The sequence below is a fragment of the Amia ocellicauda genome, chromosome 8, assembly GCF_036373705.1.
Source record: "Amia ocellicauda isolate fAmiCal2 chromosome 8, fAmiCal2.hap1, whole genome shotgun sequence".
NCBI classification, from domain to species: domain Eukaryota; kingdom Metazoa; phylum Chordata; class Actinopteri; order Amiiformes; family Amiidae; genus Amia; species Amia ocellicauda.
The window spans coordinates 39,000,238-39,135,551 of record NC_089857.1 but is presented as its reverse complement, the minus strand read 5'-3'; the positions used below and the strand labels follow the sequence as shown (position 1 = coordinate 39,135,551).

General features: G+C 39.1%; 10 protein-coding genes and 1 non-coding gene across 18 annotated transcripts; 4 read left to right on the top strand and 7 right to left on the bottom strand.

Moving 5' to 3' along the window:
* Positions 1-9,628: 9,628 nt before the first annotated feature.
* LOC136755289 (TIMELESS-interacting protein) lies at positions 9,629-15,557 on the bottom strand. The gene is made up of 7 exons (XM_066711758.1): positions 15,395-15,557; positions 14,885-14,975; positions 14,195-14,270; positions 12,017-12,139; positions 11,504-11,588; positions 10,209-10,274; positions 9,629-10,118 (listed from the first exon to the last, which is right to left on the bottom strand). Exons 1-7 carry the CDS (start codon positions 15,555-15,557, stop codon positions 9,961-9,963), a joined length of 762 nt encoding a protein of 253 aa, XP_066567855.1. The 3' UTR covers positions 9,629-9,960.
* Positions 15,558-18,520: 2,963 nt separating this feature from the next.
* Positions 18,521-23,430, top strand: c8h5orf63 (chromosome 8 C5orf63 homolog). 7 transcript variants are annotated; one of them, XM_066711354.1, is made up of 5 exons: positions 18,523-18,605; positions 19,611-19,687; positions 19,800-19,920; positions 20,232-20,288; positions 22,936-23,430. In XM_066711354.1, the coding sequence occupies exons 3-5, from the start codon at positions 19,807-19,809 to the stop codon at positions 23,101-23,103; spliced, it is 339 nt and encodes a 112-aa protein (XP_066567451.1). In that variant the 5' UTR covers positions 18,523-18,605; positions 19,611-19,687; positions 19,800-19,806; the 3' UTR covers positions 23,104-23,430. The 7 variants fall into 7 exon arrangements, with proteins under 7 accessions (XP_066567446.1, XP_066567451.1, XP_066567448.1 ...); XM_066711355.1 differs by lacking the exon at positions 18,523-18,605 and adding an exon at positions 18,632-18,718; XM_066711349.1 differs by lacking the exon at positions 19,611-19,687 and having other exon boundaries at positions 18,521-18,605.
* A 106-nt stretch (positions 23,431-23,536) lies between these two features.
* LOC136755006 (E3 ubiquitin-protein ligase MARCHF3) lies at positions 23,537-62,265 on the top strand. The gene is made up of 5 exons (XM_066711347.1): positions 23,537-23,837; positions 44,839-45,080; positions 49,603-49,807; positions 56,785-56,994; positions 57,205-62,265. The coding sequence occupies exons 2-5, from the start codon at positions 44,896-44,898 to the stop codon at positions 57,361-57,363; spliced, it is 759 nt and encodes a 252-aa protein (XP_066567444.1). The 5' UTR covers positions 23,537-23,837; positions 44,839-44,895; the 3' UTR covers positions 57,364-62,265.
* A 1,393-nt stretch (positions 62,266-63,658) lies between these two features.
* On the bottom strand, positions 63,659-76,574 carry lmnb1 (lamin B1). The gene is made up of 11 exons (XM_066711346.1): positions 75,829-76,574; positions 70,506-70,662; positions 69,575-69,700; positions 68,878-69,048; positions 68,141-68,266; positions 67,435-67,655; positions 66,981-67,206; positions 66,386-66,490; positions 65,519-65,638; positions 65,052-65,153; positions 63,659-64,255 (listed from the first exon to the last, which is right to left on the bottom strand). Exons 1-11 carry the CDS (start codon positions 76,191-76,193, stop codon positions 64,214-64,216), a joined length of 1,761 nt encoding a protein of 586 aa, XP_066567443.1. The 5' UTR covers positions 76,194-76,574; the 3' UTR covers positions 63,659-64,213.
* Positions 76,575-77,507: 933 nt separating this feature from the next.
* Positions 77,508-83,585, bottom strand: LOC136755007 (protein JTB). The gene is made up of 6 exons (XM_066711348.1): positions 83,387-83,585; positions 82,949-83,032; positions 82,319-82,356; positions 81,811-81,896; positions 81,513-81,592; positions 77,508-78,864 (listed from the first exon to the last, which is right to left on the bottom strand). The coding sequence occupies exons 2-6, from the start codon at positions 83,017-83,019 to the stop codon at positions 78,708-78,710; spliced, it is 432 nt and encodes a 143-aa protein (XP_066567445.1). The 5' UTR covers positions 83,020-83,032; positions 83,387-83,585; the 3' UTR covers positions 77,508-78,707.
* On the top strand, positions 83,522-88,500 carry LOC136755288 (la-related protein 6). Its single transcript, XM_066711756.1, has 4 exons — positions 83,522-83,564; positions 84,496-84,829; positions 85,422-85,629; positions 86,027-88,500. Exons 1-4 carry the CDS (start codon positions 83,522-83,524, stop codon positions 87,137-87,139), a joined length of 1,698 nt encoding a protein of 565 aa, XP_066567853.1. The 3' UTR covers positions 87,140-88,500.
* Positions 88,501-88,733: 233 nt separating this feature from the next.
* On the bottom strand, positions 88,734-90,013 carry LOC136755259 (sperm-associated microtubule inner protein 10-like). Its single transcript, XM_066711728.1, has 3 exons — positions 89,931-90,013; positions 89,478-89,586; positions 88,734-89,012 (listed from the first exon to the last, which is right to left on the bottom strand). Exons 1-3 carry the CDS (start codon positions 90,008-90,010, stop codon positions 88,806-88,808), a joined length of 396 nt encoding a protein of 131 aa, XP_066567825.1. The 5' UTR covers positions 90,011-90,013; the 3' UTR covers positions 88,734-88,805.
* Positions 90,014-90,379: 366 nt separating this feature from the next.
* On the bottom strand, positions 90,380-96,189 carry phax (phosphorylated adaptor for RNA export). The gene is made up of 5 exons (XM_066711345.1): positions 96,059-96,189; positions 93,973-94,607; positions 93,631-93,751; positions 92,176-92,259; positions 90,380-92,052 (listed from the first exon to the last, which is right to left on the bottom strand). The coding sequence occupies exons 1-5, from the start codon at positions 96,158-96,160 to the stop codon at positions 91,783-91,785; spliced, it is 1,212 nt and encodes a 403-aa protein (XP_066567442.1). The 5' UTR covers positions 96,161-96,189; the 3' UTR covers positions 90,380-91,782.
* Positions 96,190-96,408: 219 nt separating this feature from the next.
* On the bottom strand, positions 96,409-96,480 carry trnam-cau (transfer RNA methionine (anticodon CAU)). Its single transcript has one exon. It is a non-coding gene; the product is annotated as a tRNA-Met (tRNA).
* A 468-nt stretch (positions 96,481-96,948) lies between these two features.
* On the top strand, positions 96,949-105,001 carry aldh7a1 (aldehyde dehydrogenase 7 family, member A1). Its single transcript, XM_066711344.1, has 18 exons — positions 96,949-97,174; positions 98,045-98,098; positions 98,667-98,732; positions 99,069-99,149; positions 99,367-99,490; positions 99,676-99,808; positions 99,982-100,026; positions 100,356-100,433; positions 100,802-100,899; positions 101,037-101,078; positions 101,361-101,455; positions 101,943-102,027; positions 102,639-102,745; positions 102,862-102,978; positions 103,181-103,278; positions 103,655-103,728; positions 104,228-104,303; positions 104,482-105,001. The coding sequence occupies exons 1-18, from the start codon at positions 96,983-96,985 to the stop codon at positions 104,534-104,536; spliced, it is 1,620 nt and encodes a 539-aa protein (XP_066567441.1). The 5' UTR covers positions 96,949-96,982; the 3' UTR covers positions 104,537-105,001.
* Positions 105,002-111,905: 6,904 nt separating this feature from the next.
* On the bottom strand, positions 111,906-134,038 carry gramd2b (GRAM domain containing 2B). Of its 2 annotated transcripts, none has more exons than XM_066711341.1 (14): positions 133,844-134,038; positions 119,824-119,949; positions 119,113-119,197; positions 118,495-118,564; positions 117,829-117,932; positions 117,568-117,663; positions 117,401-117,472; positions 115,321-115,401; positions 114,812-114,923; positions 114,470-114,586; positions 114,288-114,375; positions 113,995-114,099; positions 113,181-113,271; positions 111,906-112,615 (listed from the first exon to the last, which is right to left on the bottom strand). In XM_066711341.1, exons 1-14 carry the CDS (start codon positions 133,966-133,968, stop codon positions 112,574-112,576), a joined length of 1,314 nt encoding a protein of 437 aa, XP_066567438.1. In that variant the 5' UTR covers positions 133,969-134,038; the 3' UTR covers positions 111,906-112,573. The 2 variants fall into 2 exon arrangements, with proteins under 2 accessions (XP_066567438.1, XP_066567440.1); XM_066711343.1 differs by lacking the exon at positions 133,844-134,038 and adding an exon at positions 125,463-126,239.
* Positions 134,039-135,314: the final 1,276 nt, after the last annotated feature.

Genomic DNA, 135,314 nt, shown 5'->3' with positions numbered 1-135,314 from the left:
TCGTTTTAGCCTTGGTAGACATTAAAACTCGGTTTAGGAATGTCACTGCACACTTTTTCAATTAAACCTGCAAGTATTGGATTCCCTCCACAAAAAAGTGGGGATCATACAGGGTAGCACACTTTAGGATTCATTGGAAAGCTTACCTTTAATATCAGATCATATCGCCGCCTATGTTACATTTAAATCATGGATTAGTCTAATTAATTACTCTGCATCATTTACAACGGAGTCTATGAGATTGCATGTGCCAGGATGTGAATAACCTTAATACATGCAAACTTTAAGAATAGGGTATTGTAGTGTAGCCTAATTAATTCCAACTTTATACATCCTGAAAATAAAAAGTCGATGTGGCGCCATCCATGGGCAGGCCCTACTTAATGCACAGGCTCAGGGAGGCGCAGATGTGTGGTCTGGGCAGGTTTACAGTCCTGGTGGTCAGAGTGTGCCTCTCTGCAAATGGACTCATTGTGTATAACCAGCACTTTACAATCACAGGCAAACATTTTGATCATAACCTGAGAAACGCATATGAAAAGAAAATGAGTACCTGTGGAAGACCACCAGCAAAGTATACGTTGTTTCTGAGCTGAAAAGCTGACGTGCTTAACCATAATCTTATCAAAAACTAATGTGAATAATGACAAAAAATATGCCTGTGATATTGACATCCATTGTATTGTGGAAAATATATTTACCTCAGGAGCTAACACATCCAGAAGTAATGAAGTATTTGCATAAGTCATCTTCAGTTTCACAGCACTCTTGATTTTCTCCAGAAGTGAACATGTCTGCAAAAAAAGTGATGCATCTCTCAAGGATGCAAATAACATTGTTTCAATCTGCAGTATACATTACACTATAATACTGATAATACAATGTACTTGCCTCTTTTCCCTCGAGTATACTCATCCTCAGTTTCATTGTCTGTTCTAATATATAGCCAGGATTTCGGAACAGAAACATCCTGTTTGATTTTTGGTTCCCACGCCTGATATATGTCATATGTCAAATTCTTATTTCATCGTCAATTAGAGCATCAGTTCCCCCCATCCTAAGAAGTGTTTTTATACTGCAAAATAAAGTAGTTAACATTAAGTAGCAAGTCAAACTTCCGATTACATTTTCTTTTAGTAAAACATGTACCATGCATTACACAGATAAATGCTCAAACATATATTCAGCATCTACAGTTTATAAATTGCTTCATTTAAATACATAAATTAGCCCGGTACCACAGCCAACACAGGTGAATATGTATGTTATACATACATCATGAAAGGTATATCTAACCATATTGAAATACATGTACTGTATTACTGTCACAATTTCTTAGATTGAAAATCAAATCAAAACAAACCTTTCACAGTGGTACGGTCTTGGACGATTATAGCCACAATTAAAACCTTCCTCTTTTATGCCTTTTGGGTTTACAGCTGCACAGTCTGTGTGAAGCCAGCCCTTGCAAGAATCACACTGAATCCACTGCATTATTTTCTGCAAATGTTGTGATAACATACATTTGTAATTAATTATTCATTAATCAATATTACTGGTACACTTTATTTACTCACCTTTTTCCAGTTGTACTTTGCTGATAAATGCATGCACTTATCACTAGCCATGCACAAAGCACTGTCCTCTTCTGTCAGTAGTAGTGGTGTATTCTCCACCTGTTAAGGATAACAAAGTGTTGCATGTTACACTGTATGTAGCGCAGTCTAAACCTTGATGTAGTATTGTAGAGTAATATAACCTTATGTTGCAAACACATCAGTGATGAGGCATGATACTGTCTGAAGTGAGTGACCTGTCTTCTGTTTAATACGTCAGAAGTCATACTGATGCCTCGAATTTCAAGTTCAGCAGTCTTGAAAAACGAACAGTTATCAGAACCAAATGTTTAAGATAACAAAATAAATACACATTACTTACGTCTTCTTTTAATATTACTTACTGTGCAAACGCACACTCCACAGCTCTCAGAATCACTCTGCTTCCACTGTGATGGATAAATGGTACTCTGTGTCATTAATTCCCATGTTGCTCTGAATGCATCACTAAAGAAACTGAAACCACATGCATGTATTACTATGTATGTTCACACCTCACCACAACATCACAAAGCTTAAAAAGCTTAAAAATGAGAACGCATTTAGCACATACTTTTCACTGAGTTGGTTGCCTATCCAAAACCTGGATGTACACATAATAATAACAGTTTAGTGTCAGTTTTTAGGCTGTTAAATGTTCTGATGTGTTTCCATCCTGAATGAAGTGGCAGAGTCCTATACAGTTAAAAAAATACATAAAACATTAAGAATTGTAACCATACACACCGAATGTAAATGTGTAAATTTTACATATGTCCCTACTAGTGCTGCATATCCTGAAAAGTAAAACTAAATAAAAATGTCTTAGTTACACCATAAGATTTACATGTCCTGTCGTTGTATGTCTTTGTATAATCCAAGAGTCATAAACTCTAATTTCTTGGCCTGTTCCATCAAGTACCTTTTAGAAAATACAGAAAAACAACCCGTTATCTTCAGAAAATATAGGTTATTCAATATTTTCAATAAATAAATGGAAGTCTTTTGCATCAATATACTTTATCAAATGGAGTAACAGGCACCTGTTACACTACTGATCATGTAGCCATCACATAAAATCACACTTTATGCCTTGTTTATGTAGAGTTTTACACTTACCCAAAGAATGAAGTGGTTTCCTGATTCTGCACCTACAACACGTGGAAACAAAACCTTTGTGTCTTTGTTATTATTCTGCAAATAGAAAAGGCTTTCTATTGTGTCTGAATATACACACTTCGATGCTAGTTCTTTAAAAGTAATGAAATATTTAGAAGCACTACACAGAAATGATAAGACCACATACCAAAACGTGAACCACACATTTTCAATCATTTCCATTTGTTGGAAAATATGTTGCAATTTTTGATTTTTTTTTTTCGTTTTTTTTTGTTTGAAACTAAAGTCCAGGAGGAACGACAAAACATCTTTTCACACTCACCCAGCTTTAGAAAAAGGGATGGAAACCTTGAACATTTAATAAACTGTTAAATTAATGTATTTATTTTGGAGTATTTTTGTAGTCTGTACTGAATATAGTTTTAAATGTCAGGCACAATGCAGCTACCTTAAATGGAATTAACATACTTACATATTTTTCCCCAGAACACATCTGCTTGATTCTTGCACATACAACCTTTAAAATAAATAGATACTTGGTAATATTGCATTGGTAATATTGCAACAGTTGCATACGACTTTTGTAGTTGAAACATTTTATTGTCAAAATAACCTTTACTTACACTATCTGTCAGCCAAGGTCCACAGCCCCAGTACTTGTATGTTTCTTCCTCTGCCAGTATAATGTAAGGGGGCATAAACTTTTCACATCTTTGAATGTTGCCGTGATTGTCTGCACTTTGATAACTACTTCAGACTCATTCGGTCCTTCCTGTATGCTTTACAATATAATACACTACTATGTCCGCCTATATACACAATTTAATTATTGTGGTATTATCAGTGATACCTTATTTTCATGTCATTCAAAAATAAAAAATCCGCTTATGTACTTAAAGAAGGCTGGGTAAAAAGGGTTAAAATGATCTAAACTGCCTTTGTGCAAAAAGAGGAATAGAAGATGAGAAATTAGATATTTTTAGTTTTGTTATGTTTTATTTTAATCTGCCTGAGTTTAACAAGCCTGCATGCTAAAAGATAAAGAATATGGTTAAGGCCTATGCTGTGTAAATGCCAATGTGTCTCATGTCTGTGCAACAGGTGCCAAACCGTCAAAAGCCGTCCACTCTCTAGCAACAGATGACGAGTGAGCCTGCCACAGCCACCGTGGAAAGAGGAATTGAAAGATTGTATATGTCATAATTATATATATATATATATATATACACTCACCTAAAGGATTATTAGGAACACCTGTTCAATTTCTCATTAATGCAATTATCTAACCAACCAATCACATGGCAGTTGCTTCAATGCATTTAGGGGTGTGGTCCTGGTCAAGACAATCTCCTGAATTCCAAACTGAATGTCTGAATGGGAAAGAAAGGTGATTTAAGCAATTTTGAGCGTGGCATGGTTGTTGGTGCCAGACGGGCCGGTCTGAGTATTTCACAATCTGCTCAGTTACTGGGATTTTCACGCACAACCATTTCTAGGGTTTACAAAGAATGGTGTGAAAAGGGAAAAACATCCAGTATGCGGCAGTCCTGTGGGTGAAAATGCCTTGTTGATGCTAGAGGTCAGAGGAGAATGGGCCGACTGATTCAAGCTGATAGAAGAGCAACTTTGACTGAAATAACCACTCGTTACAACCGAGGTATGCAGCAAAGCATTTGTGAAGCCACAACACGTACAACCTTGAGGCGGATGGGCTACAACAGCAGAAGACCACCGCTGGGTACCACTCATCTCCACTACAAATAGGAAAAAGAGGCTACAATTTGCACAAGCTCACCAAAATTGGACAGTTGAAGACTGGAAAAATGTTGCCAGGTCTGATGAGTCTCGATTTCTGTTGAGACATTCAGATGGTAGAGTCAGAATTTGGCGTAAACAGAATGAGAACATGGATCCATCATGCCTTGTTACCACTGTGCAGGCTGGTGGTGGTGGTGTAATGGTGTGGGGGATGTTTTCTTGGCACACTTTAGGCCCCTTAGTGCCAATTGGGCATCGTTTAAATGCCATGGCCTACCTGAGCATTGTTTCTGACCATGTCCATCCCTTTATGACCACCATGTACCCATCCTCTGATGGCTACTTCCAGCAGGATAATGCACCATGTCACAAAGGTCGAATCATTTCAAATTGGTTTCTTGAACATGACAATGAGTTCACTGTACTAAACTGGCCCCCACAGTCACCAGATCTCAACCCAATAGAGCATCTTTGGGATGTGGTGGAACGGGAGCTTCGTGCCCTGGATGTGCATCCCACAAATCTCCATCAACTGCAAGATGCTATCCTATCAATATGGGCCAACATTTCTAAAGAATGCTTTCAGCACCTTGTTGAATCAATGCCACGTAGAATTAAGGCAGTTCTGAAGGCGAAAGGGGGTCAAACACAGTATTAGTATGGTGTTCCTAATAATCCTTTAGGTGAGTGTATATATATATATATATATATGTTATACCCCGTGTAACGTAGATCAAGTCTGCCTAAAACTGTCTGTACCCCAGCAACAGAGCTGAAATATCCGTGCCTCTTCAGGAGTGGACAGAAGTCCGTTACGTCACTAACTTTTCTGTATAACTATGCCTGACTGTAGAATGTGTGTCTTTCCTCCCCTCTTTCCTCTTGTGTGAATAAACGTGTCTGATCAACGCTTACTACTCTCTCAGTCTGACTTTACCTCAGGTTCTACAGTACTGCACTTCCAAAAAATTGTATGCACACAATAAAATAAACTGCTATTGCAATGACTGAGTATACCATGAAAGTTAATTGTTTAATAATGTTAAATGTAATGTAATATACTAACCCCATCCAAACAGTCTTAATGTCACGGTTTCCCCCCGCACTTCTCCAATTCGCCACCAGAGGTCATCATCACCAGAATTCTAACCATTGCAATCCACATTCCTCAAACCCCAGTGCACTCTCTCTCACCTCCCTCAGCTCCCATTCGCTCAGCACTGCCCAGCACCTATTACCTTCCATTTCCTGCCCTGTATATAAACCCCTTGATCACTTCTATCATTGCTAAGTCGAGTTGCTAGTCTCAGTGTTTCCTCTTGCTTATTGGTTGTGTTCGATTGTTCAGTCTTTACACTGAAACCTGCAGGACAGATAGCTAAGGCAGTTCTTCACAGAGCCTTCCATCATGCGGCTGAAAGTACTTTTGGGAGGTTCTGTTGTTGGTATGTCTTGCTACTCTCCCTGCAATGGCTGATAGACAAGTTTGGTGGATGTCAAACTCTGCAATCCATCCACATGGTCTCTTGCTGATTCTTGCCATCACAGAGGTGAAGAGTAATACACTACAGAGTGCATACACCCCATGTGAAGCACACCACCTTTACCGTAACGAAAAAGAAAACCGTCTAAAATCAGACATGTACTTTTTGACCTATTCAAAACAATTATCCAACCCCCCCAAAAAACATGTACGTATATGTACAGCATATACATACCTCCAGTTTTTTTAAGTTGAATAAACCTCTTTGGATAATTGTCTTTGTAGAGTCTATTGAGCAGGTCAGCTCGAGAACCTTTGCCAGATACACCCAGGTTTTGACAAGTTGCTGCCAGCTGATTTCTATTAGCCTGTGAAAGATGGCTTTAGTTCGTAATGTTTTTCCAGTCCATATACATGCATAGGTCATCTATGTTTCCATTTGGTAACACTTGTAGTGGTAGTTTGTAAATTATTGTAACACAATTGGCTGTTGGCTGCAGAATATGCATTTGTAATGTACTCATCTGTAAACCAAAAGAGTAAATACAACTTCAACATGTTGTACACACCATACCTTTCCAGACTCAAGAAGGTGAAATAGCATGTCCTCATCAATTTTGGCTTTCGGTTAAATTTGCATCTGCTATTATATGGTTGATGATGGCCACAGTGAATGCAAAAGTAGTATGCTCTCATAGCAGAGAAATGAAACAAGCCTTGTGTCATGGTGTACCTTTATACCCATAAAAGTTTCCATGGTCCTCAGGAACTGCTGTGTGGTTCTGTTGAGAGAAATAAGCTGGAAAATGAATGAAAAGTATTTCAGAAATGAAGGTGTTTGTGTGCATATGTGCATGGGAGGCAGGGTGGCTCACTTTACCCAAGTATGGAGTGATCTTGGTTTTTTTCAATCTTTTTTTATGTGCTATATTTGTACGGATAGTTTGATGTTGTATGGGACCGAGTGGTGGAGAATAGATATGTTCCTGCACCTTTTTGTACTGTTTCATTGCTAGTTCCACGGGCAGCAACAGACATACTCCACATCCCATGCACCCCTGACACAGGTGACAGCAATTCACCTCAATGCCACACGAATACAGGCCTGACATGTTGTCTTTGTCTTAGTAACATGGCAGGTAAAAGGACTTGGTCCAGAGAGACAGAGAGACACAGATACACACATATACTGCTCTTTTGACTATGGATTGGATGAGATACAAGACCCTGATAAATACCTGACTAGCAGACTTTGTGCATTGTAATGTGTTTATTTTCTTCGATAAACAGTACAGCCTGGAATACCAGAATAGGACACATAATTGACACATATAGCTCAGTGCTCCAACAAGAGCTGCTCAGTTCTGTCCTTAATTTTGACCTGCTGGTCTAACACTATTGCAAGGTTAACACTCCATATGAAATAAAGCAGCAGATCATGGCATGTTTTTACAGTCCTCCACTTCTGTAAGTGTTGCAATGTCCCGGCCTATCAACACCAACCCTCTACAACAATAGATAGATACATGTATGTGTGTTATTGGGTATTTCTGTGTGGTTACAATGATAACCACATGGAAAACTGCAATTACACTGTCATGCAATAGATTGGAATAACGTAAACATCCTTTGGAGACCCATGTTGATGAGTTTCATGTCACCGTAGGGAAGCATGACTTCCAAATCTGGCTTGGAAGGTATTGCATTGCAATGGTTTGCATTCGTATTTTTCTCCTAGATTACTTTGGCTCTCATAATCAGTCTTCTTTCTTTTACTCTGTAATTCTAAAAACGAATGCCTGGTGTTTAATAAGAAACATTGTGAAGGTGAGTTTTGATAGGCTATATGGGAATTGTGATTTCAAAAAGCTGTATACCATCAATACATGTGAGTATCTGGGGCAACTGATTTTGGAACCTAATAGCTGTTTTGCATTATCCCCCTAGTATTTCAGAATCAGAGCAGGAGGATTAGTGGTAGGCGTGTGTTACAGACCACCTAATTCAGATATTCAGAAAGATGTTGCATTGTACAATGTAATCAGGACTGCATGTAGCAAGGATGTGGCTGTTATAATGGGAGATTTCAATTTCCCAAACTGGGAAAGCCCAGTCGGGACTACAGAAGCAGAAATAGAAATGGTTGAGATAGTAAATGACTGCTTTCTAACTCAATTTGTCAGGGAACCAACCAGGGAGAGTGCATGCACTGATTTGATATTTTCAAATGACCAAGATAGAGTCAGAGGGACACTAGTTAGAGAACCAATGCAAACTGTGATCACAATATGGTTAGCCTTGAGACATAATTTCAAAAAACAAGGACCAAGTCTAAAACAATGGTCTACAATTTTAGAAAAACAAACCTTGAAGGTATTAGGCAGAACTTAGAAGAGTTAGACTGGAGCACACTGGATTCCACTGGATTTACAACTGAAAATGGGTGGTTATATTTCAAGAATATACTATTAGAATCACATGAGAAATTTGTACCAAAACAAGCAAACTGAGGACCACAAAATAGTGGCCTAAATGGTTTAATATAGGTATGCAAAAAAATATTAGGAGAAAGAAAATGTTGTATAGCATATGTTGTATATACAAAAGGGATGGAGACTAAACAAAATACAAAGAATATACAGAACTCCAAAGAGATCTTAAGAAAGGGATCAGGAAAGCAAAGAGGGAAATAGAAAGAAACATAGCTCTTAGAGCAAAAACTAATGCAAAGAGCTTTTTTCAATACAACAGCAAGAGGTCAATAAAGGAGGAAGTGAAACAGATAAAGGGCAAAAATGGAATATCTTGGAAAACATACAAGATGTGGCAAATGAGTATTTCACAGAGGTTTTTACAAAAGAAAAACGGACAACATGTCACAGGTTAACAGGTTAAAAACAAACAAATCACCCGGGTCAGATGGGATATTTCCAACAGTACTTAAAGAAATTAGGGAAATTATTTACAGGCCGCTAACTCAATTATTCCAAATGACACTTAGAACAGGGGATGTGCCAACTGACTGGAAGACAGCAAATGTCAAACCAATCCACAAGAAAGGGACAAAACTGAGCCAGGAAATTACAGACCAATCAGTCTCACCTGCATCACCTGTAAAATGTTGGAGAAAATGATTAGACAGAAAATAGAGGAGCATCTTAATGAAAACCATATTCTTGGAGATAGTCAACATGGGTTTAGACGAGGCAGATCATGTCTTACTAATTTATCAGAATTTTTTAACATGCAACTGCAGCTGTAGATCATGTGAAAGCATATGATATGATATACTTTATAAACTTTCTTATGTTTCTAATAATTACCATGCTGTACTGATGGCAAAGGGCGGATCAATAATGCATTTGATTTCAAAAACAAAATGTTTGTGTGTGCTGTGCAGTTACCATTGGATCAATGTTGTGTATTTGGTCAAATTAATTAAGTTAATATAACCAGATAATATTCTGAAGATTTTTTTAAATATACTTTTATGAATGAAACATGAAAACACATTAAATACATGACCATAGAAGATACATTAAAAGTACAAGATTTCAAAGGTGATGGATTTGGATTTGGATATGACAATACTGCACACACTGATTTTAGGTTTCATGCCATTATAAACAGTCATTAACCAACTCAATTAAAACCACAGGCTACATTTAATTTAATTTGCAATACAGCTTACTTAAAGGTTTACACAGTTCTGCTCAGCTAACGTTTTATATTCAAAAAATCAATTATACCTGGTCATTAGTTACATAACAAAACCTCTTTTAATACTTAGGAAAGTGAATTAAAAAATGAAAGTTCTTTATTACTTACAGACTTACTAGCAGGACTAAACTGCACTGCCACAATTTTGGTGTAGGTGCTTTCTCTATGGTGAATCGTACAGTGTTACTCATCTGAGCTCATCTTGGATGTTGACTGGCATTCAAAGGGGTATATCATCCTTATTATTCAGAATAACCTGTGGCGTCCACCCTGTTAGTCATACTGTTAAGCTTGAGCCTGTCTCGTCTCTGTATTGTCACAACTGTGTTGATGACGGTCAGGAATCCCCTCATCTCCAGGAACCTTTTTTCGGTCTTCAGCCCCGATGCCTTTTCTTTTCAAGTGTCCTTTTTCAGCAGCATAACTGAATTCTGCCATGAGAGCTGAAAAGAGTGGGACAGCTGAAGGCTGGGACATGATTTCAGGAGTGTGAGTATGCTGACATAAAACAGTTGAAAATGTGTAAGAGAAACCTGCGTTCTCGGCACACGAGTCCTCTTCTCCACCTTCAGAACGTTCTACATGTCCAACATTACCACCTGTTTGAAACGCCAAAACTGTTATAGTAAGAGAACAAAATAAATTCACATGGGTTTATAATATTGTTATAAGCACTTAATACCAATACATACTAAAAAACTTGACATTTATTTATACATCATTCAGCCAAACCAGATATAGGCCACCCCCACCCCTGGACACATTAGGTTGTATCTGTGATAATTATTTCTGAATCTGTAGTGTATTTCCTTTAATACTACATCTCCATAATATGTCAGAAACTCAGGAAGAAACCTTGTTTGAGTCCCTTGTGTAGACTATATAATCTGTAGAAAATAATCTCAAAAGACCCCTTTCATTATGGAAATCAGCCAAAACCTTAAACATGAATATCCTCTATTCAATAAAATGTCATGAAGTAAAAGGATTAAATTAATGAGTTTAAAATTAATTTGTCTGATTTAACAAGACCATCCTTTGCATGTGGAACATATTAGAGAAAGACCAACTTTAATAGCCTCTATAAGAAAGTGATATCTATCCTGTGCTCTTCAAAGACCCCTGTTCAAATGAAAATTTAATTACTGGGGAAAATAAATTGAAAAGTTATTTTACTAGTTAACCAGAATGACTGTCCTGTCATGTCTCATAGATGGACTCACATCACAGGGGCAAAATATATTCAAACATTTTATAGCACATGTATCTTTCATGATCACAATGGTAGAAAGAGTAGAGAGGAACAGTGCAACACAGCATTCAAATAACCTCTCACTCAAAACCCTTGCCATGTTTTTTAAAGACAGAGGATTAGAGAAAATATGCAGTGTGTAAAGCCAGAGAGGCAACCGATTTTTTGTGTAATTTATATTTTTTTACTTATGAAATAGGCATCTCATGTCTGGGCCAGGTACTTGTTCGTAGGAAATGTATTTTAGCAGGACCTATGGTGATAGTTGAATATCATTAACAGTTTCTATATTTATCGAAATTTCCAAAGAACAAAGAGTTAACTTCACCCATGAATACAGCCAAGACTCTTAATGGAAAGTTTATTTGATATACAGAGTGCTAAATACTGAATTAAAATACCAGTCTGCTATTGTGATTTGAGTGTACATTCCTATAACATCTAGAATAGTGAGATACTATAGTTTGACATTTTTAAAGATTAGATTGAACGTCCCTCTGTGGTGAACAGGATTATCTGGGTTACATTCTGTTGGCTTTTCTTTCTACAAGCTGATCTACTCAGCATTGCTCTTACCTGCTTCTCCATGCTCAACAATCCCACTAGTGTCTGTCTGTACACACCTGGATGTACATGCCTGATGTAAATGTTTCAGACAGCTCTGTAAATCCATCGATCCATCGAACACAAAATTATATTATCCCAAAAAAACAAACAAACAAAAGCTTCAATGTAATGTAATGTGTTTATCATAATGATCCATTTCATAAAGAATTAAAGACGATAGAACACTCTTTGGATCTTACATATCAAGCTATATCCATTTCAAATACAATTAAGACACGTACAGGGATATAGGAATGCACTGAGGAATTGTGGTCATGTCAAAGTGTTTATGTGTTGAATTTGCCATAATATTCATTAACTGGAGCCTATGTTTAATGATGTATTTATTACAATATCATCACTGTGTTCCTCTGTAAAGTCTACAGTATGGTATCTTATTGAAACATGCCCCTTTTGAATCACTATAAGCTTTTCTTCTTTCAATCTAGCATTCAGAGGGAGCCAGTGAGAAATACCATATACCTGTATTTCTGGGTGCTCCCCAATTTCCTCCAAGCTCTTAATGATGTCCTCAAACATTAGTTGTGGAAACAGCTCTTCAGCCCAGCACTGGACACATTGAAGAAGAGCCTGCAGGTTCTCCGCCTGTGGGGGAAAAGGTCACATACAAAGCAATTCAATCTCAAATAACCACATCTGCAGATTATAAACCAGCAGGGGACTATCATATAATTCAAGACAGAGAGTGGAAACACCCCTAGTGCAGTGCAGTTGTCAATATCTGGACATACACAACGCTCCATTTCACTGTCAGTTCACACTGTCCAATGATTACACACAGAGACGTGCAGCCTAACCTACTATCCTGTCGCTGCAGAGGATTAAGGTCTAAGTCCACACTTTCACTGCACATATATGTCATACTGACACATTAAGGACTGGCATACTATTTTAAAAGTCTTGAGGATTGTAGTAATCTTGTTAATCAGTTTAGAGTCAATTTTATTTAAGTAACAAGCTGTAGGTTTCACTATTGTGCTACATGAAATTCATCCCAGTGCACCTGGCAGCAGCAGGAGAGATAATCGGAGGTATTAAGGGTCACTTGGGCTGCATTTCATTAAAACAAGCTTATGTATTTTTGACTGCCTCTGCTTACGCAGTTAGAGAATTAGAGAACAGTAAAATATAGCCCCATGTATAGTAAGTGAAAGTATACACACACAACCCTAATAAATGTGCCATCATCCAGTGCACTCTAATTTAATTAGTTGCAAACCAAAGTCACCTAGAGAGCTAACCTCTAGAAGACAACAAAGCAAGAGAAATTCACTTTCGAATATCTCCCTTGTCTACTGTTGTAATAATAACAATGCAGAGCTGCTTGGTCAGTGATAGGATTTTTTGCAGTCAGTGAGCAGCTAGAACAAATGTCAACATTTGAGGAATTACAACATATTACAAAAATACAACATATCTATGGATCTGAAATGTACATAAAGTAGCAATTATCCATGCATTTTGTGTAACAGACCAGCCATGCAGCGACAAATTTGTGAAATAAAAAAATTGATTGTGTTGCTAATTCATGCATGCATGACTAGTTGAATATTTCACAACCTTATAATTAGGATACAGCTCCTGAAACGCATCACTGCCACCTTTCACAAGACAAGTCTCTAACATAAACACATGGACTTCCTTACCCTGGCTATGGATCTAACACTAAGTTTATGAATGGAGCCTAATCCTATTTAAAGCAGATCTGTGGAGTAATTCATTCATTCATTCACAAACAGCTGTCCTCTTAAGTAGACACGTGGCCATACTTACTCGCCTATAACTGTCCTGGCAAAGAGTTCCAAGAGTATACAAAGGCTGAATATTTCAAATTTGCTATTTCTTTATGTATAGTTATCAAGTGCCTCCTATGTCTGTCTGAGTTGCATCTTTAGATCCCACCTGTGGTTGTCATGGATTCCCCTCTCTGCTCCTGCCTCCCACCCCTGTGGTACAGCTCTGAACTGACACGATCAAATTTCACTACACATACAGTTAGGTCCATAAATATTTGGACAGTGACACAGTTGTCATCATTTTGGCTCTGTACGCCACCACAATGGATTTGAAAGGAAACAATCAATATGTGCTTGAAGTGTAGACTTTCATCTTTAATTTGAGGGTAGTTACATCCAAATTGGGTGACCGGTGCAGGAATAACACCCATTTTTATATGTGGTCTCCCCAATTTTAAGGGCTCAAAAGTATTTGGATAAACTAACATAATCATTAATTAAATTGTGAGTTTCAATACTTGGTTGCAAATCCTTTGCAGTCAATGACTGCCTGGAGTCTGGAACCCATAGACATCACCAGATGCTGGGTTTCTTCCCTATGTTACTTGCACTTACATTGTACTGTGTTTAATGTAATCATTACCAGTCTGCATAAATATCAGTAAATTAAATGAACTGATAATGATTATTATTATAAAAAAACTAAGGCCAGCTTAACTCACTGAGAAGCATACGAAATTATAAAAAGATTAAATTGTTGGAATAATAGTCCACCTATAAAAAAACAACAATAATCTGATCAAAAATTAAGTCTGTTGGAAATATATCATTTGTAAATATCATGCACATTTATAACATTTAAAATGAAGACTGTCTTCTGTTATATATTAGCAACTAAACTTACTTCATATCCTTGGCCTTTGAAATACATATTTTCAAGCATATTCTGCAAGGCAGGAATCCCTTTCTCAGACACAAGCCTATGGAAATATAATAAAATGGAAATTTAATTACATAAACATTCACTGTAGATTGTGTTTCATAAACTTGAATGAAGGTGCATTGGTAACGAATAGTCTATAGGTGGCAGCAAAGTTCACTTACATGTCTAAATGTAACCAAGTCTAGTCACAAACTTTCACATAAAACAACTGATATTTATTGGTTACATTTACAGACTATTGGACAAACATAATCAAAATTACTTATTTCATGGATAACGTTTTATTTTGCGTACCTCAAATTAAACTGTAAAGTGGTTTGAGTTACACTTCAAAACTGAAGTCTATAAACAACAAAGTTCCCAGAGAAATAGTTTACATGTTCTTTATCAAACTATCTATGTATCTATCTATCTATCAATATATCTCTCTATATATTTATAATAGAATTTATAAATAGAATTTAGAGAGAGAGAGAGAGAGAGAGAGATGCAGTTGATATATTCTATAGATTAATTCACAGATTAAGTAATTTTGTCATTACGTAGCATTTTAAAATTGGGAGAACCACACAGACCACCGAGGTTCACTAGGCTGAAGCTTCCTTACTTGCAGAATGCATTGAAATAATCATGTCAGTGAGCATTACTCACTTCTGCACATCCAGCTCAGCTCTTGAATCTTTCCTGTGCAGGACCGGCTTCTCTTCCATCTGACTCAGCAGCCGACCACCCACTCCTTCTTCTAATGAGGACATATTATGAGTGCATTTTACACAGACTGGATATGAGAAGGCACCCTTACATTTAAACTAAAGCAAACGCCAACCTCATGCAGAATCATTTGTGAATAGTTTTGTAAGTCTGCGGTATGTCCATGAATGTAACCCACCTTTATGCAGTTATACTCATCCTAGCTGTTCCATAGTTAGTCTGTCCTCCACAGTATGCATGTTTAAACCACATTGATAAATATAACAATATACCAAGTCCTGTATATCAATACAATTAGCTCACTTTTAATAGACTTCAATATTATTTCTTCAACAAAAACATTTTAAGGTGAAATGTTGAAAATGTTCGCTTTGTTATTTGAAAACGCTATTATTAAGCAAAACGTTGTCTAATAATTAGGAAGTACGCCGGTTCTTCGCGGGCTCATACCCTCATCTTCCTCTGAAGTGACGGAGGGGCTGCTGGCTCCGGTGGCCGCAGACGGACGAGATGGCGGGGATGCAGGAGGAGGAAACGGGGGCAACGTCTCTTCGTCGAGGTCTTGAAAGTGCGGTGGGACAGAAATGTGGTAATGTTCCCCCGGGTCAGACATCACCGAGGAGGAGCCGCTAGGCAGCAATGCAAAAATGAATAACTCATAAATAAATACACATCTTAACACTTATAATAGCATCGCCTTATGCTTTTCACGCCTGGAACAGGAGTTATTTTGCTGTGCATCAGGAGTCATCAAAAGTAATTACTTCAAAAGGTCAATCTAATTGGAAATATACTTCAAAGTTTCGTTTGGGTTGATTATTGAATCCCTGCTTGGTCATGTTGCTCTGTCTCTATGAAGACACAGTCCTACCCGTCTCTGCTGCGCCGCCGGTCCCGTCTGTGCGTTAAACCGCGTCCGCGCCGCTAAGCCCAGCCCGGCATCATTACGCGTGTGCGTCAGTTTGGTGCGGATAACTTCTATTTGCGGTTACTGTAGTATTTTATTTCTGTATGACCTCATACACACCCGGCCTTAGAAACAACGTAGCGTTCAACCGCTAGCAACGACAACAATAACGGAAATCTCAACGGCAGCTGAAGTCTAAATGTGTCTTTGTCGTGTGATGAAGTCTATACAGGTGTGAGCAACACCTGCACAGAGAGCTGTGAAAGTGCTAAAAAGCTCAGAAATGCAACGCTGTATTTAAATCTCGTTCTTATTGACTATCTATAAATGCATGTGTTGTAAATCACACAACTGGGACCAAATACAGCCGCAGAAATGTGCCTTCCTCACTCATTAAGTGTGTGTATGGCTTCTAAATGGTAAAAGCTTCACCCAAAAGCAGCATTGATTCCACTATGTAACACATGATTTGTTCCTGGGTAGTAAGTGTTATTTCCTAATTGCGTATGCCTCAAAAGCATAGAAAATGGCTGTTATTCAACCACAAACTTTGCTTTTGTGACCAGGACAGAGAGTACCTATTTCCAATGAGAAAACGAACCCGCACTGGCACCGCGGACACACTCGGACAGCGGGCACTTTTGAGTGACAATTAACCTGAACCGCATGTCTTTGGACTGGGTGGAAATGGGAGGAAACCAGAATACACTTAGAAAAGACAAGCGACATACGGAGAGAATAAGCAAACTTCAAGTTTAATGCTTTACGCACATTTCAGTCCAGTGGGAAGCCCATACATTAACCAACATAATGAACTGTAATGAAGCTCGCTACAGTTTCAGGACCACTTCAATTATTGAAAGGCATAACACAATTCCTGTCTGCATTAGCCTTGATGAAAATAAAGCCCAATGTGTTGACACAGCACTGCCCCAGTCTCAGCACTGTCTCATGAAAATGACATCACTTCTGTTTTCTGAGATAGCGGTATCGATGACGAGATAACTAGAGGGGCTTTTTTTTCATGTCCTCAACCACCGTATGGCAGGACAGGAATTGTTCAGATAAAGAAAAATACATTTGAATGTTTGGGTATACAATCTTGGATTACTCTTTATCTGTTTGTCTGCTCTATAATATTTCTCAATATCCTAGAATCTGATAGAGTAGCCTATTTTGAAGGATGGTAGGAATTCAAATGTTTCATACCTTATATCAAATGTGTGGGGAAAAATATTACTGTAATATTAGTATTATTGTATAGTTAAAATGTAGTGTAATGTACCGGATACTACAGACGGGTGACAAATTAAAGGACAAACCTGAATAAATGAGTGCAGGAACATAACGAATGCAGATGCCTCCAAACAGGTGTACTGCATGATATCATGCTCTGTGGCATGTATACAAATGCTGAGCAGGCCCAGTTAACCTCGATTTTAGATCAAAATGGCAAGAGGAACGGATCTAAGTGACTTTGAAGGAGGGGTCATTATTGGGGCAAGAAAGGCAGGAGCTTCAGTCACACAGACGCTCAACTGGCTCGTGTTCTGGACAAGTGGGCGAGTGCATGTGTGGGACACCAGCCTGACTGCTGGACCCTACAGTGAGGGGGTCCAGAGGCTCTGTTATGCTGTGGGGGGCATTTTCATGGCATGGTTTGGATTCACTTGTCCCCTTAGAGGGAAGGGTCACTGCAAATCATTACACAGTTATTCTGAGTGATCATCTTTATCCTATGGCGACATATTTCTATCCTGGTGGGAGTGGTCTCTTCCAGGATGACAATGCCCCCATCCACAGGGCATGAGGGCTCACTGAATGGTGTGATGAGTATGAAAATGATGTGAATCATATGCTATGGCCTTCACAGTCACCAGCTCTCAACCCAATTGAACAGCTATGGGAGATTTTGGACTGACGTGTTAGATAGAGTTCTCCACCACCATCATCAAAACACCAAATGAGGGAATATCTTTTGGAAGAATGGTGTTCATCCCTCCAGTAGAGTCAGAGACTCGTAGAATCTGTGCCAAGAGCACTGAAGCTGTTCTGGCAGCTCGTGGTGCCCAACACCTCACTGAGACACTTTATGTTGTTTTTTCTTTAATTTGTCACCTGTCTGTATGTCCCAGGCTGGACACGTTCACTAAAGTTCTGCGAGTCAGCTCTCAGTGGAGTTTCAGATACTTACTAACTTCAAGAGGAATTCATTACAGGTCTGCTTCTTGGGATGCCTTACTAGCACAAGTATCTGTTAAGTTCACTTCAGCCTACTTCATTCCAGATCCCTGCAATATCTCTCATTTCTCCTCAATTAAAGGGGCCAAGCAGGAGAAGAACAAGGAACAAGCCATTTTAAAAACGAAGTTAACGATTTGTACTGAAATAAATCAACTCACAGGTTATTTGGCAGTGGTTGGGGTGTTATCAATAGAGCAGATCATCTTGTTTTTAAAATCAGTAAATCAGTAAATCAGTAAAATCAATGACTAAAATAAAAATGTATGCCAATGCTATATACCAATTTATGACTTTATTAGGTTTCTATATATTATGTTAAATAAAACATCTAGGCACAAAGCATATACACGTCCACTATTCTAGTATTTAGTGATTTGACTGACAGGATGCCAGCTAAGAGAGCCTGCTCCAACAGGAGGAGCAATCCTTCTGCACCAATCGCATGCGGTGGACTGAGCTTCCTTGTTCTCATCTGTCGTCTGTGGGGCCGCGGAAAGGCACAGGGATTGGGTATGTGGACACATTATACCGTTGTCGTTGTTTTAAACGTTTGCGCTCATGCATATACATTTGCACAGAGACAGCGCTAGCTCTATATATACCCTAACTCCACTGCCGAGTACGTAAGTTAATGTCTAAAAATATGAGTGAAAGCTAACTATTGCGTGGGACATGGCCAGCCTACGCAATCAATGATACTATTTACATTTATTTTTAAACATGATCTAATTTCTCGGAGATAAACCCAGTGCAGCAGATTGTTTTGAGTGTTAGGACCGAAGTGCAAAAGGTCACTAGTAGTGTCGTGTGATAAACCGGCTCAGAGCTGCATGTGTGCCGCTGCGGGTCTGCTGACGTAGGGTCGGATTTGTTCCTTTTTGTTTTCCTTAGACGTCCCACACTTATGACGTCTTAGACCCGAAAATATCCACCTTGTGAGTGGTCACAATTATCCCGATATTATGATAATGCCGAGGACTATTATGTAACCTTTAAAAGAAAAACAAACAGACCAATCAAGTAACGATACGCTGCCTTACTTTATCCGGAGGTATCCAGTGTTCATTTTATAGTTGTTTGTGTTATCCTTATTATCGATTAAAACTACAGGAATGGTTGAGCTTTAGTTTCTGAAAGTATTGTGCCCTAAACATTTTTTAATAAGTGTGAACTGTGACTGACACCTATCAGCAAAAAAAATAAAATAAAAAAAATAAGTATTGTATTTTACTGCTAATGTAACGTAAATGAATGTATAGGGTCGGCAGATGGCTACATGTTCACAGTGTTTGATGTAGTTCAAATTCTTCTGCTTGCATATGACTAACTATCTGTTATTGCTGTTAACTATGTATTTTAGATATTGTGTTGATGTTTATCATTTTAAAGAAACAACTTTTTGTTTGTATGAAAACCAAGTGATCAGTATTTTTCTTCTTCTAAGGAATCTTGAGAAACTTCTATAAATTGGCCTCCCACTGAGCGCTCTCCTTTACTCCTTTTGTCCCTCTTTAGGTCATCCCAAGGCCCCAGCTTGAAGTGTTTTTCACAACTAAAGCACAGGGAGGAATAGACGACAACTGTGAAATAGAGTTCAGGATCTTTTTTTTTAATGGCTACACTAAAAACTACACACAGAAAAATTGCAGCATTGATACATTCCCTGCAGTAAATTGATCTGTTGTTATTCATGCTTCTTTACAGAACAACTATGCATTGGCTTAAACCAAGGAAACTTCAACAGATAAAAACCTACACTGCTCTGTTTCTCAAAAGGACTTATACCTCACCTAAGCCATTGCCAATCTTAACTCTGTTCACCAAGGTAACCTTTTCTTTTAGTTGCATGCTTTTCACTGGTAATGTGGTTTAAATTACAGATTTCATAGAATCAAGCCAGATTATAGCTAGTTTACCTTAAAGCACTGTTCTTAATAAGTAATACAACTGTAAAATATATATCTGTATATGTAGTCAAACTGGAGTGTCCAATACAATATCTGTATTTGTCCTGCCTAATACATTGTGTGTTCAGAACAGTTTCAACAACAACAAAATGTCCAGGTTTGAAGACAAATAATGTGTATGAGCTTTGTGTTAAATTAAAGCTCACATGGAATATGTCCTCCTCTTCAGGATCCTTGTCCTCTTTGTGATGAAGCAAAAGAAGTTCTTGAGCCATTTAAGGACAGGGTATGTAACTAACATGCAACTTCAATGCATGCAAAGAGAATGTACAGTGAGGGAAAAAAGTATTTGATCCCCTGCTGATTTTGTACGTTTGCCCACTGACAAAGAAATGATCAGTCTATAATTTTAATGGTAGGTGTATTTTAACAGTGAGAGACAGAATAACAACAAAAAAATCCAGAAAAACGCATTTCAAAAAAGTTATACATTGATTTGCATGTTAATGAGGGAAATAAGTATTTGACCCCTTCGACTTAGTACTTGGTGGCAAAACCCTTGTTGGCAATCACAGAGGTCAGACGTTTCCTGTAGTTGGCCACCAGGTTTGCACTCATCTCAGGAGGGATTTTGTCCCACTCCTCTTTGCAGATCCTCTCCCAAGTCATTAAGGTTTCGAGGCTGACGTTTGGCAACTCGAACCTTCAGCTCCCTCCACAGATTTTCTATGGGATTAAGGTCTGGAGACTGGCTAGACCACTCCAGGACCTTAATGTGCTTCTTCTTGAGCCACTCCTTTGTTGCCTTGGCTGTGTGTTTTGGGTCATTGTCATGCTGGAATACCCATCCACGACCCATTTTCAATGCCCTGGCTGAGGGAAGGAGGTTCTCACCCAAGATTTGACGGTACATGGCCCTGTCCATCGTCCCTTTGATGCGGTGCAGTTGTCCTGTCCCCTGATTCCTCACCGTTCTCATGATCATTGAAACTCCACGAGGTGAGATCTTGCATGGAGCCCCAGACCGAGGGAGACTGACAGTTATTTTGTGTTTCTTCCATTTGCGAATAATCGCACCAGCTGTTGTCACCTTCTCACCAAGCTGCTTGGCGATGGTCTTGTAGCCCATTCCAGCCTTGTGTAGGTCTACAATCTTGTCCCTGACATCCTTGGACAGCTCTTTGGTCTTGGCCATGGTGGAGAGTTTGGAATCTGATTGATTGATAGCTTCTGTGGACAGATGTCTTTTATACAGGTAACGAGCTGAGATTAGGAGCACTCCCTTTAAGAGAGTGCTCCTAATCTCAGCTCGTTACCTGTATAAAAGACACCTGGGAGTCAGAAATCTTGCTGATTGATAGGGGATCAAATACTTATTTCCCTCATTAACATGCAAATCAATGTATAACTTTTTTGAAATGCGTTTTTCTGGATTTTTTTGTTGTTATTCTGTCTCTCACTGTTAAAATACACCTACCATTAAAATTATTGACTGATCATTTCTTTGTCAGTGGGCAAACGTACAAAATCAGCAGGGGATCAAATACTTTTGTCCCTCACTGTATGTATAATAAATAAACTGTGCATGTTCTGACGTTGCTTATCTTATTAAACTTGTTTAATGTCTGAAGACAATACATTGAACTTTTGCAATCATTAAAGTTTTCTCATGAAGATTGAAAGGAAGTCCATCATGTTTGACATACAGCATATATATATATATATATATATATATATATATATATATATATATATGTATATATATATACAGCATAATATTTTGTGCTGTGTAATATTATTTGATTGCTCACATCTGGCTACTAGCTGTTAAACCAGCACTGATGTTAATCTTCTTCTTAATTCCCTCTGTGATATAAGGATTGAGCTTTTTGGTTATGAACTGTGTCTAAGAAGTATTAGAGCTAAAAAGGGCTTTTCATCTACAGGAGGAAATCCTCTACCTAGATAAAAACATAACAGCAAAGAATGTGCCTGAATGGTAATTGCCAAGTTTGCTTGTTGATCAAAATTGTTTTTTGCTGCGTAAGATACATAGTCAGACTGAGAGTTGGTATGCTTTGATAATGGGAGTGATCTAACACTCAATGCCTTAAAACCTAAGATACTTGCAAACTTTGTGAAAACCCTTAATATAAGAAAGGAAATTATACATAAGCCATTGGTTTATCCCAAAATATGCCTAATTATCCATTTCCATAGAAATTATAACACTAGATACATTTTACTGGTATTATTTATAATTTATGAGTGCTTTTGAGACCAGAATTGGGACAAGAGAGCCATGAACAAATCTGCTACTAGACTGGTTGTTTTGAATGGCCAAACTAAGCTTTAATCATTTCAATCAGACAAAAGAACAACGTGTTTTGAAATTTGATGCATGGATTTCCCTGCTCTGCTGACCTTATCCATGATTCAGTATTACAGCATGACTCTTGACAGGAGAATAATTTATCAGCCTTAATTTGATTTGTGAGATAATCCATCCATTGCTGAAGCTGAGGGACAGAATGCTTCTAATATGTGCAACTATGATTGCTAACAAAGAGGATTGTTTGATGAGAAAATAAGGTTAATACAATATAGTATGTAGTAACTGTAGTTTTTGTTTACTTAAATACATTACAATTTTAAATCAGACAACCATAATAATGTATTTATCAGTTTCATGTATCAATTTCAAATCAGGGAAAAACATAGTAACACATTCCTAAATATGAAATATTCAGATTGTAAAGCTTAATAATGGCAACAAAGCTTGAGCTTCCTAACAGGGGGCACACATTATAATATGTTGATGTATTTTTGTTTGTAAATGGTTGGTAAACCTCCATCTTCTCTGCACTTTAGGATGTGAATAGAGTTGCAAGAAGGTGTGATTACATGTATATTTCTTTATTTTTCTCTTTAAGTTTGTGTTGCAAGAAGTAGACATCACACTACCAGAGAACAAAGTGTGGTGTGAGAGATACAAGTACGACATCCCTGTCTTCCATTTAAATGGACAGTTTCTAATGATGCACAGAGTTCACACCGGCCTCCTTGAGAAGAAGCTTGCAAGTTTTGAACAACAAGGATGACAGATCTGACTTTGGGAACTGAGACACTGAAAGATTTATTTATTTTATTTTATTTTCATTGGTCATTCATCAAGTATCAAGTATCAAGCATCTTTAAATGCTATAGTCTAGGTTGAAAGTGTGATCCACAAGGGATTTTGTTAGAGGTAGTGTTTATTTGGACACTATTTGCAGGGAACACTGAAGAAAATGTGTGTTGGGATGGGACATTGCAAGTTCATTTTTTTGTAATTCAAGCAATCAACTGGCCAACATTTTGAATGAAAACAACCCACATATGGCCATATGGAAGATAATGAATGATTAAAATAAACAATAATGATGTAAGTATATGTGTTAATAACAGTTTTTTTTATGTAATTCAATAATAATCTCTCTAATAACGATTGTAGGCTGTGCCTGTCCAGTATTAAAGTCTTGTTGCAGCCACTTGGAGGTACAATCCCATCAGATACAATTCTGCCTCCGTTAGCCCCGCCCCTCTGTCGTTCTCTGATTGTAAGTGGTGGGATGCAGGGGCTGCGAGCGTCTCTGATTGGCTGGGGAGACACGTCAGTCGCCGACACAGGCCGGTCTGTGGGGAGTCAGTAACAGCTGGCAGCGCTGAGGTGCAGAGGTGGGAGCGGAGCTGGCTGCACTTTGGGAAGTCATTGACTTTCAATTCTCATCCACCTCAACCTCCTCTACACGGGAAAAGGCTCTTATATAACGCCGCGACTGCACCCATTACCAGGGTAAGCTGCTGTTTGTTATCATGAATTGGTCCTCTAATGCGAGATCATAAACTCAATAATATGACTTACACGTGAATTGGACCCGTGTTGAGTGTCCGTGTGCATCTTCGCTTGGCTTTTGCAGAGGTCTACAGATGAGCATGACAGAGTAAATCCTGAGTGTATTTCAATCAGGAACATGATTCTATATAACCCTATATAATCTGCACAGCAGCCCTTGCATAGGAATAGGTCGTGTCTGATGGCTGATGCTTAAATCAAGTGCGTCTACTGTGTCTCTGCGGCAATAGGACATCACTCCGCTGCAGCTGGATGTGAACGCACACCTAAAGTTGACAGCCACTTGTGTTTCATTAAAAACAACTTTACATTTTCACCTGCAGCCTAACACAGCCTTAATATAGTCAAAACAATCCTCAACATAAACAGATCTTATATTTACACATAAAAACTACGAAATAGTAAGTATCTTTGTCTCCTTACATGGTATTTTCATAATTTGTAAAAATACGACGACGTTATTTAGTGCATTATTCATTTGATTCGATGTTAACATTTGTTTATATATATATTGATTGGTTAATTGGAGAGAGAGAGAGAGAGACAGAGGTATGATCATTTTCAGATTGATAATTTGCATCTGTTCCAAGTGATTTAATTCCAATGATTTTTATGCATTAGTTGACACTGCAGTGCATTTGTCTTTGTTTCTTTACTATCATAATTTTTTTTACCAATTTTGTGCAGTGTAATACAAAATAACCTGGACTATATTTATATATGCATTGAACACTCATTTCTGCATCCCTTTCGCTTTTCCCGTTACATCTGAATATCAGGAAAGTTAAACACACTTCACTTTCACTTAAATGCTTTCTAGCGTTTCTAACTTGACAGAATTTGTAAGAATTTCTGAATCTCAAATTAAAATATATTCAGTTTACTTAAGACAAACTCCAGAAGTCTCATTTGAACAGCTTAGATTAAGTTAGTAATTTTTCATTGAAATATTAAAATGGGCAAGATGCTTCTTATTTGTTTGTTTGTTAATTGTGCCCACATTTCTAAAAATGTACCAATTAATGAGTTCTGGAATTTAACAATATAGTAGTGTTAAAGTTATTTTATTTGCATACCAATATTACTTTTATATTTTTACCTTGTATTTGGTTTTCTTCCAGACATGTCTATATTTGGTTTGGATGTATCCATGTATTTCTATATAGCTACATTAAAAATAAATAAATAGGTTATTCTTTGAAGAGCGTAGCACATATTTATTTTTCATTCATAAATGGTAATATATGCAAACACTGTTATTTTTTCTCAGAGAATGCTGGTAAGATACTACTGTAAACACTTAATTCTAAATTGAACCCTTGAAAAAAATGCCAGCTGTCACAACTTTCAGCTGTTGTTTTGTTCTTGAGACATCAATATTCCCTCTAAAGATGATGACACATCAAGAAGAGAATCACAGTTTGACTGTAAAATGTATGTAAAAGGAAAAGCATTTAAATTTGCCAATAAGATCATGCTTGCAGCTCGTTAAATCATTAATTTAAATTATAAACATGTTAAGTAATAAGAGTAATGGCGACTGAATGAACAGAATAAAAGTCACTTGAAATTAATTCTGGTTATGCTCCTGAGAAGTAGTAAGATATCTTGCAGTGTCACAGAAACCGATTAGCTAGAAAATAAGGTGATGCATCAGAATGACATGCTGGTCCGAAAGAGAAGATAGGATAGATGTGTGATGGACAGCTTAATGGGTCTTCATTTCTGAGACCTAACTGTAAACGCTGAACCTTGTCAGTGCAGAAACTCTGCACATGACCATTGATGTGTAACTTTGTCACTTAAGCAGCCATGAAGTATTACTTGCAGTTACTTCTCTGAATGAATCCCTTAGTCTAAGTCAGTGGTTCGTAGACTTTCCAGGGGGTCTGCAAAATAATATGATGGGGAACAAAAACTTCATTTCACATCTGACTGCTTAACAAGCATTACTTTAAAGACTTGAGAGTGTGCATAGAATTGCCCTTAGATCACTACCAATTTGTATAGCTAACAGTGAATTTAAAATCTTAAAAAAAAAAAAATCTTCCTCTTGGGTAAGAAATATGATGGCAATTTAATAAATAACCCTGTAATAATGATCATCCACATTATACAGCTTACTGTCATCTTAACAAGGTAATCAGAAGGTTTGTTCTGTATTTGCTTTCATGTGTGTAGATGTAGAAATATACATATATGATGACATATAAACAAATTGATGAACTGAATGAGACGAGCTTCCTTCTGCCTGTTCTGGATTGTATCAGAGGTCACGTGCATTGAGCCACGGGCATATGGGCTAGTTCTGTGGTGTATAAAGGCAACCTGCAACCCGGTCCTGTCATTTTCTGCAAGGGCAGCCCCTTTAGCCAAGCAGACTGCAGATCAGTTTCAGTGTAGGTAGCCATGCATGGAGGACTGTAGAGATGTAATCGTTCCTAAAGTCCACTGTGGAGAACAGAAGAGGAGAAACATCCGGGAAGCAGGAGACATTGGAACATGCTAGACTGGAACCCTCACCCGGCACCAAACCGTGAGGAGTGTTGTCAAGACAAACCAGACGCCTGGGCTCAATGCCATCTATCAGGACAGTGGGTGCCAACCCTGTTCCTGTACAGCCACAATCCTGTAGGTTTTGTTGGTCTCTTTAAAACATCAGTCGCTGAATGCAGGGTCATGGTGACGGATTAATCCAATAACTGAATGAATTAATTGCCTTCCTGCCATGTTCTATAGCATCTCCAAAAATATGTCTACTCAAGTGTGGTGTAAAAATGTTTGCTTTTGTCAGGAAATCGGCATCTCTGAACTAGCCATATGTTTCGAGTCTGTTTCAAAGCTACCTTAGTTTTTTTTTAGTTTTTTTACAAGCCTGGGAGAAAGCTTCCTTTTCCACAAGCGTTACTGTTTTCCTTTTTAGCTTGAGATTTTGAAGCAGTATTTTCTCACTTAAGAAAACAGAATCGGATTGAGAATGTAGGTCACTGAATTCCAAGGTCTCTCAGGATGGGGCTGGTTTGCAGTATGAGATTAACTTCTGCAATCATTTTTTCTTATTCTCCGTAACCAAAACATTACTGTTATAAGTCCTGTAATACAATCAGGCACTACAAGCAGGAACCTGTAGTTGTAGTCTGAATCAGTATGCTACTTCCAGTGGTTTAGCAATGTTTGTCTTATTTCACCAACTCTGGAGCCATTTGTAACAAAAATAAACATGATATGCTATTATAATACTTTAGTATTGTAGTATACATTAGAGCTGCATATATTTTGGAACATTAAGAAACATTCTGTTGTAAAGGGTGTTAGAGGAAGCAAGCACATCCCCTATGATCTCAAACCTCTGACAAATAACTAATGCTGTTAATTAATATGAGGTGCTTCCTTTGAATACTCTTAATTAGGATATTTTCCACTTTCTACTGACCAATGTCTACTCCAAACAATACTATAAAGCACATTGATTCCATTGCTTGGTGGATGGCAAGTGACATGGGAAAGGATAAGCAAGTGGAAAGTGGCCCCAGAGCGCTTATGAGGAGAATTCCATAATTGGCCAATGCATTTCTTGAATGCTTCAAAGTAACACGAGTGAGGTGTGTCTGGAGCTGGCAGTGACACACTCACTCTAATTTCCACCAGCATCGACCCATAGAAATGTTGCAAAGCAGCTGTCTTTGACTTGAAGAGACGACTGTGGTTTTAAAATTAGTTAAAATAAGTATGCTGCCAAACACTGACAACTGTTATGATGCCATTTGTTGTTCTGTCTAGATAGTATTAGCATATACCCAACAAGAATAAAACAAAACCTTTTGTTTTCACGATTGCATATCGTGTCTTCAAGATTTCTGCTGAAGCAATCCTTCTTTGTGTGTTAGTCAGCACACTCCTTTCTGCAAGATCTCTGGTTGTAGTAAGTAAACGTCTAGTTTTGAAGTCATCTTTTTTTAACTGTTTCATAAGAGTTGCTGTGTTGCCATAATAGCTACAGAAATGGCAGGAAAAGCAGGAAGTTTCTATTATATTTGTCAATGTACACAGCATCTTTAGTATGGTTTAATTGCATAATTAGTAAAATCAAACACATTTACTCTTTAAATATATGTAAATATATTTACATTCGTTTTCTTTGTGTTTTCTGTGAAATGTCAAACCAGGTTTATTGAAGTAGGGTGAATGCATGAAAAAAAAAAAAAACTCCCATGATCTATAACCCATACAAAACTAAATGTACTCTACATTTATTCAGAATCTAGTAAATAGTAAAATGTGTAGAACATGTGGCTCCCCAAGAAAGATATATTTAACCAGTGGGTGTGCTGCTAATCATTTGTTTGTCAGTACCATAGGATTCCCGAAGAACCAGCAGTTATTAAATGTCCGGGTTTGTGTCTTGTAATCAGTGGTAAACCCTGCCAAAAATCACATGCCTTTTAAAGAAACCATTTTTTTGTGTTTTCCTGTAGTTTTATGCTCATTCAATTGGTTTTACATAAGGAAGAATTGGAGAAGGCAGGATATACATTATATTGAACATTAAAAACAAAATGATGTTCACACAGAAACATTACATCAAGAAACAAAGCACTTTATATAAATGAACATAGCTCAGATGGGCTTGTCACTTGTCACTCTTTTACCTATAGAGAAGTGGGTCAGTATTGTCAGATTAGAATAAATTACAAGTCCTGACTAAACATTGAGAAATCAGTTACAAAGGCAAATATGAAGCACAGCAGACTGTTTTTCAATAGATATATATGTACCCACATTCATTTATACTGATCTATATCTTAAGAAGGGATAAGAGCAGGTGAGCATGGAAAAAAGCTTTTTTTCCCCTCTTGCTTTTTCATTCTGAAGGAAAACAGAGCAGCAATGTGGTCTACACACCAGGAAGTCTGGTGCTACAACAATGTCATGGCTGAGAGCTTTTCAACCTGCATATAATAGTACTGAACTAAGGAACCATGTGGGACAGAGAATCATCCAACCCATTCAGGGGCAGCCCTGGGAAATTCACTGCTTTTCCATATCATACCGTAAGGAGAAGGAGCTGTTCTCTTGCTGGTGGTGGGGGTGGGGGTGGGGGTGGGGGTGGGGGGAATCTGGCGGAATACAATGCAAAACCAATGATAGTGACACTGTGTCCTCAGTTATTGAGCACTACGCGGATTTCATTCCTACAAAGGAATCTTGACAGATGTATACACGTGTACTTTTCGTCATTGCTGGATCTGTCTGCATGTAGGATTGCGATGCTCTTTTGATTTAGTTTTGTTGGTCCAGCTGCAGGTGATTGGAAATATTAACTGAGGAGAGCGCCTGGATCTGGAGATTTAAAATTATATTGCCTGATATTTGGTGGGGAATTACTAAAGCAATGCAGAAATCCTTCAGTCTGATCTGATTAAAGTGCCATAGCAGCTGGGGCCAGGCAGAAAGCCAGCTTGGGGTTCTGGTGGAAAGTCTCCCCTTGTGACAGATTGAGATTTTGGACTGGTGCCCAGTGCCCAGTGGGTATTCACACTGATGGATGGACATGCACAAACTGTGATGACTGCCTTTGTTTTTGCTCCTGAGCAGGCATTCGCTTTTGTCACCAGATGAATACCTCAGCAAAACTAAGCTGAAGCCATTGGGGGTAGATTTCAAAATACCAGGCAATCTGCATAAACCCTGCCTGCTCTATAACCACAGAGTACAGAAAGCATACACAAAAGGTGAAGGATGTCAAGACGTCTTGTCTTCTATGAAATGCCAATGAAAGGACTGGGCCATTTCAAATCCCCTGAGTTTTTAAGTCTTCATCAAATATCTGTTTTCAAGCATTGAGACAAAACATTACTTTTTTCTATTCCACACTTGAGTTATTCACATTCACATTGTTTATAGACATACACAAAACTTACAGATATGTACAGCAAAGCAGAGACTGAGATGAGAATAATTCAAATAAAAAGGTTTTGATTGCATGTCTCGCACCTCCAAATGATTATTAACAAGGATGTTTTATTTATTATGCAGTAATGATTAGATTGACGTTATACTTTGCTCAGAAGAATTGACTGGAGATTCCCACCCACCCACCTCTGGATATTTTTGTGTGCCATTAGTGAGAATTTGTTCAGGCTTGTCCTTCTCATCTTTTGCAATTCATTTGTATTCATTAAATTCCAGCAGAGCAGCACTGTGTAGATGTGTATGACATTTTGTGGGAATGTGTAATTGACTGAACAAAGCATATATTTCCTTTTCCCCTCCTGAAAAATGTTGTAATTATGTCTAGCTGCGTACTTTGTTTCCACCCATATTTCAATTTTTTTCAAGTTTGCTGAATGTCTTTGTAGCCTATTATGAGAACAAGCCTAGAAGTCAAAACCCAGAAACATGAATCTGTTTTTTAGTCAATATAGTCACACTATATTATGGAAATGTAGCAAACTTACAGTTTTTTTTTATTAATCTTGCTAATTGCTTTGGTGATTAATAAAAAGGTTGGTGTTCCTAAAGATTGCAGTTAAATTATACCTCTAGCCTTAGTAAACTCTGGTGGGAGTGCTTCCTTTTATGAATCTTTCTGTTTTGGCCTTGTAGGAGACATGGCTGCAGAAAATGTGGAATTGGAGGTTTAATATGTAGGTGCAAAACAAAATGTATGAATTGGTCTTCTCTGAAACGAATAGGAATACATCTGGATTTTAATTAATAGATTCTTCCCACAGAGCTGCACCCTGCATAATATTTTGTGTGCAATTCTTGTACTCAAAGGGGAAACGAACTGGTTCAGAGATGCTATCGTATTTGATATCTATGTTGTAAAACATTTCAACATTATTTTTATTAAATGGGAAACATTAATACAGTATATGAAATCTTATTTAATTCGCAATTTTCAAAAAGGCCATCACTTTTCAGATATAAATTGTGAATTAAATGTCAGATGCCATACATTCCTCTTGGGGTCAGCACAGGGAAGTTACTGGTGCAGTTGTTTGGTTGTCTTCTAAACTTCAAGACAGCTGATTCCCATAAATTCCCCCAGCTTACATACACAAGCGCAGGGAGGCTAACAGCATGCTGCGCTTTTTATACATGTTCAAATTAGCTAGCGTTTCCAGAGATAAATGCATGTTTTGATGAGCTTTGTTTTAATGGGAATTACTTGTGGATCAAATCTGTAAAGCAGAAGCCTATAACATTGAATATATGCAGTGGTTATTACTGAAAATGCTCTGCTATGAGCTGGAAACTGTCTCAGGGTGGGGTTGCTGCTATTTTTAAGTGAGAGTGGTCTGTTTCCCACAGTTTCTGAGAAATGGGGAATGCCAGGGAGGGCCTCTACAGAGAAAAACGAGGTCAGCATTCAGATGGGGAAGAAATCTACAGATCCAGTCAGGGGAACCGTAATTACGGCTGTAATTAATTAAATAACATTTCTGTGGGAAAATTTGAAACAAGGGTGAGTTTTTTTGTTTAGTTTTTTAATGACAAATTGCCAACACCAGCTCTGAGCAGAAGAAAGAAGACCACATTGTTGGTTGTTCTATATTCAAAAATCTGTATTCAGATTTACTTAATACTAGGGAGGCATGAAAAACTCTTAGCTTTTTTATTTTCTGTCTCAGACGTTTCACTTTTCTAGTTACCTCTTCTGACAGGTTTCTATACACAGATGGTTTATTCCCCACGGTGTTTCATTCAGCAAACCACTACATTGCTTGCAGCACAATTTATAAAGCATTGTCAATGTCAAGATATTACACGCAAGTAACTATCAAGATATTTGAAGGGAGAAGCCTGACTTCTGTTTGGGATCTCATGTAGTCCACAGGAGAATGGAAAGGCTGAGATACACCATCAAAGTAGAGGTTCAAAACACTGATTGTTTTATGTTTCCATGAGGAATTCTAAACTTACACAATATTCCATTTATTATAAACTCCATGTTGTAGCCTACGAGAAAAGGCTCTGAATCCAACTTACATTATAGAGTAGGCAAATAGGGAATTTGTTGTTCCATCTTAGGACAAGGCTTGCCCTTTCATGCTAATCAGTAGCTTTATTGACACACACCAGTGTTTATCAGTTGTCACCTGTTTTTATTAGTGTGTGTGTCAGTGTCTTCTCCCCAATGCTTTGTAGCTACAATAAAAAGTGAGGGAATGACTAACATTCTCAGAACTGTTCTAATTATGGTGACACAACTAAGGGTGCTAATTAGGGAAAACCCACCAGACTGTGAACAGCAACTTCCATGAAGTGAATACATCTCAGCTGCAACAGCAATATCACATTGGCAACTGTCATTGGAGAGCAGGTGGGATGGCAATAGGTCATCCTGCAATATGAGGATCTACAGCACAAACACACCTTAAAACACACACCCTGGCCATTAAATTAGGGCCTGATACCTTGCAATGGCCTCATATCACAAGCTGGGTGTGTCATGCAATATAATGTAATGCCTTTAGTGCTTCCAAGTTGGCTGAGTAGCCCAGTTGTAAGCAGTCCACCATGAACCCAGAGAGATAAAGATCTAACCCTTTATGATAGCCTGTACACATTTCATTGGATATGTCTTTGCTGCCTACATCTCTCCTGCATTAGTATGGGAGATGTTGTGTTGCTATGAATTCTGTGCAAGTGGTGATTTCCGTGTGTTAAGGTGTTTAGTGTTCATCATGCTGTATGGCTGGCCAGGGAAATAGGATATGCTCCTGTTGTACAGAATTGTAACCCTAAGACAATCCTAGTCTGGAACGGCACAGACTAGATATCCTGGAGCCTTTCAGAATCACTACTGTTGAAAGTTTTGCTGTGGCTGATTTGCAGTCAGAAATGGTAAAACCCAGTGATCTATATATACAGCTTTGGAAAAAAATAAGAGACCACTGCAATTTTTTCTTAAAACTGCCTCTCTACATGTATGGTAGCCGTTCCATTCAATTCATATTTTTATTTGGAATTTGGGAGAAATGTCAGTAGTTTATAGAATAAAACAAAAATGTATAATTTTTTAATTTATTTATTTTCCTGAAAATCTGTGCTGCAGCAGTGTAGTTTGTATGTGATGTGATCGCTGTGTCATTGTGAAAAATGGGCCTTCCCTTGAGTAAAATTTATATTTTAGAAACAAAATGAGGAAGAACAACCCCAGCCAAGATAGGAGACAGTGTTTTTTCAAAGAGGGGGGCAGTGATGTGTAGTAGTGAATGGTGATATAGCATCAGTGCAGTGATGGTTGCACACAATAGGATGATAGCCTTTATGTTGGCCTGCGGTGTGTGATGATGGCACATTGAAAACATTGTGTGAAATGTTGTGTTGATTCTGCCTTCTAGCTTCATGCAATTCATCTTATGGAATGAGTTACCAGTCCATGAATGTTGAAGTACTTTCTACAAATACAAAACAATTGTAGAAGGAATGCAGGCTTGATGTCTTTCTATTGCATTACATGCTCAAAGAATGTAGTAATACATTATCTCAGTAAAATGACATTAGATTATTTTAAAAGCACCCCACACACACAGTTTAATTTATTTCTATACAACAATAAATGTTGGACATTGAAGCTCTTAGTTGTATTTCACTACACAACACTACATTCGTAAGTACTAATGGGTAGACATAAGTCTTTCTTTCCTTGACCAGATTTTGTTCATTATCAGTTTTGTATTTATTTTATAAATACATTACTGCCTCTCTAGAGATATTTGAATGGTCGTTTTCAAAGCCTTTTTCAAATGCAAACATTTCTCAAGATTTTCTGAAAGAAACTCAAGCAATTGAAAGGTGATGATCTAGAAAATAAAAACATAATAGTGAAAAAAGATGTACATTTAACTTTGGAGCAAATGTGGCACTGGAGATCAGGCTGTCATCTTGACAGTGTTTGGCTGCTAATAATCAGTGTCATTTGCTAGGACTTTCTTTCTACTGTCAGCTAGAGTCCAATAATGGAAGAAGCAAATGTCTATGGTACTACATACATTGAATTAAATTAACCAAAGAAAATACATTCAATGATATGTTAGTCTCATAATCACACATACTATACAAATTATTTTACAGTACAGTATATATACAGTTAGGTCCATATATATTTGGACTGTGACACAGTTGTCATCATTTTGGCTCTGTACGCCACCACAATGGATTTGAAAGGAAACAATCAAGATGTGCTTGAAGTGTAGACTTTCATCTTTAATTTGAGGGTAGTTACATCCAAATTGGGTGACCGGTGCAGGAATAACACCCATTTTTATATGTGGTCCCCCTAATTGTAAGGGCCTAAAAGTAATTGAACAAACTAACATAATCATGAATTCAAATGTGAATTTCAATACTTGGTTACAAATCCTTTGCAGTCAATGACTGCCTGCAGTCTGGAACCCATAGACATCACCAGATGCTGGGTTTCTTCCCTGGTGATGCTCTACCAGGCCTGCACTGCATCTTTAGTTCCTGCTTGTTCTTGGGGTGTTTCGCCTTCAGTTTTGCCTTCAGCAAGTGAAATGCTGCTCAATTGGATTCAGGTCAGGTGATTGACTTGGCCATTGCAGAACATTCCACATTCAAAAAGTCTTGGGTTGCTTTCGCAGTATGGTTCAGGTCATTGTCCATCTGCACTCTGAAGCACCGTCCAATGAGTTTTGAAGCATTTGGCTGAATCTGAACAGATAATATAGCCCTAAACACTTCAGAATTCATCCTGCTGCTTTTGTCAGTAGTCACATCATCAATAAATACAAGGGAACCAGTTCCCTTGGCAGCCTTACATGCACATGCCATAACATGCTTCACAGATGAGGTGGTATGCTTCGGATCATGAGCAGTTCCTTCCCTTCTCCATACTCTTCTCTTCCCATCATTCTGAAAGTTGATCTTTGTCTCATCTGTCCATATGATGTTGTTCCTGAACTGTACAGGGTTCTTTAGATGTTTTTTGTCAATCTCTAATCTGGTCTTCCTGTTTCCTGTTTACAAACGAGAGGAGGCCATTCAACCCATCGTGCTTGTTTTGTGTCCATTAATAACTAAGTGATCCAAGGATTTTTCAGCTTCAACCACATTGCTGGGGAGTTTGTTCCAGATTTTGACAACTCTGTGTGAAGAAGTGTCTCCTGTTTTCCATCTTGAATGCCTTGAAGCCCAATTTCCATTTGTGTCCCCGGGTGCGTGTGTCCCTGCTGATCTGGAAAAGCTCCTCTGATTTGATGTGGTCGATGCCTTTCATGATTTTGAAGACTTGAATCCCCACTTGAAGTCCCCACGTAGTCTCCTCTGTCCCAGGGTGAAAAGGTTCAGTTCCCTCAGTCTCTCAGTAGGACATTCCCTTCAGACCTGGAATAAGTCTGGTTGCTCTCCTCTGAACTGCCTCTAGAGCAGCGATATCTTTCTTGAAGTGTGGAGCCCAGAACTGTCCACAGTATCCAGATGAGCTCTAACTAGTGCATTGTACAGTCTGAACATTACTGCCCTTGTTCTCAATTCTATACTTTTGACAATATATCCTAACATTTTGTTTGTGTTTTTAATTGCTTCCCCACATTGTTTGGATGGAGAAAGTGAGGAGTCCACATAGACTCCTAGGTCTTTCTCATGTGTTACTTCATCCAGTTCTGTTCCTCCCATAATGTAATTATAGTGGACATTTTTGTTACCTGCATGTAATACCTTGCACTTGTCCACATTGAATTTCATCTGCCATGTGTCGGCCCACAACTGAATATTATCTAAGTCCCTTTGAATAGCCTGTGCTGCCGAGACTGTATCTGCTGAGACACCTATTTTAGTATCATCTGCAAATTTTACAAGTTTGCTAACTATCCCAGAGTCCAGATCATTAATATAGATTAGAAAAAGGCCCTAGTACTGATCCCTGTGGAACTCCACTCACAACCTCACTCCATTTGGAAGCAACTCCTCTAATTGACACCCTCTGTTTCCTATACATCAACACCATTATAATCCATTAATATCTTAAAACTGATACAAAAAAATTGGACCTGAATACTGTTTCTTAGTCATTTCATTTTCTGGTCGACACAGTAGAACTGATTATGTTCTGACCTGTAAGGGTTTGAAATAGGTCTTTAAGCATTAGTTAATGGCACAGAGAGCAAACCCCAGCATCTGTTTTTATTAGTCTGAGTTTGTTACAATGTGTAGATTCAGATTTTTACTGAAGGGGAGGAACATTCAAAAGAAACTAGTCGTAAAAAACATTTTCAGCTGGAGGAATTACATTTCTTGTCATAAATCAGATTTAATTAATGTGCTGAAATCAGATTTCCAGTAAGCTGTACAGAGTACTGTTAAATGAGTTACATCTGCTTCTTCATGATTATAGGATTGTGCCTTTCGCTCTACAGTCAAATGCTTCTGCAATTGCCTTGTATTTGGGTTCACTGTATTCTTATTCTTATTCTCTTAAGACAGCAAAACTTCTATCCAGAACTGCACACAGTGTGTCATTTTGGTTTTCCCTGTCGATGGGAGTGGTGGAATTGTGGACGGGGTAGATCCTACAAATGTATATGAATAGAGCAGTCTGCTGAAATGACTAAATTCTATGAATTATCCTGTGATTCCATAATATGTGTAATTAACATTGATTAATACATGTACCCTTAGGGAATCTTATTAATAGCTGAATTTATAGCCTATGTTTTTAATATATGCTAAGGAGTTATATAATGTAACATACAGAGTGCAAGTACATTCCAACTGTCTACAGTATACTGTATACACCGATCAGCCATAACATTATGACCACCTGCCTAATATTGTGTAGGTCCCCCTTTTGCCGCCAAAACAGCCCTGACCCGTTGAGGCACGGACTCCACTAGACCTCTGAAGGTGTGCTGTGGTATCTGGCACCAAGACGTTAGCAGCAGATCCTTTAAGTCTTTTAAGTTGCGAGGTGGGGCCTCCATGGATCGGACTTGTTTGTCCAGCACATCCCACAGATGCTCGATTGGATTGAGATCTGGGGAATTTGGAGGCCAAGTCAACACCTTGAACTTGTGATTCATCAGACCAGGCCACCTTCTTCCATTGCTCCGTGGTCCAGTTCTGATGCTCACGTGCCCATTGTAGGCGCTTTCGGCAGTGGACAGGGGTCAGCATGGGCACCCTGACTGGTCTGCGGCTACGCAGCCCCATACGCAACAAACTGCGATGCACTGTGTGTTCTGACACCTTTCTATCAGAACCAGCATTGACTTTTTCAGCAATTTGAGCTACAGTAGCTCTTCTGTTGGATCGGACCACACGGGCCAGCCTTTGCTCCCCACGTGCATCAATGAGCCTTGGCCGCCCATGACCCTGTTGCTGGTTCACCGCTTTGCCTTCCTTGGACCACTTTTGATAGGTACTGACCACTGCAGACCGGGAACACCCCACAAGAGCTGCAGTTTTGGAGATGCTCTGACCCAGTCGTCTAGCCATCACAATTTGACCCTATCCAAAGTCGCTCAGATCCTCACGCTTGCCCATTTTTCCTGCTTCTAACACATCAACTTTGAGGACAAAATGTTCACTTGCTGCCTAATATATCCCACCCACTGACAGGTGCCATGATAATGAGATTATCAGTGTTATTCACTTCACCTGTCAGTGGTCATAATGTTATGGCTGATCGGTGTATATTATATATGTATTTATCAATCCACATAATATACTTACTGTATGCTTACTAAATTATTTGACCTATTAACACTCTATCATGACAATTACACAATACAATTTGGTCCACATACATAATTTGCCATGGGGCACTCTTTAACAGTTTAACACAGCTGTATAGCATGTCTGTCCATGAATGCAACTCATTATACATATGTGTGTGTGTTCATATATACGTTTGTATATATGTGTGTATATATTAGATATGCAAGCTTTCCCTATTCATTCTAGCTGATATCTTGTTGTTAATGCTGTGTTTTTAGCCAGCCTTGCTGACTACATTGTTGATGCTTTCATCCACAGGATATAGATGACTGTAGCATCTCCTTTCTTTTTGGAAACCGGTGTCAGCAATTTATTTTTCGAACTAACCTTCAAACGCTCTGTGATGGCCGGCAACAGGTGCATTCCACTGGGGTTCATTATTTCTACTGCGTTCAAACTGCTGCTGCACACAGTTATTTATTTGTCTGCTATTTATCCCTGGGACATCATTTAACAAATGTGACAATGTAGTGAAATGAAATGAGGATTAATAGTACAGCAAAAGCCATATGTATCTCACACTGCTGAGGAACTGGAGTATTGAGAAGATAAATGTTTCCTTTTTAGACCAAGAATTGATTGCTGACAGTTTCATATATTGTAGGATACCATACCAAAATAATCCTTATATATGAAGCTTTGACTGATCTATAGATATCATATGTTACGTTGAATGTTTCAGAATATATACAAATTATCAGTTGAAACTATAATCAGATTAAATTACCTGTTTAGTGTATTAGTGTAAATGCTCTGTTTATGCACTTAAAAAATATGAGTCTTTCTTTTTCTTTTTTTGGTGCCACAAGCTCTTCACATTTTGGTCAATCACCTGTCTCTGTGTGCTTTCTTTTCCAAGGCTATTTTAGATTTACTATGTTTATTTTTGTATGTGTAAGGGTTGTGCATCTGCTGGCTTACACATTGAATGTCTTGTGTATCGTGCTTTTGAACTCAGCAGAAATGTGATTACTGTTGCTTACAATTGCCTGCAGTGCAATTGCCATTCTTTAGAGAATCTGCCAAGAAAATATAGAATGCTTCTTGTTGGTATTGCCTTCTTTTCAGAAGCTTTTCATATCAATAAATGTTGTAGTCCTAGACCAACAGTCTATTAATCTCTATCTTTCTTTTGCTATACCCTTGTTCCTGATGGATTATTCTTTTAGTTTAGTTTAGTTCTGCAGCCAGTCATTTCTGTTACTCAGCTTGTGTTGTGATTGAACTGCAGTATGAAAGGCAGGTATCTTCTGCAAATGCCTGGTGTCATTTTTAGCATTGTGTTTGAATAGATCAAGTGGTAATGTAGTCCATACAAATCTGAAAGACAAATCTTTCATAACATACTACATTAAACATTGATAAACAAATAGGTGTTATATCATTACATATCTGTCTTCACAGAAACCAGTTTCAGAACCTTTACCAAAGCTGTTCCCAATTTAGATATGATTATTTCTTGTGGTACTGTTTTTCTGTGGGTGAAACATTCTTGGACTTCTAATGACCTCTTTTTCCTCTAAGTACTACTGAAGCCATTACTTTAATGAGTAACACTCTCTGGGGAAATACATTATAAGTCATGTCCAAAGTTGTGTCCATTATTACATACTTTAAGAAAACGATAAACACATTAAAAAGCCCTTGCTGAAGACTTGTGGCTGCTGTTAAAAGCTTCTTCTATAGTTGCATGAATATTCAAACTTTAACCATAGCCTTTTTAGGAATGTGTACATATTAAACATTCCTTCTTTATTTAATATTAAACTACCAGCAGATAAATTATATTACAAGTATCCTCCAACAATTGAACTTCGTATTAATCATCCCCAGTGAATGAAAATAAGTTTATGGAGATAATACATTTTGGTCAGCCACTTTATATAATGCTTGTATAATGTGCTGGAATGTGGAGATAAATACTTTGGTGCTCATTAGTAAGGATTGTCATGTTCTTGTTCTATAAAATCTTTTAAGATCAAAGTGTGTGTCTCTATAGCAGTAAAAACTTAAATTGTGACAGTATGTATTTTTAAGGGGTTTTGTTCTAGATTTGTATTGTTTTATCCTTTTTATTCAGTAATGTTTTCTGTGCTTTAGTTTGACTAGTTTTGGCGTCCCAAACATGTGCGCTATAAAGTTAAGAACACACAGACTCCAAGGCCAGGTGGGTCTTTTATTTAAATTCAGTGCTTATCAGAGGAACTTTAATGAGTTTGGTTGTTAATTTGACTGTAATAAGAAGATTAAAACGTCATCTTTCATTAAATCCCATCTTGGTTAACCTACTCGTGACCATTGCCATACAGATAATGAGTACGTGCGTCACCGCGCCTCTCGCTGGCCTGGTGCATGTCCCCTGATACAGTTCAGTTTGAGTCTGGAGGAAAGTTTATAATTAACGTATCCAAGACGTGGTTTTTAAAATCCATCAAATTTCAGATTACTAAACAATTAACATCAGAACTCGGCAGCCGCTAATCCTTAACACATTGCTGTTAATGTTCTAGTAGGTTATATCGTTATTATTGGTGTTACTTTGAAGCTCAATGTAGAGTACCTTGTTTTAATAGCCTTGTCCTTATGAAGTAATAAAACAGTGCTGATTCAATAGTAGTGAACATGTTTATGAATATTTTGAAAGTAAAGCTACTGATTAAGGGTCCATTTCTATAATTGTCCTTAAGGGACCTCCATCTGCGAAGCCTGCTCAAATTTTAATGCCGTTACATCCTCCGAATATTGCAGAAATTTAAACAGATTCTAAACAACATCGGGGCTAGTTCCCTGCTATTTCCTTCTCTTCGCTAGCCTTGAGATGAACACCACTGAAGTGTCCTTTGATGAGGCCTTACCGTGGCTTTTCCTATTAAATGATGTATGTGGATTACATGTAGAAATGAACATGACAGGATATGTCTGTGAAGCTAAGTTTATCCTGGATTATCTGATACAAAAGCAAGATGAGCTGTCCACTGGTGCTGTGTATATGGTTCTGCCAAGAAGACAAATGTGCCAATCATCTTGAAAAGATCTTCAGGAAAGTTCCTCTACTTTCTCTATTTTATGTTGGTGATATTGATAGGATTTGGGCTAGGAAACCATCAGGTTGTAATGATCCCATGTGCTGTATAGTGCAATGAGTTTGAATTAGCATACATATTACTTTCCACTATCTTTACATGTCTTCACCACTTTGCCATAGACTTCTCGAGGTAACACTCTGGGAACGGAGTTAGAGTGGGGATGTTAGGACAGTTAATAGAGCTCTAGAGCAGAATGCTTATTTATGTATTTGTGCAGCTTTTGTAGAAGTATGTGGATTGATCCTTATGCTGTTATTGGACTCCCACTTTTAATGTCACACTTTATTTGTGTGTGTGTGTGTGCATGCGTACATTATTTCCATAACTCATTATGGAACTAGAACCTCATAAGCTGATGATGGGTCTTCATTTTCTCCAAAGAAACAATCTCCTATATGTTAACTACCATACCACTTAGAGTTTTAATTTATTTAACACATTTTAAATTCTGGAGCTGGCTCTCACTCACAGCATGAGGTTCTGCACATTTCGAAAGGCACAATATGAACCAACTGTTAATGAGGTCAGTATGTCTAACTATAAACAATCTCAGAACGTCTTCATGTAGGCGGAAAGAAATGAACCCATGTTAGAATACACCCTGCAGTCTCACTTTGTGTGCACCAGGTGATGTCTGTCTGGTGTCATTAATGTGTGATTTGACTGACCCCACGATGGGTCAACAGGAAGGCATTTTCTGTGCCACACAGAGCTCCCCAGCCTCCTGTCTGAGAGCAGCCGCGCTTCATTGAAAACATCAGGGGCTCCAGCATCTGAACAATGTGAGCCCATTTAGATTTAATGGGTTAGTGCAGGCATTACTTTACATGAAATGAAATCGTGCCAGAGAAGTATGATGGTTTTCAAGATTGTCAAAAGCCATTATTCTGTTCATACGTGGTAGTGTAAAAAAAGCTTTTGACGAGGACAAATGTGGAGAACATTCTTTTTTTTCAATAGAAATTCTGCAATGGCTTTGAAGGACAACAGCTTAAAAAGGGTTCATTTCAATATCCAGAGCTACACTTTTCTTTCTTTTTTTCAAACCAAAGATGTTATATATAGTTTTCTTAATACGCCACTAACGATGTAAGACACGGGGACAGTTTTCTGTCTGCTCTTAACTCTTGTATTATTAGGTGTAGAGATATTGGTTTAACTTTGCAGATGCCTGTCTACTTAATTGAAACTATGGCATTCCTCATGGGAAGCCTGAGAGAGAACAGAGAGGAATCGTCTATCACACCCCCATACTGTATGGAGGAGAAAAAACAACAACTTTGAAGTCAAAACATCTGCAGGGCATTCTCTTAGTGTCTCAGTTTCTAAAGAGACCTGGATGTGAGCAAAGACTCATTTTAATTTGAATATTTAGAACATTTGGCTTCAGTCTATGTAGCAAGAGCTATGCGGTTAAAAAAGAAAGTTATGTGCATGAGTACCAGACATTCTTGGTATACGCACACATAATATTAAGGCTTGACTATGTGAAAAATGTTTGACAGACGCTGTTCATCACTGGCATTGTATATGTTACTGTTTAGACTGAGAGACCTTGAATATAAGTTGAAGCCAGACCCTAAAAAAACTCTCACCAGTTTTTAGTTTTAAGAGAAAATGTATAATGAGCATCCAGTGAACTGTGAATACGTTAGTATTTACTGAAGCTACATTTTATTAATTGTAGACAATTATAAGATTAGTCTCTTGACATTTATGTAATCTTATACAAGCTTTTATTATGTAACATTTTTAAATGGTTTTGCTTTCTCACATGTTTCATTAATCATGTTTTCTATATCACTCAAGGCGGTGAAAGCTATGATATTTTTTTGTATGATTTACTGTATTGTCAAAAGCCTGAAATCTTGTGACAGCTGAGTTTAATGTATTTGTTGTCTTTGGCAAAACAAAAATGCACATTACCATCCCCAGAGAACTCCTTTTACTCCAGATATGATATTTTTCACCCCCATTGTTTTAAAGTGTAAATTCCCGAGAGTTGTGTGAAATATAAGTTTGTCTTGGGAACAGATAAGCAGGCTTCATGCGCTGGAAGGATCTAAAACATCTCACACACATCTCAGGGTATCTTAATGTTTCTGCTTGGTTGATTTGATTAGAGGAGGCCAAGACTGACTGAAGAATGGAAAAGGGCTGTGGGAATGTCATGTGCTAGACGGATGGTGCCTGAGGTTAGGAGAATTAGATTGTGTGAGCATTGCACACCCTAGGGACCTTTCATTGTCTGGTCAGCTTAGACTTACCATCTCTGGAGGATGTAGTGGAGGGAGTGTGCTGGTGTGGGGAGCAGTATTCCAGCATCATTAGAGGCAATTTTGTGTCATTCCTTAATGGACCATAGCTAACTGACTGACGTTTTTGATTGGTATAGTGGAGCTGTACATCTGTGACAGATGTCATCGAATCATGCACACCTATCAGAACTATTGGATGTGCTCATCCGACAGTCTTGTTTTCCTTTTTAGTTTTGGACGTGTGTTGAAAGCTCTAGTCTATCTATTGCATTGAGTAGGTTTTAGTGTGACGGGGCTGTGCTAAATCTGGCATTCATGACTGCAATCCTTTGTAATTAATTCAAAGCTCATTTAGGCAATGAGTGGCACTCAAGGGTGACTCCTCTTAAGCGTAGGGGGAAGTATACAATGCGATGTGTGCAATGACATCATCCTCCTCGCCGACCAAGGCAATGAATGGAGGAATGCCTGGGGTATCCTGTTCAAGACGTTGACAAGAGCAGCCTATCATTGAGGTAGCAGACCATTGCAGGAGAATATCTAAGTCCATCCAAAAGATCAAAGTGATGCATATTCTTCTGTCCTCGCATGTATTTGTTTTCTGGAATGGATGTTCTTTTATAGTTAAATGACATGTTATTGTCAAGCAAAACACGAATCCTAACCTCCTGCACACTTCTTGTACTGCCAGTTAAAAGACTTGTGGTGGACAGTGTTTGATACTGTGAACAAATGTTAACACAGGGAACCACTGCTTTAGCATGAATATTTTAATAGCACTGTTAAGAAGCAAATAATGTAGCTATAACCCACTGGGAATTTCTTTCATTGCTATCTCATTTTGAGGTGGTTTGATAGATATATTTGAATCCCGTTTATGCGCAAGATATAAAATGATGAGTGCTTCCAATCCTGTACTTGACTTGTTAATTAAGTGGTCATTAACTGGTTAATTAGGCCTTACAGATTTAGCTAGTACATTTCCAACAAAGTAATACAACTATAAACCTCCCCAGAAATTAATCTTTGTAATTCCTGCAGCTTATTTTTTTCCATTTGATGTCTTAGCTTCTTCTAATTACAATGGGTTCATTCTTGTCAGAAAGTTGACCTTAATCCCTTAGTTGTTACACAGGGACCTTCTGTGACAGAACTACATTCATATAAACCCTTAATTTCTGCTCTGTCATGGTTTGCTGGTGACCACATGCATTCATTATATGAATTATGTTTTTTTTTTACAACCCAAACATCTACTGAAATTGGACCACAAAAAGGCCACAATTGTTACATTTAATAAAGGCCGAAACTCTGTTGAATAACGGGGCAATAAAGGGAATATCTCTTTTAACAGGTTGTGAGAATAGTTACACTTTAAAGGTTACCATCCCGTACCAATACGTTCATGTGATCTACAGATATGAAGAATATATGAAAGATCTATGTCTTCACTGTAGTTTACTGTAGTGTATGTACTGTTTTCCTTACTTAATATTAACTTTAGTTCTATTGTTTTATGTGGCAGAGAATAATTGTTAGCTGGCATATATTTGAAACTGTTCATTAATTTCTAACTGTTATTTAGCCGAATTGAACAGTGCAGGGTCAAATGTACCGACGGGAGCAGGCAATTTATTGCTTGCTCTGCATGTGTGCATCTGAAGAGCCCTGCACTGGACAATTTTTGAAGGCATCATGTAACACCTATATACTGTTTTCATGCCTTAACATACCTACTGTGCATGAATACATACATACATACATACATATATATATATATATATATATATATATATATATATATATATATATATATATATATATATATATATACATATGTCTTCTCAGATGGGAAATGCCATATGAACGCACACAGCTTCAGCGGGGTAATTGCTGTCTGCTGCCATGACAACCAGCCGCTGCAGTCATCTGCCGGAGGTGCTGCCAGACTGCACAGACGCAGCCCCTGCAGGAAAGGCAGTGGAGGACTCCAACAGCCCGGCGAATGGACAGCCACAGTATGTCATGCAAGTTTCGGCTAAGGACGGGCAGCTGCTGTCAACAGTAGTCAGGACTCTCGCCACCCAGAGGTAGGAGCAAGGTGGGGAGGGGGGGGTTTGAGAGGTGAAGGGATTGTTTAATCTGTTCCTCTGTCGATCCGCCTCGGAGCCATACGGTCTGTGCACAGGCCTCCTGCTCCAGGCCGGGAAGGGAGAGCGGTTTTCTGAGCTCTGACAGACGCTGGGCGTGCAGGCGAGAGGTGTAGCCTATCATGTTTCAGTTCAACCTCTGAGGGGAAATAAGAGGAGCAGGGACAAGCAGGGACATTTATGTAAGAATCCACTGGCTTCGCTTCTCTGTGAAGTATGGTTGTGGATTGAAATAGATATTGTGAAGAAAGTAATGCTACTGGTACTTCAGAATATGGTTTATTCTTTGGTCTGAGAAAAAAAAATGCTTAACTGTAGTTGATGATTAAAAGTAGTGGATACAATTGTGCACAGACTTTTGAATATGATGAAAATGTTTGTTTTTATATTATATAAATCTAAAATTAGACCAGGAATTTACATATAAATTAATCCATGAAAAACATTGATGGATATTATTTTATATTCTTGATTTTGTGTTGTCTTTATTTGTATGTATTTATTAATTTTTTCTTCAGAACAACAAGGATTGCCCTCAAACACATCTAGGATTGCAGAGAGATTTGTGTGAAGAAAGTGCAAAAGGAAGCTAATCCCCTTTAAAGGAATATAACCTAGAACTCTTCAGTTTTAGTCACTTTCCATACATTACCCCTTACATTTTCACTCAAATATATGGTCTAATATATCATTACTTCCTTTTAGTTGAATTCCTGATAGTTATAACGGATTATATTAACAATATATGTATATACACTCACCTAAAGGATTATTAGGAACACCTGTTCAATTTCTCATTAATGCAATTATCTAAGCAACCAATCACATGGCAGTTGCTTCAATGCATTTAGGGGTGTGGTCCTGGTCAAGACAATCTCCTGAACTCCAAACTGAATGTCTGAATGGGAAAGAAAGGTGATTTAAGCAATTTTGAGCGTGGCATGGTTGTTGGTGCCAGACGGGCCGATCTGAGTATTTCACAATCTGCTCAGTTACTGGGATTTTCACGCACAACCATTTCTAGGGTTTACAAAGAATGGTGTGAAAAGGGAAAAACATCCAGTATGCGGCAGTCCTGTGGGCAAAAATGCCTTGTTGATGCTAGAGGTCAGAGGAGAATGGGCCGACTGATTCAAGCTGATAGAAGAGCAACTTTGACTGAAATAACCACTCATTACAACCGAGGTATGCAGCAAAGCATTTGTGAAGCCACAACCTTGAGGCAGATGGGCTGCAATAGCAGAAGACCCCACCGGGTACCACTCATCTCCACTTCAAATAGGAAAAAGAGGCTACAGTTTGCACAAGCTCACCAAAATTGGACAGTTGAAGACTGGAAAAATGTTGCCTGGTCTGATGAGTCTCGATTTCTGTTGAGACATTCAGATGGTAGAGTCAGAATTTGGCGTAAACAGAATGAGAACATGGATCCATCATGTCTTGTTACCACTGTGCAGGCTGGTGGTGGTGGTGTAATGGTATGGGGGATGTTTTCTTGGCACACTTTAGGCCCCTTAGTGCCAATTGGGCATCGTTTAAATGCCACGGCCTACCTGAGCATTGTTTCTGACCATGTCCATCCCTTTATGACCACCATGTACCCATCCTCTGATGGCTACTTCCAGCAGGATAATGCACCATGTCACAAAGGTCGAATCATTTCAAATTGGTTTCTTGAACATGACAATGAGTTCACTGTACTAAACTGGCCCCCACAGTCACCAGATCTCAACCCAATAGAGCATCTTTGGGATGTGGTGGAACGGGAGCTTCGTGCCCTGGATGTGCATCCCACAAATCTCCATCAACTGCAAGATGCTATCCTATCAATATGGGCCAACATTTCTAAAGAATGCTTTCAGCACCTTGTTGAATCAATGCCACGTAGAATTAAGGCAGTTCTGAAGGCGAAAGGGGGTCAAACACAGTATTAGTATGGTGTTCCTAATAATCCTTTAGGTGAGTGTATTTTTACATGCAAGACCGCGTAGGCCAGCTGCTAATGATTTAGGGAGGTAAAGGCTGAAAAATGTCTTGTGGGATCAAATTCGCCTTAGTGAAGGCTGTGGGTGTAAGAAAATAAGACATGAGAAGCTTACTGTTTAGAATCCATAATGTCTATATTTAGCCATTTAATTAATATGCATGATGGGAGCTTTAGTACCCGACAAGGTTGTTCTCTAGATCAAAGTGTAAGGCCCCCTCCCCCCTTCCTCTTGAGCTGCACTGACAAAAGAAGGGTTTAGGTATAACAGCTGCCTGCAGCTGCCGAGCAGGCCGCACCGTCACTGCCGGGCTTCCTTAGCTGTTACGAGCTTTCATTGCTTCAGGTGCTACACCCTGTCCACAGTGGTCCATACTTGGTTTCTCTGTTGTCACGAGTCAGACGGAGAGTAGAGGAGCGGGTTAAGGCAGCGTGCCGGTTCTTAGCAAGAGGATCATTCTGAATGATCTGTTTGCCACCTGACCTACTAATAACTGTGCATTACAGCAGTTCGACTGTGTCAGAGCCTCTCCAGCAGCAGCGCTAATTACAGCCTGTTATTACAGATGTTTATAGTGATTATGCATTACTATTGAATCACATTGCATATATTGGAACTGTGTTCCTCCAGACTCTAAATTGGTAACGACTTTATATAACTACTGTTCATCTCTTCTGTGAAGAAACCTGGATTATTCGCAGATCTGTATTTGAGCAATGTTGTTGACCACACAGAGTTTTGCCCAATCTTCAGCGGCGTGCTTCTCGCCTGTATTGAATATCTCAATACATTTTACCTAATATTCTGGCTGGGCCTGGTCTGTTGAGTGCTGAATATGTGTTCACTCAGTGAGGTTGCGTGGAGATCTGCTGGCCAGCGTGTGTCCATGGAGGTCCTTGGCTGGGCTTCACCAGTCAAAGAGAAGATCTTCCTACAGGGTTAATGGACAATCACACACAGTTCCTTCAGACCACTTTGCTGTAGTGTGTGTTACAGCACTTTGGAGTTCGATGGATAGCAAAGAGAATACACTAATCGAGTCTTTATAAAAACAAATTCTCCATCATGCAGATCATTTCCTGCACACTCCTAATCAAAGAGCCCTCGACTTGACAGCTATGAATGTCATTGTTATTTACGTATTGTGTTTTATTATCATTCATGTTTGAGACACTGTGCTGTTTGATCTAAAGTCACCTCGGCCCCTCCCAGTGCTCTACAGGAAGACGTCTGAGGCCAGCTCCACTATCACCAGGCTACCACTGTGGCCAACATGAGAAGTGAAGCTGTCAGACCTGCTGTTCTCATGCCTGCTATCACTGCGGTCCCAGACTATCCTGACTGCTGTGTCTGCTGTCTGCTAGGGCAGTCGGTGACGCCTCCAGCAGCAGAATAAAATCAGCATAGGATGTCACGGACAAGAAGGTCAATTGCTCTTTAGTAAAGGGGAAATTATATAAATAAGGAGAACATGTTATAATCTGCCTGGTAGACATGACAATATGAATACCTGAGAAAGATTTTCAGATGTTATGTCTTTTGGTTTGCTATTCCTTTTCAACTTCCTCATATTTATACTTCTAATTTAAAGTACGGTAAATCATATCATTGTGCGATTGCATTCAGGTCTAAGGCACATCCATAATCAATTTTTTGGGGGGGGGGGTTGTTAAGTAACTGACTTTGACACAGTGTGATTATATTGTTTATGTTACCATTAATCAGTTAATGTCTTCATAAACAACCCTTTAAACAGCACCATAATCACATGGCTCCTTGTTTACTGTCCTTTGATTCTGCTTATCCCATAATTTATGTATTGTTTATTATTTGAACTAATAGCTTAAGCTTCCATTTGAAATACCCTTTAATTTTATGTGTCTACAGCCTTTTTAATTTCTGTCATATACATAAGCATTGTTGTTCATGCTGTTCTCTTCTTAGTGACTGCACAATGCTTTTTGTGCTGATGATGTTTTAGGTGGGTTACTGGGGATTACAATTTCTACCCGGAGAGAGGGCCAGCTTGCTGTTCAATGACACAGTACAGTTATAAACAACATAACATGTGAGGAATTACATTTCTAGAGCATTAGCTGCCATATTTAGGGTGGGTGGGCATACGCTGAGTTTAGCCAAAGCTTTATGAAGACAAAATCTGTTCGGTTAAGCTTTCATGCATTCATATGATTAAGGATTGCGAAAGGAGGGGAGTTTGTGTAAACAAGTATGTTTGTTTGTTTTGGTTCATTTGGGCAACCTTCTCCAAGCTTCACTCAAGTGTCAATTGTGGCTTTACTGAAAGAACTGGAACGGTGTTAAAGATAGTATTTCCGTCTGCAGTTTATCTGTGTCTTTATTTGGCAGAAGGCATGCAGTTGCTTGTCCACAGCGGAGAAAAGTGGAGGCTGCTGGGTTATGTGATGAGTCGTGAAACCTTGTTCACAGCACTGTCTGTCTCCCCTGTTGTGTCCCAGCCCCTTCAATGACCGGCCCATGTGCAGGATCTGCCATGAAGGCAGCGGGCAGGAGGACCTGCTGTCACCCTGTGAGTGCACGGGCACCTTGGGCACCATCCACCGGAGCTGCCTGGAGCACTGGCTCTCCGCCTCTAACACCAGCTTCTGCGAACTCTGCCACTTCAAGTTCAGCGTGGAACGCAAGGCCCGGCCGCTGATCGAGGTGAGCCCGAGGGCCCCGTGTCCTCAGCCTACACCCAGACTGCTGTCTTTGTGTCATTGCAGAGGTTTTTAGTCGTCTTTCTGGGCTCTGCTTCCATTAAACACACCAATTAAGCATGTTTTAATTTTCAAGGTGTTTTTTTTTTCTTCCTGTTCAAGGTCTGCTCTCCTCAGTGTGGAAAGATGATGTTTGCCCTTTAAAAAAATAAAAAAAATGTGTATGACTCCAAATTTAATTATGGGTTTCAGGCTTTTCTAGCAAATCCTGTCCGAATCCTCACCATCTGCCACAGTATTACCAATTCAATAAATATTTATATCTAATTGAAATAGATGAGCCAGGAAATGACTTTTTTATTTCAGTTTATTAATCATGTTTTGTTTTTAATTCCCCATTTTAAGGCATTCCATTGTCTAGGCACAATGCCCCTTTATTTTTCAGTGTCATATCCTGGGTTAAGCATGCTTATTAATTGTCTGTTCATATGGAAAATAGATTCTCTTTTGTAGTGGAACAACACTTCATTCTCGGCTGCTAATCTTGCTTGGATCGTGGCCAGAGAGGTACACCTCAAAGAGCAAAGCAATACACGAGCTGATCACTGTTATTACAAGGTGAATGCAATTGTGCACTATCAGCAAGCAGGCAGAAGCCAGCATTAATTGTCTGAGTGGTGTCACTGATTTCACAGGCTGTGGCGGAGATATCTTGTGTTCCTGCTACTATTCGCAGTCAAAAGGAATCTGTACATTTTCTCCACTTGGAACCAATACATTCAAAAACCAAAACATAGAGGAAAAATGTCTTCAGTGTTATTAAATGTAAGGTAACAAATACATTCTGATCAATTAAATACAAATCTTAGACACTATATTTGTGTAGAACCAGATAATATGTGTGTTAGTGTGTGCATGCCTGTGTATTACCTTCAGATAAACATAGTACATTTTCCTTTTCTTTTCTTTTTTTTTAACTAATACATTTGACACAATGATAAAATACAAAAACATTGATATTGAGCTAACTAGATCTCAAAGGAATGTGATGAGGCTCCATTATCATCACAGCTTGTGAAGTATCCAGCATCTGGTGAACTGTTTTGGAATCAGATTTTCTGACTGTATGATTAATAATTCTTGCTAGCTATCGTTTAAATACCTATTTAAGTAGAGATAACATGGTAATGTGAAATATCAGTTCAAGGAACGTGGCTCACGGCCATATGTAAAAACAGTGGACAGCATGGGATGGGAAATCAAGAAACTCCAAATACGATAGAAAAAGATGAACAAATATGCTATAGAGCTTTTATGCCTTCTCAGATGTCATTTAAACAATTGCTCCAATAAGCTGCCTTAACAGGGGTCTAGTAGGTCAAATAATTCAACCAGAATGATGCAGTTTTGTGATTTTTGGGCGTGTTCCTCAAAGGAAATCAAGGGAAAACTGGAGTCGGAGCTGCGAAATTAATTTGATGAAACCGTCCCTGCTGTTATTACAGTCTGCTTTGACATCAGTTGAGCAGCTAGGATTTCGTGATGAGAAGTGACAGTAAGATCACCACATGCCAAGGGCTGAGGATGGAGCAGGGAGAGTGGGAACGGGCCGTGCAGGTCGGAGGCTTTCACTGCACAAATGGAATGTGGCGGGTGCTTTGGAAGCTAATCAGAATTGTGCGAGATAAAATTAAGAGTTTTCCTGCCTGGACCGAGGGAACTGGAGAGGACAAGGCTGTTGGATTGGTATACTGGCTGTGATATTGTTTTCTTGGTTTAGTTGTCTGTTGGCCAGGGCATTTGACAACAGTAGTGAATGTGCTTGCTGAAAACAAAATCTAGTTGGCAGTCAGTGTGAAACTAAACTTAAGTATGTAGGCATACTACTTGCTGTACATCGAAACAAGTGGAAATATATTGAGGAGGCCTTCGTCCAGCTGTGGATCGATAAAGGCTGATGATGATGATATTTATACGTATGCTGTTGATTTTTAAATAGCCTTCCAACTATTAGTAGCTCATGGAATAATCCATTTGATTGTAGAGCGGTAGGTAGTTAGAGCCAAGCTACGTATTTCATTACAAGATCAGTCTGAATCCTTTTCCCAACTCATGATTATGCAATAATAGGAGTGTGTGCTGTATCTGAAATGAACACTCTGAATGGAGAATAACATGTAATTGAGACTGGAGGAGGGGGGATGTGAAAGGGCTGTAGTGGAAGGTGTGACTCATCATCGCAGTTTAATGTTGAGGAGATTTTCCAAGCATGTTCTTGCATGTGCATTTACAAAATGCTGTTGCCAGTAATGTTATAAATAAAACCTACATTTTACAGCCTGAGCTACAGGTCAAGATGAAAGCCTTCCTTACAAAAATATCTGATATTTTACTTAATAACACCCTTTTAGTGACAGTTTTTTTTTCCTGAGTCTTGCTTAAGTGCATGAAACCTGAGATTTCTAGATGAGTAGAGAAGAATGAAGAGTCACCAAGCTATGACTGAACAATCAGCTCCAAACCCTGTGACCTAGAAATGAAACTACACCTTGCTTGAATGCCTGTTACATTTCACAGTACATTTCACAAAACTAAGGCCATTCATCACCCATGATTTGTTTCCATTTTATATAAAAATTATATATTAAAGATTTAAGGTTAAAATAAACTATGGCGGGGAAAAAGGAAATCATAAGAGTTCTTTATAGGAATATACAATAAACAAGTATTTTGTATTTTATGGTACATCGGTGTATATCCATGACTTTTGATTTCAAATATGAAAGCTTTTTTCTCTTGTCCTGGTCCTCTTCTTTTATAGAATGTATCTGTTTATATAGATTATTTCCCCTCTGTCCTGTCCACAGAAAGCCCTGTAAATATCAGTCAATAGATGTCAATGTTATAATCTACAACAGTAATCCTCCTCAGGGGATGTCCTTAATGCCGTGATTTCTGTCAGTTTAGTAACTCCTCTTTGACATTTTGGCGTTAATGTGAACTCTATTTTTTATCAGCGTAGTTCCTTGGCATGATGTCTGTTGTTTGGGCCCATGGCAGTTTTGGCATTCGGCACTCATTTTGCAGAACCTGACCCTGTAGTACTCTTTAAATCCTTCTTTGGGACTAGACTGTGCCGTGGCCAGGAGCAAAGTCATGCCACCAATGACAGCACAATTAGTCAGCATGACCTCTCTGACTAATCTCTTACTTGCTACAGGTATTTTTAAAAAGCCTTAAAATGGTGATCCATTGACTTAATGCTTTTTATTTTTTACCCTAAACAATTGCATTGATTGTGTATTCAATTATTTGTGTATTTTGATATACCCTGGACCTGACAGCTGTGTAATCCAAATGGAGGAATAAATTAATCATAAAGAGATTATGTCTTAACATACAGTGGGGGAAAAAAGTATTTGATCCCCTGCTGATTTTGTATGTTTGCCCACTGACAAAGAAATGATCAGTCTATAATTTTAATGGTAGGTGTATTTTAACAGTGAGAGACAGAATAACAACAAAAAAAACAGAAAAATGCATTTCAAAAAAGTTATGAATTGATTTGCATGTTAATGAGGGAAATACGTATTTGACCCCTTCGACTTAGTACTTGGTGGAAAAACCCTTGTTGGCAATCACAGAGGTCAGACGTTTCCTGTAGTTGGCCACCAGGTTTGCACTCATCTCAGGAGGGATTTTGTCCCACTCCTCTTTGCAGATCCTCTCCCAAGTCATTAAGGTTTCGAGGCTGACGTTTGGCAACTCGAACCTTCAGCTCCCTCCACAGATTTTCTATGGGATTAAGGTCTGGAGACTGGCTAGGCCACTCCAGGACCTTAATGTGCTTCTTCTTGAGCCACTCCTTTGTTGCCTTGGCTGTGTGTTTTGGGTCATTGTCATGCTGGAATACCCATCCACGACCCATTTTCAATGCCCTGGCTGAGGGAAGGAGGTTCTCACCCAAGATTTGACGGTACATGGCCCCTTCCATCATCCCTTTGATGCGGTGCAGTTGTCCTGTCCCCTGATTCCTCACCGTTCTCATGATCATTGAAACTCAATAAGGTGAGATCTTGCATGGAGCCCCAGACCGAGGGAGACTGACAGTTATTTTGTGTTTCTTCCATTTGCGAATAATCGCACCAACTGTTGTCACCTTCTCACCAAGCTGCTTGGCGATGGTCTTGTAGCCCATTCCAGCCTTGTGTAGGTCTACAATCTTGTCCCTGACATCATTGGACAGCTCTTTGGTCTTGGCCATGGTGGAGAGTTTGGAATCTGATTGATTGATTGCTTCTGTGGACAGGTGTCTTTTATACAGGTTTTTAAGAGAGTGCTCCTAATCTCAGCTCGTTACCTGTATAAAAGACACGTGGGAGCCAGAAATCTTGCTGATTGATAGGGGATCAAATACTTATTTCCCTCATTAACATGCAAATCAATTTATAACTTTTTTGAAATGCGTTTTTCTGGATTTTTTTCTTGTTATTCTGTCTCTCACTGTTAAAATACACCTACCATTAAAATTATAGACTGATCATTTCTTTGTCAGTGGGCAAACGTACAAAATCAGCAGGGGATCAAATACTTTTTTCCCTCATTGTATGCTGCTTCCGTGTGCACCGCCTGGACGTCTGCGATGCGTTTACATTAGAGCATGTTTTGATACGAGTGTTGTTGCAGTGAATCTGAACGTACTATGAATATCCAGAGAGCTTTGTAAATTTGTAGGTGTATGTGCTTTTGGATATCACATTTACACAATATCTGTCCATCTATCTGTCCTATGTATCAAAAGCTCAGCTTAATAGAATAAATAATTTTGCATTTCACGTTTGCAAGGACACAAGTTAAGGATGCATAAAATTAAGCTTTTTTTTATAATCCACTAGTGTTTGTGTTCATAGAATGCCGTAGTGCTTTATTTTTTAATATTTTTATGCTTATGCCTTTAATAAAGAAGCTGAAGTTTGAGAGTACGAGAGCAGTTCATGACTGGAAAACCAAGTAAAGCCCAGAGGACAGACCTGTCAGTCTTGCCTTTACTGCTGTTTCTAAAACCAGTCTTAAAACATGATATCATACTAGTTTGTAAAGTTTATGCTTTGATTAAAAATTGAATTCCTATGAGAATGTGAACGAGGGGGAAACAGTATTCAAAGACCTGGCATTAAAGAGTGGCAGAAAGTTCTGTGCAAGCTCAGAAGAAGCAGTAAAGTGTGTATCATGGTCTTGAAAAGGGAGAGGCAATGATTTTGAGGGATACAGAGATGGAAAATGGCAGATGGCATCAGTAGAGCTATCTTTCCAATTACACATACAAATCACAATTTTGCATTCAGTTACCATTAAATCTGAAAATTCTAGCCCTTTGCAGCATGTAAAGAGCGGAGTAATAGCTGTGCTGGGCTAAGGTATTGATTACAAAAGGATCATGAAGTCTTATTCACGCTTATGTTTTTGTTTGATGTTTTTTTAGTCTGTCTCTTACCTAAGTATTTACTATTTTTCCTATCTTGATATAAATGCAGATTAAGTTGTAAGTTCATAGAAAATTCATGCAGACAAGCTTTTATTGGGAAAAAATAGGATGTTTGTAATTGAGTTTGTGTCTGTAGTTGCAAGCTGCAAGTTATGTGCCTCTCAGTATTGCCTCTGTAACTTGTATGTATAAGAATTTAAAGATAGTTGATAAGAATAAATGGTTACCAGTTTTGGTCCGTCCTAAAAATGTAATCAGTATCCTAAAATTAGCCCATACTTGTTAATACTTAATTGAGCTGCTCTATTGTTGTTAAACCACTCAGCCGGAGTAATTAGCAGCTTTGCACAGATTAATGTATAGATTTTATCTGGAGCAAAGTCCATTGTCCTTGGGGAGGACAACAGCATAAAAAATAAATTGGAAACCTTCACTGCATTTTTATTTCTTCTCTGCTAATAGAAAATGTTAAGGAGCTTTCAATTACTGTGCTTTCAATTGTATAATTTGCTCAATCAGAGCAAATTATACAATAGAAAACTTGGCTGCTTACTGCCATTTCTTAACTCAATTAACAGTACGCATCATTGAAATGTAATTTGTCTGTATATAGCGTATTTTCAATTTCAGGTTGTTGATATTGTAAGAAAGGGTCTGTGATGAAGTCTGCCATCGTTTTTAATCTCCCCCATCCCAGGGGACTGGTTTATGTCTAGGCTTATAGTTATTTATCTGAGGAATTGCCCAGACAGTCTTCTGTCTCATCTGCATCCACTCAATCATCTTAGTAAGCTGTACACTACTATACTGTACTGCAGCTGACACCCTGAAGTAGGTCTTTGGGAAGATAACTATTAAAGGTGAGGGCAAGAGTTTCTTTATATAGCAGCCAGTGAAGGCAAAATACGTAGCAGCCCGATTCTTTTGCCATGTATGTGAAAGAGTTAACTGACAAAGAGAGTGTGCGTGGTCATCTCCCCTTCCCCTCTGCTGGATATAGGAGCCCTGATGTGCAGCTCCATCATAGGGCAAAAGATCATTAATGAACAGGCTCACATCAGCCCTCACTAATGGGATCGTGTTATGTCTGAAGCTTGTCTGTGTAAAGAAAAAAAAAAAAGTGAACCCGGAGCTGGCATGCAGGAATTTGTATGAAAGCAAGTACCAATGCGTCTGCAGCGTAAGATTCTCTGTGAACATCCCATACCTCTGCAGTCTTGGACTTGTGAAAGAAAACAAGTCTTCACTCTGAGATTGGTGTCAGTTCTTCACATGGTAATCCTATGGTAGTTTCGCTATAGAAATGTACAGCAACCACAAAGCAGTAATAAAAGGTCAAAGAGAGTTGACTATTTGGCAGTTGACAGTTTGAAATGGTCTCACCCATGTCTCAATATCCTCCATGCCTGTCCACATGCACACAAGGTGCACCACAATCTGGTGCCCATTCACTTTGTTTCAACAGATTGTTCCTTTTTTCTCTTTTGGTTTTGAAGTGGTTGAAGAACCCCGGCCCCCAGCATGAGAAGAGGACTCTATTTGGAGACATGGTGTGCTTTCTCTTCATCACCCCCCTTGCCACGATCTCGGGGTGGCTGTGTTTGCGTGGAGCTGTGGACCATCTGCACTTTAGCAGCAGATTGGAGGCTGTGGGACTGATTGCACTGACTGTTGCACTATTTACTATTTACCTCTTTTGGACACTTGTGAGTATTGCCATTAGTACGCACACGCACGCACATACACACTTTAATTGTGTATCTCTATAAATTGATATACGATGGCTCTGCAACACACTCGACTTATTACAGATATTGCAGTGTTCACATGTTCATCTTGCGTGCATGTTTTTCTGTGTATTGTGAAGCCCTGTTCTAAGCCTGTTGTTTGAAACTCCTTTTGTTTTTGACCCACAGGTTTCTTTTAGGTATCACTGTAGACTATATAATGAATGGCGTCGGACCAATCAGAGAGTGATTTTGCTTCTCCCAAAGTCAACTAGTGCTCCGTCGACACAGCAGTCTCTGCTCGGGCTGCCTCCCGTCAAACGCAACTCGAAAGAGACGATTGTTTGAGTTCTGTCTCTTTGCTGGGCAGGGGGATCATCTTTAAATCGCCAAGAACCAACAGAATCAGGACTAATTCCATCCAAAGATAAAAAAAATTGCCCCTCTCCGCATTGTGGCTCCTCTAGGATACTGTTTTATTGGAATTACAACATATTTTATTTTTATTTTTTACATTACAGAAAGATTATATTGTCATATTCTACAAGCAGGATATATTCCTGAGTACATTTATTCTATTTTTTGTCTGAATCTCCTCCAGTACATTTATATTTTACTTTTCTTATCACTTACTTAAACATTTTATATGTAGTATTTTTATTCCACAGTTCATCTGAACGAATTCCTATCAGCATTAGGACCTTGAGCAGGTAGTATTAGATATGCAACTCAAATCTTTTCATCTATGTTCTGAAATACAAATTCACTGCACACACTATATTAGTAAAAAGATAATTTGTGCTTACTAATGTGTTTGAGTTGATTACATATAGAGGGTGATGAGATTATCAGCACAAATTATGAACTGCAACTATCAAGTGGCAGTGGCAAATAAATTCAAATTAAATATAGGTTCTGTTTAGTTTCTTTTTTAATAGCTGATTTTTTATTTTATTTTATTTACCAATATTCTTCAAATGTAATAGCTTTTTTGTGTACAACATTTCTTCAGTTTTGGGGCATTTTTAATGACTCACTAATGGATGTTCTGATTGTGAATAGAGCATCATGGGTATTTTTTTCTTGGTTTCCTGGGATGCAGTTTTTTTTTTTCCTTGGTGTTTCTTTTATGGCTAAGCCTTATCATGCCTGTATGTTTTCCTTCTGAATTGCACCAGTGGAATCCAAAATGATCATTTCTATTTCCACCCAGTGCAGTGAATAATATTTGCACTCCAGTGTGATATGAGGTAGTTAGATTATGTTTGTTGTTGTTTTTTTGTTTTGTTTTTTTTAGATTAATTGGAGGACTCAGAGCTACAAGATGTTAACCTGTTATTGTAAATGGTGTGCCTAGGGTTAGGTGAACACGGTGAACTATTCCCTCACAGTTAATTGCAACCATTGATTGCTAAGAGTTTTAATTCCAATGTAATATCCCATATCCCGATGTGGGTTTCTCCCTTGGATGATTTTAAAGGCCTGTAGTTAAGGTTAAGTTAAAAAAAACTAAAAAATGTCCTGTTATATTTCTCCCAAGGGCCACTATTCTTCATAGACTTTCTTCCATTAAGGTGCTGCTTTGAAACAGGGCAGTTTGCAGAGAGCCTTTTTTTTTTAATCAATATGAAGTATAAGCAGTTTTGTATCCCAAATCCATTCAACTAAGCCTTTATTCAAGTTACTTTTCTAAAAAGTGACAGTTGCAGGCCATTGTTGCAGAGTAGAGGGTAAAATAATGCCTTCCAGGTCCAGGTGCCCAGCTGTGTTGTTTTATATGTCATCTGACTCACTTCATTGAAGGATTGGTAGCTTTTTTCCCACATGGACCAATGTAACACTTTTCCAGGTATTAAAAAGTGAACTAGTGTGACAATGCAGTTTGCACTATACACTACTTTGCCCTGTACACAACATCTACATGTGTTGGATGTGAACAGGGTAAACTCACAGATTACAAATGGCGTTGCAGGTGCATTTGAGTGTTACTTACTGTTCACAGTGGGTTTATATTGCTTGAATCTATACTAATGTAATGAGCTGTGATCTTGACAATATCTTGCAGGAGCAGTATGTTTAAAAACAAACACAACCCAAATATTATTTTATAGTTATAAATACATTAACGTCTTAAGCAGAGCATACAATATACATGAAAGGTGATCAAGGACTGTTTTTCTTTTTCATGTTAAATTTAAACTGCTTCTGTGGGTGAGCAGTTAGTATGTAGGTTGAGTACCAGAGTTCACCAAGCCCTAGTTAAAGCACACACACTCTTGCTGTCCTCAAAACAGCAATTTTCAAATTAAGTATTTGTTCTTGACTAAATATGTTTGGGAAATGTGGCATATGTATTCAAGCAGATGAGAAATAATGAATCCATCAGGGAGTTTACACATACAGTTTTGAAACAGGAAGTATAGATGTATATATTCTTGAACATTTATTGCAACTGTAGTTAGATACTTTGCTTTTTTCTTCTCAGTGTCTCCGGTTGCTTTGTTATAGTATTCTCAAATGAACAGCATAGCGTAACATTATCAGAAAGCTGCTTATGCTGATAAGACAGACAGAGCCCATATTTAGAAACAAAGGGTGCAAGAAAGGGAACACACTACCAGTAGCGATTTCCTCTTAAGAGAGACTCCTGTTCTTTTTCTACATTGACTACTGTATGGCAATTTAGGAGACAGATGCTCAGCCTTTAGCATATTCAGTAAGACTGATGGTTTCACATACTCTTCATTGTTGTCTGTTGTTAGAGAACCAAATGTAACCTCCTTGGTTTTGTAGCAATTGATGTTGTTGTCCATCGTTCTGTCAATGAAGAGTAACGACATTTGGGATAGATTTTTCTTTGTTATACCATCAATAGAGAAAAAAAATTCAATTCAATTTAAATGTATTTGTTGTATTGTAATTTTAAATATGGGATGTCAGATGAAATTACAAAATGAGAACTAAATTATATGTCCGTTATATTCAGTTAAAACTGTCTGGAAGGAAGTTCCAGAAATCTAGACCACAAGATGTATATTTCCACCCCCATCACAATTAAGGACTGGATCATTTCAGTGGGTTTGGCATTATACAGCCTCTTAGATTTAAATATATGTCAGATGCTGGTGTATATAAATAGGATACATAGTACCTATTAAACAGCCTAAAAAATATAATGCAAACAGGTTAAAAAGAGGACAGGAAATGTCTCTTCTTGTGGAAACAATAGGGAATACTTATGTAAGCCTGCTCAAAGCCCTTTCAAACTAGAAATTACAGGAAACAAATTGACTAAAAAAGCTGGAATAATGAGATTTGTATCATGTGTCCATATGGAAAGCACATTCCTTTGTTTCGTAATGAGAGAACGATGGATTGTTTAGCTACATAGTGACACCTAAGAATATATGATTTCCTACAAAGCAGTAGATCGGCCCGGAGTGTCTCTGAAATTTGATGTCGCTCAGCACTCAAAATGTCTACCTCCAATGGAATTTGCAAATAAATGCCATTTCTTTTCAACCAATCATAATTCTGCATTTTAACCCCTTAAAAAACATTCTACTTCAATAGCCCTTGGGCTTTTGTTTTCAGACAAGTTACAATATTTGAGTCATGTAAATAATGCAAAGTACATAAACCGCTTTCCTTTATATGTACTTATATTCATGTAAGCAGAATCGATTCATTTTTCATTGATAAAGTATTTTTATCCTGAAGACCTGGATTTTACTTTTTTCACTGGTATCATGTATTGCGTTGGTTACTGGTATTTATTGTATGAGGAATTAACACAGGACAGTATAAAGCCTTTATAATAAACTTTTGATGTACTACATGTGTTTAGCATGGTAAAAGGTGCATTTGACAGATTTATAGGCATCTTATCCAGAGCAGTATTTTAAACACACATTAGAACAGGTTTTCAAATAAATACATTGATGAGGTGAGTTAAAATAGCCAGATTGTCTTAATCATTACATTAAAAATACATCATTAAATGTATTGTACACAGATTGCAATGGACAGAAAAAAAAAAGATGGCAGGTGTTTCACAAATAAATCTGAAGGTTTAGGAAATAATGCAATCTGTTACACATTGTATGGGTTCTTGTGCATTGACAGCGTATATTGCATCTCCAGATGTCACTAAAAGCACATCAGTGTCAGTTGCACTCAGGAAATCTCAACATTTTCAATTTCTTTCTGCAACACATTGCCCAGTGGCGTATCAGTGACTGGGGGTGGTTTGCAAGTGCGTCATTTCACATTCTGATTTCCTATCAGAAGTCAACCTCCATCCTGTTACACTATGCAACCCACCCTTCACCTCAAAGAAATAAGATCCCATGCAGAGCAACATCAATCTTTGATGGGAATCCATTAGCACGCGTTACCAAGACAGTACATAAATGAGATGCGTGGAGATCTAAACAAGCATTTAAGGTTAATTTGAACTACAAACCACACTTTTTGCATATTGTCAAACAAATTAGGAAAGAAAAGTCCATTTAATGGTTGATTCTTCTGCTGGACTCATACATTGTTTTTTTTTTTGTCTTCTGTATATTATGTCAAAGAGGTTGTCTTTTTATATGAAAACAATATCAAGCAGTGATGCTTAGTCTAATAAGACAGGGTCTCAGTGTTCTCATGGTATCCATATGACTGGGGTGAATTTCTGGCCTTCTGAAGTACAGTCCAGTTGCAACAGCCTGAGACAGTAACAAGACATTATTGCTGAATGCCTTACTAATATACTAACCATTAATAAGCTATTCTGTAATTGGTAGGTAATACATTCCTATTTTTTTTTTTAAGGTTTAGTAAGATAAGCAAACTGTAACGTGGTACTGTAGTGGTTCTGTGGATCTACAAAGAGCTCTATTGTAGATGATCACCCATCTAGATTTAAGGTACAACTACAAGAGCTACTTAAAATGTATAACTTGAGAGGAACACTAACAATTCAAGATTCTGCATATCAGGTTTATATGGTCACACTTTGCAATGTACCGGTTTTCATTTGTATGTAAATGAAATGGTCTATCCCCCCTTGCTGTGTAAACACTGTACCTCTTAAAAGAAACCAAGATAAGGCTCTCAAATTAATGCATCACAGCATGTAGCTGTTTGATGCAAACAATGGATTGCAGTTTTTATGCAATTTTGTAGATATATGTGCAGTGTAAACTTTTAATTCTAATATAACAAAATAAAGTGTTGAATTTTTAATTATTTCTGAGATTACACACGTGTGCTTCCGAGTTTGTTTACACCTGAACAGATTAGGCTAATACCCATCCCAGATTAGGTGCATCCACAGGCAAATGCTTTCACATCTGGTTCTACATTTTCAAATATATATGCTTTCATTAATGCAGACATTTCCCAGCCAGTCGATTCAAAATTTTAGATTCAATCAGATTTTAATGCTTGAGATTTTTTTGCATCACATTAATGCAGATCTTTCACATTCACAAGTCAGCATATTATGGTCTTCGTAATATTATATAGAGATCTGAACTTGAAGGGAAAGGATCTGAAAATACTAGTTATTACATAACCATCCCTAGGGCAACATAAATCGTTTTCTAATTCTGAGCACAGCAGTCCCCAAACCCAAAATCTTATCTCAGCTGCTTCATCTAAAATCCACAGGACACCACAAACATTTTTAATTTTAACTGATGGAATCACACAGAAGACTCCACACCCACTTCCAATGTTTTCCATGTATAAACTCATCACAACCATAACCTCACATTTCAAATAATTTTTTTGCTAGGGAGTTCAGGGATTCACTTTAGGTTTTGTCTCCAAATTCAGGAGACATTAGTAGAGGTCACTGGAATCCCAGACAGAATCCCTGAAAACACCATACTTGCTGGAGAGAAGAAAATGCAAATTGCCGTGATTAATGCAGGCAAGGACAAGTTCACAGCTGTGGATCAGATTTTAAAACTCTTAATACAAATTCCTAATGAACCCTCAATTATTTCTGCATTTAAATTTGCTGAAGAGCCCAAGAAATCCTCATCTTCACATTACAAAGCAGGGACTGAAGATGGATGAGCAGTCTTGGGGAAGTGTTTAGTAGTTTGTTTTGTGACATTATCAGCATTTTAAGAAATGAAAATGACTAAATGGTGACTTCCAATTTTAACTGCTATATCAAGGGCTACCCAATGTTTTATCAGCAAACAAGCAGGACAAACAGGCCTACCTGTGCTCACTGAGCATTGCAAATCGCCCTTCTACTGAATAATGCACGTACGCATTCAGTACATCTCAGGTACTCTTTGCTGGACTTACTCTAGGGCAATCAGTAGTTATCCTATTACATAAGGGGCTGCAAACTCATGCCTTTTCAATTCCTGCTCTTTGCCAAATGTTAGGAGCAATGTGTAAGGATTATGCATAATTTAGCATTAGCATTTTCAGATCAGAATCTGCACGTCACATGGCCACACATGCCTGGGTGACACTATTCACTCTAATCCCCATTCTGACCCCTGGTGGCCTCATGGTTAATCTTCAGACTACAATCTAAAAACTTGGAGCTGCATTCTTACAGGGTCATTCTAAACAATTTCACAGAACACTTCATTTGCAGAATTTTTCCACGAGAAGAAACAAAAAACAAAGTTTAAATAGTTTATTTTTTTTGTTTTACATGTAAAAGGCTAATATCTACATTCAAAAAATGCACCTCCCTGCCTATCTAACAAATTGTTGAAACGTCACACTAAAACCATGTTTAATAACTCAGACAGTTTCAATATGGAAAAGCCTTTAAAATGCCATTTTAAAAAAACACTTAATATAGATACAGTAAAAAAAACAAATTCACAGCACCTCAACAAGGAGACGATTTTACACTTCAAGCTGCCCCATTAAATCACAGACTTGTTATAATTCAGCTATTCTAAAAAAATAGTGTTTTTTTTATTTAAAAAAAAAAGTTTACAAACCTGTCCAAAATCATGATTGACCTGGATTCACATTAAACAGAAAAAGTATGTACCAAACTGTTTACAAAGTGTTCTGTGTTTGAATAGTAAAGAAAAAAATTAAAAAGGTTCTAGAAACGTCGTTTACAGTAAAAACTAAGGATACAAAAATAGCTTTCTTCTGAGAAAGGTCTGTTGGCAGCAGAAAATAATCACTTTGATATAGGTAGATTGCACAAGAAAGTTTACATAATCGAACAGCTCCTGTTGGACGCCCGTGGATCTCCCTGCGAGAGAGAAAAAGGCATTAGAGAATATTATACACACCAGAATCTGACAAGATTCTTTAAATCAAACATAGCCATTTAAAATATGTATTCATTAAATACGTTTAACCAGTAGGGCAGAACATTTGCTAAATTACTTCAATAGGACCATACTTCATGCCACAGAATAAAAAGTGAAACACTGGAGCCAGTGAGGGAAGAACATGGTCCATTAAATCAGTAAAATGTTTTTGTGGGCCTTTTACACAGCTTCCAATGATGACCAATATGAAGTTTAACTATTCGCACCTTATTTCCTAGATCAGGTGGCACAGCAGTCAAAGGCTCGAGCTTCAACATGGCTTTGAATAACCAACAAATCTGCATCTGATCTACAGAAAACGTTTTTACACAGGAAGTAGTTCAGAAGGCACTAGCGCCCGACAGGAACTGCTGACCAACACAGGAACCTTGGCACTGGAAAACTGTGATGGACATGTTACATATCTATCAGGGAAACCTCTGGGTTTCATTCTGAACATGCATTAAGTTAAACTCACAGGCAAACCAAGAATGCAGATATGAAAGGGTGATTGTATCATAAGCTCAAATCTGCAGATTAAAAAAGGCCCAGACAGACATCTGCACAATATAAAAGAGCACTGCAGTGTTTGAAGAGTCCATTGTGTAGTGTATCATATTGAGAACAGAAGGTCACTTGAATCAGTACCTTAAAAATAAGAATTACTTGACCAATAGTTTCAGTATGACTGCAGAACAAGGGGTTACATGTTGATGAAAGGACTTCCTCACTTACTTCAACTTCGTCTTCCTCCTCCTCATCCTCTTCTTCCTCGTCGTCCTCCTGCTGTTCCTCTGCCAATGTGGTTTTGTACACAGTGGTCCGGTGAGCCACCTCCTGAAATGCACATTTCACAACTGTTCAAATAAAAACCATAGCGGCCACTTCCTGAACTGCTCAGCACTGGGCAATGCTAACAGGAACTGATGTGAATTCAATTAAGGAAAGTGATCTGCAGCAGGAATGGAGAAGATCTCAAGTTTACCATTCGTGTTTTACAGTAATGCCAGTGCCTAATCCTAACAGAATAGCCCATTACAGAAATCCTTCACCCATTAAGAACATTGAGCATGCATAGTAATCATGTAGTGGCCCTCTTGCAAAACTACTAGACTGACTTCCGCCTCAAAAAGCACACAGTGACCACAGACTTCCTGCCCCAACTGCTCAGCTGGTGAAATTCAGATGAAGAAACACTGTACCTCTCCCTGAGAATTCTTCAGTGCGACCCTCACATCCTCGCCGGTGCCCCAGGAGCCCTGGTTCTTCCAGAGGAGGTCCGTGGGAGGACTGGAGCTCACTCCAGCATTATTAGCCCAGATCTGTTCAAAAAAACAATAGTACTTACTATATCCCACAGCCACAACCTTTCCTATTGCCAATAAGGACTAGAATAGAAAGCAATCAGGACATTATGTAACTACAATTCAATACACACCCCAGTTATCTGATGGTCCACAGGTTTTGTGAAATCATAATACATAAAAAATGTATAGATTTAATGCATTAAAAAAAATCATTTACATTGGCTGATAATTGCACACAAAAAAGCTATAGCTGTAAAGTTTACATTATATAAGCCTGTTGTCACATCAGTAACTCACTGGGTGCTTTGAAAAGACTATTGGATGTCTGCTTAGAAATTGACTATTACCAGTCTCCCACTGGGAACATTTGTCTGAAGCAGGCCAGTTGGGAAAAGCCAAAAATGTTTTCAGTCTTTAAACAAGCAAATTAGTGTGGTGTACATAATGCAGGAGCATGGCAATCAATATAGCAGCCCTGATTTTTAGATTGGCTAAAACAAATGGGGGTGGGGTTGGGAGAATAAGCAGAGGAATTCTGCAGTCAGCAATCTTCTAACAAATGTTTAGTTGCATAAAAGAAATGCACATGTAAATTATGAAACCCTCCATACTTAATTAATTCAGAATGCTTTTTTTGGGTACATTTGTCAGGAGACTATACATCCAGGGCAGTGCTCTACTTTTGTTAATAGCAGATTTTCAATTTTTGCTGCTCGAATTGAAGAAATCTGTGGGATGCCCAAGAGCAAAACATCAGCTTACCGTCACTTTCTGGCCTGCTTTTAGGACATACTTGGGGGTAAACTTGTAGGTGGCTGAGGTTTCACCAATAGTTCTTATTAGCTCCATGCCTCCCATTGGCTGATCCTGCAGAAAGGGATGCAACATGATCACAGATGAGGCTAGCACAGTACATGCATTTTCTGCAACCAAATGCAAACTTTCCACAGTCTGATAGCTGTACAGAAAGGGGAGTAAAAGTAACGGGACATCAAGACAGGAGATCAGCTCTGGGAGGGTCAATATATTGAGGTCATCTGAAGGATGACTTCAGCTTTGTTTGATGCAATGAAACTAAATGTAGAACATGTTCAGGGTGTATGAAGAGCACGATCATATTAGTCTTGTAACTGTTCTCTCCCGTGATTAGCCTTCCACACTACACTTTCCATTTCATTATGGTCATTGAAGATGCACTGAGCAGTCAAGACACCTCACTACTCACACTCCCCATCAAAGTGTGGAAATGGGGAGAACACTGACCTTTTTTCTTACATCTCAGATCAATTTCTAAATTTGCTTGCAATATATCAGAAGAGGTTGGTTGTCATCTACCACTCAAGGACAATGGTCTCACCTGGTCAGAGGTGTTGTGCAAGCGGATGAACTTCCCATCCACATCCAGCTCATCGACGCAGACATTGCCGGTGGCCGAGGCAGAGTGCGCGATGCTGACACTGCTGCTGGCCTCCGACTCCTCCACATCCACGCGCTTCCTTTTGCCCCGGGTCGTGCGCACACTGCGGCTGGACGAGGCCCGCGACACGGTGACCCGTGATGAGGGGCTGGGGGACAGCTTCAGCCTACGGGGACAGGGACACTGAAACACACTGCACACTCACCGGCAGCAGGGCTGACTGTTTTACACAATATACAGTTAATAAAAGACAGAAAACCACCATAAAGTTTGTGTGGCATAAAGCCCTTTCCCTGGGTACTTTATTAAGACTGGCTGGGGAGTCAAAACCATCAAAAGACAACCAGGATATGCAGCTTCACTTTTCAGGATGGGGGGTTTCTCAGTCGCTCACCTCTCCTCCTCGCCTTCAAGCAGCTTCCTATAGGCATTGATCTCCATGTCCAGGGCCAGCTTGACGTCCAGGAGCTGCTCGTACTCGTCCAGCTGCATCTGCATCTTCGCCCTGATCTCGGCGATCTCTCGCTCCTTCTCGGCCAGGACCCTGCGGCTGCCGTCCCTCTCCTGGGACAGTGCCGCCTCCAGCTCCATGATGCGGTCCTGCCATCCCCGGGTCTGCAAAAAGAGCACAAAGTCACAGTGGTCACACAGCCCCAGTGCTCGCTCGGAGGTTGAGCACATTAAGATGAGAAACGACAAATGGGGATGTTTCCTCAGAGAGACACGGCATCCACATCTGCTGAAGGGGATACAGAGGTGTAACTCAGATACCTTGTGTCTAGCGAAGTGGTCTGGTCACAAGCATCTCATTTTGCACCCTCTTTTGAACCTCAGATTTTGCATTTTTAAACCAAGGGAAAAAATTTAAAATAAACCACTCAAGAGTAAATTAAAATGTTTGAACTAACTATGGCCACATTGAATATGAACACTTCAAGTATCTGTGGGAAATAACTAGAAGGAAATTGTCAACATCCTCTTTTCAATGAGAGACCTCCAATAAAGACTGAACAGCTATGGAGAAGTAAAAGCAATAATGGAAAAAAAAAAAAAAAAAGATATCAGCTACCAAAAGCTGAGCTGCAGCTCTCTCCACTCACCTCCTTCTGCAGGCTGGAAAGCTGGGCGCTCAGGGTCTCCACACGCAAGCGCGTCTCCTTCAGCTCCTCCCGGGCCATGCTGGCCGAGTTGCTGTTCATCTCCGAGGACAACCTGGTGTTCTCAAGCTGGGGGACAACAACACCGCGGGTCAGGGCTCGCACACAGACTGCTACATAGAAAGAGGAACTTCTAATAGTAATACTACTGGGTTATGGTAAAGCTCACGTTTCCTGTCCAGCTGTTAAGAGGAAATGCATCACTTGTGGTAGTTTTAAATGGTAAACTCACAGAATTAATAGCTACACTTATTTAAGTTGTTCTAATTAAGCATGCAAATCGGTGCAGTTACGGGGTCAACTGTAACAAAAAAAAAAAAAAATCAGGAGACCTGGAGTAGCAGACCCCGGCTCCACAAAAGTTTCTTCCCACTGAAATTTTCTGTTCAAATCACCTTTGTCAGAGATAAGCATGGAAACCTGGGATTGATGGATTTAACTATACAGCATTAAAGATACCCTGCCTCTTCATTGTGCTGAAGATAAAAATTGTACAGTACAGAGAGTAAAAGAGGCCTGATAGAAATTGTCAGCCCTCATTATAGATCAAAGGAATACCAGAGTGCAAATTACATGAAATGCCAGAAGGAAAATGTAATATTGCACATTACTGTAATCCCCCACACCTCCAAATAAACTACTTGGAAGCAATCCCAGAGTAGATTAGCAGGTTTACGTGCCTTTGCCTGGTACGTCTGCTCCATCTCGTCCTTGTACAGCTTCACTTGCTCGTCGTGCTGTTGCCTCATCTCAGTGAGTGCCTGCGCCAGCTTGAACTCGTACTCCTGCTGCCGGCCACTGTCCACCTCCACCAGGCGGGTCTCGTGTCGGCGCCGTGTGTCTTTGATCTCCTGTAGGGGAGCAAAAATGGCAGCCATTACCACCCCAGCACAAAGCAGAGGGGGCACGGTGCTCCGATTCGCACACAGGGCTGACTGGGGGGTGGGGTGGTCGGCACATCGCACAATCCATTTTCAGGTCACAGAGCTCACTGGCTAGGACTGCGCTTTTCAGACATGGCTTCAAGTTAGAGATCATATTATACTGCCTTCAGGGAGAGAGAGAGGGAGAGAGAGACAGAGAGGCAGGGGATCAATAATTAATTTCATCCCCTTGCTCAATGTCACTTTGGCCGTCCCCCATACTGCACACAACTTACCAATGAAGCTTTTAATTTTAATGATATCGATGTCATAAAAAACACAAGTTCTTATAAGCAAAACAAAAAAACCCTAAGCCTTAAAAATCTGCTGTGAACCTAACCTCAAAATATAAACAGTTCCACAGAATGCACACACACACACACACACATACAATTTGAGCTTTTAGCGGTTCATGAGCAGCAGTGATGGCATTTCCAGTCTAAGGGATACTCGCCTCCTCAAACATGTTCTTGCGGAACTCCAGCTCCTCGGAGAGGCTCTGGCAGCGGTTCTCCAGGTCCACGCGCTGCAGGGTTTCATCTGCCAGCTGCTTCTTGGCTGTCACCATGCTGGTGTCCAGCTGCATCACAGCACGGGGACAGGGGCAGAAGAGTCAACGGTCAGCATTTCCTCACTGCTTATTCAATAGTCTCAAGGGTCAAGACCAAAACAATTCTCAATCTAGACGTCTGTCCAGTTTTACCTCAGTTGCGAAAGCTAACATGTCAACAGCAGAACTACAGGATCTAGTACTCAGTCATCAGGAGATCTGATCCTAAGAGAGCCCGAGGCCACAGTGTGACCCTGCTCTCCCTCAACATTGACCGCTTTGGTGGTTTGATTGGTTCTACAATTATCAGATTTGTCATGTAAATCTAAAATTCAAGACTTCGGCAATTAACATATTTTTGAAACAAACATGCAGGTATACATTTTAAAACATTTATATTTTGTTTGATTACTAGACCAATTTGAGTACAAAAACCTTAGCAAGAGCTCCCTCTGGTGTCCATATTATTAGACTATATGCTGTTATTATAAGTGTGAAAGACACCTGCCACTAGAGGTCTCCTGAGTGGGAGAAATACAGACTGTTGCACCAGCCTCCGAGGCAACTTCAAGAACAGGACGGGTTTGACTAATTGACAACAGTGGAATGTGACGGCAGAGATGAAGGGAGAGAGGAATGCATGGATACAGAGTGTTGCTTCAAAAGAGGCCACACGTTAAAAGCTCTTATCTAACCTGATTGCAAAACCATTTTGAAAACCTGCCTTCACACTGAAAAGCTGTACGTCTGTGAATCTTGCATGTTCTCAGGAAATGCAGAACTGACAGAACGGCTAAAACTCCTACATGCCCCACAACACCATGTAAAGCGCTACCTCTGAGATTTGGTCCTGCAGGTCAGCCAGTGTGGCCTCCACGGACATCTTCTCCGATAGGGCAGTGGCCAGCAGAGCCTCCTTGGAGTTCAGAGCTGCCTCCATCTCCTTCAGCTTGGACTGGGCTCCCGAAAAATCGGCCTCTTTCCTTGCATAGCTGTAACAAGAGGAACAGATAAGCAAACCATAGATTCAATTTAGAGCAACACATTCATATGCCGATGACGATCCTGGCCTGACACAGGAAAGTATAATTCACAATTTAATAAATTCCCATGAATATTCTGACATTTTCTGTACATTGTTTGTTGATGTGACAGTCAATAGTCATTACAATTAAACAGTCAAAGTGTATCCTAATACATAAGTGCATTACTACAGTGGCAATTGTTTAAATGTATACAATGGACAGAAACCAAGTTTATCTGAAATAAGAACTTCTAATCACTCTAATTTATATACTATTTAGGAGTGTGTGTGTGCGTGTATGTGTGGGTGTGTGTGTGTGGGGGGGGGGGACAAGAATGAGGGGAAAAGTAAATTCAAAATCACATTTGAAAAGGGGGTAGGGAACATTCAAGGCAAGCCATCAGATACTGCAGTATAATAACCCTTTAAGTGTAATTTTGACTATATATTAGTTTTACAGTAAGAAGTTAAAGTCCACCATAAAAACTAATGACTAATAGGCATGTCTACTCACTACAGCTGATAAACACTATAGGCCTGCTACAGCAAGAGGATGTGACCATCCCAGGATTCCCATTGTGAATCAAATACTTCAGTGTGGTTTAACTATAAGGATGGGGGGCACATTTCAGCATGGAATTAACTCCTATGAAGGCATTTGGTAAGAAGTGACCCAAACTAAAAAGACCACATTGATAAAGCTCCTGTTTTAGTTATCTGGCATCTACACAATGATCCTGTATTCAGAGTGCAAGGTCAACCATGATGGACAGAACAAAGTGGCCACAATTGCAGGAGAAAGCTTAGCTTTAACTACAGCCAGGAAGTAAAACTACAGAAGAGAATACAACACGGTGAACCAAACCTCACACTAAATGTGTTTTTAGTTTTAACCGTCACATTCCTCAACCTATATCATTTTAAGGAGCATCATCACTATAAGCCAATTGGCTCCAGGTCCACATTCAAGAAAGAAAACCGTTTCCTTGCAGAGGAGTTTAGCTATGATGTGAAATGATGCATCAGACCACTGGGTTTAAAACTGCAGCAGACGCACAGATCAGACACAGTACGAAACAAACAGATAAACAATTGTAAGTAATCCAGTGAATCGTTCATACTGTATCCGAGGTGAAGCATCACAGCCTCGGTGGTTTGGCAGAGGGGAGAGAACAGAAGTCAGGCCGATCTGAGCCCTGCCTTACACACATATAAGCAGTGTGTTTTGAAATTAAACATGGCAAAATTAGGCTCTGTCTTAGCCTTTAAACAAATGAGTCTTCAGTTGTGATTTAGTCTCGGTTTTTCTAGCCCATAGTGCCACCGGTGTGCCATGGACATGCAATTGCACAACTGTCTTTGGAAATGTCCTGCACTGCATGACCAGTATCTGAGCATGACTGCCTTCTTGTCTTCCAGCAACAGCCCCCTCCGAGGGTCCAATGAGGCACCTCGTCCCCCACCATGGAAGTCTGATGAGGCACAACCCACCCCAGAGGCACCTCACCACGGAGGGTCAACGGGGCATTCACACCCAAGGCCTAAGGAGCCATCACAACCCAAAGTCTGTTGATGGTCCAAACCCACCCCCACCATCACCATCCCCGATGACCGGCGAGAGGCCTCCTCCAGAGGGAAGACCACAGCCAGCAGCACCGATAAAGAACTTTCTGATCTCCTTGCTGCTGTAATAACTATACTGCCTGGAGGGGAGGCAACCATTAGGCCTAGGCCCTAAGCCATGGACCCCCAGAGATTCATTTTCTCCTACATGCCATCTATAGGAGTTTTTTAGTTTTTCTCTCCTCCGTGCCTAAATGGTTTATTAACTTAAATGTTCACTCACTTTATTCTAGATCATGTAAAATGTTTACAGGTTTATATTTTTATTTGATTGTATTTATGTATTTTATTTTACTGTACGTTTGTTGTATGTTTACCAGTCTGTAAAGCGCTCTGTGGCTACTCTTCGAAGGATTTCAAAAAAGGAAGAGGTTGTCAAATTAAATTAAAATCAAAAACTAGCAAGTTCCATTATGCCTCACAGCATCTACTCGGGACTGGAAGAATCCATGAGCAGCATTTTTGTCTTGAAGAGGAAAAGAGGTTTTGAAATTAAACATGGCAAAATATAAAAGGATATGGAATGTTTTAAAATAAAAATCAACACTGGGAAAAAGGTCGCAGTACAAATTCAGCACCTTTCTTGATGTAGTGTGGGGGCTAGACAGTGGAACACAAAGATATGGTGCAACAAGAATGAGATTAATGCAACTGGTATTTCAAGAATTTTACACATGAATTGGAAAAACAAAACTAACAGGCAGGTAGATGAGAAGTAATACCTCCCTTGACATGCAGTTTGTGGACAGAATTTAAAGATTTTGTATGTAAAAAGAACAATGAATTTTTTTTTTTTTTTTTTTTTTTTTTACTTTTTTAAAGCTTTGGTTAAAATGGCAATGACATTGTGACAGTGACTCCAAAAGAAAACCAACCCATTAAACTCCTTGAAAATTAAGAATTTAAATGCATTATAGGTTTCCGTAGCAGCAAATGGCAGTGAAGACAAAAGGATCCTGTGTATTTTTCAGTTTAAAGGCAGGACGAGAACATAACAGCTGGCACAATTTGGGAGCAACTATACCAACACAAAATCCTCCAGTTGCCATGTCACTCAATGCTTTGCATTGAAAACCTAATACATTTTGTGCTGTAAATGCTCATTTAAAGCGGTCTTGCTTACAACTTCATCATTACGCAAATTTGAATCTTGCAAATGCCCAGTCAAATTGCAGCTGTTCAAATCCATCACTAGTAAAACCTTTCAGCTTCAAACTGTCCTGCGGATGAGAAACCGAGCCTTGTGTTGGGGGGGGGAAGCTTTTTTGTTTATGCATGTTTTGTGATTTGTTTAAAACACCTGTTTCAGATTGGACCCTTATAATTTCATTGCATCTGTTCCAAATCTGTAGACAGTTGCACAAGCAAAGTCAGTGCTCCCATCAATCAAAACCAAACCAAATGATCTTCCAAACTAGTACAGCTTTTAAGTAGATCTGCAAACTATTCAGATTCTAGCGCCAAAGGATGTACATTCCTTTAAGCACAAGAGATCTACAATTAAATGTCTCTTTAAAAATACAGAAGATTCAAAAGCAATGTATACATATATAAGCTACGTAGTGCTGGCAAGGTGTAAAAAAAAAATAATGCACTACTCAAGTTGAAGTCAGGCTTGCATACAGTTAAATATTCATTATCTATGGAAAGACATTGCAGTCAACCATACCATAAAAAATATCCATATTATTAAAAAAAATGCAATGCAATGCATCCTGTATAGTTCTAAATTGTATACATATTAAAACACTTTGAAATTGAGAAGACTGGACTAGAAGAAGGACATTTGTAATTCAGGGACTCCTGAAATCTCAGACATCACGTTTACCATGTGTTTTACTGATGGGCTCCTGATAATGTTTGAATGTAGGCTGGAAAGACCTAAAATGGCTCATCATGGGGGTTAGGTTGCTTATGGCTGGGCTTCTTCATTAACCAATGCAGGAGTCTGAAGTTTTCATTTTATAATCTACTCAGCACCACCCCCACCCATATGTTCAAACTCGTAGATCCGCAATGCTTGAATTAAAGGATTAGAAGAAAATTAAATGCAAATACTTACATTCTTATTTCAGGTTTAATTTTGTAGATTAACAAACAGGATTAATTTACAAATGTGATAAAAAAGTAGAATTATTGCTTTTTCTAATTGTATGATCCTAGTATGCATCTAGCAAATGTAAATCACAAGAGTAACAAGAACAAAGAACTAATTAATGCCGTCATGCTATTTTAATTGAAAAGCACTAAATTCAATTGATTCTAAATGAAAATGTTACAAACCTCTACAATCGCTGCCCTCATGTGACTGGACTCCTGCAACGGTCCTATTCAACACGCCAGGGCCTTCAAATGCATACATTCCATTCATGCAAACTATTTTTCGCACAATTAAAAACGAATCACACCAGAACCAAAAGCCACAGTCATTCGTTTCACAAACTTGGTTTGCTGCCCATGCTTAACGCAAACTGATTTTTGAATGGCAACAATAGTGTAACAGCATGCCCCCCTCCTACAGAAATGAAGAAACCGTTGAAGCAATTCCTTAGGAAAGACAACAGTCACAGGAAGAGAGCAGGACTGATTCCAAGCATATTTTAACCGCCTACGCCTGCAGTGGCAGGAAGCGGACGAGGAAAAGTACAATCCCAAACCTTTCGAAGAAAAAAAACTACTGACATTATAAAACGGTCACTATAAATCATACATATCAGAACATATTAACTTTATAGCAAGACAAACCAGGCGTGCACTATATACACACACTTCATAGAGTGATACAGGAATACTGTTTGAAACCAGATTAACTCTACTCTTGTTTACATGATCGACACACTGTAGCCGAAACTGTCACATTGGAGCGAAGTGGCAACTGTCTCCACAGTCCAACGCTGGCCCCTCCCCTCTTTACCCAATATGGGCATAGTAGTAGTGACGTAGCTCATTATCAATTGATCTCCAGGCGCCGCAGAGACCCCCCCCGCCCCCCGGGATCTGAGCGGCAGGACCTGGGGGGGGGGCCGACAAAAGCCACCAAACCAATTCATTTGAGACCGTGGAGTAGAAATGCGTTGCAACAGCATGGGGGGTGAACTGGCACGCTGGGATCACAAGAGAAACGCAGCCTAATGCTGGATTCCAATCAAATGACGGGATAGGTACCCACCCCTCCCCCACCACCCGGTAGGTGTGGCAGCAAGAAGAGGAGAGAGAGAGAGAGGGAGAGGGGAAAAAGCCCTGGAACAAAGCTGTCCCGATATCCACAAGCAAGCAACTTCTGGTGCCAACTTTGCAGCGCCGCGGCCACAGTCCCGTTTCAGTGGATCGACAGTCTAACTGACTCCCTAGAAGTAGACCGTGTGTGCGAGTGAGTTTATGCTAAAACCAGACCCGTCACCTCCACGAAGACAAATGCTTAAATGCTGTCTTATAGAGAGAGGTTTGACTTGTATCCCCGGAGATGACGGAGGGGGAACCCATTGCATAACCCTACAGTGCACAGACTCACTTGTGCAGGAGCTGTTCGTGCTCCGTCCTGATCTTGCCCAGCTCGATCTGCAGCCGGGCTCTCTCCCGGGCGGTGTCGTCCAGGCTCCTCCGGGTGTCGGCCAGCTCGGTCTCATACAGGGACTTCAAGCCCGTGATCTCCCGGCTCCGCACCTCCTCCTTCTCGCAGATCTGCAGGTGCAGCAGGCTGTTCTCCGACTCCAGGCTGCGCACCTTGTCGATGTACACGGCCAGGCGGTCGTTCAGGTTGCGCAGTTCCTCCTTCTCCTGCAGCCGGGAGATCCTGGTGGGGCTGAGCGGCGTGCCGGCAGCGCTGGAGCGGGTGCTTATCCTCTGCCCGGCCGGGGTCGAAGTTGTCGTCGCCATCGTCGCAAAAAGCAGCAGACGCAGAAGAGCAGAGTGGTGGGCCAAACAAAAGCAAAGCAGACAAATTCCCAATATGGGAAAAAAAATCCAGTAGGTCTGTCCCAAAAACCCGAGCGATTTGCAAAACGAGGAGCACAAAAATCCGCGCACAGATGCTATTTTAAACCGTCTTTATCTGTGTGGGGGAAAACAAAACAACCCACATATATACTTGGGGAAAGGGCTATAGCAAAGCAGTTTAAATTGGGAAGGGGGGAAACGCCGGACTGAGTTCATGCAACGCGTGAAACAAAACAAAGAAAAGCAAGCCAAGGGAAATTGCAAAAAAAGAAAAGCTGCAAACCCATGCAACCGCCTCCCGCTCCGTCTCCCACCCGAATGAAAGAGCCTTTGACTAATATGGCGGCTCATTAGCATCCCGCGGCCCGGCCCGGCCCGGCGCAGACCAATGGCGCGGCGCGTCCCTGCGCTCGGCGGCGGAGCCTGAATTCAAACCGGAGCTGCCGGACACGTGTATTTCTAACTGTGATTTTCATTGCACACTGCAATATTGTAGCTCGTTTTTATGCTAGGCTTTGCTTTCATTTCTGTGCGATTAGAGATTGCAAATCAAAGATGACCACTTCAACTCTGACTTGCATACACCATTACCAAAATCAAGGTATCCATACATACAAGAGTGGTGTGCCGTCGGATAATCATCTTTATGTATGTGTAGGGAGGCATTTTTCCTAAATACAAAATAATTGCGAGTTCTTAAATATATAGTATTTTAAGATGAAATGATTACTGGTAGTCAATACCATTAAGTGTTTCAAATGTTTACATCATTCCAAATACAAGGATAAAGGGAATACAATGATCAAGAGTGGAGGTGAGTTTAAATTCATACACAACATTTACTGTGGCCACCATGTTATTTGGTAACTACACCTGGACCTACACGTTTCCCTCAGCATCAGCAATGCGTCTTACACAAGTGTGTAGTTTGGCCACAGGGAGAGTAGAGACCTCCCCTTTAATAGCCGCCTCACATAAGTCATGCCCCCACCATGTACAAAGGATAACATGGCATTAATTTTCAATAGAACCTAAAGTGCATTGTGTTCAAACTGAATGGCTGTGTCTTTGCTTGTTTTGGCAGCACACATTGTGATAAGAACCACCGAGAGCAACTAGTGTGTAAAGAGTTAACTAAATTATTAAAAAGAATAATCAGTGTCGCTATAAAATATTGTTACCCCTAAATGATGCTCTTGTAATGGTTTAATTGTAAAAGTATGTCAATCAGCAGTACTGGTAGACAAAATTAAATCCATTCACACATTACTTTTATTTTTTGTTTTTAAAGATTGTGGGTTATATATAAATACATATAATTATACATATAATAATTCGCCTACCAACCAGCTAGCTGTTAGTGTATTACATATTTAGTCAAAAACACACATGTACGTATTAAAATAATTAGCCCTTTTTAGTTAAGCTGTTAAACTAAATCTCTTATATAGCCTATTTTGAAGGTTATTACATATTCAATACCTATTCACAAATGGTTCAGTTGATTTGGAAAACTGTCCAGTTACTCACAATGTACAGATCTTACTTCATGTATTTCCAGCACCCAATGGATAAGAACTGAAAGTTGAAAACTCCATAAATTATGTGAACATGTTTCTTCTATGCATGGGTGTGTAAAGCAGGGTTTTGTATCGAGGGTCCAGTGCTGAAAATGGGAATGCGAAAGTGGACATATCCGAGGTAGTTATTAAGCGAACTATATAAACATGTATGTATTTTGCTCGAAGAAATTACAACTAAAAAATAATCTATCCATTCTCAATTGAAAAGTTTAATGTATTTTTTCCTGAAAATGATCCAGTGTAAAATTAAGTATTTTCACCACTGCAGTGTTAATACTGCTTTAGTCACAGTCTCACCTATAAACAGGAGAATTTTAGCATGTTGTTTTAGTTAACAGGAAATTATACACATTTGAATGGTGTCATAATAGATTTGGTGAGTTTTCCAATCTTACAATTGTTATATTATTTTATACATATATTTCCCCATTTATACAGCTGGGTCTTTACTGGAGCAATCTAGTATCTCACTCAAGGGTATAACAGCAGTGCCCCCACCAGTCCAGAGCCCTAACCACTACACCACACTACTGCCTTAGATTATGTGTAAAATGAAATGCCGATTAATTTAGTACTGGTTTAATGGGTCTAATAACTGGCCAGATATGGGCAGCAAGCACAAATTAAGGCATCTGCTTTGGTTTGTTTGATTAGAAGTGTGTGCCCTTATTTAAAGGAGACTTAAGTCTGTGCAATACTACATTTTATATGTATCTTTCATATATGGGGAAAAAAATAAATCATTAGGTTGTCATTAGTGTAATTAGAATACAAATTCTCAAAAGTACTCTATTAAGAGAAAACATCACATTTAACTGAAAAAATAAATTATGTGGAAAAAAAAAAGCAAACGGAGAACTCTGCAGTTCATTTATATTCCTTGGATCTGTTGTCGGACTTTATATTCGGCCCGTCTGTCCAGTTTCCGCTGACGGAGCATCACAAGAATGGCGAACACCGTGCTGAATGCCAGCATCGCCCCTTCAAACTTCCAGAATTTCAGCTCTTCGGCAGCAGCTGAGCGACAACTAAGAATGCACACAAATCGAAATGTAATGTTACTACCCAGTTAATAACAGCCTTTGCATGTCTCAAACAATGCTCTATGCCCTATCCAGTAAGTTTTGTAAGTCACCCTAAATAGCTAATTTCAACATACTGGGACCACATGGAAATTATTGATAAATTAAGCAATTCACTTGTTCAATTAAGGGAATTTTGGTCATTGAGGGCTGAAAAGTTCATTTTCTTTTTACCAAACCTCTACATAACTTCATTTCACAAAACACCTGCTTAATTGATCACATTGAAATGGTTCCAGGCATTAAGAAATTGATCATTAAAGGTAACCTGTATAAAACCTGTTGGATAGGAGCCCTTGAGGACTGGGTTTGGGCAGCACTACTCTATTGTGTACTGTAGGCAGCTTCATGTGTCCCTGAAATGTAAAAGATAAATGCCATGTTCCTTCCCACACTATTGACAATAAGCTAATTGTGGTGCCCATGTTAAATGAAAACTTGTTATATATAGATATCTATACCTACTGAAGAAGTCTGTAAATTGCAAAACTATCTAGAAAGTTATATGTTTTAGGAATAATGAGAAGTCTGTTCATTATTGTACCAGGTGTAGCAGTGTGCTTCTTAGAATGTGTTTAAATTAATCAAGTTGGCTTACTATGAAGAAGCTATAAGGATGAACTGGTAGTTAAAAAACAAAAAACAACGGGCTGCATGCAATGAGAAGTGAAGGATAGCATTACTTCATAATTGCATATAGAAATAGAGAATGTACACCGATCAGCCATATCATTATGAGCACTGGCAGGTGAAGTGAATAACACTGATAATCTCGTTATCATGGCATCTGTCAGTGGGTGGGAAATATGAGGCAGCAAGTGAACATTTTGTCCTCAAAGTTGATGTGTTAGAAGCAGGAAAAATGGGCGTAAGGATCTGAGCGACTTTGACAAGGGCCAAACTGGGTCAGAGCATCTCCAAAACTGCTGCTCTTGTGGGGTGTTCCTGGTCTGCAGTGGTCAGTACCTATCAAAAGTGGTCCAAGGAAGGAAAAGTGTTAAACCAGCGACAGGGTTATGGGCGGCCAAGGCTCATTGATGCACGTGGGGAGCGAAGGCTGGCCCGTGTGGTCTGATCCAACTGACGAGCTACTGTAGCTCAAATTGCTGAAAAAGTTAATGCTGGTTCTGATAGAAAGGTGTCAGAACACACAGTGCATCGCAGTTTGTTGCGTATGGGGCTGCGTAGCCGCAGACCAGTCAGGGTGCCCATGCTGACCCCTGTCCACTGCCAAAAGCGCCTACAATGGGCATGTGAGCATCAGAACTGGACCACGGAGCAATGGAAGAAGGTGGCCTGGTCTGATGAATCACGAGTTCAAGGTGTTGACTTGGCCTCCAAATTCCCCAGATCTCAATCCAATCGAGCATCTGTGGGATGTGCTGGACAAACAAGTCCGATCCATGGAGGCCCCACCTCGCAACTTACAGGACTTAAAGGATCTGCTGCTAACGTCTTGGTGCCAGATACCACAGCACACCTTCAGAGGTCTGTTGGAGTCCGTGCCTCGACGGATCAGGGCTGTTTTGGCGGCAGAAGGGGGACCTACACAATATTAGGCAGGTGGTTATAATGTTATGGCTGATCGGTGTATGTAACTGAAGCTGATGTGTGAAGATGCTGATTTATCACTTAATTAGGATCTTGAGTTTGTATAACATCCTGATTGGTGAATCTTAGAATGTATACACCTATAAAACTTCTATAAAACTTCTTGTAATCCTTTGTTCTGAGAGACTGCCTGGACGGGTACTGTCCCATGCCAGTATGAATAAAGTCTCCCGAGTATGATCAACACGGTGACTTCTTCCTTGCCTCACTCTTCACTATGTGATTAAGATGAATGGATGGATACACCTGAAAATCTTACTATCAAGTGATAGAAAAAAAAAAAAAACTAATGACAGACAGAATTCACCTGCATTTTGAACTAACAAAACAACCCCAAACCACACATTTTGACTGTACCCGTCTGCCCGCCTATCAAATTTCTTTTAAATCACTTTGAGCTTTTCAGCTTCAAACAAAAGCAGAAAAACTGCTTCAATCAGTCCTTCTCTTCTTAGTTGAACTGTAAAACAAATCTTTAGGTTTTAAATTTTATTCCCTGTGTTGTAGATGGTCATGTGGTCTGAAGCATGACATTTTACCTCCTTAGAGCCATGGTAATTCAATATTTGTGGATACGCCAATGGTCTATATATAGTATCCCATTATTAGTAAGATTTCCAGGTGACCCCGTAATTTTGCCAACCAGCTCAAAGTATTTTAAATACATTTCAATTAATATATATATATATATATATATATATATATATATGTATAGATATACAGACAGGTTAAATAAACTTTATTTAACAAATCCAAAAACACTATTAACACATTGAAACTTGTTAAAGCAAAACAGTAAAAATAATCCACCACCCCATACTACAGACAATTCAACAAGAGACACTAACAATGAAACATTTAAAAAACCTCCCACACCCCCCACATTCTGCTGACTATTAACAAGCAAAGAATAAAAGATAGATACACAGATCTCAGACCACATCTGTGCACCTCGTGAAATTATTTATCACCGCGTGACTTACCTTCGATATTCGACATGGCCAGATTTGTTGCACTTTAATTGCTCTATCAAGCCAGAAGAAACACACTGTGCTTCAGTTTTCTGCAGGATGAAGTGAAGTCAGATGAGTACAATTAAATACGCACATGCACAGTATCTGCTGTACTGGGTTCATAGCAAGGAAAATAGTCCCTTGAACTACTAGCTAATTATGTATTATGTATAATTATAACACTGCTGACAATACTTGGTTTTGCTGGACTGATCAGCGTCAATCCACTCTGAAGAACTCTTAGAAACTAGGGCGTACAGGGTCCTACCTTTTGATATTCACTGCATGGGGAGCAGTCCTGCTGCACTGTAAACTCTTCTGTCACCCAACAGGGTGGAGGCTGTGTAGCCTTAACTGGAAAGTATAAAAGCAGACATATTTCATTATAACTGAATGATTGCATTATTATTTTGTATTTTCATATTGAATTTTTTGTTATATATATATACACACACACATATACATACACACATACATACAGCTCTGGAAAAAAGTAAGAGACCACTTAACATTGATTTCTGAACTTGGACTTAATGAACTTTTGAACTTATTTTTTTCCAGATCTGTACGCCACCACAGTGGATTTGAAAGGAAACTATCAAGATGTGCTTTAAGTGTAGACTTATGTTAGTTTGTCTTTTACACCGTTCACCGAATTTGGATGTAACTATCCTCACATTAAAGATGAAAGTCTACACTTCAAGCACATCATTCAAATCCACTGTGGTGCCATACAGAGCCTAACTCTATATTTTAGAAAACTAAATTGAACTTACATAGATCTTTCTGTTTCAGTGGTGCTCCTTCACAGGACCTGAAAATGTATGTACAGAATTGTATTTAGTGGGACTGTTAAAAACTGGTTCACATGCAAATGAAGAAATATAACTTATATATTACATTCAATGTGAATTCTGAAGACCTGTATTCACCTGAATTTAAGAATCATCATCAAAACATAAATACCCCTCACAGCATCTTCCCACTGCTGGTAACCAATGCTTTGTTTAGATCATGTGACCAAAAATGGTCAAAAAGGAGATCATTGTATCACCAACACAACTCCTTAAGCCAATCAACAGTCAATGTTACATGAAATATTATGGAAAGCAGTTCTATGGTTAACAAATTCATTTTGGATCAAGGAAGACATCAAATACAGGGAGATTTGAACATAAGAATATGGCAAATAGTATGAATATAACAAAGGTTACACATGAGAAGATATTATTCGGCCCATCTTACAGCAGTATAGATTTTGTCTCCAAAAATTTCTCAAATGATACCTCACACATATATTTGACCATTAGGTCTACCAAAGAACTTCATGAGACCTAATACTGATGAACATTCACACAACAAATACAAGCGTATACACACACAATATTATACAAGTTGTCCTTTACCTAATGCTGTACAGAAGAAAACTCCAACTCATCCACACACAATGCCAGGCGTAGAGGGAGCTGGGGTACATCCTATTTATTATCCTATTAAAAGAGACAACGCTGTTGAAATATGATTTGCTTTAAACTTATTTACATTATGTCACATTATAAACACAAGCCTGTGCATGCATAATTTGAAGTTTACATGATTATGTCTCTGTTGATAATAATAATAATAATAATAAGATCACAATTAAAAAACAATGTTTCATACGGGGACATCAGCATGTTACAATAACAGGTGCAATCAGTTACAGTGAGCTAATTAGACCAGGTATACATAAACACACTGTCTCATTAGCATGCTGTCACATTTGTGTTGCCAATAGATGGAAACAGTATCAATCGAGATGTAACATAATTCGTTAGTTTGTACAGTCTTTAGCTAGTACTTACTCAGTCTATCAATTCCTAGCAGAACTCAGGTCGAGATGTTCATGCAGATATTTATAAAGGGTCTCTGGCTCTCCATGCTGAGTTATTCATGCCTTATCTTAAAATAATAACTTTTAAATGCCCCACGAACAAGCGATGCGAACAGAAACGCGTCTCTTCTCGCTGCCATCAGCGTCAGGCACGTCCGCGCTGTGCTGTGGGGAAGCTGATGGATAGGTTCAGTGACCAATCAGAAGCGTCCCCCGTGATGGCGACACCGAAGCCGGCCAATCATAAGTCAACAGGAGAGGGAAGGAAAGGCCCATTTCAGACTGATATAGCAATTTGCAGGACGTGGAATTCAGACCTGGATGAATGTCAGTGTTTGTATATACGTTGAAGTGGCTATATATCCTCCTGCCCTTGAAAACAAAACATTAATTCTCAGAAACCTCAGCTTGCCTTGATGCACAGACTCATTTGCTTCAGGAGGAAACGTGTTTATTTTTGATACATGTATTTTTTTGTATATTCTTATGAGCTCCAGACTCCCTTTGCAAAGCTGTGCATGCTGATGGCGCCCCCTTGCGGCCGGGCACACTGGCGCAGAAACAGCCGCACAGCGACACTGGGCGCTATAGATCATTGTGCACAAATACGGAGTGTAACACAGTGTATAACACGACATGTAGCCTAGAAAACTAAACACAGCATGTAGAAAATATAAACACACGCTTTTTAAATGCAATAGTTGTAACACAATACATGCAGTAAACACTTGTCATCCGTAAACACACAGCAGCCGGATTCCCTTGTTTATGTCGTTCAATTCACACTGGAGCACTTTCTAGTAATGTTGGCCATTACTGCTTTCATTCGTGCATCCTACATGCAATTATTCGTGTAGCGTATTTATTTAAAGCTATATAATATAAAGTTGGTATTTGTTTTATTGTTCGAGCAATAATCAAAGAGCGAGTTCATGCACTATAGTTTTAAGGGAAAATTACACTATTTGTACATTAAAACACACACACACACACACACATCAATGCTAATTACTATGCAGTCTTACCGTATCTGAAAGGCATAATGAACCAATCACCTGTATATTTCCCCTGGCTTTACAGAGCCGGCCTCTCTGCAGCAGCAGCCCAATGGGGCCCCTCAGGAGTCTATAAATACACGCCGCTGGAGCGGCCACACACCTCGCCGAGACCGGAGCCGTTTAGCGCAGGTTATGGATCCGTCTTGTCAGGCAGTCCGGCGAAACCGTCTCAGGGAGCCACATGTGCCTGAATACAATAACCTGTTTGTAAAAATGGGCATGTCTGTCCCTCTGATCATAAACGACAGTGCAGTCAGGACCTGGGAACTTGTTGGAGAAGATTCATACTTCACCGAGACTGATGGAGAAACCAACATGAGGAACCGGCAACATACAAGGTTTTTCTCCGGGGAAAGGTAGGTATAACTGTTTTATTGGTCATCAGCATGGAAATAAACGAAAACAACAAACCGAATGTGGAAAAAAATGTTTTTTCTTAAACTATAATCAAACTGCAATTTATACCAAGTATATTCCACTATACATTTTGGATTCGCTGTATTATCAATTCTGCCAGAAAAGTGACATTGAAAATATAACATTTACTATTGCAGTTTTTGGAGGTATTTTCACTCGGTTATAATGGATGTAATTGTATTTAATTTTATGACTGGAAGGTTATGTTTAGACGTTCTCAAGATAAACTAGTAATTGGTTAATTCTCAAAATGTGGTTGAGGTTTGTCAGGTTTGTGTTTGTAAATCACATAGGCTAAAATGCTCTGTGTGTATCAATCAATGCCTGATGAAGATTTAATCCCCCCCCCCAAAGTCTTTAATAACATATCCAGGTGGGCAACATCTTCATTAAGTTGAACTCTCCCTTGAAGTCATAAGCACTCCTGCATATGGTAAAACAAATAAAAATATTTATAAATCTGTGAAATTGTAAATTTAGCTTCCACACTACATGCATGTGTAACTAAGATTTCCAATGGTCTTGTTCCAGTTTTTCTGACCATGCCTTTGACAATGATGATGATGCAGAGTTGGATGTCTGGACACCTCCAGACTCGGATCTTATTGAGAAAATGGTCTCTCAGATTGAGTATTATCTTTCTGATGAAAACCTTGTCAAAGACGCCTTCCTCCTGAAACACGTGAAGAGGAACAAAATGGGCTATGTTAATATAAAGCTGCTGACGTCTTTTAAAAAGGTAAGAGGTAGTCCGGGAATAATGTATTTGAAACGTGTGTAGATTCCTTCACTGAGGAGCATCGCAAGTGTGTGAAAGTTCACAAGCAATGTACCATTTCTGGTTTACGATGGGAAGTTAGAAACTCATATTTATTACTGATGCAAAATTTGGATTTGCGGTTTCTTTTAACCACATATTCACCACAATTATTCTGAAGCCTTTGATGTATTTGCTGATTAACAGCAGTTGTTTTTCTTGGAACCCACACTGAAATGTTTGCAAAGTAAAGGATGAGCAGTGGTGTGAACGTTTTTACTTGTGTAAGTCAATTTCAAACAATATAAAAAGGTGAAATTGCCATTTCAAAATGTTTTCTTGTCGGGTTATTTTATGTAACGCTTCTCTTCCTCTCCAGATGAAGCACTTGACAAAAGATTGGAAGGTGACTGCCTTTGCTCTGAGACACTCCACACAGTTGGAAGTAAATGAAGAAGGCAATAAAGTACGTCGCAAAATCCCAGTGCCAGAATCCCTTCTACTCCAGGTGCCAAGCAGACTTCTGTTAGTGTGGAATCTGCCAGAGTCGGCCCCTTCTGATGATCCTGCTGCCCCCAGGAGAAACAGCATTGAATCAGCCATTGTGATTCTTGGTGCTTTTGGTACCATCGGCACACTCCGCATCATTCGTCCTGGGAAGGAACTGCCCACAGAGATCAGGAAGTACATGTACAAGTACCCGGAGCTGGGCTTGAACGAGTGTGTGCTGGTGGAGTACGAGGACCTGGAGGCAGCAGGAAGAGCCTACCATGAGCTTTCCAAGTCGGACAATACCATGAAGGTCATCCTTGTGGGTAAGGGCTCTAGACAGAAGGCAGCTGGAGATGTAAGTGACGTGGAAGACGGATCTGTGAAGGGCATGGCTGTCCTCAACAAGAGGATGGAACAGCTCCAGTACAGAGCTGAAGACTCTTCTGCGTATAGCTCCTCCGAGTCAGAGTTCACCTTCTCGTCCCCCATGCCTACACCTCGGTTTTGTCAAGGACAAGTCCTGAGCCCGTACAACAATGGGTACTTGGGGATGTCCCCGAGGTCCAGCCCCAGAAGCAGCCCATGGAGCAGCCCTCGCTCCAGCCCTCGTTCCAGCCCCAGGATCCTGCAAGTGGCCCCTGCTGTCCATCGTGTGTCTCCACTCCTGGCGTCTGAGATGTGGAAGAGCCCCGATACCAGCCCCGAGCAGTGCAGGCGGTGCTTGGATTACTCCTCCGACAGCAGCAATGCGCCCGCGAGTCCGTGGGTCCAGAGGCGCAAGCTAGCAGCAGTGCGGGCCTCCTCTCTGGAAGGCAGCCTGAGACAATGTCCCCTGGTGTTGAAAAGGACTCTGAATGGGGAGTCTCTCCCACCAGGTGTCATCCGCTTTCCCCACGGGCCTGATGGAACCAAAGGGTTCCACAACAGCATTGGAAGAGGAATCTCTCTGGATTCAAGTCTCCTGCAGAAAAGGTCATGTAAGCAAAATTCCACAAAGTAGTTCTACATCTACACCATGCATGGATTAAATGTCTGTTACAATCTGTGAGCACTAAAAGCATCATTATCTGAGGTATCTAGTTCTGGCAGGAAAAATATAATACTGTGTATATATCCATTGATTATAATGTGGAGGTAGAGGTTTTCCCACAGGACCTAGTATTTGCTACAAATGCATTTATAATGTTATATTGGTTTATTGCCATGTGGAGATGAGTGACCTGGCCAGTGGGTGGGGTGGAGGGGAAAGAAAAGAAGGAAAAACAAAGAAAAACAAAAAAAATGAATGTGAATACCTAGCATGAGCACAGAGTTGCCCATGGGGAAAATTGTCTATACCTGTTATTAGTGTTGCCCTTTGGCACGTGATAATTACTTGCTAATGAAGTCCACATAAAAAGGTTTTGCTGCTCTAGGGTCCTTTTATTTCCTTTGCTGCCATTTTCAATTTTAATAGAAAATGGCAAATGCTGTAGTTGGCCATCCTTGTGATTAGAAACAGTGTGCCAGGAATAAGTAACAAGTGCCTTTAATCTTAATGGCTATTATTATTCTGGAGAGATGAGCAGTGCGTGGCTGTATGGGTTCCAAGTGTGCTTCATCATGCTATTATTCAAGGCACCTACACATGCACCTAAAATGGGGACCAAGTATGATGGGCAACAGGAGACAGATGTACTATGTTAATTAACTAATTAACATCTAATCAACAAGTATAAAAAGCCTGAAATTTGGAAAGCAGAATAGTACATTTCTAGGCCTAAGTGATTTACTATATGAAAATCATAATTGAAAGCCCCTCGAATAACGGTATGGCACTCGATCTGACGGAAGAAGCTCATATAGGGCTCTTATTGGTTGTATAAAAGATCTCTATAACCAGATTTGAGTCTTGTAAATCTCGGGTCACACTGAAATCCACTCTGAATGGATCTTGCCCTCTTTAATGAATTTTTCACACCACGAGTCATACCACTTTATGCATTTTGCACTCTTACATGGGTTTGGGTATTCGTATAGTATGCATCTAACAAGAAAATGATTGCATGAAGAGGAAGATTTCTCCAGGCTGGTTAAGTGTTTTTGTGGTAGCTGTAAAACTTCAAAATGTGCTCCTCTAGTAAATCACAATGATGAAATTGTATGTGTGCTTGCTTCCATGGCTACTTTTGAAACTTGCTTAATAGGAGCCTGTTGCTTTAAAGACTATTCCTGAACTCATTGTTGCAGTAATTTCTGATTTACAAAATCTGGTGTTGTGAAGAAATGACGACAATGTTACATTGAGATGTATCTTTTGTGCACTGTTGCTAGACTGAAAACCAAAATCTGTTGTAATGTACCAATAAAATGGTGAATGCAATAGAATCTTGTACAGTCTTTTCATTGGCTGCAAAATACTCCTACCTATATGGTCTGTCAACCTATAGCTCCTCTAGGTATTGGTTGTGAAAGAGCAGGTAATGTCAGCCATTATTGTAACAATCATTCAGGCATGCCTTTTGCTTTCCATTACTTGGGCATATAGGACCTAATCTTTCCAGTTTATTTACTAGTTAATTTTACCTCAAAAATGTAATTGGAAAAAAAACAGATTATTTTAAGATCTTTATTTAAAACTAATACATTTGGGTTTCACATTCCAGTTACACTGGCAGGTAGGGGATTTAACACACACCTCTTCTGGTGATCAGCGAACTGCGGTACTTGGAGTAGTAAGAGGCAATCGGCGGCTCCTGGCTGTGCTGTGGGACGCTGCAGACCGTAGTGTCCAGTAGGCCTGTCCGCTCCTGCCCGTGACACAGCCGCTCCCGGTGCTGCCAGAACAGGCTGTCCTCGTGCGCACCGTGGGGGATGTCCGCCAATTCTGCATTCTAATGGGCCCGAGCAAAACCAGGCATTTCAGGGTACGATGCAGCTCAAGAACCCACACTCGTATTGGTGGTTCTCAACCCAGGACTTGGAGGCCTTGTTCCAACTGAGCTTTTCACTAAACCCCTCATGGAAGTAACGGTCTGATTTCAACTTTTGCAGGTGTTTTCTGTCCTGGAGGTTACATGTGTGGAAACTGAATGAAAGCTGGGCAACACAGGGGTCCTCTGGGACCAGGGCTGGCAAGCCAATGCCATCTATAATATTTGCTAAAAGTAGCAACAAATGTCAAATTGACACCCGAGATAAAACTGTGAAAAGACATTTTCATTATTACAGTGCAAATGATAGTTTTAGTCTCAAGTTGTTTAACTATCAGGGATCAAATGAGTCACCTGTCCACATGCATTATTGATGTAGGTAGATATGGATCTATTTTTTTAAATAATTTTATATATGCCCCCTACCTTCAGTATGAGTTTCCTGTTTTCCATGTCTTTTCTCCATTGCATTACATAATTCTTTGGTATCATGGGATGCTGACATGAAAAGACAGGCAGGTGTGTAGAGCTCAATCTGCCACATATAAAAGTAAACCAGCTTTAAGGTTTGAAAATTCTGCATACTGTAATACAGCATTTGTATTACCAGCAATAAACACTGGTATCCTGCCCATAGAAACAATATGTTCACAAGTAATATTGATAAATCTTAAACTCTCAATTGAATTCTAAAATACTTAGTTAATATAACTACATTGTCATATTTTAGATTTTCCTCCTAGATGGGTAAGAATTTTAATTGCCTTAAAAAATATAAAGTAAAAACACCCTTCACAACTACCTTTACAGTGCTTAGATACTAAAATCAACAACAACAAAAATTGCTATAATCAATGCAAATTCTGTTATTTCACTTACCCTTTAATATCGGTGTCTGTTGCTATGTTGGCCATGTTTGTTGACTGCAGGGAACCCTTGGAAACCTGGCAGGGAATCATGGGAAATGGCTGCCAGGATTGAAAGATGCACAGAATTGTGTAACAGCACTGTGAGAAGGGTGCACTAAAGCAGAGTGTAAAGATCACAAAAAGGGTTTAAAAAGATGCATTGAAATAAAGCAAACCGCTATTATATCCTCGTTTAAAAGACAGATACAGTCCCCTTATTTCTAATTATTGCAATTCACTGGGGAAATGCTTTTAATAGTAAGTTGCGATCACAGCTTTGAGTAGAGCTTTTATCCTTTTTGTTGCAATGTTTGATTTGATCATTTATCCCAATTTTATTATATTGATTTATACACCAGTTTAAATGTCTTAATGGTAATAACATATATTGAATCATTATGAAACACAACATTCACATCATTTGATTGAAAATGGTGGAAAAAAATATTTAATTTAGGTAGTTCAAGTACAAAGGTTTTTGCTGACAATTGTTCATGATTAGGGGATTAGGTTAAAACATTACCTTTAATTTGTTCACAGAAGATAATTACAGATAGGTTTTGTATTAGACTTTAAACAGCTTGTCAATTATAATCTCTACATAGAAGATACACACACAGAAGTTCAATACAATAAACAATTAGACAAACTGGTTTCCTGACCAAAATAATACATTTATAGTAAGTGCTCAATGGTAGAACATGACAGATAAAGAGTCCACAAGCAGAACGATCAAAATCACATTTCTGAAACCTCCTTAGTGCTGCCACTATAAAGTTGGTCTTAACAGAGTAAAATCATCAGTTCTGCTATTAACAAAATCATGTCACATTTTCTGTCTGCGAATCACAAGTCTCATCACAGCATGTGGTTATCCAATTAGTTTCTTATTTAAATCATTTTTAATGTCACATGCAGCACCTTTCAGTTTGTCTATACGGTAATATGTCTAAGAGGTCTTTTAAATGAGCAAATTAGAGATTACCGAATACATTCAAATAATATCTCGTCTCGCCGACACTAGAGACCAATTGTGTCCCAGAGCATGTTTCCTAACATCCAAGGATACTATCATATGACATTTACGTCATGCATATTAAATCATTCATGAAGCTTTTTGCGATTCTCCAAACAACGTAGCAGGTCACTGATCATTCTGCATGTGGACTTTTTTGTTTTTGTTGAGAATTAGAAGGCTAATGGAGGTAAACGCTATTTTCAGAAAAGCATTCACGTTTTCTAGATTGTAGAACTAATTTACATTCTAAAATGCACTCTGTAGTGCATTAAAGCCATCAGTAATAAATGGCAATTAGGTAATAGTTAATGAAACAGAAAAAGGACACTTCTTCCCACAATCCTGTATGTACAATATCTCTAACATGCAAACATACACACACCTCATTCAGACTGAGAATCGGTCGTTAAATCAAAGATGATATTTTTGATCCTAACTGCAGAGGCTCAATTTCTCATCCAATAGGCTACTTTTTTGTCAACAGAACACAAGCTTTTGGGGAAAGATAGCGTTACTGCTCATTTCTTGTAAATTAATCTGAAATGGTATATTGTGTAGTGTTCTGTCTGTTACATGTACGACCTGTGAGTGTAAGCACACGGTAGTGATCGAATCCCAATTTCCCCTTCCCTAATTTCACAAAGGATTTAGGTATGACCGATTTGAATCACACACTGAAAAGCAGCAGCAGAGAGACTCGTACGAAAGCTGGAGATTTTCCGTCTTTCTGCTACAAACATGCACAGACGATCCGGGAAAGGAAGATGCCTTTATTGTCGAGAACAGGAGCCTGCATCCACCATTGTTAAAATATCTCCAGGTCATTGGAATTATAGATTACTACAGCGTCTTCGGAATCCAGGGCCTGCTCAGCATGCCCTTCATGGGAATCATCTAGAGAAGCCAGAGCTTCATTGGTGTCGCTGGCAAAAGTCTCTCGGGAGGCATCGTCGTGCTCCTGCAGGTTCATGGTCTTGATGGCCTGCTTCATCTTCTTGCCCACGATGTGACGTCTCCGCTTCTTTGCCGCTTTTTTACTTGCATACTCTTTTTGGTTTTCATTGTAAAAGATTTCCTGTTAAAAACAAAAGGAAAGAAATGCCATTCCAAGATTTAACTAGCAATTGATGCATCACGTAGTGACAGATTAGCCTCGATTGACTTAACAGCCTTCTGAGAGCAATGCAGTGCATTTTACCTTGATCTGGTCATTAGAGATGCTGGGAGTGTTTTTTAACAGGTTCAGGTAAACGCCGCCTGGAGTTCGCCTCCTGCTGCCATCCTACACAGCAGAAATAATTCACAGGCTTTACTAAAAATATCTACAGGAACAATCACAAAAGAAAAAGCATTTTCTGCAGCCACAATGTTAGTCAAACATTTTCAAAAGCAAACTGCAATTCATGAAGACATACAAAAACATCTGTTCAAGAAGAGTAAAATTAGTTTTATTGTAATTTTGGTTGAACAAAAGCAGTCACTCATTCAATCTAATCAATGAATACCGCACTTTACATTAGAAATGAGAAAATAATGATTAGCAGTTTTCAACCTTTTCAGCAGCTTAGAGGGTGTTATTTAAACTAATTTAGCTCAGCTACTTGGCTATATGAAAGCCCTGCAAATGATAAAAGATGAACTCCCTTCTGATCTCAATGCTTTTTATGCAGTAAACAGACTCAGTTACCCTTGAAAGACAATATGAAGAGCTGAGGAGCCATAATTAGAAATGAAGCCCTTCTTCCAGTATGTGCATATCTTGTAGAATAATCACTTCCACCTACATCTGTCCCCATTATTTTTTATCCTTGTATGAACAAAATATGAATCACTGCTCCCCTTATGATTTTGTTTTCAATCAGTTAATCAAATATAGACGGAATATAATTCAACTAGGTAGTAAACACTACTAATGAGTGGATGTCCAAATACAGGCATCAAGAAGCTGCTAGTGTTTTTTAAGGTAAGTGTAGCATTAGATGAATAACATGCCGTTATTTAAAAAGGAGAACGAACACTGCTAGATTTAACAGAAGGCAACTACATTTCTTGTATGGGATTAATCAAAATGAAATGCATGCAAATACCCATTTAGGTTTGAAAATATTGTAACAAGAATGTAATAAAAAATAAACGGCATAAGCCAATGTAAACATACTAGGTTTAGCAAGATTCTTACTGATTTATTTTATGGACAGAGAACCATTTACAAACACACACAAACTAATATGCCCCAGACAATGAAATTATACACATTTAATATAAATACAATCATTTATTACCATTATCTAATAAACATGTTATTGATTCACTGTGGATTCCTTACAGCTGGCGAACCAGCCAGAAGGGGATCCACAAGGAGAGGAGTCAGGGAAAGGAATTGGGATTCCCCTCTCTGGGAAAATGTACATAACCTGGACTGTAGTAGCATTGTTATTGTGTGGCCAGCAGTCTTGGTGCATGTATAATTGTGAGGAAGGGAAGAAGGCAGTGCCTGAAAGTGGCAGACAGCATCTGATCTGTTGAGGACTATTATACTACTTGACTATTAATGTGTGATAAGTCTGACCTGGCAATGTTTAACTCATAACCAATAAATCAGATCCTTTCAGAATATTAAATAAGAAAAAGCCTTTTCAAGGGAAGTACTTACAATTGTGAAAACACCACCACTCTGCTCCACCTCTGCCGTTTCTGTCAATAATTCTATCGCTTTCTTCTTTCCGATGACTCTTACCACTCGCTCAATAAGATCTGCTTTTGGCTCCCTTAATCTGTGAACCAGAAAATAAACGGACATATAGTGCGTTTCAGAGACCACAAGTGAATATAGTCCTTTAGAAAATGCGAAGAACGAATGTTGTACCAGTAGACTATGAAAAGCTTCATATGAAAAGATTTGTCATAATACGTTTGAAACCATATTGGTGGCTGATATCTCTCCACTACTAAAGCACCCTGGGCCAATGGTACTGAAGCTCCGAGGCAGGCTGACCTGTGTGCGATCTCGTGAGACACTTTTTCCTCCTCGTCATCCTCGTGGATCTTGTAGCGGCCCTTGAAGTCCATCTCTTCCCTCTGGCCCAGCCTCTCTTTAGCTGGCCGTTTCCTCTTGAAGTGCCCCCCCCCGTTCTCCTCCTCCACCGCCTTGCCTTCCTTCTTGTCGTGCTGCATGTAGTCCTCCAGCTCGTCATCCAGCTTGGCTACCTCCTCCAGAGTTTGCTGCTGCCGTTCCTTCGCCATCATCTTGCGAGCCAGGATGAAGTTGTAGGTCTCAGACTGGCGGCTGTTCATGCTGATCTCGCCCTCCATGCCCAGGATGCCCAGTTCTGCCGCCACCATCTCCTGGCTCTGCTCCTGCACCACAGAGCCCCAGATGTTGTTCACCTTGCGATGCGCAGACAACTGCGCGGCATGGGGGCCAACAGGAGCCGCAGGGGGCTTGATGGGAGGCGGGTGGGAAGATTTCAGCCGTTTTTTCCTCCACATATTCTTCTCCTCGTCGGAGTCGGAGTCGTCGCTGGAGTCCGGCCCTGCTGCGCTGCGGTAGCTCGTGATGGATGGTGGGGGCTGTCGTGGCTCCAGCCTGCTCTGGAAAGACTGGCCGGTGAATGCAGAAGGTTGCTGCTTCTGAAACAGAGGAACAAGGAGTTACATTCAGCTTACCTGATTGTTCACTACGTACACTGATGTGAAAGCAGGATTTAATTGATATGAATAGCAAAGTACAAGTGTTAATATCCAGGCAACAATAATAATGAATGGGAAATATTATGCTTGATATCTTTATCCAGAAGCATTAATAATCAGATGCAAAGCTATACTTTTATTGTACAGGAAACTGTATGAAGTTAGGTTAAAAATATATGTAAATGTTATGTTCCTAAAAGCATAGTCCAGGGATGGGCAACTCCAGGCCTCTGGGAAGGGTGGGAAATGCTCTAGTGCTTGTATCATCCCAACATCTTAATTATTAAATTGTATAAACTGTTTCAATATTAAGAAAATAATTTGCGTGTATTAATTGGGTGCTAAGTGAAAGGTTCGTGGGAAACCTGCAGGAATCTGTTCCTTTGAGGACTGGGGTTGCCCTTCGGCAGAACAGACAATATTCAGCATTAGGATGAGATGCTATAACACTGGGCTAGACCAAACCAAACCTTTGACCCACTAGCGAATCGCAAAAAAGGAATGGCTGTTGATTTAGAAATAATCGAAAGTGACAATACATTAAATCGCGATATGGTAAAGAGAAACTTTGCGATTAGGTGGCTGGTCCAAGTTTTGATTCGGTCAAGTCCTTAATTGGTTTACACACACATATATGTTCTTAAAAAAAAAGTATATATATATATATATATATAAACAAGACAGATACAAGATAGTAGATGTAGTATAGATATAGTAGATACAAGATACTGCTCCACACATGCACTGAACAAAGCCGCAAGCCACGCGTTACAACGGTTTATTCTGGAGAGACATCACTGGAGAATATATAAAGGGGGGAAATATTTGAAAACGGTGACAGATATACGATGCAAGCACCAATATTTAAAATATACTAAGGAAATATACTTAATGACTATCTCGGTACTGAAATACAACTATCGTTTACCCTGATAACATTGCCTCAAACAAGTGTGATTACTTGACAATTTATAGTAAAAAACGTGTACTTCACTTAAATATACAAGCATAATATAAACAAGAGATCTTCACGCAAAGAAATGAAAGTGTGAATAAAGAAATGTCCAGATCATGTGCAAAGCATCTCAACATTTTAAACCCAAAGAGCTACAGCAACTCCGAAAACAGCAGCCCACCGCTTGGTTTTACACTGAAAGGTAATATACATACAACAACAAAAAACTAAATAATGAATGTAAAAACTTAATAGCCAACACCACAGACAATATTTAACGTGTTTTGTAACAGTGCACTCCGTGAAAACAAGCACAGTTGCCTATCAAACATAGCCTATCTATATAGACCGTCTTTATAAAGATAAAAGATTTTTAATTAATCTGAGAGATTGAACGTAACCTCTTTCACCGCGGTGTACTATCAGGTGACTATACCTGTACGTGGTCCTCTGTAGCAAATCCCATTTCTGAATCCGAGTTAGATCCAGAGATCTCTCCATCTTCCAGATCATCCATCCTGTCCGCACTCACCGCCATTTCCCGTAACCCGGAAATACAACAACGTGTTTTGACGCAACTTCCTGTGGTGTAGACAGCGGGGGCGCGTTACTGAACCTAAAGCGCCCTCTGCTGAAGACAAGCGCTCTATATGAACCGTCAGTGTTACACATTCAAGACTATTTAAAAACACCTCGCTCTATATAAAATAATCGTAATAATTACGAATAAATACATTATATATTTAAAAATTATATGCACATGGGGATTTAAAAAAAAAAAAAAGCTAGCAGAGGATGGTTTCGATCCATCGACCTCTGGGTTATGGGCCCAGCACGCTTCCGCTGCGCCACTCTGCTCGATGGAGCTATGTTCTTCTTCTTCTCCTCCTCCGCCTTCTTTTTCTGCTTCAATATATCTATCATTATATCATTGTAAAATTATTCCCACATTGGAAATAAATTAATCTCATGCGGGGGAACAGCATGCTTTATGTTAAATGTAGGCCTAATTAAATATCGTTTGGCGCATTTTTATTACTTGCACTGATTATCACCGGTTATTTTAGTACTTCTTTTTTGTTTTGCTGCATAATTTTAAACCGCGTTCTGGCAGCATAGCTTTCCGCAGATCTGCACAATCCCACCGACCCCATTGGTGGAGCAGCGCAGATCCGCGCAGACCTGCGGACATCTGCGCAACACGAACGGGACCTTATGTGGCCCGGGTCCAAAACGTAAAGAGTGCGTGCCTCTGACGTCGAGAGGCAGAACCCGAATCCACCAATCACAGGCTGCCGTTGTTGGGGTCTGTCTAGACAAGTGGCTACATTGAAGTCAGCGCTGCCAATGCACGCCAGCCATGCAGCTCTTATCAGCGACTGTTACACGGCACTTGGCCTTCAGGAGGGAAGTCCTTTCTCGCTGTTACAGACACACAGCAGCCATGTCCACACTCCTGATCAACCAGGCCAAGTACTCCTGGCTCAAAGACTTAGGGCTCCAGGAGGAGAATGACGGTGTTTATAACGGATCGTGGGGTGGCAAAGGAGAGGTAAGACGAGAGATCACGGCGCATTGCAGAGATTTTCGTTTTCTAAAAATACATGGAAAGATGGCTGCAAAACGAGACCGATCACTTCTTCATCCGAACGCCTGCACACTGGGAAACGATAAGTACATTGTACCATACAACTATTTTAGCGGGATTTCCTGTTTTCCTCATTATTTTAACATGCATTTTTCATTGTCGTTTTACTGTTTACGGTGGTGTTTTTGTGATGTTAGAAATGACTGCAGAAATCTCACCCTGGTCACAGAGGCTGGGTCAGTAGCCCCAATGTTGCTCAAAATGACTTTTTGCAGTTCAATTAAGCCTTACGTTTGATTGGCAATAAAGTAACAACCTTAGTGCGGTAGCCCCCTATACATGATATTGTCCAGTATATTTGTTTTGACAGTTGGACAGTGCCACGTCTCTCAAATGACACCAGCACACCACAGCTCAACGTGTGGCCTCTTTCTGTAGTGTGGCAAGAGGACAGAGCAGCCCCCATAGCATTACCGTTCCCAGAGTCTGACAATAGAAAGGTCACTTTCTCAGTGCCACCCCAAACCCTTTCAATCTGGTCCGATGCCTAACTGTACACATCACATTTTTAAAGTTATAATTCCTTTAATATGTAAACCCTGGTCAAATAAGGAAAAGCTTACATACATCTGTAGGCTACTGAACAACTAAAATTGAATACAGCCATTATTAAAGGTGACTTTGATCTTTTGACCAAACCTCTGACTGGTTCTTTGAGAATAAACAGCCAGGAAAGGATTTCAGGTGCAAAGGTTTTTCATATGGAAAAAACCCAACTAGTTAGTTATGCATTGAATGTGTGCCATTTAGCTCCATTGACTTCTGTCTTAACAGGTGGTCACCTCTTACTGTCCTGCCAACAACGAGCCGATCGCAAGAGTACGGCAGGTAACTTCAGCCTCATTGTCTTCTATTTATGAACCCTGTTACATTGTATGGCCGATGCTTGATCTGTACGGTGCAGTGTCTAAGTATTCAGGCTACTTAATGTAAGCAAAGGACTTGTAAAAAGTAATTTGTCTAATGTACAAAAAAACATTCCATCAAATTTAATTTTATAAACCCCTCTTCCTGGATTGTCTCATCTACTCTCAAAGTTTTCAAGTGCAATAAAGTAATTCTCATGAAAAAGATTATTGCAGGTGTATAAATTATAGATGCAAGACCGCATTCATATTGATTTCACTTTCTAGACAGAACTTCAGCTTCAAATGTATTGGTCAAACTACAGACATAAAACAGTCTTGCAAGTAGTATTATTAGTGGTATTATAACTAGGCAAAATAAAATATCTATTTCATTCTGAACATTTGGACCCATGTACGAGCTTATTATTATATATATATAATATATAATGTGTGTTCAACAACTTTCTCTCAGTGCTGTAAATCTATCCTAACACTTGGTGAATATCCACCACAATGTAAACTTCCCCAAACTAATATTTTCCCCCAAGGCTACCATGGCCGAGTATGAAGAGACGGTGAAAAAGTCCAGAGAAGCGTGGAAGGTGTGGGCAGATGTGAGTAAAGTAAACCCTTCTGACATTTAAGTGCTTCCATGTGTACATCTTAGAATGAAACTGTAATCTCAGCAGGCATATGATGAATGGTGACATAGAAAAATATAAGATGACTAACTGGTGACTCCAAGGAAATTGTAATGTTGCTAATTTCAGGTTGTATTTTGTATAATGCATACATCGATTCAAATGGTTAAAATTAGAACAAACATTTCAGCTTTTACAACTTACATTTGTTTGAAGCTGGATCTTTACAACTAAGGACTTATAAGTTCATGAACATATTTTCTGTGTGTATTGTAAAATACCTTAATGTTTTCTTAATGTTTTATGTAGGTTCCAGCCCCAAAACGAGGGGAAATTGTAAGACAAATAGGAGATGCTTTAAGAAAGAAGATTAAAGTGCTGGGGAGCTTGGTAAGAGCCTGTGTTTTCTACATTCACATTTTAGGAGTAAACTTACATTGCAGATAAGCAGGTGGTACTATAGACCATTTTTTGACCACATAAAATGAGTGTTTTTTTTCTTCTCATATTTGGTACTTTTTGGTTCATTGTGTGTTTTTTTTTTTTTTGCCTTTCATGCATCAAATTGAAAAATAAATCCTGTTTTTTACTTTTTTCCCCCTCATAGGTTTCCTTGGAAATGGGCAAGATCTACGTGGAGGGTGTGGGAGAGGTCCAGGAATACGTGGATGTCTGTGACTATGCAGTTGGTCTGTCCCGAATGATTGGTGGGCCTGTTCTTCCGTCGGAGAGTACGTCTGGATAACTTTTTGTGAATGTCCCAAACTGAGATCTGTTGTGAATGTAAACTGAAAGGTGTAATTTGTGGGAGGGGTTGTTGTTGTTCTAGAGTGTTTAGGATACATTTCCTTATATTTAATTTTTTTTAAATTGCATCTCTTTCAGATCATGAATATACTTCTCTTTCTTTGCACAGGACCAGGCCATGCCCTTATTGAGCAGTGGAACCCTGTGGGTCTTGTTGGGATCATCACCGCCTTTAACTTTCCAGTAGCAGTTTATGGTTGGAACAATGCTATTGCACTCATCTGTGGGAACGTTTGCCTCTGGTAAGGTTCAGCCTAAAAATAATATTCCAGACACACAGGTTAAAGTTATTTAGAAGTAGTTTGCAACATTTACTTAAATGTTTAAATATCTTTGTGTACTGTGTTCACATTTGGCTATTCATTTAAATAACACTTTATTGCTTTTTTAATAACATAATTTTCATCCTTTTTAGGAAAGGTGCACCGACAACTCCCCTCACCAGTGTAGCTGTTACAAAGTAAGTATAATTTTATTGCACTTTAATGCCGACCAGATAGGAGAGAAGATAACAGACCCACATGTCTGTCCTGTGATGAGTGGGAGCTCGGCTTCTGCCTGACAACTTGTCAAACCGGGGTAAAATTAAGGCACATGTAATGTTTAATGTAAGGGGGGCTTGTAGGATGTTGTTTATTTCTTGGCAGATGCCCTTATCCAGGGCAACTTACCAAATATAGGAGCAATACAAAGTGCAAAAATACAGTACAGTTTGAAGTATACTAGGTGCCAGATTTTGCTACTGCATAAAATATATTTTTTCTGTACCCCATTGATCTGTGTCTTCAGAATAGTTGCAGAGGTACTGGAAGAGAACAACCTGCCCGGTGCAATTTGCTCGATGACGTGTGGAGGGGCTGATATTGGGTAAGCACTGTGTTGTGACGTGTGACGTGCTCTGTGTTTGAACACCTGTGTGTCCCGCTGTCTTATCGCATTGAAGGCATTTTCTTGCTCTGAATACCTGATGACTCTGTGGTTTATCTATGGCACGCAAAAACCAATTATGCTTCCCAATGATCCTCAGTCATGCACTTGCATGAATATGTATTTTTACACAGGCATATAACACACAGATGTGTTACTCCAGACATTATTTACTAATTGTATAAGTTACTCCTTCCAATAATTTTGTTTGCTCTTTTCTTATATTGCATTTTATTTATATACATAAAATCTCTGTTTGTAAATCAAAGTAAAAACAAAGTTGTCGTGGGTTTGTGCTCCTTCTGCAGCACGGCCATGGCCAAGGACGAGCGCGTTGACCTGCTGTCCTTCACTGGCAGCACCAGTGTGGGAAAGCAGGTGTCTATGATGGTGCAGGAAAGATTTGGTAAGTTTGGCTAAAACTGGCAATACAGCTGACTTGTTGTCCCTGTTCTTCTATATTGGATTCATTATAGATACATCGTTGCTTTGATTTTATCATTATCATTATTATTCTTACAATTTCATTCCTTTTCTCTGTAGGACGCCAGTTGCTTGAGCTTGGTGGGAACAATGCTATTGTGGGTAAGGTGCAATGCGTTTCGTACTTTCACAGTTGTCACTTTAAACTAAAATATAACTAAATGATTATAGTCTCTGAACAATGTCCACTTTGTCTGCTTGTCACCTTTATTCTCACAATTTTAAGCCCACTTCAATTGACTTTTCCTTTGACCTTTTACAGAAAAAAGCCTACAGTCTTGCGGGGGGGGAATAAAAGTTTGATGTTATGAAGTCACTGAACAAGAATGTGATGTCAGACTATCTTTTTTTCTCTCTCTAACTCTTTGACTGTGTGTTTTGCAGTGTTTGAAGATGCCGACTTGAATCTGGTGGTCCCATCTGCCGTGTTTGCTGCCGTGGGAACAGCAGGCCAGCGTTGCACAACCACAAGAAGGCTGGTGAGGCCCGAGGCTCAGTGGATTAGTTCAGTACATGCTGGAACAAAACTCTGAATATGTGGTTCATATTATATCTATATTTACACATTCAATCCATACAGACTTTTGAATGTCTGTCATTATTTTTAACTAGAAATGTAAATGCAAAGTATCAGTGTCATTTTCAGTTTCTTGTCTAATATACATTTATTAAAACAAGTTTTCTATTTATTATGAATAGGACTTTTACAATGTTTGTTCTTTTCTTCCAAGAAACCATTAATATAAATCTAAGCAATTGTTCTCCCATCTACAGTGCTAAATTGCTTCCATTATCACTACTTCTGCAAACCACGATAAGGCATTTTTAATGCACATTTATTACAAAAACACTTGGATTTGCACATTTTAATCTTTTCAGTTCAGATTATGGTCTCTGCAATCTAGAAAACTAGATGTTTTATGTCAGCAAGAGCCTAGTGTATAACTTTTGTGTGGACTTTTTCAGCTGCTACATGAAAGTGTTCACGATAAAGTTGTAGAGAGAATCTCAAAGGCCTACAAGCAAGTCAGAATCGGCGATCCCTGGGACCGTAAGTGTTCATTCATCTTAATCTCAGACCAAAGAAATGCTCATGCAGAGCTATGTCAGTTTAACACTTTTTCAACCTTATTTTAATATATTATCTTTAATAATTAAAATGGTGCATTATTTCACCTTTTCAAAAGATTATCCTGATGTTAAGCTATTTAAGCTCTCGATTCTGCTACTTCAGAATACTTGTATGTTAGTACTAATTGGGTGGGAGATGTATTCAGCGTAAAAGCACAATTACCACACTTACAGACTGCAGGACAGCAGCTTGTAATTGAAAGAGTAACAGCCGAAGACACTGCGGATCTTCGCTAATATACTCTGAAGAGTGTGATCAGCTGAGATTTGAATTAACCTTGTGAAGTGTGATGCGGAGTGTGGAGTCAGAAAGGCCAGGCAGGTTAATTATGAGGACCTGTGCGGGTGGCGGAGAGAGGGCCTTGATTAGCTTTGTATAATATAAAGGAAGTGAAGCGGGAGAGAACTTCAGGACCTGTCAGGTCGTCTTAACAAAATAAAAATCTTCCCCCACTCGGCAACAGTATTGGGAGTTAAGGAAGCAAGTGCACCGCAATGGCTGACGTTTGTGAATCCTGTCTGTGTTCACAGCTACCACGTTGTACGGACCTCTTCACACAAAGCAGGCGGTGGAGATGTACAAGGATGCGGTGGAGAAAGCCAGACAGCAGGGGGGCACTGTAGTGTGTGGTGGAAAGGTATGAAACATGACCTGCTTGGTGCATAAGAGTTTCAGTGAAGACTTAATATATTCATTTTTCATGACAATACCTTAATAGTCACTCATAATATTGGAAAATATTTTACTCTCCAGGTGATGGATCGGCCTGGAAACTATGTGGAGCCGACCATTATCACAGGTCTTGCCCACGATGCGCCAATCGTCCAGACCGAAACCTTTGTCCCTATTCTGTATGTCCTGAAATTCAAGGTAAGAATCCCAAGCTTGTGTTTGATGTTAGCGTATGTACGTATGTTCTAACAAGATGAAGTCTGACATAGCGTGCGACAACCTAATTGATGGCTGTCCTGATTCATTTCTCTTCAAATGGATGAAGCCGATTTGCCACGATATAATCGGCTCCTCTGAATGCTTTCGCTCAGGTTAGTCATTTTCAATGCTCTTGTTGTAGACGGAGGAAGAAGCTTTCGCCTGGAACAACGAGGTGAAGCAAGGTCTGTCCAGCAGCATCTTCACCAAAGACATGGGCCGAGTTTTCCGCTGGCTGGGGTAAGGCTGCTTTATGGCGGTGATCTGTAACTGGTGGATTGATGATGTCTTTCATCAGAGCTAAGGGGAGCTATTTGCAGTCGTATGGGAGATGTGGGATATAAGCTATTACTTTTCACAACAACGGTCATTGCCTTGCTTCGTCCAGCCTCCAAAAACAAACAAGCCGAACGGTCGTGCTGTACCTCGGGGCAGCAACCCTATTATCTGCGGTGGTGAATGTTTTGATATGAAGTCCAAAGGCAAAGACACGTGTGGATGATGTTGTATTAACTGGGGGGGAGGGGATTATAAGTGAAAATATGCAGACAGTGCAGAACAATGCAGTCTTAAGGCAGGCTTTCATGTTTGGTGTTTGATGTCTCCGTCTCCACAGACCGAAAGGCTCGGACTGCGGCATCGTCAATGTGAACATTCCTACCAGCGGGGCCGAGATCGGAGGCGCTTTTGGTGAGTCCTATTACTGTGATTTTACTTTCCTTCCGTGCCCTGTTCAGAGATCCCCAGGCTCATCCGCCTTGAGCCCCCCAGTGTCCTGAACAGCGTCTCCAAAACGTTGAGATTTGTTTTACAATGAAAGGCAGTGTAAAGATTTTCATTCATTTAACCAAAGCCTTGAGGAAGCAATTAAATAAAAAAAAGTTTTCATCTACTGTTTAGGAATAATAGATTTCAGTAATTAATAAAAGTGGTGTTTTTTACATGTTGAGCCAAATCCGTCTGTCTTTGCACTCTAGTGTTTTTAGCAGTGGGGGGGTGTTTAAGCTGATGCATTTTTGTAAAGCACTGTGTCCCTTTAAAGTGTCCCTTTTAAGATATTTTAAAACTAGCTGAATTTCAAGCTAGTTCATCATTTCTGACGTGTCATGCTAGTTGATAGTTTAACCGAGCAGGCCAGCCTGTGTCTTCGCTTGTGCTTCTGTTCACTTTCCATGTGTTTTAAATGTAGGTGGCGAGAAACACACGGGAGGCGGAAGAGAGTCCGGGAGTGATTCTTGGAAGCAGTACATGAGGAGGTCCACTTGGTACGTGTAATTCTCTTATTTCATTAACAGTTTTGGGACATTACTTAACTAAAATAACACTGTTAATTCAAAAATAGTTTCTGTGTTTTGAAAACTTAAAAAGAGAAACTGGGGAGGAGAGTTATGGTGATTGTTGCCGCTCTAATATCTGACGGTTTTATCTTTTTCTGTATTACAGCACCATTAATTACAGCAAGGAACTTCCTCTCGCTCAGGGGATCAAATTTGAGTGAAAACGCATCCTAAAAGACCACAACCGCTCAGCACAGACTGACAGATCGGAGCGCTTCTTTTACCAGAGAGGTGTTAAATGCTACAATTAGTTTTTCAAGTTCGCACATCGTACTGGCATTAATTCTACTGTAATTTGGAAATGACACTAAAGAGTATTACCCACTCGTCTGACTGATTAAACTATCCCCTAAACTGGGCGAAATAATCTCTGATGAGATTTGTAGATTTGTTCATTGGAGAAATGTGTATCAGTTCTTAGCTAAAGAAACCAGTTAAACTGTCCATTTGAAATTGTATGAGAAGGGGAGAGTGTCAAACAAAATCCTGAATAAGAGCAGTGGCCAGCCTGATTGTACGCATTCTCTGCTTCTTGTGATCGGCATTTCTCCCTCCTGTACTCTCTTGCCTTTGTTACTCAGTGCAGGTGCTTTGTACATTAAAATAAACACTATATTTTGAATGAACACATTTGAGCTCATTATTTTCTTTACAGTGATTCTAAGTGTATATTTATTTATTTATTTATTAGCTGCCCTTACCCAGGGCAACAACAGTTTGTCACAAAATACACATCTCAAAAGATTTACAGAATATAGTAAAGATTAATAAACTAAATACAATACAGTGTAGATCCTAGTGAATATGAACTAAAATTAGGTCTATCTCTAATGCGAGCAGTCGTTAGATCAGGCATCATCAATATTACGTTTAGGGTTTTTTAATTGTAATTTATTAGTAATGGGAGATAGTGACTTTGTATTAACAATGGCAAACCAATACATGCGTTTGTATTTATTGCAGTGCAGTACGTTTGGCAACGATGTAAATAATGCCTAATATTAAAATGTTCATGTCTTTCCTTTCAAATCTAATTTAAATTGCATGGCACATTCTTTGTGGCCTTGCTGAATATTTTAAAACTGTTACAAAGGCATGCAACAGCACATCTACATTGTAAACATTTCTGTTATGACCTGCTGCACATGGTCTAGTATAAATGTTTGTCCCTGTCCTTACAGTGCATGGAAGCCAATGAAAGACAGACAAATCACTGTGAAATGTGGACATTTTCATGCCACCAGGAGGAGCTGTGGTATCACAAGTTAGTTTTCACACGGAAGCTAATCTTAGTCTTGAGGATGCTGTGAAGCGCAAACGAGTTTCTACTGAATCGTTCATTAAGTGGCACAACAGTTAATGCACTGCTAATGTTTTCTGTAGTGTTTATAAGGTTGTTAGTTTATAGGTGGAAATATTTAACTCGGCTGAGAGGATAAATAAAGGAACGACTTGTATATATTTTCTATATGTTGGTTCTCTGGGATCCAATCTGCTATTCTGGAGTTAAAAACACATGAAAGATTATATACATAGCAGTTCCTATAGATGAAGTCAGGTATTTCTCCTTTCCCTTCACACAAGAATTATACTCCTTTTAAGTCAGTGTTTTACTAGATATCTGTAAACCCTTTGGTCTTAATGTGTGGTTGAAATTATCTTTATTTCCCTTATTGTCCCTATTAATTCACAATAATGATCTGTAAATGAAGAAAAATATTCAACAGAGCAAGGCACTAAAGCCTACTTATGGTACAGCTTGCAGCCTCCCCTGCTTTAACATCTTAACAAAGTGTCTGTGTAGATCCTTGTGACAAACAGCACACTATGGATTCCTTTTATCATTAGATGTAATTTATTATTAATGTCAGACAACCACTCATCAAGCCTGCCGTGTGCTTGCCAGTGAATTACTATTCCCGTCGCTCAGCTACTGAGGACAACCGTATCATCTGTGAAAAATACAAGGTTAATAATTCAGCATGGCATGTCAAATCACATCAGCGGAAGAAAAAAATCCAAAGTGATTGACAAGAGAGAATTACACAAAATCATTTACAATATTCCTAAACCTCTCATTGGAATGACTGCGATGAGATCTTTAATTATATGACAAAAAGGTCTTAATGGAAATTGACATTTCTTTCATATGGCCTAATTGAATTTCCTCAACCAACAGATTAAACTGATGAAAGAGAATTACTGCTTATATCACTTGATACTTCAGGAGTGCTTCTGTAATGAGAATGAAAAATAAGATCGAGGGAGTGCATTAAATCTTCTTATATGTCTTAAGATTGCAAAGTGAGTGATTCTGTGAAATTCAGTGGGGGCGTTTGGCATGAACCAAAAATAATACATCTTTCTGTCATTTAGAAATCTCAAGTGCAGTTTTTTGTATTTTTTTATTATCAAGTGGATGATTATTGATAACTGGGAAATTATTGCTATTCCTTAATAAGAAAAAATACCTTATTTTATTTGCATGAAGAATCTACAGGTAGATGCAGCATTCTCAATAGGACGAGGTTTTACGTTTATTTATTAGTGGAATGTTTGTAGGATGATTATAAAAATGTAGTCTTCGCATTATTTAGAGATTTTTTTTTTCTTTACTGTAAATCATGGAGACTATTTTAGCTAGAATCGGCTCCAAATTTTTTTTTAAATATATTTTTCTGAGCAGAATAAAAACAGTTGATCTAAAAAGCGACTGAGATGGTACAGACTTCCACAAGACTAGTTCTGGAAGACAAGCCCACCTACCACACATGCTTCAGTGTAGGAAAAGCTTTCTGTTTGCCAGACGATGCCCATGTCATACTATTGCAGTTGCCACCAAGGGAAGTGGAATTTGAGATTGGCAGTTGTGTCAAAGTCTGAATGTTTCTGGGCCTAGCTGTAGTATATCGTTTCCAGATTTCCTTTCTTGTGAGGTATAAGAATCACAACGATAATGGCATAGATTGTTGTCATGATTTACCATGAGACCACAATGCATAAAATATTGCTGTTAGTATGTTTACGAGCATAAATACTAGTTGTTGATGGGACATGTCTTTGCCCTTTGCCATGATTGAATTATTAAAGACAGTGATAGGAGAATGACTGGTGGAAATGATCTTGATTATTCTATAAATTACAAGGCCATCGTTATCTTACTATTGTAGGAACTGGCTTCCTCGTTTTATAACCGTAATATAGGTAGTGCCATATTGAATTATTCTTCTGTTTGGAGCCTGACATTACTGAAGGAAAAAGTCAATTAGGTTCCTCTCTACTCTAATAATCAAAGCTTCTCTAATGAATGTCGGTGGAACGGGTTGAGATGCTGAGTGCGCTGCTCTCTTTTCAATCCTAATAAGAGTCACAATGTATTTCTAATAGCCTGTCATGTAGGTTCCATGATGACAGATACGAGCACACGGCTTCATTCCTCCCAAAGTGACGGCACGCTATGCTGGAACAAATTAAATGCAGTTCACAATATATTAAAATAGGAACTGTTGATTGATTCATGTTTTCATTAAACTGGAACTACATATCACTTCTCAAGTAGTATTTACACTGAGACCCTTTTGCAACTCATTATGTATCTTATTGTAAATAGATTGCATAGATTACCACAGCAGTACTCTACATACACTGTGTAACACATCACTGTGGATATTACAGCAGTTTTCATTTTCAAAACAGCTTTTACTCCCAGCAGGATCTTCCACACTTTTAAATTTCCAAACTTTCTACATTTCCAAAATGTACGTGCAGACAAAGTATCTTCAGATACTTTAAATTCAAGTTTAATACTTACAATGCAGCTACCTGAACTCACTTTTATTTTGTATAGTTTTTCTCCCGTAATTTCTATAATAATTTAAGGTAAAGGAGTAATTTTCAATGATGCCTATATTGTACATTTAGAAGTTGTATTACTCAATCCTGTAACTTTAACTAGTAAGCCTGAAGTTTACAATAACAACTGTTATTGTTAATTTACACGCTGTCACAAAAGGAAATGAAGAAACTGTGATCATTTAAAACAACATAGTCAGTTTCAACCTTTAAAGTAGTAACATTTCTGTGGTTTTAAAGTGACACCAACAGTATACAAACACCCTACACTATATAATTGATTTACATTAGACAGTTTATAAGTGTGAGTTACAAACACAAATACATCTACCTGCCAGACAAAAACAGATCCATTATTATCCACAGATTGTTAATTCATAAAAAGCCTTTAGAAATTGACTTTGAGAGAGCATTAATGCATTAGATCATGCATTACTTACACAAACTTCATTTTACTATCATATATGCTTGTGTTCCTTTTTGTTGCTTTAATTTTGACATCTTTTATCCAATCTGCTAAAATAATTCTCAGATCGGCAGCGAATAAGAGTCATTTTAAAGGAGGTTTCAGTTTTAATGTCATCCAATGGGTGACACTGTTGGTCCACTACACTGACTACATCATGAAACTCAAATGTGAATCAAGATGTAATGCTTTGATTTACTCATGCATTTTACATGGCTATTCACAAATGAACTGATACAGTTAATCTCTGATGATTTATTTACTCATCAAAATATTTTAGGAGACTTAATATAATGGACCATTGGATAGCTAAATTGTTCCTTAATTCGAGCTAGTAATACTTAACAGGTTTCAAATAAAGTGCATATGCTACTTGACTGTGGTGTGAATTTCAAACCGCACAAAAATAAATCAATATTAGAGCAATCTAATCATGAAATCCCCACATAGAATCCATGTGCAGGTTTCCTTTGTTATGAATAAAATAACATGACCTTTCTCGGGTTGAGCTGTGCAGACATTGTGTCACTGAAGCTCATACAAAGCAAGTAGAGTCTACATTTAAAGGTTTATTTACCTATTTAAAATAAGATATACTGCTGTACAATTCTCAAAATACATGACTTATTTTAAAAGAAGCTCACTTATTTCATTCTGGGGAGGAAACACAATAGTTTTCCAGGATCAAGTCGGATTTAAATGCAGGATATCCTGTCTCTTGGAGGAATGTTGTCATTTCCCGAACACAGCCATGAAAGACATTTACTTTATTCATATCCGGCACGAGGGATTCCTCTATATAACCAAAGAGCCTCTAATATATTTCTATTTGAATCCATTTCCCATTTTTATTGATTCCCTTATATTATTTTGTTTTTCTTTCTCAAGCAATCTAATATTCAAATAATAAAAATGAAGTTTACATTATTTAAATAATGAACTTATAAAGTGTCTAAGGAATGTATACCTTTAGCCTCACCATGTTCACATTAATTATAATGTATTAATTTTACCTGATGGTTGCAGTTGGCTGAATTTACCCCTGAATGGCCAATGAGGAGGACAAATGCACATGCATTTGGCAGTAGAAGAGGAACTGGGAGAGTGGATAGGATACAGGAAAGGGAGGAGAGATGTACACAGCCAAGGTCTCGACTCCCTGTGGTCATTAAGGATCCCGTGGCGCCTTATGAAAGGGATGGGGTGCTAACCCCAGTGTCCTGAATAAATCCCAAATCAATTGTGTACAAAGTGGCCTACCGAAAACTCCCCCTGTAGGTTAACTGGCAACTCAGCTTCCCGCCTCTCCACTGTCTTCACAGCGTGTCGACTTACTGGAGGACAATGGCTGCTGTTCTTCATCTTATAGGACAGCTACGTCTTGTAGCAGCGAGCTTGTATTCCACAACACTGGAAACTGAAACTTCATGAAGGGCTCCATTTACATTCACAGTCTGTCCGGGATCACATCACCCAGCTGCCATGCCCCATTGGGTTCAGACTTTCAGATTAAAGTCATTCTAAAGCATTACTTTTAACGACAGCTACAAAAAAAATCAAATGAACAATGCAAAAGGGCTGCCAGGTGTAATTTACACACCTTTGATTCCCCCCTATAGCTCACCAACAGCTAGGCCACATGACTTATTTATAGAGGGTGCTAGGCATTAAAATAAACCAGCCATTTGATAGCATTTGAGTTTTATGAGTGATTGTATTGTACTGTGCAACACCACGGAAAGACTCTGGGAACTACGGCTGCTCTCACAAGCAGATCACACTGAGGCCAAGCACGGCAGAAACTAATCTTTATTTCATGGAGTACTTTGTTTCACTAATCAATAATTTATTGGGATGTGAATTATTCATGACTCTCGGAGGCCTCATTAGCACAGTTTGTGTATTGTTTTTAATAGCCTTTGGCTACTGCAATTAGAAACAATCTCTGTTCGTATAAAACTGGTAAAACTTGTATTTGTTTATGTCAATTAGGGAGACATGGACTATTTACAGTAACATATGGTGGTGTTTACATGATGAATGGAGATGAGGCTTCGGCAACAGGGAAACTTAATTAATTTTATGCAGTGCTTCTTATGTGTTTGGAGGACAAAGATCTAAAGTGAAAGATGATTGTCTTAACATTGTGCCGTTTCTTCCGAGTGCAGTTTTTAATCATGATACACACTGTGATTAATGGAAAATAGAACTGTGCCTATTGTCTGTATTTTATTAATATAAACGTGCGGTACACCTGGGTTAAACCAACACCCTATATAACCAATACTTGTAGTGCATCATTACATTTTCCAGGCTCTCTCTCAGTATGCATAATTATACTACATGAATATTTAAACATTCAACAATCAAATAGGGAAAATGCATTTGAAAGAAAGTTGGTCGTAGTTGCTTTTTGTCAAGAGTACTTGTTTTCATTGTGCACCAAGTGATTCGCAGACACACACAGCTGTTTGAATGACAAGGGGCTTTAGTTCATGATGCAATCACATTAGAAAGTCTTTTGCAAAAGTGACAAGTAGCATCAAAGACTCTAGGTACAGTGGAGGAGGTTACTAGTAACTCACACTAAAATGTTCATACTTTTATACTCTTGCTTTTCCTAAAAGTTTAATGTGATTTTTAGCTTACCATGGACAAATCTATCCAGATTTAGATGCATATCAATACTGATACAGATCTAGGGGTCAAAGTGAAAGATGTACCAGTAAAATGCATTAGGTTTTGGCGAGGATTAGACTACAGCACAGTTCATCCTTATTCACACAAAATCATGTACAAGTACTGGTTTTACACTTTTACTTAGAAAAAAAAAAATCCAAACTTGCACTGCCTTTAAATCAGGCTAAGTAACTAGTATTAATACTTTGATCTTAAAGAAGGGTTTTTCAAAACAATATTACATATAGCTTATAACAATACTGCAGTTTAGTATCAAATGAATCACAAAATCCTTATTAAAAAGATAAACATGCTTTTGAGGTTTAATTAAATTAAGGGTATATCCACAACTGGTTTAAATCTCTCATTAAAACCAAACATAATTTTACTGTACTAAGCCAATTCAGAGCTACAGAGAATGAAGGAACATCCATGACCGTCCTGCCCCTAACCTGCCTGCAAAGCACCAGTATTTACTTACCAGTCAATTTACAATTAAAAAAGGGAAAGCTTAATGCAAAATACACATCAAATAAACGAAGACAATGCTTTCTTTTTTATTTCCAATTTCAAACATTTCACAGAAATGGTTAAAATGTACTCAATTACAGCTCATATACATTAATCTAATGGCTTCACAACAGTTTTTTTTTTTTTTCTGATGAAATTAAATCTGGTTACAAAACAAAAAAACTGAAAGACTTAAGGCCACATGAAGAATAGACTTTAATGAAATTTTAATGACATAAATACGTTCTTTATTCTTTTACAAAATCTTAAATCACATTTGACAGCATAGAGATGTTATCTCCACCTCAGACGCATGTATCCAGCACATGCGTTTTTAAGGCCTAAGTCAACCCAATTCACCTGTATTTGGAGTGTTACTTTTTTTTACCCTTTAATTAGCTCTTACTGCTACAAAACAAATCATCTTTGGGCAAAGGCCTGTTTATAACCCTCCATTTCAAGTGTCTAAGTAATTGAAATGTAGTGCAGTTTAGTCCTCAAAAGGGAACTGACAAAATAGAATCGTATTGCACAATTAAGAACTTTTACATTCCACAAAAGTAAGGCCACATGGTGTTTTTTATCTGTCGTTTCCGCTCAGCAGAGTTTGCATGTACACACGGTGGTCCAAAAAGACAAGCAGCAAGATACCAATATCAGGTAAGCATGGTTTAGCCCATATCCAAGTCCCTCACTCAGTCTCATCTAACAGTCTTTGCAAGTTTCTTTGAATCTGAGAAGAAATTGAACAAATAAAATTACAAATTGTGACCAAATGTATATATATTGCAACAGTCAAAAAACATGAATCATGAGTAAACATTTGGAGTTTCACTCATATATTAACAAACATACAGACTTTGTGTCAGTGCAGTTTTCTGATGAAAGTCTTTGCTCATTTGTGGATAACCTAGCCATTAGTGTACCATCATCAAATTACAGAATTTAAATCATGTGCTAATTATCAATGGTTTGATCAACATCACCTCTAACTGAAATCTAGGTCAGTAAGGAAGTTATTCTGCAAATACATTTCACATTCTGGCACAGTTTTTACACAATCATCGCATGGCCCAGGTGTGAAAAATAATAACCAAACATGCATGTATATAGCTCAACACTTGTTATGTAGCTCAGTAATGACAAATGCTTGGGAAAATGTGATTGCGTGTTTCAGCACTCCCATAGTTAGCTCCAGTACACCTGCCCGATTAGATTCAGGCTTATTGCGTCCTTAAAGCAATATTTTCCAATGCATCAAGCAACAAAATAATCTGAGAGATTTATGGTACACTCACCTTCTCTAGCTTCAACAGGTTTGACGATAACTCCCCATAAATTTCTGCACCAATGTCCATCTGAACTCTTGAACTTCGTGGCACCACATTTCTGTAACAGAAGTCCACCAATACTATTAAAATGTACAGTAAAATAGCCCAGGTTAGGTAGATAGGCATAGTCTTAAAATAATATTGCTGCTTTACTGAATTTATTCACCATAAGATGTGCCATTTTCAATGTTGGGCGTTTGTAATTGAGCTGCACTAGTGCTACTATAAAAGAAAAAACAAAAACCACTTAACAGTAGCAAAATACTGAAGTTGTATTTCAAGGCTCTATTACATTGTTTTTTTAAATTCTGAAACTACACCACTATCTAGAAGTTTCAGATAAGGTAGTTATAAAAGTATAGTGCTATGCCAGGTCTGCAAAAGCAGTTCACGTCTGGATAATTCAAAGTAATTCCCTCTGTCTGAAGTACAAAAGCAGAACCACTTACTGCCACAACAATCTCCACTAACCTTTAAACCTGATGTTTAGTCATTTTAATTTCTTTAAAGATGTATTAGTTGGAATTATTCTAATCACAGCCTAGATCCCAACATGTAGTTTTAAATCCCCATGGATTCAATTGTACAAGGACTTACACACGGAATACTGCAGCAAATTACAGCTATAAAAGCTCAGACACTCCAAAAAAGGCCCACTATTTTTATTATACTGATAAGAAAACTACTTTCACAGTTCTAGGCTTTTTACAAAACAGTCGTTTACATGATCAATGTAAATAAAAACTGGTCTGTGTAGGTTTGTTTGGTTAAAGATGCTTACTCAGTGTGCTGGTACTCTGCCATGGAGCCCAGCGAGGTCAGGCGCTGTTCCAAAGCCATGATTTTGAAAGCCATATAACATGAAGAGATAACCAGAATGCACACTCTGGAGAAAGGAAAAAGTACAAATATAAGCCACCTAAAACTAGTCTGATGTAAAACATTATTGTAAATGTAGTATTTTTGAAAACTTTGCGATCTTCAACATAATAAAGATAATGTTGCTGAAATTATACATCTTCCCCCCTTCTCATAAAAAAAGTATGGTAGTTTTATAAGTAATAACGAACTTACAGAAAGAAGTAGACCAGCAGGAGGGTATTTAAAGACATCGGCTGCAACGACTTCACTTTATGGACAACCCCCACCAACCTGGAAGGACCTGCAGCAAATAAAAACACAACAGGTTGGTAGGAATAGAAACGGTTTGAGCTCCTGTACCACATGTTCTCTGAAGCTTATGCACTAAATCGTACCATTCCTGTGTGGACTTAGCTTCACTTCTGGGTTTTGCTTGATGTGAATGTCGGCATGGACTGGAATCTCCCCGTTCTTCACCACATTGAGGAAATTCGGAGAAATGCCTGGGAATTCTTGATTTAAAAAACACAAAGACAACGAACACTGCTTTAATTCATCCAACAAGATAGAATACAGACTAATTCAAATAAATAATAGCTGTTCAAGTGGTAATTATTCCTGCCACAGATTGGGCAGATTCAGTGCAAATTTTACTTATGCTGTGAATTAAAAGACATCAGACAGCATCTCCAACATAAAGGGGTGTGTGACCACTGAGCATTTGAGAAGGCGTATACCTGTGATGGGTTCAAACTCTGGTGTCTGGGAACCTGAACTTGTGCTCTCCGCCATATCCTGCCTCCTCTGCCTCACTGCCCCATCCAAGTCTGAAAACTCTCCTGAAAAATCCTGAAGGGGCAGAGCAATACATTTCATTGTCTGTGGAAGATGCACTGGACACAAACATCTGTCAGTCGAACCATCCTCCTATAGCTATAGCTACACAAGTCTGAGGCACGCTAAAAGCCAACAAGTCAGAAAATAAATATAATTGAATAAACCATCAAACTTTTTGTGAATAACAACTTTGCCAGTCTCTCAGGTGTACTTGATGGAAATGACTGGTTTGACAGGTTCTTTGGATGTACACCTCCCAATTAAATGGTTAGTCAAGTAGTTTCATTCTGTCACTACAAGCAGTTGACTCAAGCGCTAAGTCTTTCATCAGTTAACAAGTACTGCAGATGCCCCGCAGCTACTGCCTGTTTTCACTTTGCTACGAGAAAGGAAGAGAAGATCTACTAACCAGAGGCAAAGATGAGGGGCGCTCAGCCCTGAAACTGTTCTCTGTGGAAGAGGGGATGGGACTGTTTCCAGCACTTTTTCCCTGAAATATGTCCTTGAAATTAATGGTGTGCTTTCATGATTGCATTAATAAAGTATTTATTCTCACATAGGAAGAAAATATATAACCCCAATTCCGAAAAAGTTGGGACAGTATGGAAAATGCTAATAAAAACAAAGAGGAGTGATTTGTAAATTTACTTTGACTTATATTTAAACAAAATGTATAAAGACAAGGTATTTGATGTTTTACCTAATCAACTGCATTGTTTTTTGAAGGTAAACGTTTCTTTTGAAATTGATGCATGCATCACGTTCCAAAAAAGTTGGGACAGGGGCAATTTATGACTAATAGCGATGTGACAAGCTGAAATAAGAAGGCGATGTGAAACAGGTGAGGTAATCGTGTAATCATAAGGAGCCTCCAAAAAAGGCCTAGTCCTTCAAGAGCAAGGATGGGTCAAGGCTCGCCAATCTTCCAACAGATGCGTCAGCGAATAATCCAACACTTTGAGAACAACATTCTCCAAAGACAAATCGGTAGGAGTTTGGGCATTTCACCTTCTACAGTGCACAATATAATTAGAAGATTCAAGGAATCCAGTCAAATCTTGGTGCGTAAAGGGCAAGGCCGAAAACCACTTCTGAATGTGCGTGATCTCCGATCCCTCAGACGTCACCGTCTTAAAGACCGTCACGAGTCTGTAATGGATATCCTGACATTGGTTGGTGAATACTTTGGTAAACCTTCATCAGGCAACACCATTCGCCACTGCAACCACAGATGCAAGTTAAGGCTTTACTATGCAAAGCAGAAGCCACATCAACACTGTCCAGAAGCGCCACCCACTTCTCTGGGCTCGGTCATCTGAGATGGACAGTAGCACAGTAGAATCGTGTCTTGTGGTCTGACGATTCAACATTTCAAATAGTTTTTGGACAAAACAGCCATTGTGTTCTCCAGGCCATAGAGGAAAAGGACCATCCAAGCTGTTATCGGTGTCAGGTCTAAAAGCCAGCGTCTGTCATGGTATGGGGGTGTGTCAGTGCCCATGGCATGGGTAACTAGTGAGGGCACCATTAATCCAGAAATACATGTACACATTTTGGAGCAACATATGCTGCCATCCAGATGTCGTCTTTTCCAGCGACATCCCTGCATTTTCCAGCAGGACAACACCAAACCACATTCTGCCCGGATTACAAGCATATGGTTGCATAGGCAGAGAGTGCGGGTGCTAGCATGGCCTGCCTGCAGTCCTGACCTGTCTCCCATTGAGAATGTGTGGTGCATTATGAAGCGCAAAATAAGGCAATGAAGGCCCCGTACAGTTGTGCAGCTGAAGAAATGCGTAATGGATGAATGGGGGAAAATTCTGCTTGTTAAACTTAACCAACTGGTGTCCTCAGTGCCCAAACGCTGAATAAGTGTTATTAAAAGAAAAGGTGATGTTACACAGTGGTAATCAGTCGACTGTCCCAACTTTTTTGGAGTGTGTTGCAGTCATCAGATTTTAAATGATTGTATATTTTCAAAAATAAATTAAATTCACAAAGTAAAACATAAAATAATGTGTTAATAATGCGGTTTCAATATAGTACAGGGTGAATTGAATTTTCAAATGACTCTTCTTAGTATGGAAAATGCAAAAAAACAAACAGTCCCAACTTTTTCGGAATTGGGGTTGTATTTTTAAAAGGTAAAAGACAATCAACTTGCCATAAAACACACAAATTATATTTAGTGCAATATGAATTAACTAGCGGTAAATTATTATTTTTATAAAAAGATCACTTGCCCATTTAAGATGACCACCAAAATAAAAACAAGAACCTTATAATCAATTCCCCACGATAACCCCATTGCCAACACAGAAGTGTACAGTCTAAACACTGATAACCTGTGCATCCAGTTTACGTTTCTAGGAAGGCACAGACATGCAATTATATAATTATGTTACCTCAGACCTATTATTCTCAACAAAACAGCGATTTAATAACTTAGAAGAACAACAAGTAGTACTAGCTCAGTCCTTACTTACATCGAGATGAAAGCAGATGGATTTTAAGAATTTGTAGGTAGTATCTCTTGAGAGAAAGGACACAAATAGGTGCTGTAAAATAAATACAAACATTAAATATCCACAGCAAGACGTATTTAAAAAATGGCAATTTAAAAACAGAGAGCAAAAAGTGATTTTCCACTTACCCGGTCAGTCGTGGTTGCGATAACAAGTGCATTTGGCACTAAAATGGCAGTTTTTGTTTTTTTAATCAGGGTCACAGATGTTACTGGAATAGCAATCTAGCAAAAAAGATAAATATATTTTAAATTAAGCTACTTTAAAATGAAATAGACTGTGAGAATTTACAAAATGATGCACATTTTGCAAGACTAAAGATAACTACAAATTAAAATCACATTACACATTTAAAAGTCAGCATATGCTAAACGAGCTTGTATTCTCACCTTTGTATCTTTTCCAAAGACTTTGGAATGGAAACAGATCCAGTTTTCCGAGACAAACAGTTTTCCCTGATAGAGGATATCTTTTTGCAAGGCACAAGTATAACCTGAAGGAAAACAAGACATTATTCAGGGTGTAAAAAAAGAATAGGAAAACATGCATGAAAAAATCTGAAAATGTCAGTCTCAAGCCTCCGCACCCACGGTCTCAACTCAGTTCAAGTGGAATGTCACACACCCACATTGTGAAACCAAGCATATACACAGGACAGTGAAGCAACCCTGCAAACAAAAATCACAGTGAGCAAAATGATCACTGGTTGTGTGGCAGGCTGAGGAAAGTGGACGATGGGGGACTGCTGGATCCTGCAGTGCTCAGCCCATTTCATTACACCTCTCGGGAAAGCAAGGTTACCGTCGGCTGTGGTGTAGCTCAGAACCGACCGTCGATGCCTGGACTATATAACTCCTGTCCTCCAAGCAGAGGCTCTTATCAGTTATACATTTTGATTGGTCAACTCTCATCAACACTCCCTAGGTAGACGCTGATGGGGATCGCATTAGTAAACTGAACCGGAAGGGAATAGGCCCCTTGTTTAAAGGTTTTCACACATCAGCCACATCAGAGAGAAACTGATGAAAAGGCGAAGAAAGTTGCATTCTACTTACTTTGTCTGAGTAGCTCCTCTTTACTTATTTCTTTGAATATTTTGTGATACTGTGCATTTGTTTTGGAAAACTGAAAAGAAAGAAGGTAGTTTAATATATAGTAAACAGGAAATTACCGAAAAGGCCAATGCACTAATCTACTGTGTCACATCATTAACAGAGATATGACCTATTGATTAAATGTATAATATTTCCAACCTTGTGCTTTATTTAAATCATGTCCATTAATTAAACATACTTTTAAATGACGGAATCAGAAGTAGAAGGATCAGAAGGCTTTAAACCAGTGCTGCCCAAACCCAATCCTTGAGGGCCCCTATCCAACAGGTTTTATAGGTAACCTTTAATCATTAATTTGTTAACACCTGGAACCATTTCAATGTGATCAATTAAGCAGGTGATTTGAGAAATAAAGTAATGTAGATATTTGGTAAAAAGAAAATGAACTACCCTTTTAGCCCTCAATGAACGGAGTTTCCTTAATTTAACAAGTTAATTGCTCAGGACCTTCCACATGATCACAATCTGTTGAAATCGGCGATTCAGGGTGACTGACAAAACTTACTGGATAGGGGCTCTCCAGGACCGTGTTTGGGCACCACTACTTTAGACACTAACCTGGCTGGGGTGAGACTTTTTCCTTTCAAGTTTGGTTTCAAAGTCACTTGGAGATTGCAGGGAGGACTGTTCAAAGGTTTTTGACCTAAACAAATATTTTAAAAAGCTATGAAATTCCATATGTCAAGCATGACTGAAGCAAGTTTGAAACAGGTTCTTTTACAGGAAAACACTGAATTCAGGTGTAATTCCTTTAAATAGAAAGTTGTGCAATGTATTTCTAATTCAATACTTGTTTTTTTTTAGGGACTTGGTTCCACTGTGTGGATGAGGGTTGCATTCAAATTGCATTTCTTGTTGAATCTCAAGCTTAACAGACATCCCCCATCACTATTATGTAAGTATCTACATAAATGCAGCTGTTTTTGTAGCACTGGAAAATCTTGTTATTGCACACACACACAATAGTGTACAAAATTGTGCATTTATTTGCAAATCTTTAGTTATCCATTTATAAGATGTTCTGCATTCAACAGAAGAAAAAGTTACCAGCACCTTTTGATAGTTTCTATTTAAAACTACCAAAAAGGCCTGAGAATAAAACCTACATGTCACAATGTTCTTGCACAGTAATACAGGCCACTGACAGAAAACCCTAAACCTCTGATAATCCAGGAGTCTCGATGCAGCCCAATGTGCACAGGCTTATAAATCATTTGGATTCTCAGCTGACTTGCATTGAATTACAACTGGGCGATGACATTTCCTCACCTTACAAGAGGCGGCTTTTTTCGGCTCTCGGAGGGCTCGGTGTCAATCTCCGATGGCTGTGGTTGATCGGCGCTGGGCTTTGCAGCTCTCTTTTGTTTCTCCTCGCTCCCATTCTCAACTTCGCAGCTGTGAACAGAAATGGCCATCAGCAATGTTGTCAGATGCAAAACAAAAGCATCACACCTTTGGCAAACAGTTCTTCTTTACCAATGAAAGGTGAAAAGGCATAAATACATATAGTATAGGACACTTAGTTGTCAGTGTATATTTTTTTCTATGCAATGCAATGGCACAAACAGCTTTGCTTAAAATAAAATAGCCAAGATGAGTGAGCCTTTTTGTTTTGTGCATCATCAATAATACTCATTCAAACAATGGAAGAGGAAACCCAAAACTACAGCAATATTACCATTACATTTGTATCACATCCTTTGATTAGCATGATAGACAGGACTTTGTGCATTTTGGGATTCCAGAGCGAAACACAACACACAAAAAATGAGGCTAGGATCATCTCTTACATATTAATTACCCAGTATTTTCACGTCAATCGCCATTCATATTTAAATACATTAATTGATCTTATAAATATGCTACATATGGTGCTGTAAAATATTTCAGGGGTTTAGCGTGTGCTTCAATATATTTGGAGAAATAGCACAAACGCAGGCTTAACTTTAGAATATAACCCTTGGCTAGGAGAACTAGAAAATTAGCAAGCAGGGTTTTTATTTTTTATTTTCTAATAGTACAACAGGTTATATAAAGGAATCCAGTGTATGTTATTTCATAACTAGCACTGAAAGATGTTCCAAAACAGTTTAGTAAAGTGACAGGAAAGTAACAGGTGAGCCTTCACTATACAGCACACAAAGGGAATGTCAGCCAAAACCCATCGTAGGTTGTGCAATAATGAAAGTGTAACCATCAAGCCTGGGAATAAAACACACATCTCCCCTTTCCTCCATTTTCAAAAGGCAGGTGGAGCAGGCATAGAGGAACACACCTACAGTAAGAGATCAGATCATTATAAACCAGTGAGTGGCAGGTATAGTAACAAAAACGAATTGGCTAGGGCAAGATAATGATTGTAATTAATACATTAATACAATTATTTTCAAGGAAGACCAAATCCACACATCACACTGTAGCAAACACTACCACGGTATGCACTCATAAAGCAGGTTCAAATTCATAACAAAGTTCAAGGTCAGCCTGAGAAATTACCTTGTACTCTGTAATCTGCATAAAACATTATTGGTCACTTACTGTCCTTGAGCTGGTCGTGATCACATGACTATGGGCAGCAGTGTGGAATAGTAGGTTAGGGATCTGGACTTCTGAGTGGAGGGTCATGGGTTCAATCCCTGGTGGGGGACTTTACCAAGACTGCTCCAGTAAAATCTCAGATGCATAAAAGGGGTAATTGTATGTAAAAATAATGTGCAATTGTAACAACTGTAATTCACCCTGGATCAAGGTGCCTGCCAAGAAATTTAATAATGACTGTCAACTGGTCAACCTCAAAATTGAGACTTAAATGTCAGTTGCCTCAGGGCACCCGTATCTGTTTTGTACCACCTGGGCAGTTTCTGGTTCTCATTCAATGGGAATTGCAGCTGGTCAATTCCAATAAACCCAATTCAATGAAGCAACTTCTTAGTAACGTGAAGTTGATTTCCCTTTTGTAAGGCAAAACAAAAACAACCAAATAACCTACTGTACTCTACAGTAAAGTACTGAACCAATTGATTACAAGTTAGTAACGTACTTACTACAGAGAGGAACGGTTCATGCTTATTGTGCATATATTTTATGTGCAAGCCTTAAAGCACACTGAATAACAAATTCAGTTATCATGGTAATTGTATTTAGGCTTCATCCTGAACTGGAATATAACAGTAGCTTTCACAATCTATTAAGGCACACATTCTCAATGGACTATGAACAACATACGTTTCCTCACAATAACAATGTTACATTTTCAGAATGGAATAAAATTAATTTTGTCCACCATTTGAATAAGGGCCAAATCCACAATGAAAAGAATAATGGGAATTTGAGTTCAATAAATAATAATAATAATAATAATAATAATAATATTATTAATAATAATAATAATAATAATAATAATAAAAATCCAAGTTTCCTGTAACCTTTGTAGGTCACACAGCAAATAGTTTAGAAAAGTTTTCTGCAGTCTTATTGCTAGGTTGGTGGAAGTTGTAAATTTGGCCATTGTAGTTTAATACTTAAATAAATCAAGGTGTCAAATGGAGACTTTAAATAATAAAATATTTCTGTGTGGACATCTCTTTCCAAGAAAACGAGTATGAAGATACATGATAAACCAATTAAATGCAGTAATTTTCCGAAAAACGTGAAATGGTAGATTGGAAGCAAGTAAATTGTATAAATAACATTTAAATTTAAATGCTAAATCAGACATGGTTATTTATAATAGCTTTATTGAATCTTTTTATATATAAAAAAATGCCCTTGTGTCTGAAACATACAAGCCTTGCCAGTGTGTGAAATAGTTCTCAAGCATTTTCCAAAGTCCAGAGTCCGGGTTGATAACTTGCCTTGCGGGTGAATTTTTAACCCGGAGAGCTCCTTCTGCACCCGTCACACGCTTCTCGCACTTCAGCAGCATTGGGGCAAATCACTACGACCACTTTAAAAATCAATACAAGTTCCCCCACATCTGCAAACACCGGCTTCTGGAGACTGTTTACCAGTCATAGGCAAATCACAGAGGCTTACACTGCATTTACCAAAGCAACACTGCTTTTGTGCTCTAAAATCTGAGCACACACCAGGGTCACCAGACTGTCTCAAGAGAAACCTACTGCTCTAGCTGACTCTCTCTACAACACTAACAGGACAAAACACCTTCTAATAGGGGGCAATACCTGATTAAATGGAGAAAGGATATCAAGACTAATCATATCACAACTTAATTCAATTAACAGAATGGGAATGGTTGAAGTGAGAACAATGAGGACAGCACATTTTATACTGGAGTGTAAACATCACGTAACAAGTGTTAACAGACTGAATCATCAGCTCTCGAAGTATGAAAAGTGGAAGTTATTAAGATAATCTAGTAAAATAATGTATGGCGGCAAATATTGGATTTTACTAGTTTGTTTTTACGCAACCTTGTATATGTACAGATTTTTAAGTTAAGGAAAGTGAGCAACTACAGCAGCAATATTCATTCATGCTCATGGGGAACAGGACTATCTCCAGGTTTTCATTGCAACGGTCATCTTTTTTTAATTAATTTTATTTTATTAATTATTAATTTAACCAGCCTTAATTGCCATCTTATACATGCCTTTGACCACTGAGGGTTTTAGTTACCATTGAAGTTAACTTTAAAACCTGCAGAACTGTTTCTTTAGGACCAGGAGTGAATATCACTGAACTACAGAAAAAAGTACTATACTAGTTAGTGTTCAGAGAATGTACACAAGAACCGTGACATGTTTTATTTTCATTATTTTAACCCTTTTCAGAATAAAAGTGTGAGTGGAATAATTTATTTAAGTACCAGAATACAATGTTTGCTTTTTAAATCTTGCTGTGTGTAACAAGACAAAACAACATAAACATGTTGTATGAATAAAATGTACAGATACATTTACAATCAGCAAAAAGACTGCAGGTATGCTTAACCTTATTCAGCAATTAAAACTGTTGCCTTCTAATTCTATGTGAACTAGACCTACAATCACATTCTAAAGTATTATTGCAATCCACAGGGTTAGAAAGTAGTTACATGGTGTTGAGTCGCACCCTCATCTCAATGGAAGTTCTCACTAACGGCACATCTTGCAATCTTTATGACAACCGAGAAAACATTCCAGTGCTAAATACAACTGCTGAGTACCTGAAGGTGAATGCAGACACTGTAATTTGCAGTGTTTGCTTACAATTGTTTCCATCTTACGACCTTCACAATCAGAAAACATTCCAGTTACTTCTGTGTAATTTACTGCAGTACATACAACAAATATCAAGCCTACAAGGACTGAAGCCTTGAGATTTCTCTTTACAGCATAATCTGGTGCAAGGGACATCACATTATGCTATACTGAAGACCAATCTAAGTACACCCTGTTCTTCATGGGCAACACGAGACTCTGACATTGCTGGTAAACCTCAAACAGCATATTTGCATGCAAAACAAAATATAGGCTAGCTGTAATACAATTAAAGTTAACCATGTCCTGTCTCTTACCCATCTCCTCCACAATCAATTACATCCACAGGAGGTGATTTCAATGTCCTTTGTAACAAACTGCTGTGAACTGCTGTGACAAACCTTCAGCTCCCTAGAGAAACTACTTGAAGATAATTTAACTTGCACACTCAATAGGCACTTAAAATACAATCTAATTCTGTACATTCAAATCACAGACTTCGGGATGATTAAAACATGTTTCACAAAACTAAGAGTTTCTAAAATAATACAAATTGTCCTACTTAATTAGAGCATAATGCATGCTTCTTGTTGACACAAATACAGAACAACCAGTACAATGTGACACAAAACATACCAGCTCTCAACACATTAAATAATATTGAAGGGTCACCCAGGTGCGATCACTTATGCAGGCAATGCAGTCCAATTTAAATAACCCTGGTTGCAAAGTTCCCATACTCTTCCTGCTTGTCTACTTGCCTGTCTGGGTAAACATTGTTGGTCTGGCTGCCACTGGGGTTTGTTTGCATGTTGGAATTCTTCATTAGATTAGATCATAAATCCAATTATTTTGACTGATTCACTCCCCAGCAAACGAGTAGGCAACATGCAAAACACTGCATTAGTAACACAAGTGTATATTACAACTTATCATGTTATGTGCATAAGCACTTCACTGGACCTGTGTTAACTTTAACCAAAAATAGACACATCTAGTGGCTTGAAACTTGAACCATATACTTCTTAGGCACCTAACTTTGAACCAATGCGATTATACAGCCGAAAGGGAGATATCGATTAAGAGAGAGAAAAAACGCATTGTTTATATCGAGCCCAGAGCATCAAAATGAAAAGCACAATACGGAAAAATATCGTCTTGCGCCTGCGCTATCGTATTCGTAACTATACTGAGATTTTTGTTTTACGTTGTTAATACTTGATCAGTACCTTTCAAACATCTTATTTTATAAGACAACACTAATCCATAATTAGTTCAGCTAAGTTAGCTGCACGAAAAACTAGCCACGTTTAACTGATACAATGTACTCCATTACAAAAGTTAATCTGGATACAAACTGACAAGAAACAAATCACTTCCACATTATTACACTTAGGGGATTATTTTGCGACTTTATAACCAGTATGATTACTCACAAAGAAAAAACACCAGTCAATACAAGTTTGTGTGTATACAGACACAGACACACACAATATGCTGGTGTAAATACTGAAACACTGCCCGATCGGTTTGATACCCGAAATCGGATGCATCCTCTCCGGAACAAAACTTATTTTACACAAGTTGTGTGGAGACATACGAACAAGGATAGTTTGGGGGAAATAAACTGGATCCCTTTCACACAAGTAGGCCGTAAACTGCAGCCGGGAACACCTCGCACATTATAAACAACTTTCCACGACTCACTTGGACCCGATCGTCTTTGGGTCTCTCTTGCTTGGCGTCCTGGCCGGCTTCACGTCCTCCACCGACGCCGAGAGCGGGGTCTGATGGCTGGGCTGCTGTTCTGTCATCAGTACCATCTCTCAGAGCTGCCCCGGCTGCCACACTCGCGGTCTCACCCCCTTTCTGTCTCCCCCCACACGTAACACCGCCTCGTTTGGGCCGCGGCTGCCGCCCGCCCGGAGGAGGCTCCGTTTAGGAAAGAGGCCCTTCCCAGGAAACTTCACTCAAGCGACGGAGAGCCACACAGGCAGGACGAGCATAGTGGCGTCGGGCTGGCGCTGCAGGTACGGACGCGCTGCGGCACCTGCATTTGGCCTAGTGCCTAAGATAACTCGTCTGTGTGCACGGCAGCCTGCAGACCCAAACCCGTTATTCGAGTTTTGTTTGCTGGACAAAATGCGCGTTTATAAGAGTGTATCCTGTTAACGTCTCATTGCAGGCAGCACAGTCCGCTGGAAAGGACGCGTTTCTATTATAAATCATGCATGCACTGCTGGGTTAAATGAGGCGGCGCGGATGTGTTTGGTCCAGAATGAACATAAAGCCTCATCAATACAAACACAGTAGTAAAAAGGTAACAGCAGGAGGGGGGAGCAGCTCCATTACAACCAGTCCCTTGCATTTCCCATGAACGCGTTTGTGTTGACCTCTCTCTTTACATGCGCCCTAAATAATGCAGCGGGATGTGTAAGGGCATCACTTTGTCGCAAACAGGGCAGCCGGCCACAATGTGAGTTCTGCTTCCGGGACGCAAGCCGGCTGTGCGTGTTATTGTCACTGGCACCCCTGCCCTGTTCACAAGCCAGCAGCACTTACAGTGACGGGGAACTGGCACGCCCAGGGCCATATTATTTTCTATAGGCGTCTGTAAGTTGCATTTTACCCTCTTTCCAAGGGTGCACAATGCATATTTTTAGGGGGAGTCACAAATGTACCTCATAGGCGAGGGTGTCGGCGCTTTTATTTTGAAACGACCAGAGCGGGTCTTTTGTATCCCGGAAGTAGTACTCTTATTGTTACTTATTGTTCTGCGCAGATCTGCATAATTCCACCGACCCCATTGGTGGAGCTGCGCAGATCCGCGCAAGACATCTTCGCTACACGATCGCGAGCCTCAGTTTAGGTTCAGTGGGCTGGAGTTTTGTCGAAGCAGTGGCGTTATGCCAGAGATGATTCCATATTATTACTTACATATTTTCGGACAACTTTACGCATGCCAATATCAGCACTTTTTTAAGATTATGTATTTATGTGCAAAATAGCTACACAATAACACAGGCTAACGTCATTTTCTGTCATGTATACAATACAACAGAAGTGTCAACAATTCATTATTTTGCAAGTCCAAGTAAGTCCCAAGTCATTGAGCTACAAGTCAAGTCAAGTCTAAATTCTTCAATTTTGAGCTTCGAGTCTTAATGTCTCTCTTATATATGAATATATATATATATATATATACACTCACCTAAAGGATTATTAGGAACACCTGTTCAATTTCTCATTAATGCAATTATCTAACCAACCAATCACATGGCAGTTGCTTCAATGCATTTAGGGGTGTGGTCCTGGTCAAGACAATCTCCTGAACTCCAAACTGAATGTCTGAATGGGAAAGAAAGGTGATTTAAGCAATTTTGAGCGTGGCATGGTTGTTGGTGCCAGACGGGCCGGTCTGAGTATTTCACAATCTGCTCAGTTACTGGGATTTTCACGCACAACCATTTCTAGGGTTTACAAAGAATGGTGTGAAAAGGGAAAAACATCCAGTATGCGGCAGTCCTGTGGGCGAAAATGCCTTGTTGATGCTAGAGGTCAGAGGAGAATGGGCCGACTGATTCAAGCTGATAGAAGAGCAACTTTGACTGAAATAACCACTCGTTACAACCGAGGTATGCAGCAAAGCATTTGTGAAGCCACAATACGTATAACCTTGAGGCAGATGGGCTACAACAGCAGAAGACCCCACCGGGTACCACTCATCTCCACTACAAATAGGAAAAAGAGGCTACAATTTGCACAAGCTCACCAAAATTGGACAGTTGAAGACTGGAAAAATGTTGCCTGGTCTGATGAGTCTCGATTTCTGTTGAGACACTCAGATGGTAGAGTCAGAATTTGGCGTAAACAGAATGAGAACATGGATCCATCATGCCTTGTTACCTCTGTGTAGGCTGCTGGTGGTGGTGTAATGGTGTGGGGGATGTTTTCTTGGCACACTTTAGGCCCCTTAGTGCCAATTGGGCATCGTTTAAATGCCACGGCCTACCTGAGCATTGTTTCTGACCATGTCCATCCCTTTATGACCACCATGTACCCATCCTCTGATGGCTACTTCCAGCAGGATAATGCACCATGTCACAAAGGTCGAATCATTTCAAACATTGAACATGACACTGTACTAAACTGGCCCCCACAGTCACCAGATCTCAATCCAATAGAGCATCTTTGGGATGTGGTGGAACGGGAGCTTCGTGCCCTGGATGTGCATCCCACAAATCTCCATCAACTGCAAGATGCTATCCTATCAATATGGGCCAACATTTCTAAAGAATGCTTTCAGCACCTTGTTGAATCAATGCCATGCAGAATTAAGGCAGTTCTGAAGGCGAAAGGGGGTCAAACACAGTATTAGTATGGTGTTCCTAATGATCCTTTAGGTGAGTGTATATATGTGTATATATATATATATATATATATATATACACACACACACACACACAGCTCTGGAAAACAGTAAGAGCCCACTCCAAGTTCAGAAATCAATGTTAAGTGGTCTCTTCCTTTTTCCAGAGCTGTTAATATACAGTAGGTTCCTTATATATATATATATATATATATATATATATATATATATATATATATATATAGATATGAATTATGGGACAAAATCCAAGTTAAAAATATGAATTTGGTCCAAAGCAGAAAATGCACACTCCTACTACTGAGCCTTACTTCGAACATAAGTAGAAGAACATCAGCCATGTTGCTGGATGTCTTCATGCCTCAGTGAAGTATTGTACTTGTACTACAGAGGATTGCACTTGCAAAATATCAAGTTGGACAGAACTGTCACTCATCTGTGCATGATGTGGTCGTAGAATTAGTCCACCATGGCTGAAAACCCGCTCAGTAGGTGCACTTGTTGCTGGTACAGCTAATGCCCTCACTGCCACACTAAAGAGTGATGGCAGGGGTTTCCTATTCATAGCCCAGAACAGGAGGCTGTTTTGTCCTTCAGACATTGTGAGGTACTGGCAGAGCTGAGAGGGCAGGGGATACATTTTGATACATATTTTAAGCAACATTAGCACCTTATGACTCTGTTTAGAGATCACTGGCTAGCTAACTACTGAAATAAACACTACCCAATTGTGCTAGAATGTAGAAAGTTGCTGCTTAGCTAGCTAGGTGATCGTGCTTGGGACAGCGAGGACGCGTTAGCTAGTAGAGGAGACGTCGCACGCATGCGCCTGTGCTGTAGTCCTGTTCTTCTAAAAGTTGGCATTTTGTTAGATTTTCCTTGCTGTTGGTAAGTTTGTGCTTCAAGACCTATAATGGCCAAATGTATTGAAAGAGGGTAACTTCCATGATGAAACGTATTATTTGAGTGATTTTTGTGAATCTCTATGGGGAAAAATGAATGGGATATTTGCGTTAGGAACGGGAAGTTAATTTGCATACACTAGTGCCTACAAGCTGACGACACCACTTCGGCTCTCTATTGTCTCTGGTGAGAGTCAGTTTATTTTTACCTAGTCAGGGCACTGCACCGGTCCTGTGTTAATACACTCGGATATTAACTGTATCAGTCATTGTCTCTGTACGTGGATTTCACTCCATGCTGCTAATAAAACTGCAATTTCTTCGTGATCGCACACAGCACTTGAAATTATATCTTCTGACACAATGTATCTGATCTCTTCCCTGTCTGTCTACAGTCTAGCACACATATCGCTCCTGAAAGTGAATCATGTCCTCAGTGGGGACGGACGCTTACGGACATGTCCAGCACCAGCTATTTAACCTCCACAAAACACGGACACGTCCGGATGCTCAGCCAGTGGAAACGTGGCAATAGTATTGACAGGCCCTGACACAATTAGCGCCACATTCATCCGCGGACTGCCGTGCATACATTTGAATGTAACAAAAAATGTACAATAACTTAAAACATAAAAATGACAAAAGTGAGTTTCTTTTTCCAAGTCATGCCAAGTAAAACACCCGCAAGTCAAGTCAAGTCAATTCACAAGTCAGTGATTGTCAAGTCTAAGTCAAGTCTAAGTAATTTCAGCTTTTTTCAAGTCAAGTCCCAAGTCTCGTAAATTCTAACTCGAGTCAACTCGAGTCAACTCGAATCCCAAGTCACTTGACTCAAGTCTACACCTCTGCAATACAATGCATGATGTAATGATTTATATGATTTTATGCATTAGCAGCACCAGCAGAGCAATTGGGGCAACCACACCCTGCACAATTATGAAAGCATAGGATTCCCCTATTAGTTCTGATATCTTGGCTTCAGCATTTTATATTCTCACCCCTTGTATTTTTTTTTTGTCATGTTTTTGGTATAGATACAGTTCACCTCTAGCCTCTTTTCACTCAATGCTCTACACTGCTTTCAGCCCAGACAATAAAGGTGTTGTGCTTAATTACACATTCCTAAATCAATTACAAGAATGAATCTTAAAACCGGCATGAAGTTAAACAACATAATTGGACATCTTAAAATATAAACAATACAACATGCTGTTGAAGTTATATGTAGTGTTTATTAAGTGTGACACAAATGAATTGCACCACTACCTTTTAAAACTAAAATGCTTGGAATTGAACTGAACAGTGCACAGAGGTTGTTATGATTTAGGACTTGATTTAGGACTTTTTCACCTAAGGTGTGTTATTCATAACAAATATAAAATTATACTTTTCTGAGATCAAATCATTTATTAATTAAGTCACATTTATTTGTGTTTAATGTAAGTTGCTTTTGAACACGAATGGTTGGCAGTACTTTGGAAAATTGTTTTGTCTGAACATTTTTCATATACATTTTCAAGAAGCTTCTTTACTGTATTAATGTTCTAAATATTCTGAACTTTTCTTGGGGGAAGACAATGTCTCATTAAGCATTCAAATGGAAATAGCTTTCGTCTCGCTTTTTCTTTAGAAAGCCATGAGCAAGCCAGGTTCTCTGGGGAAATGGGAAATGCTCTGTGTGATATGAAAGAGTATGATGTAATTAATGGTTTTGCTCATTTTGCATCCAGGGTTTTACCTGGTGAATTAGGTAGATTGTTTAGTTAAATATATATAGATAATAAACCACACATTTCCCTCAATGTGGTGAGGCTCGCTACAGCTGTGCTCTGGATTCTTTTGCATGACACACAGTTTGGACAAGTCAAGGTCAGAAGAGAATGGATTTCTGTTATGAAGCAAATATGAAAAATGTTCTCAGTTTTGGGGACGGTCAAATTGCTAAGAGAGTTGATACTAGGTCATGTGCTGTGCCTTTTGTCAGAATATTGTTTTTGTCTTAATGACTGGAAGAGGGACTGTATCGTCAACTTCATTTTGAGATTACTGACAAGTTGTTTCATGTTAGTTGTAATTTAAGTTTCCATCTAGTAAAGGATCAGTATAAATTCGCAGAGCAAACCCCTATTTAGACATTCTCTATGAATAAAGGGAACTTTTATGTTCTCATCCATCTTATATAATGACTTAATTAGCTAGTGCGTCAAGACATATATGTTGTAAACTCAGCTGATATTTTTTTACCATAGTGTTTTTAACCTTCCATGTTCTCAGTCAAATAGAAACATACTTACTCACATAACGTTTGTCTCATCATTAATATAACTTTATCTTCTGGCCAAATGATAAAATTCTTGCTGCATGACATGCATCTTTCCAACCAGTCAACATGGAGGTCATAATATATGGAGTTGTAAAACTACTTCTGGTGTTGGACAGCTGCATTTTATACAAGACATTGCCATATATATTGGATAACAAAACAATTCTTCCTGGCAAGGTGTTTTTGCGGAAAGACATTTCATGACGATTATGTCCACAGGCACACTTCTGAACCCATATAACCTGTTTAATAATTATTGTAAATATCTCCATGCTTGGCTGAGAACTGACATCACAGGTAAACCATACCCCTATGAATTTAGCATGACTGTACGGATCAAATAACACTACGCCATACTGTTTAATTGAAAAAAGAAGAAAGTGTCAATAAAATACCAAACAGAACAAGAAACAAATCCAATTTAATAAATACAATATATGGGGGCCCGTGCAGCTCAACTGGTAAAAGTCACAACTGAGAGCTCAGGTTGTGCTCTAGACAATGCTGATTTGAATCTGGGCTGTGAAATACCTGACTGAGACTAAAAAAGCAGCATGTAATTCCTAGTCCATAACAGGTGGAAAGTGTCACCCTGGGATTGCAACAGTCATCACATCGTAAGGTGGGTCTGTACCAGACAGCTGACTGTTGCCTTCTCCCAATACTTTAAAATATATATATAGTATATGTATAGTTTTGCATGAATTCATTTTGCATGTAAAGATATTTACAGATGCAATGCCCTCAAAAGAGATCACATCATTTTATGTTTATGGCAAAAAGGTCTGTCACAAGGTTCTAGTGCGGAAAAGGCAGTCAGGACCTTTGCATACCAGAGAGGCTACACAGCCGGGCTGCGTTCTTTGCAAATGAGCATCTAAAGGGTAATCTCTGTGAGTGAAGTAATCTCATGGAAAGTGCTGTGCTGTTCTGTGTTATGGCCAGTGCGAGAGGGTTGGCTGCACTACAAGGTTCAGAAGGGTTTTGTTACGCAAAAATCCCGGACACACTGAATTTCCGATGCCAGTCCGAATGCACAGTAAACAATGGTGAAACAGGAAACATGAAAGATTTCCCTTTCTCTAGAAACAAAATTGTATTGATTTCTGCTGCCACTGCAATCACATATATTATTCCCAATTATTAGGCTACTTGCTTGACTTCAGCTGCACTTCTCTGTAATATTTATAGTTCCTTCTTCAAAAGTCGATCTGCCACTTCTCTTGTCTGTAGCCAGGACCATACATTTAATAAAAAAAACAACTTTGAACTTATAATTGATAAAAGCACCTGCTTCTGTGACATCATTATACATTATATCATACACATTGTTTAATAGTGGAGGGAGCTCATATTGATCAAAGTACCAGGCTCTAATAATACCAGGGTTATTTTAGTTCACGTTGTCAGTTGTCAACATTTCAAAGAGATATCGGATTACCTTTGAGCTTTGACATGTAAATACTCTAACTAAATATGTGTAAAGCACACAGTATAACAATTTTATATTTACCCAGAGATCATTTTCTGTTAGAAAACATACTAAAATGTATACTAGTACACCATTCTGTTTGTATAATAACACATTTTACTGACAAGGTTTGTATTCTGAAAAATTGCCTCTCACATTTCTTCTCTTGCAGTACCACTACTTATTTTCTCTTTGGTATTGAGAAGGGTTTGTATATTTGTGGCAGGCTGTATGAAATTTAATCTTTCCTGTAGAGGAAAATATAAAACTAGAAACACAATATTAATAAATACAAAACAGCTTGCTTTATAACACAGTAATAGTATTAAATTGCAAGGAACTATTTACCCTACTTTAAAAATTAAATTGTTTTCACACTTTTAAAGTCAGCAGTTTGATAAAACTGTTTGCTGTGCATGCATGGTAGAGATCACAAACTGATTAAGAATGGCTGTATGTGTCAGCTGCAGATATACACACAAGTGTGTGACCGTCATAGAAAGGAAATACTTGAATGCTTTGTATTATGTTATCTTTTCAAAAAATATATCCATACTGAAACTACATTTATATTGTACGTTTATCTCGAAAATACACCACCGAGCCCCTCTGTCAACAGTGTTCTGTCCATGTATATTCCTTACTGTTTGTCCAGTGAAATTGCAAAAATAAAGCAAAATTCTTTTCATTTCCCAAGCAGAGTAAATAAAGGCAGTGCTGTGATGTACAAATTATTTCTGTTTCTATATGTAATGTTGAACAATACTGAAAAGACATTGAAGGAACAACAGATGATAATTAAGCTCTCTGTTTGATTATGAGCTAAAGGTTGTGTTTGCTTTTGAAGAGGAAAGGTGGTGAGCATGAGCTCTAATTGCTCGAAAATTTTTCTTATTTTAATTTTTCATAACCAAGTAAACCATTACATGTTTGTACATTCAGGCTGGATGAAAGACATATATTGCCCCAGATAGACAAAAACTGAATACAAAATTAAATACTTACCATAGCAGTGTCGAGTCAGCAATTTCTGAAGGACTTGAAGGGCTAGAATGCATTTGTTTCGGTAAACTGTTCTGTCTCTTATAGTAAGACAGGACAGAGTCATCGTAAGAAAACCTTTTTACCATCAGAAAAGCATAGGTGAGACTGAACGGTGGCTAGTCTGGCGTTGTCCGTGTGAACTGATGTCTCTCTGTCCAGTAAATAGAAGTCGGTGCGTCAAGCTCAGCAGTGCCCTGTTGTAATAAGTTAATAAGTGATTTACCTCCAAATCACTATGGGCAGGACTTGTTGTTAACAAAGGGACAATGTTAATTGCATCTTTTAACTCATAAGTACCTTCACTGTATATGCATGTGCATGTACAGTGAGGGAAAAAAGTATTTGATCCCCTGCTGATTTTGTACGTTTGCCCACTGACAAAGAAATGATCAGTCTATAATTTTAATGGTAGGTGTATTTTAACAGTGAGAGACAGAATAACAACAAAAAAATCCAGAAAAACGCATTTCAAAAAAGTTAAAAATTGATTTGCATGTTAATGAGGGAAATAAGTATTTGACCCCTTCGACTTAGTACTTGGTGGCTAAACCCTTGTTGGCAATCACAGAGGTCAGACGTTTCTTGTAGTTGGCCACCAGGTTTGCACTCATCTCAGGAGGGATTTTGTCCCACTCCTTTTTGCAGATCCTCTCCAAGTCATTAAGGTTTCGAGGCTGACGTTTGGCAACTCGAACCTTCAGCTCCCTCCACAGATTTTCTATGGGATTAAGGTCTGGAGAATGGCTAGGCCACTCCAGGACCTTAATGTGCTTCTTCTTGAGCCACTCCTTTGTTGCCTTGGCTGTGTGTTTTGGGTCATTGTCATGCTGGAATACCCATCCATGACCCATTTTCAATGCCCTGGCTGAGGGAAGGAGGTTCTCAGCCAAGATTTGACGGTACATGGCCCCGTCCATCGTCCCTTTGATGCGGTGCAGTTGTCCTGTCCCCTTAGCAGAAAAACACCCCCAAAGCATAATGTTTCCACCTCCATGTTTGACGGTGGGGATGGTGTTCTTGGGGTCATTCCTCCTCCTCCAAACACGGCGAGTTGAGTTGATGCCAAAGAGCTCGATTTTGGTCTCATCTGACCACAACACTTTCACCCAGTTCTCCTCTGAATCATTCTGATGTTCATTGGCAAACTTCAGACGGGCCTGTACATGTGCGTTCTTGAGCAGGGGGACCTTGCGGGCCCTGCAGGATTTCAGTCTTTCACGGCGTAGTGTGTTACCAATTGTTTTCTTGGTGACGATGGTCCCAGCTGCCTTGAGATCATTAACAAGATCCTCCCGTGTAGTTCTGGGCTGATTCCTCACCGTTCTCATGATCATTGAAACTCCACGAGGTGAGATCTTGCATGGAGCCCCAGAGTGAGGGAGACTGACAGTTATTTTGTGTTTCTTCCATTTGCGAATAATCGCATCAACTG

Bases quoted from the DNA above. Each gene is read 5' to 3' on its own strand.
- LOC136755289 (XM_066711758.1), bottom strand. From the start codon at position 15,557: ATGTCTGACCCGGGGGAACATTACCACATTTCTGTCCCACCGCACTTT. The intron at 14,976-15,394 runs GTATGAGCCCGC...TGTCCTCATTAG, and splicing joins CACTTCAGAGGAAGATGAGG to AAGAAGGAGTGGGTGGTCGG. The intron at 14,271-14,884 runs GTGAGTAATGCT...ATATTTCCATAG, and splicing joins GCTGAGCTGGATGTGCAGAA to GCTTGTGTCTGAGAAAGGGA.
- c8h5orf63 (XM_066711349.1), top strand. From the start codon at position 18,538: ATGCGGTGGACTGAGCTTCCTTGTTCTCATCTGTCGTCTGTGGGGCCG. The intron at 19,921-20,231 runs GTAACCTTTTCT...CCTCCTCTTCAG, and splicing joins TCTTAACTCTGTTCACCAAG to GATCCTTGTCCTCTTTGTGA. The intron at 20,289-22,935 runs GTATGTAACTAA...TTTCTCTTTAAG, and splicing joins TTGAGCCATTTAAGGACAGG to TTTGTGTTGCAAGAAGTAGA.
- LOC136755006 (XM_066711347.1), top strand. From the start codon at position 44,896: ATGACAACCAGCCGCTGCAGTCATCTGCCGGAGGTGCTGCCAGACTGC. The intron at 45,081-49,602 runs GTAGGAGCAAGG...GTTGTGTCCCAG, and splicing joins AGGACTCTCGCCACCCAGAG to CCCCTTCAATGACCGGCCCA. The intron at 56,995-57,204 runs GTGAGTATTGCC...TTTGACCCACAG, and splicing joins TTTACCTCTTTTGGACACTT to GTTTCTTTTAGGTATCACTG.
- lmnb1 (XM_066711346.1), bottom strand. From the start codon at position 76,193: ATGGCGACGACAACTTCGACCCCGGCCGGGCAGAGGATAAGCACCCGC. The intron at 65,639-66,385 runs GTAAGCTGATGT...TTTTTTGAACAG, and splicing joins AAGCAGGCCAGAAAGTGACG to ATCTGGGCTAATAATGCTGG. The intron at 64,256-65,051 runs GTAAGTGAGGAA...TCTCTCTCGCAG, and splicing joins AGGAGGAAGACGAAGTTGAA to GGAGATCCACGGGCGTCCAA.
- LOC136755007 (XM_066711348.1), bottom strand. From the start codon at position 83,019: ATGTACCCCAGCTCCCTCTACGCCTGGCATTGTGTGTGGATGAGTTGG. The intron at 82,357-82,948 runs GTAAAGGACAAC...ATACATTTTCAG, and splicing joins TTTCTTCTGTACAGCATTAG to GTCCTGTGAAGGAGCACCAC. The intron at 81,593-81,810 runs GTAGGACCCTGT...TTCATCCTGCAG, and splicing joins CATGCAGTGAATATCAAAAG to AAAACTGAAGCACAGTGTGT.
- LOC136755288 (XM_066711756.1), top strand. From the start codon at position 83,522: ATGCGAACAGAAACGCGTCTCTTCTCGCTGCCATCAGCGTCAG. The intron at 83,565-84,495 runs GCACGTCCGCGC...CTGGCTTTACAG, and splicing joins CTCGCTGCCATCAGCGTCAG to AGCCGGCCTCTCTGCAGCAG. The intron at 85,630-86,026 runs GTAAGAGGTAGT...CTTCCTCTCCAG, and splicing joins TGCTGACGTCTTTTAAAAAG to ATGAAGCACTTGACAAAAGA.
- LOC136755259 (XM_066711728.1), bottom strand. From the start codon at position 90,010: ATGATTCCCTGCCAGGTTTCCAAGGGTTCCCTGCAGTCAACAAACATG. The intron at 89,587-89,930 runs GTAAGTGAAATA...TATATGTGGCAG, and splicing joins ACAGACACCGATATTAAAGG to ATTGAGCTCTACACACCTGC. The intron at 89,013-89,477 runs GTAGGGGGCATA...CGGGCCCATTAG, and splicing joins ACAGGAAACTCATACTGAAG to AATGCAGAATTGGCGGACAT.
- phax (XM_066711345.1), bottom strand. From the start codon at position 96,160: ATGGCGGTGAGTGCGGACAGGATGGATGATCTGGAAGATGGAGAGATC. The intron at 92,260-93,630 runs GTAAGTACTTCC...TCTGCTGTGTAG, and splicing joins GTGGTGGTGTTTTCACAATT to GATGGCAGCAGGAGGCGAAC. The intron at 92,053-92,175 runs GTAAAATGCACT...TGTTTTTAACAG, and splicing joins TCTCTAATGACCAGATCAAG to GAAATCTTTTACAATGAAAA.
- aldh7a1 (XM_066711344.1), top strand. From the start codon at position 96,983: ATGCAGCTCTTATCAGCGACTGTTACACGGCACTTGGCCTTCAGGAGG. The intron at 101,079-101,360 runs GTAAGGTGCAAT...TGTGTTTTGCAG, and splicing joins TGGGAACAATGCTATTGTGG to TGTTTGAAGATGCCGACTTG. The intron at 102,979-103,180 runs GTAAGAATCCCA...CTCTTGTTGTAG, and splicing joins TGTATGTCCTGAAATTCAAG to ACGGAGGAAGAAGCTTTCGC.
- gramd2b (XM_066711341.1), bottom strand. From the start codon at position 133,968: ATGGTAAAAAGGTTTTCTTACGATGACTCTGTCCTGTCTTACTATAAG. The intron at 119,950-133,843 runs GTAAGTATTTAA...TTCTGTTCACAG, and splicing joins GCTGACTCGACACTGCTATG to CTGCGAAGTTGAGAATGGGA. The intron at 119,198-119,823 runs GTGAGGAAATGT...ATATTTGTTTAG, and splicing joins AAAAAGCCGCCTCTTGTAAG to GTCAAAAACCTTTGAACAGT.